This window comes from Papaver somniferum, chromosome 9 (genome assembly GCF_003573695.1).
Source record: "Papaver somniferum cultivar HN1 chromosome 9, ASM357369v1, whole genome shotgun sequence".
Taxonomy (NCBI): Eukaryota; Viridiplantae; Streptophyta; class Magnoliopsida; order Ranunculales; family Papaveraceae; genus Papaver; species Papaver somniferum.
The window spans coordinates 147,676,502-147,820,680 of NC_039366.1; the positions used below are offsets into that span (position 1 = coordinate 147,676,502).

The 144,179-nt window shown below is 36.8% G+C and overlaps 1 protein-coding gene across 1 annotated transcript; it reads right to left on the bottom strand.

Moving 5' to 3' along the window:
* Positions 1-60,396: 60,396 nt before the first annotated feature.
* Positions 60,397-61,547, bottom strand: LOC113312692. Its single transcript, XM_026561430.1, has 2 exons — positions 61,397-61,547; positions 60,397-60,752 (listed from the first exon to the last, which is right to left on the bottom strand). Exons 1-2 carry the CDS (start codon positions 61,545-61,547, stop codon positions 60,397-60,399), a joined length of 507 nt encoding a protein of 168 aa, XP_026417215.1.
* Positions 61,548-144,179: the final 82,632 nt, after the last annotated feature.

Sequence of the window (144,179 nt, forward strand, 5' to 3'; positions counted from 1 at the left end):
ACAGTAAAAATGTAAAAACACTTAATACCAAAAACAAGCACAACAATGCATCATTACATACTCATAAACATATGTTATAAAGGATACATATTATTCATACGCTTTGTTCTTATATGTAGTTGTACTACATACCTTCTACATTTGCTTTCCCCCCTTTTGCTTTTGGTGAAGGAGTAGCAGCTCTCAAGGCAAGTGCTTTCTTCCCCTTCTCTTCCCCTACGCCATATCAAATATGTATTTAATGTATCTACCATGAACATGAAACAACTACATATCAAATACCACAACATACTAGTAATTTTATAACTACATACTGATAACTACATATGAACCACAATTTACGGAGGTGTCGTTATTAAGAATTATCTTCACTTTTAACATTACAAACCTTGTTTCAGGAGCGCTTTTGCTTTCCCCCTTTTTGCTTTTCCCTTTCCTTTTGGAGAAGGAGTAGCAGCTCTCAGGACAAGTGCTTTGTTCACCTTTGCTGGTGGTGAAGGAGTAGCAGCCTTTGTCGTTGTTTTTCCTTTTACTTTAGTAGTTGCCGCTGCTGTTTTTCTTTTGTTTTTTGCTTCAGGAGCAGCATCTGATTTCTTTCCTTTGGTTTTTGCTGTTTTTGTAAACCAAAAGTTTTGTACACATTACATATTACAGGCAGATAATAACGTGTAACACACATATCAATTTGAGATGCTATCATTAAACAGCACAAATTAGGCTTTGGAAATATGTTGTCTCGAATTACATATACAACATATGAAAACATGTATACCAGACACTACATACAAATATGTAGTGATTCCATTGAGCATAGAAATCAAAAAGAAAAACGACAACAACTTACCTATTTTCTGATCGATATGTTTCTTCCTCTTTGTTGGTGAAGGAGTAACAACTTCACTCCTACTTCTTGTTATTGGTGAAGGAGTAACAACTTTACTTCTTGTTACTCCTACATCAGGGGGGGTTTCTTCGGGGTTTGTTGTTGGTGAATCATCATCGTTTTTTCCTTCTTCTTTTTGCTGGATAAGGGTTTTCTTCTGTAATTTCTTCTGTAATTGTCCTCTTAATTTTTCTATTCAATGCCATTTTCTCTCTTCAATTGAATGAAATGAAAATTAGGTCTGAAAATTAGGTTTTCTGTAACTGTTGTTGATAGATTTTCGATTTCAAATTTCGGTAATTGTTGTTGATGACCTTTATCGATTTCTTTCAATCTTTTTTAACTATTAACTTCGAGAATTTCAGATCAAAATACTTCGAGAATTTCAGTAGGAAATCAGTTTAGTTTTGATTTCTTTTGTGATACGGTGCTTGTAGATCAAACAATTTCGATCTGTTTGGTGGATTTTGTTTTCTCCGAAGAAGATTGAAAAACTAAAAAAGAAGAGAAGATTGAAAAAGTGCAGGAGCAGCAAAATGAAAACTGAAAATAGTTAGGGTTCTTGTTTGTCGATGAAAACAAGAAGAAAACTGAACTGGCGCGTGGTTTCTTTTCTGCGTTTTTCTGCCTGTGACTCTAACACGCGTGTTGTTAAGGTTAGCTTAGTAATTTTAGATTTTTCAAATATTTTTTGGACCAGCTATTAAATGTATTCTCCCGCTGGACTACAGATTAACCCGGGTCGGGTTTTTTGGACTAAACAAGAAATTTCTCTTTAGGAATTCTAAATGTAGAATTCAACTAACGGGTTCTGTTAAACCCGAGAAAAAAAACAACAGAGTGTGACAAAACTGGTAGTTCCTCCGGCGGCCATACGATTATGTCTTCAGCGAAGATATTATTCTGCTTCAGTTATTGAATTTAAGCTTTCTCGACGACCTTTAGAAAAAAAATTATGGATGGGCAAGGCATATGCTGGGCTTTCCTCATGTTTGATCCATGCTGGGTGCACAGGTAACAAGGGATATTCAAGTATTTGGAGACTTATTTATCTTTCACGATGTGCGAGGTATAATAGCTCTGGTTGCTCGCTGGTGCATTCCAATCCATACATTCATATGAAGTTGGGGACAGTTTACCATCACTTTAAAGGATGTAGTTGCTTTATTACATCTTCTAATCACGAGCAATCTTCCTGAGAGTCTTTCGGCATAAGAGAGGGCGATCTCTAACATCTTGACAGCTGAGATGGAGGAAATTAATAAAGTATCCATCAAATGTTGTTATGCTCATTGGTTAACGCACTGGTGGCCGAGAGATGATGCTCCTGACAGGCCTGTCGACGGTACGTTATCTATTGCTGCTTTCTTGTGTTTATGGATGTCCAGAGATGTTTTTGAAGATAGTAGAAATTTGTTGAAGCCGTTCGTGATTCCCTTTTCCATTAAGATATCCAAAGGTGAGAAACTTCCGATAGGTAGCCTATTCTTGGGTTCTTTGTATTCTAACTTAGACTCCTTGATTATAGACTCCAGTGTCTCAGACAGCTTTATGAAGATTGAATGCTATGCCAATACAATGTTTCTCCAAGCTTTGATGTGGGAACACTTTAAGAATTATGCGCCCATTCCTCGTACTATCTTACAAGGACCGAATGGTGACGCTCGTCATGTTTTCTCTGAGAAGGATAATGCCAGGATTATGCGCTGGTCCACAAAACAACCTCGAGTTAAGGCACATCTCGTCGATGTATTAGACAATGAGTCTGAGTTTAATTTTCGCCCATGGGTGTCAATTCCTTCTTATATTTCTCAATTAAGAATTTTCAATGCTAGAGAAAGTATTATTTTAAAACCTGGTGCAGATCTGAGTGATGGCGAAAGACCTTTATGTTGAGTTGCACTCCTGGTCACTTAGTATCAGCGATATATGGAAACCTTTCAGTGGAAGAATACAACATTGACAGAGCAGCTCGACAAATGGGTATGGATCAGTGCGTTCCAACTCTTCGAAGGAGAACACCATCGGTTAAACAACTCAAGACCCGTTTAGACCGTACACATGTGGAAATAAGTGATTACTGGTTCCCTTGTTATGAACGAATTACGTATGTAACTCCAGGTTACATAGACTTTTGGAATCAACAATTTGATCGCTTATATGACTTCGCGACGCCTGTTCAGACTTTGGTGAAACATCCTCCTTCTGCTGAGATGATTTCTACTCGACCAAGATTGAAGTATCTCTCCGGCGATAAGCGAAAGACATCTCCAGGGTGTTCACAAGTATGTATCCTTCTTATAATCTTCATAAGGACATGGTAATTGTATCTTGATCATTTCATCAATTTTTTCACAGGACACTCGTATCGTGAGACCTTGAATCGGTGTAGACTTCTCGGAAACGGAAGCAATTATTCACAGCGGAGAAGGCAGGAGCAAAAATTATAAGATGTTGCCTAACACCATAAAGTCCCCAGTGGTTTCTTTGGTGAGTTGTCAACATTTCTTTCACCGTGACTTCTTCTTATCCGTGTAATTAGGATCAAAAAACCAATGTTTATTACTCCGTTGCAGAACTTTACCCCGTCAAGTATCGATGGCCTTCAATTATCTGATGGGCAAATAGTTTCTGAATCAAGTGTTGAAGAAGAAGTTGATGTAAGTATCTTTTCGCACATTTAGTCACAACGTTTGTGAATAAAATTCTAATTATTATGAATACATCCAGGAGGATGTTTCCATGGAGGTGGAGAGTACTGGTGATGCTCGTTCATCTTCGGAGGATTGTGATGAAGAAAATTCCCAAAACTCAAGACCGAATGAAAGCAATGACGCCCCTGATGCTGATACGGGCAATTCTGGTTCTTTGAACGCTTCACAGACCACCCAAGTAAGTATTTATCTTGTATTTGATTCATAGAAGCATAAACTTGTTGATTTGTGAATGAATGAGAATCCATGTAAATATACGAAAAGTTTTGCGGAAATACGTCACCAGAAAATCCAGAATTCATCCCTTTAGTAAAAATGTTGTAGAATCTTCGTCCGATGTCGGATTTTTACGGTCTACCCCAGTTTTCTTATGCCCAGGAAATTTCCAAGCTTTTTGAAATAAGTTTTTTAAGTTTTGAGCATGTTTAGAGGTCGAAATCAATGAAACAGTAAACTTCCAGGAGACTTCCAGAAATTTTCAGCTGTCATGTAGTCCAATGTTTTGACCACTTCCCTTTGCTCGCTTATCCAATTATCATGAAAGTTTGATATGTTGTATAGGACATACATACGAATAGAATGGTACATAACTCAACCTTAGATTCCTCACCAATTGCTCCTAGTTCTTCATCTTATACAGGGCATCGTAAAATCTCTTCAGACGAGCTTGTTGTAAAACGTGTTTTTATGACTTTCACGCTATTTGCTCATGTTGTGAATGCATAATGATAAACTTTGATGATGTTATACCACTTACATATTGAATTTATGATTGTCGTTATTTTTCATGCTTGGAGTGCTCTAATCTCATGTATTCATCATATTAGGTGCCAAATGCTGAAGTTGAGAATAACCGAGTTGTTGACGACGGTGCGGGCAGCCTTATGAATCAAAGTGACAACATAACCATTCATGTACCTCAATATCGTGAAGAGGTTGTTGATGAAGCTATTAAGGAAATCAAGGCTCAGATCGTCATTACTCCAAGGATAGAAGAAACCGCACCTCGTGTGGAAGAAACTGTGATAAACTAAACTGATCTCGCTCCGTCGATGGTAGTAGAAAAAGCTTCTCCAATGGTAGAAGAAAACGCCCCAGAGATGGAGGAGACTTCTCTTGAGATAAACGAGACTGTTCCAATGGTGGAGACTCGCATAGTGGTGCATGAATACCCGAGTGTAGGAGTTGCTTTTGAACCTCCATTTGGAAAATCACTCCCATACCACGAACTAGTTGGTGGATTCAGATTTTCTACTGGATATGCAGGCTTGTACGAGAAGATATGGAAGAAGTTTGGTCACATCATCATTACCAGAGACCCTAAACGTGCTTATTCTTTAACAATGCAAGTAAGTGTTATCTTGCGTGTTATAAATGATATATGCACTAGGGCTAGGAATACTGTTACTCTAGATGTACTCTTTGATTGGGAGTTCAACTTGGAGAATTCCGAGACACTCGGCTTCAACGTGAAGTGGCTTGGTAAGAAGATAAATGCTATCAAGGGCTCATGCGAGAATAATATCCCTTTCCCAGTGATGCTGTGATGGATAAGGAAGATAAGATTGCTAGATTGACTGAAGTGCTGGAGATGGAAAAGGCGGCTTTACAAGTCTTGAAAGATGCAGAGAAGCAAAAATCTTATTTTGCTGATTTTCTTTGATTTCCTTTCCATGATCTCTTGAACTTCCGAACTTCTGAGAGATGTGAGGTCTTATTTTTTGTTTTGATTTTTGATTGGTTTTGGATAAGTAGATGATTGGGGATTTTCTTTTGGATTTGATAGAGATTTTCTTTAAGTAAACTGAACTTTGATAAATTGATGAATTCAAATTACTGAATGCATGTACTGCAAACATTTGGGAGGAAATTGAAATACAGTGAAAGAAAATCCTAAATGCCAAATTCAGATATTTTGTTTCATGCCTTGAACCCCAATACCTCAAGTATCCAATATCTTAGGAGTCAAATGCCTTAAGCCATGTTTTATGTATTACTGCCACATTCGCCTTGCCATCCATGTTGATTAATCTGTAGTATCCACCAGCAACAGACTTAGAGATCATGAAAGGTCCTTCCCAGTTGGAGTTCCTTGTAGAATGAAAGTTACGCTTAGTTGCTTTGAGAACTAGATCTCCTTCCTGGAACTTGTTAGACTTGATTGTCCGTGCCCTGAATATCTTCTGTTGGTTCGGAATTCCTTGTGCAGTGGGATTCCATGTTTTCGAAGCCTTCCAATCTTGCGGTACATATGGACATTCGCGGAGGGTTGAGTATCTAGGATACTGCTTGTCGTGTTCAGCCATTATTTCAGCAATGACTGTATTAGTGAGGTGCTCGACTCGGAGAGGTTCCGCGTCTAACCACTTGGTAAAATATTGCTGAGCTGGGGTTATCCATTTATAGCATTTTACAATAGCTAAGTTGTTGGTGGAGTGAAGCCCTCGGACCCAAGCAACATATTTGAAAGTTGATAAAATGGATGCATGAGGAGGAATAAGACTTGCCTGAGTGCGGAACCTTTTGATGAAAGCATGCGCATTTTCTTCAGGTCTTTGTGTCAGTTCCATCAAGGTTTTGACTTCCTTTAGATGCTCAAGCGATGAAGTATTCTCTATTTATTCTGAATCAGAGCTTTCCTCAACAGAGAAATGTGCAGTTGAATGTGTTGGAGTTACCTTTCCAGCATGAATCCACGTACGTCCAAGGATCATATCATATCCTGGATCTTCTCGTATTATGTAGAACTTGGTATCTGTCCAGGTCGAGTTTACCTTCATCTTGAAGGTAATGTAGCCATAAGCATCTCTGGGCGTCCCTTCATGATCCATGATTTAAATTGGAGCATGAATAGCTTATTGTCGAGTGATACCAGCAGTTCCGAGAGTTTTCATAGGGATAACATTGACAACAGTGCCAACATCAATCAACGCTCGTTTGAACTCGTTTCCTTTGAGATGGACTGTGGTGAGAAGTTCCCAGTCATACATTTGCTTATCTGTTACTGAAGGATCAGGGAGTGTCTCCGAATCGATAAACGCTTCCCTGACACGATGTGATTCAATGCAGCAAACATGTATTTCCTTTGAGCCTTTGATAAGTACATCAATTCACAGACATGCTCAATTAAGGATTGAACTGCTTCCTTGACAGGTGGTTCAGAGAGAGTGAAAGTTATGACTAGGAGAGGATCTCCGTGTACTCCTTCAGTCCCCAAGTTAAGCTCTCCTGATTCGACTTTCACTTTGAATATGCGCTTCAAAATTCTACAGTCACTTGTGGGTGATTGACGAATCTGTGAAAGCGACAGTAACGAGGATTTTCCATGTCCTCTTCAGTTGGTTCTTTCTTGATATATGGCAACTTGATTGCACCTTCTTGGACCCAGACATCTAGTAGTTCGATCACCTCTTCAATGGAAAAATGGAAATCAGGTGCTTCTTGATCAGTTCCCGTGCATTTGGTAGAAGCTTGTGCATCTCGGGTTTGATTATCCTTCCTTTGTTTTTTTGAAGGAGCTGAGGGAGTATGCTTGCGCTGTGGCTCGGCTTTTCGTTTGCTCCCTTCTGCAACAACGTTTTTGGAAGGTTGGAGGATGTACTGTTTGTTGATTAAACGTCAGCTACCTTGAGTTTCTCGTGGTTCTTCAGCTTTTGTAGCTTTAGCTCTCTCCAGTAAAGCAGGTGCGGTAGTTGTTGGTCTCTTAGCCGCTTCATGAAGTTCTGAAAAGGTCTGGAACCGGATATTTTCCAGTAAAGCTCTGTAAACCGGGATCATTCCATTGATGCACAAGTCCACGAGTTATTGTTCTGTGACATTTGGGTCATGACAGTCCAGGGATTGAACTCTGAACCTTTTCACATAATCATTAGGATGTTCATTGCTCCTTTGAAACATCCTTCCAAGATCAGAGAGGGTGATTTACTCTGAAACGAAGAAATATTTTCTGTAGAAAACATTAATCATTTCTCCCCAACTTGTGATACTTCCTGGTAGGATGTTGTTGTACCAAGTATATGATATGCCTTTCAGCGACTTTGAAAATTCCTTCAGACGAACGACATGGTTGTGCTCATGTTCACCCAATGCCTCCAGGAACCGAGACACATGTTCTCGAGCATTGCCTGTTTCATCATAAAGGGTGAATGTTGGAGAGGTATAACCTTTTGGAAGAGGAATCCTTTGTGTGGCAGTAGGGTATGGAGGTCGGTGATGGTGGATAGAGGATGTCTTATCTTTTCCACGATCCTCCAAGAGGCGCTCCAGGTCTTCACGAGCGATGAAACCGAACGGTTCTTTCGCTGGTGGGTTTTCTGCAGCCTTATGAACTTCTTCATCATCTACTACATGGATTGGAGTGACTTCAGGATCAGCGTCTAAAGGTGTTTCCTTAGCTTTTCCTTTCTCCTAAGTTTTCTCTGACATCTTGTCTGTAAGAGTCTTGAGTTAATTGCATAACTCCTTCTGAGAGGCAACCATGTCAATCTGATTCTTGGCAAGAGTCTCTTGCACCTTCATGATATCACCTATGGTAGGCGGATTTTCTCTGATTTCTTCAGGAGACTGGCCGAAGAGAGGATTATATCCGATGTTGGTTTGAAGAGGATTTGTATTTCCAGTGCCATTGTTCCAGTGCCATTGTTGGAAACGGGAGTAGTTTCTGGAGTACCACCATCGTTGCTAGTGTTAGCGTCATTTGCATTGGCATTTATAACTAACCCGGACCTAAGACCAGCCATATTGTGAAAGTTGAGATTGCAACCGAGAGAATGATCTCCCACTGTGGTCGCTAATCTGTAGATGGGGCAAAACGATTTGCTGGTTTTTAAGGAATTGAGGATACGACCGTACGGAGGAGACTCCTTGAACCGAGCAAACTGCTCAACCTCACACAAATGCACTGCAAAAATGAAGTGCTTGAATTCGAGAGATTAATCTGTAGGACTCCGTCCTAAACTAAGACAATGGTCGTTCCAGAGTCAATTCGGTCACAAGAGAGGATGGGTCGATCTGTAGGAGCGAAGCCGAGAAATGTGTGAGATCAAAGGTGATCAAGAATTGTAGGTGTGTTGTGTATTATGCGTGAATAAATAAGATAAGTTCTGATCAATTAAATTTTGCTCTGTTGAGAGTAATTGCTCAGACGTTGAGTTCTTATTCTCCTGTTGTCTGACGAAAGATTGTCTGTTGTTTCAATCATGATTTAGAGATTTATTTATATTGCAAGAATTGTAGACACCTTGATCCCATGAAGTGTGACAGTTGTTGGAGTCAAAGAGTGGGGAAGTGGAAATCGTACTAAAACCAGTTGCTCATCGTGCAGAGACTTGGTTGATTTTCTACCCACTACTTTGCTAATTCCTCTAACTGCTTGCACGACTTGCTCACATTCTTATCGTGTGGATGACCACTCGTGTCGTAGACCGCCAGACCAAAACCCTAGTTGATATCCCCCATGTGACACGATTGATGTCTCGTGATTGTGGAGTCTGCAAGGCAAACATGTATTTAGTTAGTCAGTTGTTGACTTTATGAGACAATGAGCCTTTGTATTGCTGAGTCGAACGTGATTTGAAAATGTTCTAGGACTCATGAATTGAATATGTCTGTTGAGACATAGGTATAATTATCGAATAGATGATGATAGTTAAGGTGAGAAAATGTTGCTCATTTGATGAACTGTTGAATATTGATAGTTGAACCAATATTCCTTGGTTTGAGCAAATATTTCTCATCTGAGCAAATATTGCTCATTTGATGAATTATTGGTAGCGGGACCAAATGAAATATTAATTTAAAATACTGGCAACTGGACCGAGTATGATTAATCAAAATGTTGATCATGGGATCAACATAAAACTATTAGTGTTTGAATATGCTCGGAATCATGAGCTTTGGATTCGAAACCCTAATTTCGATCATTTGCCGATCAATTGATGATTTATTGAAAATCAACCACAGAATGAAGGAGGGACCGGCTACATGGGATGATGGGTCGACCATGTAGCGCCCAGATGCTCGAGTGAGCCAACATCAAAGTCTCTTGAATACCAGTTGGTGAAAGGATGATTAAATACGGGTTTAATCATTTATTAAAATAATGCTCGTCTGAGCCTTAGGTGATAGAACCTAATTATGACGGAATGAGGGACCGACCAAGGGATCATGGAACCGGCCCTGGTTGGTCATGGGACCGACTGATGATCGTTTGATGAAATTCCAAGTTGTTTGGAAGAATTTGAACCTAATATGAATAAATTAGGTCAAATTATGAAAATATGTGGGACCAGCTGTTAGAGCATTGCTCGGTCGAACTCGCATGCGTTGCTATCTCAAGCATGTTGGTCAATGTTAGTGATCAAAACTATAAGTCTTGATTTCTAGCCTACATAGCTAAAGGTCTCGGACTAGGATAGAAAGTGTAGTTGAGCTCAAGACTCCATGGAAATCATCATACAAAACGAAGGACTACTCAAGGAACTGGTGGATCTTCATCGACTAAAAGGTATGTGGAGACTTGAACTTATCTGTCACTCAAAAGTCTATCTATTCTATCTCCTACTCTTGAGACAAAAGTCATGCTGATGTATAGACTTTCATTACACACATTTGCTGTTTCGAGCCGAGTTTAACTCGCCTATCTATTTCTCGAAATATTTGTTGGTAAGCTTTCGCTTTAGCCAAATTCATCTTTACCTAGTGATGAATGTCATGTTATGTTTCAATCACTTTGGAAATTGCTCTGACGAAAAATGGTCTGTGAATAACGGCTATATAACGTCCTCTGAGAATGTTTCAATGATTGAAATGAGAGTTTAGATTATATAACCATTGATAGGATATAAGCATTGTTGTGGAACCACATATATGTATAAGTCCTTATTCCTTGAACCAAAGTTTGCGAACTTTGTTGATCAAGAGAAACGGAATGTGGCGTGAGCCAAGTCCGCGAACTCAGTACGCGAACTGGCGGAAGTTCTCAACCCGAGAATTTCTGCTGGAGTTTGTGAACTCCTTCCGTGAGCTTAAGTCCGCGAACCCAGTACGCGAACTTGAGCAGGTTATATCTAAAATCGGTTGTTCTTGAACTCATGTTTATTTAAACTAAGGAATACTTTTGCAAACCGTGGCTATAAAGTTCATGAACCGATTCGAGTGAATCAAACCGTTTTTTTTTGCTGCGATTCTGTCTTGTGTAGTTACATAATATCTAAGCAATTGAACAACTCTCTAACTAGTTCATTTGAGTCATTAGTTATGGTGAAGAAGAATATGGTTGATATGAAGGTGATCATATGGCTAACCATTTGGTTAACTATTGTTGAACCAACAAATGTTAATGTTTGGGAACGGTTCGTAAACCCAAAATTGGACATTTCATTTATGTGTAACAAGCTAAGTTTTCGATCCAACGGTTGAGAAATATTAGCTTGAATCTAATCAGGTTTTCATCTAACAGTGAATATTGAATGCTTTGTTACCAAGCTAACATTGATTGCAAACCCTGATTTGAAAGACTATATAAAGGAGAACTCTAGCAACTGGGAAACCTAATCCCCACACTTTACGTGTGATACTAGTTGCATAGCTAGAGTCGATTCTCCTTTAACCTTTGGTTTCTTCTTCTAAAACCAGGTTAACGACTTATAGACTTCATTGGGATTGTGAAGCCAGACCGATACTACTTTTCTTGTAGTTGTGTGATCTGATCTTGCATCTTCTATGGTTACGAGTGCGATTGTAATAATTGGCTCGAGATTTATATCTCCGATAGGCAAGATAGAAAAGCAATCACAAACACTTCGTCTCATCGTTTATGATTCCACAATATCTTTTTTCGCTGCGTCGATTAGGATTATTGTGAGGTGATTGATAATACTAGGCTGTTCTTCGGGAATATAAGTCCGGTTTATCAATTGGTTCCTGTTCACCTTGATTTATCAAAAGACAAAACAAAACTCATAGGTATATTCGTGGGAGACGGATTTATCTATTACCGTAGACTTTTCTGTGTGATACAGATTTGTTTATTAAAGTCTTCGAATTTGGGTCGTAGCAACTCTTAGTTGTGGGTGAGATCAGCTAAGGGAATCAAGTACGTAGCATCCTGCTGGGATCAGAGGCGTAGGAGCATAACTGTACCTTGGATCAGTGTGAGATTGATTGGGGTTCAACTACAGTCCAGACCGTAGTTAGTTTGAAGTAGGCTAGTGTCTGTAGTGGCTTAATACAGTGTATGTTCAATCTGGACTAGGTCCCGTGGTTTTTCTGCATTTGCGGTTTCCTCGTTAACAAAATTCTGGTATTTGTGTTATTTCTTTTCCGCATTATATTTTGTTATATAATTGAAATATCACAGGTTGTGCATTGTTCAATCAATTAGAATATCCGACCTTTTGGTTGTTGATTTAAATTGATTGACACTTGGATATTGGTCTTTGGTACCATCTAAGTTATCTCTCTAGTATTTGATAAAGACTCGCAGATTTCTATTTGCTTGAGTATATATCAAATCGAGAGATTGAGATATAAACTCTTTGATATACTTTTTATCTAGATTGAGTATGACTGTCTAGTTGATTCTCTAGAAAGTATATTGGAGTTTGTCCATACAGATTGCTAAGAGAAATATCGGGTGTGGTTGTTGTACCCCCACTTTCTCAATTGGTATCAGAGCAGGAAAATACGTTTAAGACCTTACAAGTCTGTGTTTGTAGCGATCTGACTCTATGGATAGAGGTGTTATCTCTATTAACGTACCACCAGTCTTCGATGGCTCTAATTACTTATGGTGGAAAATTGCTATGCGAGCTTTTCTTCAAGCGCGTGATTTTCAATCATGAGTATATGTTGTTAATGGCTATGATCCTCCCGTTGTGGCAGTTGGAGATGTAAACGTTCCCAAACCTATTGGTGAATAAAACCCTGCTGAGATACTTGCTGCAAAGCAAAAATCCGACGGTTTAAATGCGATCATACATGCCATTACCCCAAATCTTCAGCACCATGTGACTAATTGCACTAAGTCGCAAGAAATTTGGGATATCTTGGAAACCGTATTCGAAGGTAACTCCAGTGAAAATGAAGCTAGGCTTCCAACCCTTAATTCCAGTTTAGAAAACCTTCGTATGGCAGATGAAGAAACATTTGATGAGTTTAATCACAAAGTGTCTGAAATTTTCAATGCATCTTTTGCATTGGGTAAGACTATTCCTGAAAAGGACATTGTGATGAGAATTCTCAAACCGCTGCCATCCAGATACGATTCTAAGAAGCATGCCATCGTTGAGGGAAATAACCTTGATACACTATCCAGAAATACTCTAGATGGAAAGTTGAAGATTTTCGATCTTGAACTGGAACAAAGAGAGAAACGTCATCTGTTCAGCAATCATGTTGCTGCTTATGACGATAAGTCTCGACGTCCTAAATTGACTGATAAAAGGGATGAGAATTGCTTTAACACGACTCTGGCACTGTTTATTCAATAGCTTTAGAAATCTCTTAGACAGAGAAAAAGAAAGTCTCAAAAGAAAGCTCAGTCAATCAATAAAAAGGTTGAGAAAAACTATGTTAACAACTCCAGTTTTAAGTGTTATCAAAGTGTTCACTGTACTTCTAAATATCCTGATACGGAGACAAGTGAGATAATTAAAGCATGGATGGCTACTCTTGACTATTGTCCGGAGGATGATGTCTATGATGGTTCTCTTAATCTCTTTGTTGATAATCACGTCTGTCCTCCTAACAGTCCTGATTATTCCATGATAAACAATCTTACTTCCTCAGAAATTCATCTTGAAAAGGAAGCATTAATCAAAGGATTGAAAATCTGGAATATGAACTGTCTAAGTTAAAATTGGAGTTGATCAATCATGATTCTTACAAAACATATCGAACCTCTTCGACTATGAATTGTCGGCAAACTCCTCCTGCTTCTATATCATCCTTAAGTCACCTTGACAACAAGAATCATATAGAAAATCACGAGCATTTATCTATTCTTGGGATTTCCTCACATGCTTGACAGGATCATTTTAAAACCTGTGGAACTTTGAAACAAGAAAAGCTCTTCTCTGTCAAACGCTGGTTGCAGAAGAAGAAAAGGGAATCTCATACAAAATCTTCATTCTTTGTAAAAGAGATTTCCAATAGAATGCATAGTTTACAAAAACCAACAATCAAGGTATTCAAGTCTGTGCTAAAAGAAAGAAAGAATGATGAATATAACTCTTCTTTCTTAAAAGCAAAACAGAAACAAGGAATATCACATACTTCTTTCCCTCAAAAGAATCTAACCAATTCTGCAGTGGATTGGAACAACTACAGTTTGTAATACTGTATTAATGATTTTTTTTTATCCCTATTAGACAAAAATCATATTCTTCAAGAGGGTAGTGATGAAAGTTTTCTGTTATTTCACCTAGATTTTCTTTTTGTTCAAACTTTTTTGGTTAAGGACTTTTTCTGAGGATTTTTTAGGGTTTTGGTCAAAGGTCATTTTGGATATTTATATCCTATCCTCAATTGCTTTAAAATGAAGTCCTTCTACTTAGCATAAACATTTCTTCTATCTTCTCTATCATGCCTTCTTCTAGTCTTTCTAGTAAAGAAAGTGATGTGTGGACAGTTCTCCTTCCTTCTAAAAAGATTCGTTTTGATTCTTCTGATAATATGATGAGCCCTGATATTCACGGTTCCTCTCTGGAAGGGAACATCTTTGTTTCTCAGTTTGATAAGCTCTCCTTAACCATGAATCTCGTCTTGGAACAAGTTTGTGCCCTAAAAAGTGAACTTGAAGCTTCTTCCAAGAAACTCAAAGAAAAGATGGATCATCTAGAATCAAGGATTGATTTAATTGAAGATGAGCTTGATGAATACAGAGAGTATGAGAAGAGTATTGAAAGTAAGTGAAATGATTTATAGGAGTGTTTGCCTAGTAAATCTTTTATTTTATTATTTTGTTTAGAAGAATAACTAGAGTTTAGAATAGCCATTATTGTGATTACACATAGCTATGCCTAACGTTTTCATCTTCATGTTCTTAGATTTATTAGTTTAAATTCTAAATTTGTTTGGAAAATGATTTTTGCAGTATTAATCTTTATGATTTTATATATTACAATAGTGTTACGGGATGTGTCTGTTTACGTCCGTGAACTTGACCGTCCCATATCTTGTCAAAAGTAAAGTCTTTCATATGTCGATATTCATATGTTGATAAAAGAATGAATGGACTTTTGACAAATACAAAAGTTAAGCCTATATTGTCAGTTATTGATAGAAGATAGGTTAAAATCTTTTGTTTTCAAGGATTATGTCTATGGAATGTCATTATGCGAATAGTGATGGAAAACAGAATGAATCCTTGTGTATTCCACAATAATTGATCTTTCCTGATCCATATTTTGTGTATTAATGCGAGGCTCCGTAAAGTGTCTTATGTTGAGCGTTGAACGACCAAGTTGATTGTTTTCATGATTAGCTATGTTGGTGTTCCGTAAGGTACTTTATGTCGAGCATATTCAACTAAATTAATCATCTTGTTTGGTTATTTAGTTGTTGCTCCGTAAGTTTTCTTATGTCGAGCATGGCCAATTAAATTGATTACTTTTGTGATTAGTTTGATTGTGTATTTCGATTAGATTAATTATCGGTTCTCTTGTGATTAATCTAATTGTATATCTTGAGTCTCCATAAGTTCACTTATGTTGAGCATTTGTCGATTAAATTAATCATGGGTTCTCTTGTGGTTAGTTTAATTGAATATTTTGGATTAAAATACATACTTGTATGTGATTTGTTATGTCCAAAGAAATCCTTCTTTTCTTTAGAAATTAAGGTTGTTCTTGTTGTTCTTTCGGGAATGACATTTTATGGGGGAGAATTCTTTTGAACTTGTGCTTAATTGCCAAATCTTTGTGGGGAGTGCGGTTGTGGAATATTTTAGGGGTTATCTTGTATATTTACAAACTCCTTGATGAATGCATTTAGCTTCGACTTTATGATTGCATCTAAATTAGATGATATACTTTTGCTTTCTTTTGGTCAAGAAATGTCTCCTTCGGAAATTTCATTAGGATCTCGTTCTTGGACCTTTGCCAATTTTATTGACAAAAAGGGGGAGAATTAATATGTAGTTTACACTACAAATACATATGGTTTTCAGATCATTATGTAAGGGGGAGTGGTTTCCATGTGAGATGGAGTATTGACTAAGGGGGAGTGATACATATCACCATAGTATTGTTGTTGAAGTTGTGATACAATTGGACTTTGACAATGTGTAATGATACTATGACATTGTATAACAATGATTGAGAACTACTGTTTTCTTGTTGTTATACCTACGGATTTTCAACAACGATGATGCTAAACTTACAACCTTTGGGATCATTGGAGTACTTGGAAGTGACGAAGCTTTCGAGTAATGTCGAAGATTAGGCATGTGGAATAGGAGATACAAAAGTTAATTTATTTATTTTTTGTATTCCATATGTATTAATAGTTTTGTCACTAAAATTGACAAAGGGGGAGATTGTTAGAGCATTGCTCGGTCGAACTCGCATGCGTTGTTATCTCAAGCATGTTTGTCAATGTTAGTGATCAAAACTATAAGTCTTGATTTCTAGCCTACATAGCTAAAGGTCTCGGACTAGGATAAAAAGTGTAGTTGAGCTCAAGACTCCATGGCAATCATCATACAAGACAGAGGACTACTCAAGGAACTGGTGGATCTTCATCGACTAAAAGGTATGTGGAGACTTGAACTTATCTGTCACTCAAAAGTATATCTATTCTATCTCCTACTCTTGAGACAAAAGTCGTGCTGATGTATAGACTTTCATTATACACATTTGCTATTTCGAGCCGAGTTTAACTCGCCTATCTATTTCTCGAAATATGTGTTGGTAAGCTTTTGCTTTAGCCAAATTCATCTTTACCTAGTGACGAATGTTATGTTATGTTTCAATCACTTTGGAAATTTCTCTGACGAAAAATGGTCTGTGAATAACGGTTATATAACGTCCTCTGAGAATGTTTCAATGATTGAAATGAGAGTTTAGATTATATAACCATTGGTAGGATATAAGCATTGTTGTAGAATCACATATATGTATAAGTCCTTATTCCTTGAACCAAAGTTTGCAAACTTTGTTGATCAAGAGAAATGGAATGTGGCGTGAGCCAAGTTCGCGAACTGGCGGAAGTTTTCGGCCCGAGAATTTTTGCTAGAGTTTGTGAACTCCTTCCATGAGCTTAAGTCCGCGAACCCAATCTGCGAACTTGAGCATGTTATATCTAATATCGGTTGTTCTTGAACTCATGTTTATTTAAACTAAGGAATGCTTTTGCAAACTGTGGCTATAAAGTTCATGAACCGATTCGAGTGAATCAAACCGTTTTTGCTTCGATTGTGTCTTGTGTAGTTATATAAGATCTAAGAAATTGAACAACTCTCTAACTAGTTCATTTGAGTCATTTGAAATAGTTATGGTGAAGAAGAATATGGTTGATATGAAAGTGATCATATGGCTAACCATTTGGTTAACTATTGTTGAACCAACAAATGTTAATGTTTGGGAACGGTTAGTAAACCTAAAATTGGACATTTCATTTGTGTGTAACAAGCTAAGTTTTCGATCCAACGGTTGAGAAATATTAGCTTGAATTTAATCAGATTTTCATTTAACGGTGAATATTGAATACTTTGTTACCAAGCTAACATTGATTGCAAACCCTGATTTGAAAGACTATATAAAGGAGAACTCTAGCAACTGGGAAACCTAATCCCCACACCTTACATATGATACTAGTTGCATAGCTAGAGTCGATTCTCCTTTAACCTTTGGTTTCTTCTTCTAAAACCAGGTTAACAACTTATAGACTTCACTGGGATTGTGAAGCCAGACCGATACTACTTTTCTTGTAGTTGTGTGATCTGATCTTGCATCTTCTATCGTTACGAGTACGATTGTAATAATTGGCTCGAGATTTATATCTCCGATAGGCAAGATAGAAAAGTAATCACAAACACTTCGTCTCATCGTTTGTGATTCTACAATATCTTTTTTCGCTGCATCGATTAGGATTATGGTGAGGTGATTGATAATACTAGGCTGTTCTTCGGGAATATAAGTCCGGTTTATCATTTGGTTCATGTTCACCTTGATTTATCAAAAGACGGAACAAAACTCATAGGTATATTCGTGGGAGACGGATTTATCTATTACCGTAGACTTTTCAGTGTGATACAGATTTGTATATTAAAGTCTTCGACTTTGGGTCGTAGAAACTCTTAGTTGTGGGTGAGATCAGCTAAGGGAATCAAGTAAGTAGCATCCTGTTGGGATCAGAGGCGTAGGAGCATAATTGTACCTTGGATCAGTGTGAGATTTATTGGGGTTCAACTACAGTCCAGACCGAAGTTAGTTTGGAGTAGGCTAGTGTCTGTAGCGGCTTAATACAGTGTATGTTCAATCTGGACTAAGTCCCGGGGTTTTTCTGCATTTGCGGTTTCCTCGTTAACAAAATTCTGGTATCTGTGTTATTTCTTTTCTACATTATATTTTGTTATATAATTGAAATATCACAGGTTGTGCGTTATTCAATCAATTAGAATATCCGACCTTTTCGTTGTTGATTTAAATTGATTGACACTTGGATATTAGTCTTTGGTACCATCCAAGTTATCTCTCTAGTATTTGATAAAGACTCGCAGATTTCTATTTGCTTGAGTATATATCAAATCGAGAGATTGAGATATAAACTCTTTGATATACTTTTTATCTAGATTAAATCTGACTGTCTAGTTGATTCTCTAGAAGTATATTGGAGTTTGTCCATACAGATTGCTAAGCAAAATATTGGGTGTGGTTGTTGTACCCCCACTTTTTCACCGGCCTCTTGCAATCCAAAGAGGCAACCTTGGTTGGTCAAGGTAATATGCCTATGTCACCAGAGTGTCCGTGTCTCAGTCCTGAGAATTTTGATATTTTCTGATGTGCATTTGAGCAACATTTGGGAAAATATGAAGAAATCAGGGTTTTGCTGAAACTGAAGAACTTCATGAGATGAAGGAAATAATTAATAATAAAATAAAAAATTACAAGGTGTGGTAGGGCATGGTCGTCCGGCAAATGAACCCGGTCCCATGACACCTTCCCTAATTTTATATTATTTTCATGATGTGAAGGAAATATCATGAAATTAAGGAGTTTCGTTGAAACAAAGGAGTTTCCTTAAAATGGAGTTTCCATGAGATGAAGGAAACGATAATAATAATAATATAAAATAAGGGGCGTGTGGGACCGGCCATAGCTAGGGCATGGTCGGCCGGCTAGTGGCCTGGTCCCCTAAACCTTTCCTAATTTTAGGAAATATCAAGAAACTGAGGATTTCATGAGATGAAGGAAATGATAATAATAAAATAATAAGAAATCATAAGGTGTGGGACCGGGCACAACTAGGGCATATCCGGCCGGCTAGTAAACCCGGTCCCATGACACCTTTCCTAATTTTATATTATTTTCTTGGTGTGAAGGAAACACCATGAAAATGAGGAGTTTCCTCAAACGAAGGAGTTTTGTTCAAATGAAGGAGTTTTTCATGAGATCAAGCAAAAATAATAAAGTATGATAAAATAAAGAAAGAGGCGTGGGACCGGCCACGGCGGCATGACCGGCCGGCCAGTGGGCCCGGTCCCCCAACGCCTTAACTAATTTTTTTTATTATTTTTCTTCCTATTTTGCATAGGTTCATCGTTCCTTTGTATTTTTGAATGCTCGTTCGTGCATTCAGGTGCTCGTTAGTGCATTATTGCTGAGTACACTTGCACCATTTTGGTCGGGGCTTACTCGATAGTGGCTCAGACGCCCGTACGTTGAATATTTATTACTAACACATGGAATTATACTGGGAGGAACCATGAATTGAAGTAATGAAATATTATGAAGAACGTAGAATATTTTCTAGGATTCAGCTGATGAATTTAATACTAGAAATAATTAATTGATGGCTCTATACTAGCAGGCAAGCTGTATATGAGCATTAATTATTCAAGAATTGAGCGGTATGAGCTATTTGAAGCGTCATATTTATTTTATATAGTAAGGGAAAACATTGTTACATCCTGAAGACGTTATCGCTCTATACTAGCAGGCAAGCTGTCTAGGAGCCGTCCAATCGTTCGATTATATATAGAAGTGATTATTGCTCAGTATTCGTGAAATGTGTCTTTGCCTCAGTTGAGAGACTGCATATTCATGTATGCTCTGAGAGACAGTATACTCAGTCATAGGTTCTCGTGGCATGAGTTTTCATGCTTCAATGAGAGACATGAGCCTCAATACTCATCTGATTGTTGGATCAGGAATATGTAGGATTATGGTTTTACGATTTTAGACTTTTCTAAAAATCCACCATCAACAATTTTATATAAGTACACTAAATTTCTCAATATATATGTAAGCAAAGAGGCATAGGAACTCATCACCTTTAAATGACTCAATTTCTTTGCAGAACAAATGCTCATAAATATAAGGTTTTACGGTTTTAACCCTGAACTAAAAACCACCATTAACACTCGTAGAAATAACTTTATTGAATTTGAAAATAATCGATATGATTAGTAGATGTAAGAAGTATAAATACCATAGTCGTTCGTGAGTCAGGTCAGTCACAGTACGTGTACCGATTTGTATATTATATTAGGCAAAACCAAGTTCCGGAGTTCACAGAACTATTTAGGTATGCGTACCAGTATGTGTACCTTAAGACTATAACCGGTTCCGGAGTCCACAAAACTATTTTGGTAAGTGTACCGGTATAGATACACAAACCAAGTTCTTAGAACACAAAAATTTTCTGGTACGTGTACCGTTATGGATACCAAACCGGTTCCGTGACCATAGTTCCTTTTCGGTTTGCATACGGGTATGTGTACTGATCCGGTTCACAAGTTAACAGATTTATACAGGATGTGCATAAAAATATGCGTACCAAAAATCTACTTGTCGACATATAGATACTCCGCTACGTGTACGAGTAAATGTAATACGACTTCAGACTTATAACAGTTTTCCCGGTGTGTAAGATTGATAACACTCTCTTATATCTGAATCTACAGTAGTTCTATATTTATCTCTAAATCAATTTGAAACATTCTCGAATAACATCAATGATACACATCACTGTTCTGGGCTATTTTCGAATGATAAAACTTGAATCATGATTTTGATTACGAACAATAAGTTTTCCTTAACCGAAATTCATCAAGTACGAACAAACATTCATTAAGCTTAGTCATTATATTTCGAGAACTAATTACCAAGGTAAAGTTGACTCGAAATTCTTGTATATGCCTGATAGTCTAATTAGTTATGCGACATCGTCTCATAGATAGAAATATGAATATAACTTGAGAAATAGTTAGTTTAGTCTTCACTTACCGAAGTTCTCCAAAAGCTTCGGTTGATCTTCGCCTTCAAACGACAGAACGCAATGATGACTGCTGCGATGTTCGTTTCTCAACTACACTTCTATCATAATCCAAGACTTAATAAATTGTAGCCTAGAAATCAAGATATAGTTTTGAAAAATAAATTTGACAACAATCCTGAGATAGCAACACTTGTGAGTTCGACCGAGCAATGCTTTAACACAAGCTATTCAGTTACAGTCGCGCTCCTTACATCTCTTGAACCTCGCAAGGCTCGACACAATTAATTCCCTTAGCTGGCGTCCTTTACAGCCTAAGAGTTGCTTCAACCTCAGTGAACACTTTTGATACCAATCTTCCTCTAACAGATCAGTCTATTTGATGGTGTTTTAGATTAAGTCTTGGAAATCTGTTTGCAATATATAAAGCTAGCAAACCTCACAAATCAGGAACACTTATACTCACTTAGATGAGAAGCCTAGATTCTTTACCACCTCTCAAGAACTATCTTCAACTTATCAATTAAGAATAATTTTTATACATCTATCTTGAGGAATCAGAAAGTCTGAGACGAAAATAACTTTATGATTACTATCTATCTTGCCTGAAAGAGATTACGAGAATCTCGATATCGGAAAAGAAAGATTAGGATATACGGACTATCAAGGTAAGATATAGTCGGACCTGGCTTCAGGAATCCCCAAAGCGAAGTCTTTACTCGAAAACCTAATAAGGTTTCACAGGGGAAACTTAGATCTATAGAGGACGACCTCGACTATCAACTAGGACATAAAGTGTCGTGGATTTAATTTCCTAGTTGAAAGAGCATCTCTATTTATAATTTTTCAAGACTAAGTGTTTCTAAGAATTCAAGCTAAGATAACTTGAGAATCAAGCAAACACTTTCTCTGTTTAGATGAAACTTTAAATTAGGGTTTCAAGTAAGCATGTGATTGTCTTGAAAACAACATAGAAGAATATACACATTGGTCCGGTTACGGAATCGTGTATATATAATCACCGTTCTTTCTGGAAAATGTGCCTTATGAACAATACGCAATTCGATGTTCATTCAAATACTTAAGAGTTTAATCACGATGCACATACACAAATGTTAGTGATCAATGATGTCTTAGAGAGTCATAGCAATGATGGAGTTCACGAGTCAGGATGCTACGGTTCGTGAAATGGGTTCTCTAACCTTACTCGACTCGAGAACTTAGATGGACTCGGTTCGTGAACCGGGTTTGCCAATTTTTAGCCTTTTATACCAACATGAAAAATTCAGATCACCACGGTTCGCGAACTGTCCCCAACTGAACTTTCGGTTGGCTAACTGGTTCGCCAACCTTCCTTGTATTTATGAAACTCATATATCTATGGTTTGTGAAGTGGTTCGCCAACCTACCCTGAGCCGAAATATCAGAAGTTCTGAATTTCTCTCTTTTGATATTTGAAACATTCCCAAATGATAAAATCATTGCATGAGAAATTTTCAGTTCATCCACGAATTAATTCTTGAACAACAAATTATTTTGAAATAATATTTTCATGGACCTTCGAACATATATGCTTGAATCATATTTTGAGATTTTTAACAAGACAAGCTTGACTCAAAATTTCTTCTTTGTAAATCTACTGGAAGTCATACGACATAATCTCATAAGATATAATGGTTCAGTTTTCACATACATGATTAATGAAGTTCTTCAAAGGTCTTCATCGATCTTCAGTCTTCGAGGGTGATGTATGATACCCAACTACCAAATTCTAACCTAGTCCGAGACTTGACTTAGTAGACTAAAAAATCAAGATATAGTTTTGATCAACTAACATTGGCAACAAGCTTGAGATAACAAAACTTATGGGTTAAACCGAGCATTGGTCTAACAATACCTCCCCCTAAATAAACCCTAAACTTAAAAATATAAATAAAAAAACTTATTTACCAAGGTATCTACTACTTTTAGGCAACTTTCCTAACTTATTAAAACCCTTATAATAAACTTCTAGATCCTTCTAAAATTACCCTAAATAATAAATTTGAAAATTAATTATTTTTTAACATAAATATCATCAAATATCGTCTTGGAATACCGCTCTTTATCGAAGGTAGTCAATGTTCAAGCTGTAATAGGCAAATGGACATATTTGGTGACCATGCACTACATTGTGCCAGTGATGTCGACCTTAAATTTAGGCATGATCTTGTATGGGATGTATTCACAGATATATGTGTTAGATCAATGCTCCGTCGAACTCGCAAGCGTTGCTATCTCAAGCTTGTTTGTCAAGTTTAGTTGCCAAAACTATAAGTCTTGATTTCTTGTCTACTTATAGCTAAGTCTCGAATTAGGATAGTAAGTGTAGTTGAGCTTTAGACTTCATGGCATTCATCGAATGAAGACGAAGAACTACTCAAGGGAACTTGTGGAACTTCATCAACAAAAGGTATGTGGAGACTTGAACTCATCTATCACTCAAAATTCTATCTACTCTATCTCCTATTTGAGACAAAAAGTCGTATTGCTATATAGACTTCAATTATACACATTTGGTATTTCGAGCCGAGTTTATCTCGCTTATTTATTTCTCGAAATATGTGTTGGTAAGCTTTCGCTTTAACCAAGTTCATCTTTTATTCTTGACGGAAGTCAAAAGATGATTATGTGAAAAATCGCCCTGTAACATCTTACATGATTTGTGCGAGACAGTTATTTGATGTAGACTCGGAATGTTTCGTATTGATCATTCGATCACTTGAAAATTTCTTTGAAGCTAATAGTTTGTGTGAGACATCTATTGTCGTCTTCCAAGATTGTTTCAATGGTTAAAATGAGGGTTTAGAACATGTAACCATGATTGGATATAAACATAGTGTGTATTCACATGGTATGCATACTCGTACGCATATTGGTTGGTTGTTGGAAGTCCGGGAACTAAGTATGCGTACCCGTATGCGTACTGGCGGAAGTCCAAGTTCCGTGAATTTCTGCTGGAGTTTGGAAGTGTAAAATGGTATGCGTACCCGTACGCATACCGGCGTAACCAAACTCAGTCCGGCTACTTAGGTACGCGTACCCGTTTGCATACTTAAGTAGGTTATGTTGTAAAATCGGTTTGTTCATGAACTAATACATTTATATAATAAGGAATGCAATCTTTTGCAAACCGTGGCTATAATGTTCATGAAATGATTCGAGTGAATCAAAATCGATTTTGCTTCAATTGTGTCTTGTATACTTCTATGAGAATATAAACAATTGAAAAACTCTCTAACTAGTTTCATTTGAGTCATTTGAACTAGTTATGATAAATATGAATAAGGTTGATATGAAAGTGCTCATATGGATAACCATTGGTTAACTATTGTTGAACCAACTAAGTGTACACGTTTAGGTACGGCTACCTTTATCTAAATGATGGTACATTTATTTGTGTATAACAAGCTAAGTTTGACCTAACGGTTGAAAAATATTAGCTTGAATCAAATCAGGTTTTCATCTGACAGTGAATATTTAATGCTTTGTTAACAAGGTAACATCGATTGCAAACCCTGAATTGAAGACTATATAAAGGAGAACTCTAGCAACTGGGAAACCTAATCCCCACACCTCCTGTGTGATACTAGTTGCGACTAGAGTTGATTCTCCTTTAACCATAGGTTTTTCACAAAACCTTGTAGGTTAACGACTTGAAGACTTCATTGGGATTGTGAAGCCAGACCCAACTATTTTCTCTGCAGTTGCATGTTCTGATCTTGCTGTTTTTTATCGTGATTGAGTACTATCTTCTTTAAAATTTGCTCGAGATTTATTCTCCGATAGGCAAGATTGAAAAGTAGTCACAAACATCTTCGTCTCATCGTTTGTGATTCCACAATATCTTGTTTCGTTAATCGATTAATATTATTGTGAGGTGATTGATAATACTAGGTTGTTCTTCGGAAATATAAGTTTGGTTTATCAATTGGTTCCTGTTCACCTTGATTTATCAAAAGACGGAACAAAACTCGTAGGTTTATCTGTGGGAGTCAGATTTATCTATACAATAGACTTTTCTGTGTGATACATATTTGTTTATCAAGTCTTCGACTTTGGGTCATAGCAACTCTTAGTTGTGGGTGAGATCAGCTAAGGGAATCAAGTGAGCAGAATCCGGCATTGTTCAAGAGGCGTAAGGAACGTAGTTGTACCTTGATCAGTGTGAGATTGTTTAGGGATCAACTACATTCCATTCTGAAATTAACTTGGAGTAGGCTAGTGTCTGTAGCGGCTTAATACAGTGTGGTGTTCAAATATGGACTAGGTCCCGGAGTTTTTCTGCATTTACGGTCTTCTCGTTAACAAAATTTCTGGTGTATGTGTTATTTCTTTTCCGCATTATATTTTGTTATATGATAGAAATATCACAGGTTGTGTGTAGTTCAATCAATTAGAGAATCCAACATTTGGTTGTTGATTATATTGATTGACACTTGAACATTGGTCTTTGGTACCGTTTAAGTTGTTTCACATAATAATCAGGCGCACGGATTTCTATATGTTTGATTTGTTGATTACATTGTGAAACAGAGATACAACTCTTGGATATAGTTTTCTTGAGATTGAGTCTGACTATCTACTTGATTCTCTCGAAAGTATATTGGAGTTTGTCCATACAGATTTCTAAGCGAAATATTGGGTGCGTTTGTTAGACCCCCGCTTTTTCAATATGTTTCAAGGCTGGTGTTGTTTTGCGAAAATAAGCAGTTATGGGCTTTCTTTCGGATAGTAATAGTGCATTGTGGCATGCTGATCAATTGGTTTAAAATTGGGAAAATGGAAAAGATACTTGTTTCGATGTCACGGGTGTTTTGCCTTTCAAAAGTGAGATTAGATCCTTCACCTGGGGTTGAGCTATTTCTAAAGCTGTTACTCGTAAACGTATCAAGTATTTCGACCAATGTGAATCTCACGGTTATGGTTTTGGTATTTTGGCATTCACTATTTTTGAAGAATTAGGTGAAAACATAGTGTCTTTCTTGAAGAGTTTGAAGAATTTTCTCGCCATCAATGGTGTGAATGTTTGTGCTAGCAGTTTTCTTTTTCATAGAATAAGAGTGGTTATTCAAAAATGTGTTAGTTCCCAACTTGTTGCGTGGCTACCAACTAACTCATTGTAAAAACTTCTTTACTTGTTTTCAAAACAAAGGCCTTATGAGGTGGTTTCAATAATAATGATACAACAATGTATTTATTTTCTATAAATATCCCTCCATCATTTTACCGGTATCGGAGAAGATTCGTCCTCGAATCTTGTCGGTACCATATTCTGCACGTGTAACTCGTAGATGACAATCCTCATACACATGAATTGATGCCGCAAAAAATAATTTATACCTCGTATAAAAGCATGAGGTATGATGGAAACCCAAAACAAATCTTCATAAGTTGATCCAACAAATTCTCCCTTGTTAGGGTAAATATGGAAAACCATTTTTGTATCATAATTATCAACAACTAGCTTACTCTCAACCATAGGAAAAGAAAATATGTCATTTTCATGAATTACCAAATCATTAAGTTTATTAAGATTCGATGACTCAACATAAAAATCTTGTGTCAACTGTTGTTTTTTGTCAGTGTAAGGATGTGTTCATCTTTTTGAGAAGTAGATTTCATATTGTAGATGGTGGATTTTCGACAAAGGGTAGAATTGTAAAACTATACTCCAGATTCGGCAACCGGATGAGTATTGAGGCTCATGTCTCTCATCAAAGCATGAAAGTTCATGCCATAAAATCTCTGACTTAGAAGGATGTCTCTCAGAGTACATGTAGATGTGTAATCTCTCAACTGAGGCCACGGCACATCTCATCAATACTGAGAAATTTCAGTAATTACTCCGGATCCGACAATCGGATGAGTATCGAGACTCATGTCTCTATACATGAAATCTCATACCACCTCTGATGGAGAAAGTCTCTCAGAGAAGATGTAGATGTGTAGTCTCTCAGCTGAGGCCACGACACATCTCATACTGTATAGAATTGAAATATTGGGCGGCTCCTAGACAACATGTCTGCTAGTATAGAGCGACAACGTCTTCGGAATGTAACCAAGTTTTACCCAACTATGCAAGAGGAATATGACACTCCAGCAAGTTCATATTTCTCAACCCTCAAATAATTAATGCTCCTAGACAGAAAGCCCTTCTAGTATAGAGCCAGCAATTAATTATCTTAAATCGTCTGAATAACCAGCAATATTCTACGAGCCATCGCCTGAATATCCAGCAATATTCTACGAGTCGTCAATTAATCGCCTGAATATCCAGCAATATTCTACGATTCCTCGTTGTATTTCGTTACTTCAATCTGTGGTTCTTCCCAGCAGAATTCCACAGTTTAGTAATAAATACTCAACGAAACATACATCTGCGCATCGAATAAGCCCTGACAAAAATGGTGCAAGTGTAATTAGCAGATAATGCACAGACCAGCATTTTGAATGCACGAACGAGCATTTCAAAAATACGAACGAACGAGGAACCTATGCAAAATAGGAAGGGAAAATAATAATGATAAAATATCAAGCAAAAGCGTCAGGGGACTAGGCTCACCAGACGGCCAGTCATGCCGTGACTAGTCCCGCGCCCAATTTTATATTTTATCATATTTTTACTATCTTCACGATCTCATGAAAATCCTCTTGTTCGAGCAAATTTCCTTTATTTCAAAGAAATTATCTAAATCACATGATTTTATCAAAAATAATAAATTTAGGGAAAGGTGTCGCGAGACCAAGCACCAGTCGGCCATGTCTTGCCCGTGGCCGGTCCCACACCTCATGTCCCATTATTTTATTATTCCTTCTCAAATTATGAAAATTCCTTGATTTTATGAATTTTCCCGAAAATCATGAAAATTACCTAATTTCATGTATTTTTATCTAAATCACATGATTTTATCAAAAATAATAAAATTAGGGAAAGGTGTCGCGGGACCGAGCACCAACCGGCCATGTCTTGGCCGTGGCCGGTCCCACACCTCAATCCCATTATTTTATTATTCCTTCTCAAATTATGAAAATTCCTTGATTTTATGAATTTTCCCTAAAATTACCTAATTTCACGTATTTTCTCTAAAATCATGGAAAATATTAAAAAATTAGGAAAACTTGTGGGACCGGGCTCTAGCCGGCCGGCCATGCCCTAACCGGTCCCACACGCCCATTATTTTGTTATTATTTGGTGTTTTGTTTCCTGATTTCATGTAAACTCTCTGATTTCAACAAAATATCTTGGTTTTCAACAAATCCCTTTGATTTTACGAAAATTATCTAAAATCATCAAAATTACATAAAATTGGGAAGAGTGCCTTGGGACCCGCGCCCATTGGCTGGCCGGCTATTGCCGATCCCACACTCTCATTCCCTATTTTATATTTTAATTTATGTCTCTCATCTCATGGAAGTTCCCTAATTTCGCCAAACTCTCCAGTTTCATGGAATTTCCCTTATATCAGAGAAAAATACATAAAATCACATAAAACTGGGAAAAGCATGTGGGACCGCGTGTCAGCCGGCTGGCCATGCCCTAGACGTGGCCGGTCCCACACCTTGTAATTCCTTGTTTTATTTATTATTTTCATCATCTCATGTATTTTTGCCCGTTTCAGCAAAACCATGGATTTTGCATATTTTCTCCAATTGTTGCTCAAACGTGCACCAGAAAATATCAAAATTCTCAGGACTGAAGCACAGACATCATGGTGACACGGGCACATCCCCTTGACCGACCAAGGGTGACCCTGAGGCTTGCAAACAGCTGGTCCCGCGTGCTTTAATGATTTTAACCTAATTTGCTCAGCTGCTCATATTAGGTTCAAACTCTTTCCAAACAATTAGAAGTTTGCTCAAATGACCATCTACTGGTCCCAAGGCCATCAAGAGCCGGTCCCATGAACTCTTGGTCGGTCCCTCATATTTTCCATAAAACCAGGTTTTATGATTTGTCGCTTACACGAGCATTATTTCAGTAAATGATTAAACCAACATTTAATCATTCTTTCACCATCTGGTCCTCAAGAGACTTTGGTATTTTTGCTCATTCGAGCATCTGGGCGTTATATGGTGAACCCGTCATCCCATGTAGCCGGTCTTATCTGATTTGCAATAAATCATTATCTCGGTAAAATTAGGGTTTTGAATCCAGAGCTCTGCAGAAACGTAATTCTGAGCAGATTCGAACACTCTGATAATTTTATGTTGATTCCATGATTAACATTCGTATTTATTTTGCTCGACCCAGCAGTCAGTAACTTAAATTAATATTTTACTTGGTCCAGCTACCAATTATTCATTAAAAGAACGATATTTGTTCAAACTAGCAATATTTGCTCGAAGTAGCAATATTCGCTCGAACCGACAATATTTACTCAATTAGCAATATTCGCTCGGACTAGCAATATTTGCTTAAACCAGAGAATGTTGGTTCAACTATCAATATTCAACAATTTAGCAACACAGTTTTGCTCGTCTTATGTTATGATGATACCTCGTCTTAGCAGACACGTTAAATTCATGAGTTTCGAAACATTTACTCACACATGTTCAACTCAGAGCTACATGGACTCATCGTCCCATAAAGTCAGCAATTGACTTCAAAATCACGAGATTTCGATTGTGTCATATTGGGGGATATTAAGTAGGGTTTTGGTCTGGAGGTCTGCGGCACGTGTGTTCACCCACGATGAGAATGTGAGCAAGTCGTGCAATCAGTTGGAAGAGTCAGCAAAGTAGTGGGTGGAAAGTTAACCAAGTCTCCGCACGATGAGTAATTGGTTTTAACATGATTTCCCTATTTCCCATTCTCTGATTCCAGCAACTGTCACACTTCATGGGATCATGGTGTTTTCAACTACGACATTATAAAATGTCTCTGAATCCTGATTGAAAAGACAGAAGTTTTCGAACACTCGAACAACATTCGCCAAGACGAGCAATTTCTCATCAAAGTTCATACAGACAATCTTTCGTCCACACGAACTCACAGAAATTACTCTCAATTGAGCAAAATTCAATCATTCAGAGCATTTTCACGCTGAATTCACAACACACCTACAATCTCAGATCACCATTGATCTCACATATTTCTCAACTTCCCTCCTACAGATCAACCCATCCTCTCTTGTGACCGAATTGACTCTGGAACGACCATTGTTCTTGGTTTAGGCCGGGGTCTTACAGATTGATCTCTCGAACTTAAAGCACTCCCTTCTTGCAGTGCGTCTGTGTAAGGTTCAAAATTTCTCTCGGTTCAAGGAGTCTCCACACGATCGACTCTTCAATTCCGTAAAAGCCAGCAAATCGTTTTTCCCCACTCATATATTGGCGACCACAGTGGGAGATTAATCTCTCAGTTGCATTCTCAAACTTTCACAAGATGGTTGATCATAGGTCACGTACGATCGCAGATTCTAATACAAACGACGCTAGCACTAGCAACAACAATGACAATCATAATATCCCGGAAACGATTCCGGCCTCCAACACTTACGGTGATGACATTACTCCTCCTCACGCTGAAGGTCATCCCCTGTTCAGTCGACACCCTGAAGAAGTCAGAGGAAATCCACCACCTACCCTTGCTGATCTTATCAAAGCGCAGGAGACTCTTCAAAGAATCAGACTGACATGGCTGCTACACAGAAGGAGCTGTGTAATTATCTCAAAACTCTTACTGATAAGATGTCAGAGAAGACTCAAGAAAAGGTAAAAGAGAAAGAGAAATCCTCAGATGTTGATCCTGAGGTGATTCCAATTCACACAGTGAATGATGACGAAGTCGGCAAAGCTGCAGGCGATTCATCAGCGAAAGAGCCGTCAAATTTCATTACTCGAGAAGACTTGGAGCGTCTTCTGGAGAACCGTGGAAAATACAAGACATCACATGTCCATCGTCACCAACCTCCTTATCCTACCGCTACGCAGAGGATTCCCCTTCCAAAAGGTTACATTTCTCCAACTTTCACTCTGTATGACGAAACTGGCAATGCTCGAGAACATGTCTCTTGTTTTCTCGAAGCCTTGGGAGAGCATGAACATAACCATGTTGTTCATCTCAAAGAGTTTTCAAATTCCTTGAAAGGCAGAGCATACACCTGGTACAACAACATCGCAGAAGATATTCTATAATAAAATTTCAAAGTAAAATTTTGGATCTATTAGTTCACTAATAGAAGCAAGTCTCCCTTCAGTGCCTAGTGATACAAGAATGCAGTTGCCCTGTCTAGGTTCGCGACGACTGACAATGCCTTCCTACTAACAAGTATCACCCGAACACATCAGAATTACCAACCTCACTATTCAGCACCGGGGATTAACTAAGTATTAATTTATTAAGATTAATTAGTCTTTAACTTCTATCTTAACTGCTGTAACCTAAAATTTTACTTCATAAATTATATACATATTTCACAGCATTTTAAGCAATTTAGTTATCTGAATTAATTATTTAATAATTAATTTTCTTTACCAATATAAGTGATCCCAATTCGATTTTACGTCAATTTATAATATTTGATAATTTTAACTTTACTGTAATACCATATGTAATTTTTCCAAATATTATTTTCTATAGATTTTCTACTAGTCTAGTTACTTGAATGATATTATCAACTATATTATTATTCTCATTATTCTTAAGTTGCTAGTCCAGTTGGTACACTAAGCCTTAATCTTCTAAATATAATTCTACATTCTTGTAAAGATTGATATAACCAATTTTTATTTATTCACCTCGAATCTGTATACTATATCTTGTTAGAGATCGGCGTTGGTAATTTAATATGGTTTCTATTGTTTTGATGTCTTTCGGCATATTTCTTCGCCATTTGGGGCGATTTTTCTTCGTCATTTTGGACGATTGTCTCTTCGCTTTGCGGGTGATTTTTTCAAATATTCATGGCTGGATTGTGGCTTGCTATTATGGGAAAAGTACTCCTTTCTTTCAGGAGCATTTCTTATCAAAGAAGAATAAAATCAGATTAAATGGTCGGGATTGATTCCGGATAATACCATCATTTTTCCCTACTACATAAACAAAAATTGGGTATCTTTACGGTTTATCGCTCTTTCTCTTCACGATATACTTGTAATTGGTATCTTTAATTGTATTAGGGGTTTAATCATCTTGTATTTTGATGTTTTTGTTATAATTTGTAAGCGATCATGTAATCAGTATTTTGATTCGAATGAATTGAAATATGTTGATTGACCCAAAAAAAAAAGTTTGAGTCTCCATAAAATTATAATATATCTTAATAGTCTTTAGATTTTACTATTAATGTAAAGTATCCTATTAATATACAAATTTGATTTCTTTTAATTCTAATATTACATTAAGCATCAGAATTTTATTATTACTACTTCATGTATATTTGTTTCATTTTAAAGATTCACCGAGTCATTTGTTAAATTAAAGATAATTTCGGTACAAGGTTACTAACAAGTTGAGTCTTTTTATTTTATACATTTTATTCTCACCCATTTACGTCTAACGTCTAATAAGTATTATATTAACCGTCTAGTTTATATGCAAAACATGTATCTCTAATTTGTAATTAGTTTAATTTACAAAATTTAACCGTGGTTAAGTGTTACTAATTTTCCATAGCTATTTAATCATAATTATTATTTGTATCGTTATCTATCTTTAATTAGATTTTAGTTAAGTTAAGTTCAATATGATACTAATTGATAAATACTAACACTACTTTATTAAAATTATTATTACTATTATTGTCATTTATAAATACTATTATAATTTTTATTATTAACATTGATGGTCGAACTATTATTCTAACTACTCTTACAAATATTATTAACATTTATATGATTATAAATTGTTGATTCTATGTATAAGTCAATGCATTCACTAAGTTTCTATGTGACTTTCAAGATTTATCAATAATACTAATCTCACTATTTTTAGTATTGAATTGTCTACGTTGTCACACTTTTTAGACTATATATTCTCTAATCTTTATTAGCTAAAGTTATTGGTGTAGCCTACAATTTTTACTTAATTACACATACAAACAACCAAACAACCAAATCAATCAATCAAATAAGTCTTTTAATTATTGATAGCTTTTAGTGATTAAGATTTATCTCACAAACCCACCCTAGTTCTAAACTAATCTAGTTCACTAACTGACACTGGCTATTTCTATTGTTTCCCATATAAGATCTAATGGTGAACTCTGATACCAACACTGTAGCGCCCCGAAGCTAGCAGCTGACTAATCCAAGAGATTAACGAAATAAAGAGGCACTAAGGATCTAATTCATTTACTTAAACATTCAATTAAGAAAACTGCTACAAAAGTCAAACCAAAAACTAGCCCCGCTCTGAAATATATATATATATATATATATACAAAAACTCCTCTCAAGTGATACATATATAATAGTCATTAGGTTTACAAATAGAATATACAACATAATAAACATGGCATAAGTTAACCAACTAACGAACTCAACCCTTGAAGCTTTCGCTGCGCAACTCTGATCTGTCTCTGAAACTGAAAGTGGGAATGGGTGAGCACATCATCCCTAAAAGGGGTGCCCGATAGGAATAACATTTAACTTTCAAGTAATCAATGGAATGATCTATAAAACAATACTTGTTTTTCCAAAACATTAAAAGGCAACCAATTCACATAAACAAAAAATCATGTATATGGAACTAACTCCTTCGTCAAACAATGTATAATATTCAATGCCAAATTTCAGCACCTAGATAGTAATATTGTGGTGTATCTCCCTAGCCATTGCATAAAAGCTCGAAAGTAAGTAGGTATAAAAGAAGGAGCAGTATCCTATATATCACAGATGGAAATTCTTATTTCCAAACATTCAAATGGAAATTCTCATTTCCCAAACAATTCATAAAGACAAACAAAGCATTATTATTTCTTTCCAAACCATGGAAAGATTAAAAGAGATAACAGAACTTTCGGAATTTAAAACTAAACAACGCAAGGAATACACAATAAGACAATGCATGATCCTGCTAAACATAAACTTTGGTAAAAGAAAACAACAATAGTCACAAAAGAGTTAAATATAAATTCCCATCTCTTTTGATGACAAGTCACACCTACCTCGAGATCCACGATCCACTGGTTCATCCTTTGAATCGATCGTTGTTAATAAAGACTAAATGTTAATCACACAAGAACTCTAAGAATCTAGCCAAAATGGCTCACACAAGAAACAAACAGTTATATTTAATGGTTCTAGGCCCATTTATGGTTCCAAACCGTTTCATTCTCTATCTTTAATATGTCTAAGGTTTACTAATTCAATTAGATTGTTTTTATAGTTCATTATCTAAGTCTTATGATTATCTACAACTTTGTAGAAGAAGTCCAAGGCTAATTCAGACCATAAAAGGTCAAAATCATCTAATTAATTAAACTAGTCCAAAGCCCAGGTCCTCTACTCTGGCCCATTAATTTTATGCCTGGTCCATCTGGGTCAACTGACGGTCTCTAACGGTCAGAGAGTTCAACTAACAGTCAACGTCTAAGTCCATGTCAAGGTACGATCAAGTCAACGGTCAACATAACAAGGTCAGGTCAATGAGACAAACTAGAATCGGTCAACAGTATAACTCAGGTCAAGTAGTTAACTCAGTGAGTCAACACGATTCAACTCAGACAGATGGTCTGATTCAGGTAAGTCAGCTACACTGACTGAGATGACTAACATGCACACCTATTACAGACAAACTTCAACTCTAATTCTATATAAATTCATTTAACATCTTAACCTCAATTCACTCAATCTTAAACAACTTCAAATTTCAGTTACAATTCAAAATCTGCTTACCTGCAATTAAGCAGTTCCAAGCTTTCACAACAACTACTATTTACAACTCTGTAATCACCATTCTTCATGAACATAGATTTTAAAATCATACCACTAGAAACATCTTACTCCATTACTTCAATCACCATTTCTTAAGTCTTATAATTCAGTAACTACAACCACACTCCATCTGCAAGTCTGCAACAATTGAATTTACACTTCAGACATCACTGCCACACTCTTTTTCTGCACATACAATTCCCAGTAGATACAACCAATCCATCTTCTCAAACTCATCAGAGATACCACCAACTATACCCAAAACAGCTCCATGTAACATCATTCCTAATAGCACAACCTCAACTGCAATCATCACCCATGTAAATTCAACCTCCATCTCCACCAGTACATAACTCCTCCCCTGTAACATCAACATCATCACCACCACAACTAAACTCATCTCAACAATTTCATTCACAATATTATATCTCCACCTGCAAATTCAATTACACGGACAACACCACTAATAACCCATCTCCAGTTCTGTTTCCATTCCACCTTCACAAATAACTCCACCACCACCTACAATACTCACAACACCTGCAAGGATACATATACAGACATCCACCATACACAACATCACCGACAACTTGCATTAATTACCACCAACAAAACAACACCATATCCACTCAAACAACATCTTCTTTACAACTACACACCTCCATCTCAAACTAATCCAACCACAACAATTCAAATTCAAATTCCAAAACCACAACCCCAGCCCTTTACTAACCGAATCAAACCCTAATTCTTTTCAAATCCAAACTCTCAAACCCTTAATTGTAACTTTAGAAGTAATTCATCCCCCTTATCGGATTCATATCATCAAATACTTCAGTTAAAACAAGAACCTTAATTCCCAAATCAAATTCCCCCAGAAATTGGTATTAAACCCAATACAACCAACTATTCTTCGTTTAAGAACAAACCCATAACAAATCACTCAGTTAATTAACCAAATTCACAAAGTTTAAACTTCAGTATAAAAGGACCCTAATTTACCTTTTCTTTTTGATTCTTCACCAAAACAACCTCACTTCATAGATTTAACAACAACCCCTCTGTTCTCCATTCACCACCAACACAATTCACTTCTCAAATTCATACTAAATCCTAATTTCCATTTTGAGGAGGAGTAGAAACCCCAATCTTCTCAAATCTTCACTAAAGTTCCTAAAACCACCACTCTTTCTTCTTTATCGACTTAACAACAAAAAACCCATACTTTATTGTTCGGAACCTCCATCAATTTCTCTTTCTAAAACTTCTTAGGACATTCATCCTTGAAACCCAAATTCATTGATTACTCAAATCAACTTCAGGAATCAATACCTTCTTTCTCGATCCATAAGGTTATCAACATATTCACGAATCACTCACAAAAATAAAACTAAAACTCTGAAATTGAAATCGACAGAGAAACAGAGAGGAGAAGAGAAAAACGGAGAAGAAGAAGGAAGAGAAAATAAAGAAAAAGAAGAAAAAGAGAAAGATGAAGAGAAAATGAGACTCTCTTTAGCATTTGGTCCGATAAGACCAAAGAAGATTAATGAGACACCCACTCAGCTGGATAAGGGCAGCCCAGGTCGGCTAATTGTCAAAAGACTATTTTTCCCTTCATGCAAATCTGAAGATATCCGCTTCGGCCGAAATCCAAATGACACGTTCAAGTATCCCATCTCGCATAACGTTTCGAGGCTTATACAATGGTACTAGTTTCGTATATATATCTTTGTTAGATTAATTCCTATTAATTAATATTCATGTGAAACTAATCGAGTCAATATCATCTTAATACGTCGCTTGACCGGTCTAATAGCATTGACGAGCTTGCAGGTCTTTACATTCTCTGCACCTTGTAACATTTTCGTCCTCGAAAATCGCATTGTCTTTCTGGTCTTCAAAAACTCCCCACCTTATAGAATAATCTTATCTCCTATCTAAGCGCAAACAATATAAAACAAAGCACAAACCTATATGGATTTCTACAACTAAAATTTGTAGTTCTAGGTTCAACTATGCTGATTTTAAGTTCTATCAAATAGGGAAGTCTAAGTTTCTTACATGAATCTCTATAACTGAAACTATGAATTTTAGATTGAAAATTCTCTACACTAATTTATATTTCAATAACTTACTGGTTCTAAGTACTTTAGAAGATATTCTATAATAAAATTTCTAAGTAAAATTTTGGATCTGTTAGTTCACTAATAGAAGCAAGTCTCCCTTCAGTGCCTAGTGATACAAGAATGCAGTTGCACTGTCTAGGTTCGCATTGACTGACAATGCCTTCCTACTAACAAGTATCACCCGAACACATCAGAATTACCAACCTCACTATTCAACACCAGGTATTAACTAAGTGTTAATTTATTAAGATTAATTAGTCTTTAGCTTCTATCTTAACTGATGTAACCTAAAATTTTACTTCATAAATTGTATACATATTTTTACAGCATTTTAAGCAATTTAGTTATCTGAATTAATTATTTAATAATTTATTTCCTTACCGATATAAGTGATCCCAATTCGATTTTACGTCAATTTATAATATTTGATAATTTTAACTTTACTGTAATACCATATATAATTTTTTCAAATATTCTTTTCTATAGATTTTCTACTAGTCTGGTTACTTGAATGATATTATCAACTATATTATTATTCTCATTATTCTTAAGTTGCTAGTCTAGTTGGTACACTAAGCCTTAATCTTCTAAATATAATTCTACATTCTTGTAAAGATTGATATAACAAATTTTTATTTATTCATCTCGAATCCGTATACTATATCTTGTTAGAGATTGGCGTTGGTAATTTAATATGGTTTCTATTGTTTTGATGTCTTTCGGCATATTTCTTCGCCATTTGGGGCGATTTTTCTTCATCATTTTGGACGATTGTCTCTTCGCTTTGCGGGTGATTTTTTCAAATCTTTATGTCTGGATCGTGTCTTGCTATTTTCGGTTCAAAAACATCAATCATTCAACACGGTATCGTTTTGAATCTATTTTCAACATAAGAGATTTAGGGCATCCAGGTTCGTTTGGGTATACAAGGTTATGGGCAAAGTACTCCTCTCTTTCAGGAGCATCTCTTATCAAAGAAGAAGAAAATCAGATTAAATGGTCGGGATTGATTCCGGATAATACCATTATTTTTCCCTACTACATAAACAAAAATTGAGTATCTTTACAGTTTATCGCTCTTTATCTTCGCGATATACTTGTAATTGGTATTTTTAATTGTATTAGGGGTTTAATCATCTTGTATTTTGATGTATTTTTTATTCTTGTAAGCGATCATATAATCCGTATTTTGATTCGAATGAATTGAAATATGTTGATTGACCAAAAAAAAAAAGTTTGAGCCTCCATAAAATTATAATATATCTTAATAGTCTTTAGATTTTACTATTAATGTAAAGTATCCTATTAATATACAAATTTATTTTCTTTTAATTCTAATATTACACTAAGCATCAGAATTATATTATTACTACTTCATGTATACTTGTTTCATTTTAGAGATTCACCGAGTCATTTGTTAAATTAAAGATAATTTCGGTACAAGGTTACTAACAAGTTGAGTCTTCTTATTTTATACATTTTATTCTCACCCATTTACGTCTAACGCCTAATAAGTATTATATTAACCGTCTAGTTTACACGCAAAACATATATCTCTAATTTTTAATTACTTTAATTTATAAAATTTAACCGTGGATAAGTGTTAATAATTTTCCATAGCTATTTAGTCATAATTATTATTTTTATCGTTATCTATCTTTAATTAGATTTTAGTTAAGTTAAGTTCAATATGATACTAATTGATAAATGCTAACACTACTTTATTAAAATTATTATTACTATTATTGTCATTTATAAATACTATTATAATTTTTATTATTAACATTGATGGTCGAACTATTATTCTAACTACTCTTACAAATATTATTAACATTTATATGATTATAAATTGTTGATTCTACGTATAAGTCAATGCATTCACTATTTTTCTGTTCGACTTTCAAGATTTATCAATAATACTAATCTCACTATTTTTAGTATTGAATTATCTACGTGTTCACACTTTTTAGACTATATATTCTTTAATCTTTATTAGCTAAAGTTATTGGTGTACCCTACAATTTTTACTTAATTACACATACAAACAATGAAACAACCAAATCAATCAATCAAATAAGTCTTTTAATTATTGATAGCTTTTAGTGATTAAGATTTATCTCACAAACCCACCCCAGTGGCTATTTCTATTGTTTCCCATATAAGATCTAATGGTGAACTCTGATACCAACACTATAGCGCCCCCGAAGCTAGCAGCTGACTAATCTAAGAGATTAACGAAATAAAGAGGCACTAAGGATCTAATTCATTTACTTAAACATTCAATTAAGAAAAATACTACAAAAGTCAACTTAAAAACTAGCCCCGCTCTGAAATATATATATACAAAAACTCCTCTCAAGTGATGCATATACAATAGTCAATAGGTTTGAAAATGTGGGGGTCTAACAACCTCACCCAATATTTCGATTAACAATCTATATGGACTAACTCCAATATACTTTCTAGAGAATCAACTAGACAGTCAGACTCAATCTAGAGAAAAATATATCGAGGAGTTAATATCTCTCTCAGTTGATTTGATCTTTACTCAAGCAAATAGGAATTTGCGAGTCTTTATCAAATACAAGGATGATAAACTTGGACGGTACCAAAGACCAATATCCAAGGATCAATCAATTTCCAATCGACAATCAAAGGTTGAATTTCACTATTGATCGATACAACGCACAACCTGTGATATTTCAATTATATAACAAAATATAATGCGTAATAGAAATAACACAGACACCAGAAGTTTTGTTAACGAGGAAACCGCAAATGCAGAAAAACCTCGGGACCTAGTCCAGATTGAACACCACATTGTATTAAGCCGCTACAAATACTAGCCTACTACAAACTAACTTCGGTCTGGACTGTAGTTGAACCCTAATCAATCTCACACTTCAAGGTACAGTCGCGCTCTTTAAGTCTCTGATCCCAGCAGGATACTACGCACTTGATTCCCTTAACTGATCTCACCCACAGCTAAGAGTTGCTACGACCCAAAGTCGAAGACTTTAATAAACAAATCTGTATCACACAGAAAAGTCTACAAAGATAGATAAATTTGTCTCCCACAGATAAACCTAAAAGTTTTATTCTTCCTTTTGATAAAAATCAAGGTGAACAAGAACCAATTGATAAACCAGACTTATATTCCCGACGAACAACCTAGTATTATCAATCACCTCACAATAATCCAAATTGTATGGTTGTGAAACTAGATATTGCGGAATCACAAACGATGAGACGAAGATGTTTATGATTTCTTTTTATCTTGCCCTATCGGAGAAATATAATCTCAAGTCAATTATTCCAATTGAACTCGTACGATAGAAAATGGAAAGATCAGATCGCTCAACTACAAAAGAAGTAGTTTCGTCTGGCTTCACAATCCCAATGAAGTCTTTCGGTCGTTAATTGACAGGGTCTCGAGAAGAAACCTACGATTAAAGGAGAATCGACTCTAGCAAACCAACTAGTATCACACAGGAGGTGTGGGGATTAGTTTTGCACAGTTGCTATACATCTCCTTATATAGTTTTCAAATCAGGGTTTGCAATCCAAGTTACCTTGGTAACAAAGCATTTAATATTCACCGTTAGATGAAAAACCTGATTTATCCAAGCTAATATCTTTCAACCGTTAGATCGAAACTTAGCTTGTCACACACAAATGAAATGTATTCATTTAAGTTTGAGTAATTGTACCTAAACGTGTATATTGGTTGGTTCGCAAATGGTTATCCATATGAGTGCTTTCGTATCAACCGTATTTATCTTTCTCATAACTAGTTCAAATGACTCATAAGAACTAGTTCAAGAGTTGTTCAATTGCTTAGGTCTTTATACATAGACACAGTTGAAACAAAATCGGTTTGAGCCATTTAAATTAATTCATGAACAATATACCCACGGTTTGCAAAGATTGCATTCCTTATAATTTATTGTTTTAAGTCCATGAACTACCGATTTGAGAAATAACCAGCTTGGGTACGCGTACGGGTATGCATACCTTAGCTACCGGATTTTGAGTTGGATTTAGTTTCCAAACTCATCAGACTTTTTCGGTTGAAAATTTTCCGCCAGTACGCTTACGGGTACACGTACCTAAGGTGACTGGTTTTTGAGTTCGTAAACTTCAAACCCAGCAGAATTTCATGGACGTGAACTTCCGCCAGTATGCGTACGGGTACGAATACCCAACCTGTCTCCTTAACCAATACCGCATGCACACATATGCACGCACTTGGTTTCCGGCACATGGATTTATACACAAATGTGCGAACACACTAAATGCTTACATCCGTAGGTGGTTACATATTCTCAACTCTACATTTCAATCATTGAAACATTCTTCTATAATGTTATAACAGTCATTAGACATAAAGAATCGACTATCGTCATCAAAGCTATTTTCAAGATTGAAACGTCATCATGACTTTCGTCACGGGTAAAGATGAAGATGGTTAAAGCAAAAGCTAACCAACACGTATTTCGAGAAAAAGATAGTCGAGTAAACTCGGCTCGAAATAGCAAGTGTGTATGTATGAAAACTATCATACGACTGTTGTCTCAAGAGTAGGAGATAGCGTAGATAGACTTTTGAGTGACAAGATGAGTTCAAGTCTCCACATACCTTTTAGTCGGATGAAGTTCCACCGGTTCCTTGAGTATTTCTTTGTCTTTGCAAGATAATCGCCATGGATTCTGGAGATCAACTATTCCTAACTATCCTAGACCGATACTTAGTCATAAGTATACTAGAAATCAAGACATATAGTTTTGATCACTAATATTGGCAAACATGCTTGATATAACAATGCATGCCAGTTCGACCGAGCAATGCTATAACAATCTCCCGCTTTGTCAATTTTAGTGACAAAACTATCAATACATATGGATTACAAAATAAATAAAACTTTGTAGCTTCTCGTCCACATGCTTGATCTCCTTGGCGCTTTAACGTTACTCGAAAACTTCGTCTTTTCCAAGTACTCCCATGATTCCAAAGGTTGTAAGTTCAGCATCATAGTTGTTGAAGTTCCGTAGCCATAAAAATGAGAAAACAAAGGCTCTTGATCATTGTTATACAGTGTCATAGTATTATTACACAACATCAAAGTTCTCATATCACAACTTCGACAATAATACTATGGTGATATGTATCACTCCCCCTTAGTCAATACTTTGTCTCAACATGAAAACCACTCCCCCTTACATAATGACCCGTAAAGCACGTAAATCATATGTATTTGTAGTGTGAACTACACATTAACTCTCCCACTTTTTGTCAATAAAATTGGCAAAGGTACGGAAACGGGATCCTAAAGAAAATTTTCATGGAGACACTTCAAGACCAAAGAAAAGTACATACCAACTTTGTTTAGATGCAATCATAAAGCCGAAGCTAAATGCATTCATCACGGAGTTTATAAAGATACAAGATAACTCCTCAAATATTCCACAGCTTCACTCCCCACAAAGATATGGAAATAAGCGCAAGTTCAAAAGAACTCTACCCCATTTGATGTCATTCCCAAGAGAACAACAAGAGCGACCTTACTTTTACAAGAAAAGAAAGATTTTATTGGACACCAAAAACCATAAAGAAATAATTTTCTATATCCAAAAAACTCAATTAAACTAATCACAAGAGAACCCATGATTAATTTAATCGGAATACACAACCAAAATAACCACAAATGAATCTATGATTAATCTAGTTAGAAATGCTCGACATAAGAGAACTTACGGAGCTACGAATAAGTTCACCATAAAAGAGTGATTAACTCAATCGTCTTATGCTCAACACAAGAAAAGTTTATGGAGCATTGCAGTATACATATAAAATATGGATCAGGGAATGATCAATACTGCGGCATATACAAGGATTCATTCTATTTTCCATCCTATTTGCACAATGACATACAATAGACATAATCCTTGCGAACAAAAGATTTTAACCTATCTTCCATCAATAATTGACATAATAGGCTTAACTTTTGTTTGTCAAAAGTTCATTCCTTCTTTTATCAACACATGCATATCGACATATAAAGGAGATAACTTTCGACATCATATGGGACAATAATAGTTCACGGACGTAAACACACATATCCCATAACATATTGCAATGTATAAAACTATAAAGATTAATACTGTAAAAATCATCTTCCAAACCAATTTTTAAAATTTAAACAAATAAACCTGAAAAAATAAAGATGAAAAACAATGAACATAGCTATGTGTACTCACAATAATGGTTATTCCAAACTCTAGTTATTCTTCTAAACAAAATAAGAAAATAGAAGATTTACTAGGAATTGATAAAGTAAAACGTCTACTTTAAAACCGATCACAAGCTAAATCAAAGTTCGCGTTCGGAAGCTTCGCAAGTTTCGAGGCTTTTGAGCTTGTGATTCATATTATCAACTGCGTCTTCAGAGAAGATATCTTTGTTGAGAAGTTCTTTAGCCTGTGACTTTATGAGACCAAGGTCAGTAGTAACTTTTATCACCTCAGTTCTGATCACATCGAGATCACTCATTGTATCAGCAAGTTGCAGTTTTGCTTTCTCAAAATACTTAAGAAAGTCATGAACCACTTCAGCCGAAACCATATCCACATTCTCAACATCTTGGTGTGCGTAAGTATAGTAGCACGAAGCATTAGGTGCACCTTCTTCTATAAGAGTCATTTTCTTCCTCCCTTTCGATTCAACACCAAAACCTTTTTCAAGAAATCCCTTTGCAAAATCACCATAGCTAGATGAAGAAGAAGACATTCTTGAAAACCCAGACAATAACCTAGAGTATGCGTACGTGATGCGTAACTCAATAGGTCGGGCATTTAAAGGGTTTTTAGGGAAGGGATTTTTAGGGTTTCCTTAATTGACTCGTGCCAGTTACATGGGAACTTGTACGAGAACAATCTCAACCCAAGACAAGAAGTCGTGCGTACACAACCTTGTTGAAGGCTCTTGCATCAAAAAGACTCATAGAGAAGGAACCTTTTAGAGTACAAGAGTAGCACCTTGTTTAACCAATCAAACAAATAGAAATTTTGATCATAACAAACAAATACTTGTGCAAGCATTTTTGCAGGATACACATGCTAAAGTCGATAAGAAGTCAACTTGGGAATCCGAAAAACACCTTAACAACAAGTATACCTGAATATATCTCTCAACCAGGATTTTTGTGTGAGAGATTTCAACCTTGTGATTAATTGGCACAAGTATGAGCTTTCAGCTCATCAAATGTAAATTGTTTGTGGTTAAACCCCTTTCTTCTGTACTTTGGAAGAAGACTGTTATGATGTGAAAAATTATCATAGAACTTACTATCATCATAATATGACACATAGTGAGGATTTTTACTTGAAGAGTGTTGCCTCGATGGAGAACACAATTTGTTGATGATATCCTTATATCCCTCAATAATCAATCTTAGGTTGTCATCCATCTTCTCATATCTGCCTTCTTTACTCGATAAATGATTCACATTATGATTAATATTATCTCCATTTCTGATAGGATAGAGAACATGAATTCTTCTTGTACGATAAACGTTAACAGGTCTATTATGCTTTTGTGCATTTGAGGAACTCATCGAACTGACTTTCCTGGTAGGGATCACAGGGTGTTTACTAAAACCAACTGGTTTAGTCATACGAATGTCAGTTACACCTTCAAGAATTAAATCTAAGGTGTGTTGAAGTTGAACCAACGATTTGTTTTTAAACTTCGATTTCCCTTTTTGCACAATATGCCCTTTTGAATTACAAAAAAGACACACTTTCTGATCACGTGAGTGATTATAGACTTCAGACCTAACATTATCGTTCGGAGAATTTTTTCTTCCAACTGATGTGTGAATCCCCTGCACATTAGTTTGAGTGGGAAGAGAATCTGAAGTTACTTCTGAAACTTGAGATATTTCAGTTTGGATAGAAGTAGATGACATAGCAGACTTTTCTGAACATCCTTGAATGGAGATTTTATTCAGAAGATGTTCAATATCCAAAGCATCCTTTTTAAGTTTTGCCTCAAGTAAGATACGAGTTGATCGCACTTCAGGATTTTCCTTAGATTAAGCCTTTTCACTGGAGCCACAGTCTTTTACTACACCAAGAAGAACATTGACATGTTTTCTTAAATGTTTGAATCTATTAGCTTGAATTCTAACAAGGTTTAGAATTATTTTACTCTCTCTAGTTGTTTCCTCTTGAACAGAGTCAGATTCATTAAAGAAACACATGTCAGTGTTAGTCTGTTTCGTTTGAACACTGGGTTCGTCTATAAGAGAGATTGAGGGATCCTTCTCTTTGATAGATTTATTAGAAACATAACTTTTATTTATGGTGATGCGTTCATCAGAGATAGTACTCTTCTCCAAAGAGTCAGATCTCTACAAACACAGACTTTTGAGGTCTTGAACATGTTTGCCAGCTCTGATACCAATTGAAAATGCGGGGGTCTAACAACCTCACCCAATATTTCGATTAACAATCTGTATGGACTAAATCCAATATACTTTCTAGAGAATCAACTAGACAGTCAGACTCAATCTAGAGAAAAATATATCGAGGAGTTAATATCTCTCTCACTTGATTTGATCTTTACTCAAGCAAATAGGAATTTGCGAGTCTTTATCAAATACAAGGATGATAAACTTGGACGGTACCAAAGACCAATGTCCAAGGATCAATCAATTTCCAATCGACAACCAAAGGTTGGATTTCACTATTGATCGATACAACGCACAACCTGTAATATTTCAATATATAACAAAATATAATGCGGAATAGAAATAACACAGACACCATCAATTTTGTAAAAAGGAAACCATAAATGCAGAAAAACCCCGGGACCTAGTCCAGATTGAACACCACACTGTATTAAGCCGCTACAGACACTAGCCTACTACAAACTAACTTCGGTCTGGACTGTAGTTGAACCCTAATAAATCTCATACTGATTCAAGGTACAGTTGTGCTCCTTACGTCTCTGATCCCAGCAGGATACTACGCACTTGATTCCCTTAGCTGATCTCACCCACAACTAAGAGTTGCTACGACTCAAAGTCGAAGACTTTGATAAACAAATCTATATCACACAAAAAAGTCTACAAAGATAGATAAATTTGTCTCTCACAGATAAACCTAAAAGTTTTGTTCTGTCTTTTGATAAAAATCAAGGTGAACAAGAACCAATTCATAAACCGGACTTATATTCCCGAAGAACAACCTAGTATTATCAATCACCTCACAATAATCTAAATCGTATGATAACGAAACTAGATATTGCAGAATCACAAACGATGAGACGAAGATGTTTGTGATTTCTTTTTATCTTGCCCTATCGGAGATATAATCTCAAGTCAATTATTCCAATTGAACTCGTACGATAGAAAATGGCAAGATCAGATCGCTTAACTACAAGAGAAGTAGTTTCGTCTGGCTTCACAATCCCAATAAAGTCTTTCAGTCGTTAATCGACAGGGTCTCGAGAAGAAACCTACGATTAAAGGAGAATCGACTCTAGCAAACCAACTAGTATTACACAGGAGGTGTGGGGATTAGTTATGCACAGTTGCTAGACGTATCCTTATATAGTTTTCAAATCAGGGTTTGCAATCTAAGTTACCTTGGTAACAAAGCATTCAATATTCACCGTTAGATGAAAAACCTGATTTATGCAAGCTAATATCTTTCAACCGTTAGATCGAAACTTAGCTTGTCACACACAAATGAAATGCATTCATTTAGGTTTGAGTAACCGTACCTAAACGTGTACATTGGTTGGTTCACAAATGGTTGACCAATGGTTAGCCATATGAGTGCTTTCATACCAACCGTATTCATCTTTCTCATAACTAGTTCAAATGACTCATAAGAACTAGTTCAAGACTTGTTCAATTGCTTAGGTCTTTATACATAGACACAATTGAAACAAAATCGGTTTGATTCATTTGAATCAATTCATGAACAATATACCCACGGTTTTCTAGATTACATTCCTTATAATTTATTGTTTTAAGTCCATGAACTGCCGATTTGAGAAATAACCATCTTGGGTACGCGTACGGGTATGCGTACCTTTGCTACAGGATTTTGAGTTGGTTTTAGTTTCCAAACTCAGTTTTCGGGTGAAAAAGTTCCGCCAGTACGCGTATGGGTACACGTACCTAAGGTGACTGGTTTTTGAGTTCGTAAACTTCAAACCCAGCAGAATTTTAAGGACGTGAACTTCCGCCAGTATGCGTACGGGTACGCATACCCAACCTGTCTCCTTAACCAATACCGCATGCACACATATGCACACACTTGGTTTCCGGCACATGGATTTTATACACAAATGTGTGAACACACTAAATGCTTACATCCATAGGTGGTTACATATTCTCAACTCTACATTTCAATCTTTGAAACATTCTTCTATAATGTTATAACAGTCGTTAGACATAAAGAATCGACTATCGTCATCAAAGCTATTTTCAAGATTGAAACGTCATCATGACTTTCGTCACGGGTAAAGATGAAGATGGTTAAAGCAAAAGCTTACCAACACGTATTTTGAGAAAAAGATAGGCGAGTAAACTGGGCTCGAAATAACAAGTGTGTATGTATGAAAACTATCATACTTATACGACTGTTGTCTCAAGAGTATGAGATAGAGTAGATAGACTTTTGAGTGACAAGATGAGTTCAAGTCTCCACATACCTTTTAGTCGGATGAAGTTCCACCGGTTCCTTGAGTAGTTCTTCGTCTTTGCAAGATAATCGTCATGGAGTCTGGAGCTCAACTATTCCTAACTATCCTAGACCGAGACTTAGTCATAAGTATACTAGAAATCAAGACATATAGTTTTGATCACTAATATTAACAAACATGCTTGATATAGCAACGCATGCGAGTTCGACCGAGCAATGCTCTAACAATGTTTACAAATAGAATATACAACATAATAAACATGGCAGAAGTTAACCAACTAACGAACTCAACCCTTGAAGCTTTCGCTGCGCGATTCTGAAAGTGGGAATGGGTGAGCACATCATCTCTAAAAGGGGTGCCCAGTAGGAATAACATTTAACTTTCAAGTAATCACTGGAATGATCTATAAAACAGTACATGTTTTTCCTAAACATTAAAAGGCAACCAATTCACAGAAATAAACAATCATGTATACGGAACTAACTCCTTAGTCAAACAATGTATAATATTCAATGCCAAATTTCAGCACCTAGATAGTAATATTGTGGTGTATCTCCCTAGCCATTGCATAAAAGCTCGAAAGTAAGTAGGTATAAAAGAAGGAGCAGTATCAAATATATCACAGATGAAAATTCTTATTTCCAAGCATTCAAATGGAAATTCTCATTTCCCAAACAATTCAGAAAGACAAACACAACATTACTATTCCTTTCCAAACCATGGAAAGATTAAAAGAGATAACAGAACTTTCAGAATTTAAAACTAAACGATGCAAGGAATACACAATCAGACAAAGCATGATCTTGCTAAACATAAACTTTGGTAAAAGAAAACAACAATAATCACAAAAGAGTCAAATATAAATTCCCACCTCTTTTGATGACAAGTCACGCCTACCTCGATATCCACGATCCACTGGTTCATCCTTTGAATCGATCGTTGTTAATAAAGACTAATTGTTAATCACACAAGAACTCTAAGAATCTAGACAAAATGGCTCACACAAGAAACAAACAGTTCTATCTAATGGTTCTAGGCCCATTTATGGTTCCACTCCGTTTCATTCTCTATCTTTAGTATGTTTAAGGTTTACTAATTCAATTAGATTGTTTTTATAGTTCATTATCTAAGTCTTATGAATATCTACAACTTTGTAGAAGAAGTCAAAGGCTAATTCAGACCATAAATGGTCCAAAACATCTAATTAATTAAAGCAGTCCAAAGCCCAAGTCCTCTACCCTGGCCCATTAATTTTAGGCCTGGTCCATATGGGGTGAACTGACGGTCTCTAACGGTCAGAGAGTTCAACTAACAGTCAACGTATAAGTCCAGGTCAAGGTACAGTCAAGTCAACGGTCAACATAACAAGGTCAGGTCAACGAATCAAACTAGAATCGGTCAACAGTCTAACTCAGGTCAAGTAGTTAAATCAGTGAGTCAACACGATTTAACTCAGACAGATGGTCGGATTCAGGTAAGTCAGCTACACTGACTGGGATGACTAACATGCACATTTATTACAGACAAAGTTCAACTCTGATTCTATATCAATTCATTTAACATCTTAACCTCAATTCATTCAATCTTAAACAACTTCAAATTAAATAACTTCAAATTTCAGTTACAATTCAAAATCTGCTTACCTGCAATTAAGCAGTTCCAAGCTTTCACAGCAACTACTATTTACAATTCTATAATCACCATTCTTCATGAACTGAGATTTCAAAATCATACCACTAGAAACATCTTACTCCATTACTTCAATCACCACTTCCTAAGTCTTATAATTCAGTAACTACAACCACACTCCATCTGCAACAGTTCCATTCACACTTCAGACATCACTGCCACACTCTTCATCTGCACATACAATTCCCAGTAGATACAACCAATCCATCTTCTCAAACTCATCAGAGATACCACCAACTATACCCAAAACAGCTCCCTGTAACATCATTCCTAATATTACAACCTCAACTGCAATCATCACCCATGTAAATTCAACCTCCATCTCCACCAGTACATAACTACTCCCCTGCAACGTCAACATCATCACCACCACAACTAAACTCATCTCAGCAATTTCATTCACAATATTATATCTCCACCTGCAAATTCAATTACACAGACAACACCACTAATAACCCATCTCCAGTTCTGTTTCAATTCCACCTTCACAAATAACTCCAGCTCCACCTACAATACTCACAACACCTGCAAGGATACATATACAGACATCCACCATACTCAACATTACCGACAACTTGCATTAATTACCACCAACAAAACAACACCATATCCATTCAAACAACATCTTCTTTACAACTACACACCTTTATCTCAAACTAATCCAACCACAACAATTCAAATTCAAATTCAAATTCCAAAACCATAACCATAACCCCAGTCCTGTACTAACCGAATCAAACCCTCATTCATTTCACATCCAAACTCTCAAACCCTTAACTGCAACTTTAGTAGTAATTCATCCCCCTTATAGGATTCAAATCATAAAATACTTCAATTAAAACGAGAACCCTAATTCCCAAATCAAATTCCTGCAGAAACTGGGATTAAACCCAATACAACCAACTATTCTTCGTTTAAGAACAAACCCATAACAAATCACTCAGTTAATTAACCATATTCACAAAGTTTAAACTTCAGTATAAAAAGACTCTAATTTACCTTTTCTTTTTGATTCTTCACCAGAACAGCCTCACTTCATAGATTTAACAACAACCCCTCTGTTTTCCATTCACCACCAACACAATTCATTTCTCAAACTCATACTAAACCCTAATTTTCATTTTGAGGAGGAATAGAAACCCAAATCTTCTCAAATCTTCATTAAAGTTCCTAAATCCACAACTCTTTCTTCTTTATCGACTTAACAACAGAAAACCCATACTTTATTGTTCGGAACCTCCATCAATTTCTCTTTCTAAAACTTCTCAGGACATTCATCCTTGAAACCCTAATTAATTGATTACTCAAATCAACTTCAGGAATCAATACCTTCTTTCTCCATCCATAAGGTTATCAAGATATTCACGAATCACTCACAAAAATAAAACTAAAACTCTGAAATTGAAATCGACAGAGAAACAGAGAGGATAAGAGAAAAACGGAGAAGAAGAAGGAAGAGAAAATAAAGAAGAAGAAAGAGAAAGATGAAGAGAAAATGAGATTCTCTTATAGCCTGTTTGGATAGAGAAGTAGAAGCAAGAAGTGCTTCTGGACTTCTCAGAAGCTAAAAAGTGGATAAGTTAGTTTGGCAACTGCTTAGCTTATAAGTTGAAAAGTTAACAAGTAAGTTTGGCAGCACAAAAGGTAGAAGTCAAAATATATTTGGTATTAAGAAAACATAACATCATATACTATTGTTGTTTGTTGTAAAACAAATTTATGCAGTGAAACAAACAGAATTTTCTTATCGACATCATATTTTTCTTATCTACATATATAAGTTTAGAAAATGAGGGAACCATAGCTTTGTAATTGTTTCATCTTAGGTGCATTTAACCTATTCGCAGTCATGTCTCATAAGATACGTTCTTGTCACTGAGTTGATGTCTTCGAAGTTGAGGAAGCTGCAACACTTGGTTAGTAAGTTGTAGTTACTGAAGTTGAAGAAGCTACGGTACTTGGTTAGGAAGTTGTAGTACTTGCTTCGGATACGGGGGTCGATGGGTTGGTGTTGCATTTTCGGGTCCATGCAAGCACAAAATAATATGAATTTAACATTTGACGTATAATTAATCAAGTAAACATAACATCAACTATTTTCAGGTCTCTACATCTACCAATAGAGTATAGACAACTCCCCCTCACCAAACAGACTGACATTGCTATATCTTATAAATAATTCAAAGGAAATGGATACCACTTGCTAGTCGTAGTAAAGAATCCTTGTGCAATATGAACAAACTAAAAAAAATTGTGCAAGGAAATGGATAGCAAACAGACTGACACTGTTATATCTATATACTCTGTATATTGTTTTCTTCCTTCACCATAAGCAATCAAGGATGCTTAGTTTTCCATTCTTTCATCAATTCCCTACGGAAAGTGCTATTTGACATCTAAACTTTCCCGGTCATTGATATTTATACTACTCGGAAACGCAGGGATGTTACCAATTAATGTCCATGTATGTACATTTTGACGGTGTTCGAAGCAAATGATCTACTCAGTTTACAATTTCTTATCTCTCTCTACCCTATGATCCTTAAGAAACCGACTTAATTAGCAAAAATTCATCTCAAACTCATTATAATAAATTAAACCTTAAAAACACTAAATACACAATTGAAGCTAACAGAACAGAATTAAAGTTGGAAGAAACAATTTATCAAACAGTTAATCTACCATAAAATACCAATACCAATACCAATCCAGATGAATTAAAGCAACAATAACAATAAAAGATGTAAACCATCATATCTAATCAATCAATTATGGATCTAATCAATCAATTATGGTAAAATTTTATAAGATTATAAGAGATTAATTACAGAGCAATGCAAAAGAGTTCTGTTAAGAACAACAAAATCCAAGAACAAAAAATTCACTAATTCAGCATCTAATAATGAATGGGGTTTCATAATAATGATGAGAAAAGGAAAATTAGATTACCCTTGTTTTTCTTTCACGATCTCTTGTTCTTTTCGACTGCTTCTGTGAATATTTTTCTTGTGAAAAGTTATGGCAAGGAGAGAAATAAAAATGAAAAGAAAAAAACACTACTAATAAGGAGAAGTTCGAGAAGCAACTTCCAGAAGTCGAGATTTTTTGATCCAAAAAAAAGCTACTTTTCTACTTATAAAAGTTGTTTGAAAATGTGTCATCCAACCAGACTTCTTGCTTATTAACTTAAATAAGTCAAGAAGTAGCTTCTCAATGTGTTGCCAAACGAGCTATTAGCATTTGGTCCGATAAGACCAAAGAAGATTAATGAGACACCCACTCAGCTGGATAAGGGCAGCCCAGGTCGGCTAATTATCAAAAGACTATTTTGCCCTTCATACAAATCTGAAGATATATCCACTTCGTCCGATATCCGAATGACACGTTCAAGTAGCCCATCTCGCATAACGTTTCAAGATCTGTATAGTGGTACTAGTTTCGTATATATATTAGATTAATTCCTATTAATTAAGATTCGTGTTAAATTAATCGAGTCAATATCAGCTCAATACGTCGTTTGACCGGTTTAATAGCGTTGACGAGCTTGCGGGTCTTTACATTGTTGCTACAGTTGTGTGGCAAAAGTTTCATTTAGCTTTTAGCTGCACCTGAAAAGTACTGTGACTAGAAATTTGCTTTTGCAACACCTATATTGAAGGGATATCAATATATGGTGTAGCAATAGCTAGATTTTCTTGTAGTATCATTTTGCTCCCACTACGGACTCAACAAACATGAAAAATGGATGTACAAACCAACAAATTTGTTGGTTTGTTGAGTGAGGTGGATGATATAGCGCGCGCTTGATGGAAGGTCGGGCGGCCTTGGCAACAACGTTGGCGGTTTAGCCAACAACGCTGGCGCTTGTCTTTCTAGCGCGCGTTAGTATTTCACACGCCAGCGTCTTTACTGAAAGCGTTGCGTTTTTCATAGAAGCGCCAACGGCTCCTTCAATCCAACAGTTGTTACTCCTTTTTGTTTCCCTATAAATTCAGTTCATCTCCATGCTTCAAACTCACACCTTCTTCATCACTACCTCAAAATTACACAATTTCATACCATCTTTATTTTTTTTTTTGCAAACAAAACTATTCATATAAACTCAGTCTACCAGAAAAAATTTCATCGCTATAAATTTCATTTCTAACAAATATGCCATCCTCACAACAATGATCACAACAACGATCACACCAACAAACACCACAACAAACACCACAACAAACACAACAACAATCACAACAAGAAACACCGTGAAACACAAGAATTTGTGGTGTCAAGTATACGATGGATGAAGACGAGGCACTTTGCAGAAGTTATGTATTATATACATTAGATGGCATCAATGGTATTAGTCAAGAGAAAAAAACTTCTTATGGTAAGGTTTTACAAAAAATTTGTGAAGAAACAGGTAACCCCAATAGACACGATGACGATGGGTTATCTCATCGTTTTCACACAATTTCAACAGCCGTTAGTGAACTTGTAGCTTTGATCACTCAAATGTGACACAACAGAAAAAATGGTGAAGGCGAACTGGATGTGGAACGAAGATGTCGGGAAGAGTGGCAAAGATCCCACAACAGGGCTTCCAACATGAAACTTGTTTCACCATTTTGAGGGTGCTTAACAAGTTTAATCCATACTTGCTGGAAGGTAATCAAGTGCCTGCAAGATCATCACATGGTCCAATCTCGCAGGATTTTCAGAATGGAGGGCATGCTTCCTCACCTAATGGAACTCCAAGTAGTAAGGAACAACACAACACTAATCTAGACGTTAACACCAACGTCAAGAGAAGAAGAGGAGGTGGTTCGAAAGCTGCAAAAGCAGCGAGAGACGTAGTCCAACGAGCATTAGAAGGAGGTTCAAGCGAGTACAACTATGATGATCACAAGGAATTCGAGATACAGATAGAAGCAGATAGATCCAGGGACAGTGGCATTGCTATAAATAATCAACAAAAAAGTCTTCTTTCTCAAGAACAATACTACAGGGATTGTAAGTTAAACATGTTACTCTCCTTGAACACTTCAACAATGAATGAACAACAACTTGTTGCATGGACTAAGGGAAAGGATGTGGCCGAAGCTCAACAAGCCGCCGCCGAAGCTCAACAAGCCGCCATCGAACAACAACAAGTCCCCCCTCAACAAACTGGCCAGTTTGTGAATGTGAAAGAAGACGGAGATGATGCCTCGGAAGAAAACGAAGATGCATACAGTCTTGCTAACTGATTTTAATTCATGTTTAGTTAATTTTAATTTAATATTCTTGTTTATTTAAGTTTAATTTAATTGTACTTGTTTATTTAAAATTAATTTTAATATAATTGCCTCAATTTTAATTTTAAACAACTTTAAAATAAAAAACATATTAATTAAAATAAACAACACTAAATTGAAAATAGTTGTTCAAACAAACAACTTTAAAATAAAAAACATATTAATTAAAATAAACAACAATAAATTGAAAATAACTGTTTAAACAAACAACTTTAAAATAAAAAACATATTAATTAAAATCGGGGAATCTATCTGCCTCTCCCTCTGCCTCTGCCTCGCCTCGTCCCGCGCATCGTCTCTTGCTCCTTTTAAATCCCAAATGTGCTTAGTTTGATCTTGTCTTAGTTGTCCATAGATTTCCCGGTTTTGGAGTCTGTCAGTGGCAAGTCTATATTCTCTTGTTGGACGCCCATGCTCCACCACAAAATCGGGCACCAAGTCTTCATCTGGAAAACTAGTCCAGGTTGGGTCACGTCTGGTTTCTTCAATGACCATGTTATGTCAAATGATACAAGTCAGCATAATTTTGTTCATTTCTTGAAGATCAAAAAAGCGTATCAGCCCAGCTATGATGGTAAACTTCCTTTTCAATATGTCAAAAGCGCGTTCAACATCCTTTCTGCATTTCATTTGTTGGGTGTTAAAGTACTTCATATCCTTCGAAGTCGTCGATCCAAAACCTATTTGTTTATAAGCTTGAGCCATAGTTGACCATTCCGGATAAATTCCATCTGCTAGATAATAACCCTGAGTGTAGTGATGACCGTTGATGGTGAAATTACAGTGTTGCGCGATCGCATTCTTAAGATCTTCAAACAATGGTGACTTATACAAAACGTTGAGATCGTTAGATGAAGCTTCCAAAATTACAGTTGGTTTTGGATAATGACCCTTATATCGGCCTGCCCATTCAATCGGAAATACATGCCACGTCCAGTGCATGCAGTCTAAACTACCTAGTATTCCTGGAAAACCCCTCGCGGTGTTTTCTTCAGTTATTCTTTGAACATCTTCCTGAGTAGGCTTTCTTAAGATGGTTGGACCAAAATGCTCGACTATTGTTTCATAAAACAATTTGAGATACCTAAAGGCGGTTGTTTTCCCAATACAGATGTAATCATACGTGGAATCCTCTGGTACCCCGTAACATAGTATACGGAGGGCCGCAGTGACCTTTTGTTCGGGACTAAAGCCTCGTACATGTCGTGCATCATACTGATAATTAAATAAAGGTTGTACCTGACAAAGCTCGGCAATAATCCTTTGTGTCAAGTTGCGGCCCATGCGAAATCGTCGCTGAAAATCCTCATTGGAATAGACACAATCATGATTAAAATAATCATGCATCATCTTTTCATGGTAAAAATGTCGATCTCGCCACGTCCATCTTCTAGTCACAACTTCATATGGCTCTAAAGGATTTGGTATGATCCCGGATTATAATTGCAACATAAAATTTTGCCTTTTTCTATCTTGATTTGCATCTTCATCCATTTGATGCAAAAACTCCATACACATTTCTTCCTCTTCTTCGTACAACATTTCATCCATCTTCATATCTTCCTCAGAAGAATCAAAATCAGAATTCATGGTTGAAAGTTGAAAGAAATTGAAATTAAGAAAAGATTGATTGTATGAAAGATTGTTGTGAATTTGTGAGATCAAACTCGATATGTATTTATGGAGGTAGAAGCTAGCCGTTCCGGTGACCGTTTAAAAGTAGTCGTTGGAGGCCTTGGTTCTAACACCGGCGTGTCTCTTAGAAACGCCACCGTTTGTACTATAAGTGCAGCGGTTGTGGAACAAGTACCAGCGTCTGCACTTCCTTCCCGCGCTTGACGGTCAACCGCCGAATGCTTTACCATAGTGGAAAACCCAGTTTGGCCATCCACCTGGGTCAACAAAAAAATAGATTTGAACATTGTCATAGGAATTGCCCTTAGAAACCAATCTGTACAAGCAGGTGAATCTCATTTCCCCCGTCAGTTCACAACGGATTCTCTCTCTCCCTGCGACAAACTCTCAGTAATGTCTTCCGTCGACCAAGCAGTGGCGTTATGGCAATTCACCATGGATTAAGTCCTCTATTTGAAGCGGAGAAGAAGAAGGAAGATGAAGTGAGTTTGCTGGTGTTTTAGGGAGGAAATTGAGTTGTTGAATCGATGAGGGTAGATGGTTGGAGTTTTCAGGGGGTTTAGGTACACATTTATGGTGGTATTGAACAAATTTGAGATGCCGCAAAAGAGGAAGAAAACCAAATGTTTATATCCTGATTTGATGAACGATTGTGTGGATTTTAGAGAGCATATCGACAGCAACAAGAACAAGGAGAAGTGGTTGTAATATGGTGGTTTCGATCCCGAGTTTGGGGCTGAATTGGGTTCAATTTGGAGCTGATTTTTCTTGGAAGATTTGGGTATGAGCTGAATTCGTTAATGGAGGCGAAGTGGTTAGAGTTTTGGTGGAGTTTTGAGCTTTGTTTTGCTGCCAGAAAATTAGTGAATGGGACTGATTTCTGTTGCTTTTGTTTCCGTGGCTGACGGACTGTTTTAAAGGGTTTCTGGTGGGATGATTTTTGCAGACTGAACTGGTTTGGTTTGGAGGAGATATTGCAAGTTATTGAGCTGAATTTCAGCTGTAAAACATGTGTTGTTATGGGTCTATGGGGTTGAAGATTTCAAGCAGAAAAAGGAAGGAGCGATGGCTTGAACTGGTGCTGGAAATACTGGGGTCTGGGATTTAAATTGATGCGGTTCGAGTTCGTGAGGCTTTGGTCAAGCTCTTATCAGGCGAGGTGCTGGTGTTATTGCCATGACCGGTGGGTCTAATATCAGTCAGGGGTGCAGAGCAGTTCAGGAAAGCAAGTAATGGGAGATTGGAATGTTATGAAGTTCAGTTCGTCTGGTGTAGATAGACAATACAGGGGATCTGTTGCCGTTGCTTCCATGGTTCATTGGTGGCTTGGACCTGTTTGTGTATGTCGTGAATGGTTGGGTCTGTTGAGTTCACGAAATTACAGGTGCAGAGATGTATATATAAGGAGGTCAAGAACACAACTGAAAACCTACCTTTTGATCACGAGAGAAGAAGCTCTCACTTGTTCTACACAACAACAATTTGTTTGTTGTTTTGGTTTAATCTCGACTTTTTTTTTCCTTTTAGACAATTTTAAGCCGTATATTTTATTGTGAAGAACTTATGACTATGAGTAGCTGAGTTATCCTTTGATCAGGGACGATTTCAAAGCCCGAAATATGAGTCTACAATTGATATGATATAACTTGTTCTCTCGCAATTATTTCCGTTATTGTTTGATTTTTACCATGCTAATAATGCTTCTGAGTTGTGTTAATTGTATAATTTCGAAATTGAATGACTGATTCATATTTCTATTGCTAGTTTATATTTTCTTTGACCTGTAATTGTCTATAGAAGATAAACACAAGTAGCAATATATGGGTACTGATGATGAGACTTTGTTAAGTACCCATATATAAAAGTTGACACTATTAGGTGATTCAAGCTTTTGAATTCATCACTAGGAGCAACCTTATCTCATAAAACTTAAAACACTTGTTTAAATCATACCTAGTAAGCGTATCTCTAGGCAACTTGAATAAGTAGAATTTGGTAGTCGAGCGCTTCCTTATCCGGTGAGCTTAGGAGATAATAACGGGATAATTGCGCGTACTAATTATCCTAGGTTGTTAGTAACGAGATAATGCGAAGAACGTGGTTATATATCAATTAGGTTTATATTCCGAGGTCGAGAATGAATCATTAATCAATTTCATCTCATATTTGAATATAATCTTATAATTTTCAGAATTTTACATCACAATCAACCATGCTAAGAGTATTTGCATAACAACTGTTGCTCAAATACCTCCCTTGGGACGAATCTGCTTATCATTATATTACTTGCTAGTGTAAAGAGAAATAGAAATATTATTTGCGAGTTGACACCTCATCAAATCACAATTTTTGCTATACCAAACCGTAGTTATCCTTCTCAAAATAAGAATAAATTCTCACAAGAAGTTTCCTAGACATAAAAAATAAAAATAAAACGAAAGCATATGTAGTGTGCGACTTGCGTTATGAGAGAGACGAGCTCATCGGAGGCTTTTCCCAATTCCGAATTGAGAAGTTTGAGATCCCTTTTGGCAGCCGACAATTGTTCGAACGCAACTTTGATGTCACTCATAATGTTTCCAACCAAAACTCGGGATATTTGAACCGGTCTTGACCTTGTATGTTCGAGAGCAAAGTAACATGATATGGAGACAATATTATCGTAGAACTAAACAATTCATGTGAAACCATCATCCTCCGTCTTCTTGTTATCTTCCTTTATGATGTTTGAAAACTTAGAAGCATCCATGGTTCGTGAATGTTCGTGAGTTATTCTAGCATTTTTGTATATAATACAAGGTGACCGAACCTTATATATATATCACAGTTTCTAGGTTAAGAAACCTGAGGGAAGAGAGATTATTTCTAGAATCTTCTTGAGGAGGCTTTGACTTAAGGTTCGGGCCAGTTTCAGAACTTAACACACATGGATCCGCAAGCACAAGAGTTGTGTCCGGACTCATTCAAACAGACAATTATAATCAACTTTGTTCTTAGCTCAACAGATAAAAATCTAGAGCACAAGAGATAGTTGAGATGACAAAAACAAAGATGAAAAACTACTAGTGAAATTCAAAACAGAATATATTGTACATATTACCAAACCATCGTGTATCAAGAAGAATATCATTGTTGAACATATTGTGCTTCCTCCTTTCCATGATCCAGGAAGATGAACGATTTACCATAATCAAATTATGTTATGGTAGGCATTCGTCAAATTCCTATCATGAACAACACAGTTCTTTGGTAAACTTCCATGATTTGTACTTGTTTTAGTAAATAAACAGTTTCATCTTTAAGGGAAGAGGATGTAGAATATTACCTGTATTCGGTCTTCTCCTAGCCTTCCTGAAGTTCTTGAATTTGCTAATCTGTTTTCTGAGCTCAAAAATTGTATGTTCAACTTTAGTGCGAAGGTTTAAAACAATATTATTATGAGTTTCTGAGACAGATTCCTTCAGTATCATTTTCTTCTCGTTAATTTTTTCAATAATTCTCGGAAAAGTATTTGGATGACAATTCACATTAGACTTTATCCAACTGGGAACATCGGATCTTGTCTTTGTCTCTACAAGGTTAACCTTTTGAAAATCATTACAATTGTGAAAAGCATTTGTAGAACATTTACAGGCAAAACTCGGTTTATTACAACACTGATTCCTTTGCCTAAAGGTTGAATATTGACAACCCGAGTGTCAATAGTATTAGTCTTAACATATAGCACATTAACTAATAATCCTTTTCTAGAGGATATGCTTTAATTGCTGGTAATTAAAACTTTTTTTTGCTTGATAGTAAAACTTTGATTAATCCAAAAAAAGTTACAAGAAAACAACACAAGCCAAGTTATAAATCTAGGCTAAAAAAACAAAAACATGCCTTTTTATTTAGGCATACACTTGCAAAGAATTAGTAAAATCTAAAATAAGGAAAAAAAGGAATTCCAGTTTTAGAAGGAATGAAGGCTTTTCATTATAAACAATGTATTATCCTTTATTCATACTTGCGCCTCTCCTTGCCAATGAGTCTGCAGAGAAGTTGACTTCTCTGAAACTATGAGTAAATGACCACTGTAACTTGGTGCATATGTTCTTCCATCTAGTTATAGCCAACCAAGGAAGTTTACCTGTTTTGAAGTCTGTTATAGCTGCACTTAAATCAGTCTTAAAACAGACATTGAAAATCTTTTTTGATATAGCCCACTCTCCTGCAGATAAGACTGCCATCACCTCAGCCAAAAAATTTGTTGCAATTCCCAAACGACCTGTAGCAGCCCCAATAACTTCTCCCTCCATGTCTCTACCAATAAAACCAAAACCAGCAGGACCAGGGTTCCCCCTTGCTGCACCATCACATCATAATAAAATTTGATTGAATTGGGGGAGATAGAAGTAACATTCCTTCACTTGTGTGATTCTTACTTTTCTGCACTTCATATTAAAAGCTTTTATAATTTACAGGGCATAAGAAGTATTCCACATACAACATTTCATTCTAATATCACTATCATAGGTGAACTTCAGTATTATTTTTTTAATTTTCTCTGCAGTGAAATCTCGCTCTTCATAGACTACTCTGTTTCTTAAAGCCCGTATTTCTTTCATTGTGATTAATAAAGCATTCATCCAAGTTTCTTTTATGGCAGGGCTTTTGGACTTTGCAAAGCAGATGATATCTTCTAGTCAAGTAGGATTCAAGAAATGAAAGCTACCACCTAACCATTTCCATATTAACTAACTGAAGTTACAGTACCATAGTATGTGTTCGAAAGTTTCCTCACTTTGTTTACAGAATGGGCACCTTGAAGCCATTTGGAAATTCCTTTTTTTTTCATAATATCATCAGATGGTACTACTCTTCTAATAATTTTCCAAACATTACTAGAAATATTGGGATGTATATTGGGGTGCGAAATCTTCCTTGTCCACTGTAATTTTGGGTATTTTGTCCTAATTGTTTCACAAGCAGTAGCAATTGAGAATTTACATGTAGCAGAGTCCGTACATATTATCCTATATCCATGATTTTCCACCACTAGAAGTTCATTAGAACCAAAGAAATTTGAGAAAGCTGGTGGTATTACCCATTCACCATTTTTTAAGAATTCTGCAACTTTGATGTTTGGGTTGTTCCTCATAAATTCATAATATGGATATATTTCATTCAGGGGTCTTTCCTTTATCCAAGTGTCATACCAAACTGATATGTTGTGACCATTTCCAACCAGCCATCTTGAGTTATTATTGACTTCAGGTAAGACCAATTTAATACCAGGCCATATAGAGGATTTTTTATAATATGTTATCCACTCTCCATTATCATCTTGAAACTTTGATATGAAGTATTTAGCTCATTCCTCTTCACCATTTTGTATTTTCCAGCATAATTTCATAGGAGAGCTTTATTAATAACTTCTAGCCTCTTGATACCTAATCCACCTTCAGATAGAGGAGCGCATACTTTGTCCCACTTCAAAGTTATAGTTTTCCTTGCATTAGGATCTCCAGACCATAAGAAATTTCTTATTATATTATCACACTCCTTCAAGATACTAGCTGGCCATTTATACACTGACATACTATAGATGGGAATGTTACATAGAACAAATTTCACCAAGATCAACCTCTCCTGAAAGGATAATAACTTTCCCTTCCATCCTGTCAGCTTGTCTTGAAGATATTCCACAAACCCCCAAACCTGAGAAGCCTTGACCATCCCAGGTCTTAATATGATCCCCAAATATTTGTCAGGAAAAGTATAAATAACCATATTGCATTCCTCAGCCAACTGAGTCTTTTTAGCATCACTGGTTCCACCAATAAAACAATTTCTTTTAGCTAAACTAACAGTTTGCCCTGAGGATTTTTGATAGTCTTCAAGAATCTTCATAAGTCTTCTTACATTCATCCTATCTCCTTACAAAATAAGAATATGTCATCATCAAAGAATATGTGTGTTGGATGAATCCCCTTTCTGTTAACCATTGTAATAAGATTCTTCTCCTCCACCATTACACTTAACACCCTGCTAAGAACATCTCCTGCAATGACAAATAGTAAAGGAGAGAGGGGATCTCCTTTTCTGAGACCTCTCCCTACTTCAAAATAACCTGCTGGTCCCCCATTAATTAGTACTGATATTTTTACAAATTTGAGTAAAATATGAATCCAGTTGATAAATTTTTCAGAGAAACCAAAATATCTCATAGCCTGGAAAAGAAACTCCCAACTAAGGGAATCATATGCCTGAGTAATGTCCAGTTTAAGCCCACATTTCCCCCTCTTCTTTTTATATCTAGTTCATTAATCAATTTAGATGCTAGTACAATCTGATATTGAATATTCCTTCCTTTTATCAATGCTCCCTGTTGAGCTGAAACAATCTTGTTTATCATCTGGATCAATCTAGAAGTAATAATCTTGGTGATGACTTTGAAACTGAAGTTCATCAGACCAATTGGTCTGAACTGATTGGCCCTCTTAGCATTTTTGACTTTAGGGAGTAACATCAAGAAGTTAGCATTCATCGCCCCCGGTACAAATTCTTTTATCCAGCAATATTGAATAGCATTGATAAAATCATCTCCAATTATATCCCATGCTCATCTATAAAACCAACCACTAAAACCATCAGGACCAGGTGCACTGTCAAGTTCCATAGAGAACACCACTTGTTTTATTTCCTCAGAAGATGGAGTAGCCTCTAGTAAGTGATTATTTTCAGCTTACACCAGTTTAGGAATTGCCTGAAAGATACTCCCAACAATCTGGGTCTCTTGAAATTTAAATTTTTCCTCAAAGTGTTTTACCATTATGTCAGACATGCCCTGTTGATTAGTAACTATGGTTCCATAATTATTCTCAAGCTCTACTATAGCATTATGTTTGTGTTATCTTCATGTTTACATGTAAGAATCTTGAGTTGGATGCACCTTCTTTTATCCACTTCACTCTTGATTTCTGTCTGATTATTCCATTATTTTGTTGGACCAAAATTTCTTGAATGCCTCTTGCTACCACCAGATTATCCATCAACTTAATATCAACAGGATTTTTATCAGATACCAATGCTGCTTTCATAACATTTTCCTCTGCTCTCTGAAGCTTCTTTTAACATCACCAAAATTATTCCAGTTCCATTCCTTGATAATACTTTTCAGATTTTTTAGTTTACATAAGAAAATGAACCCAGGATTGCCAAATACTTGATTATTCCAGTGTTCCTTAATTAACATGTAGAACCCCTCATGTTCCATCCGAACTTTAAGTGCTCTGAAAGGGACATTAATTGGTTTGGGAATTGCAGCATCACCAAAAAGAACTCCGTGATCTGACACACCCCTTACTCCAACTTTATAACCCCAACTAGGGAATTGCTCCAACCACTGAATATTGTAAAAATATCTATCAAGGTTGCACACAATTCTTTTAGCTCCAACTCTATTGTTACACCAAGAGTATTCTAATCCAGTTTTTGGAGCTTGAATGAGCCTACAGCTTTGAACACAATTATTAAAGTCCAACATGGATATTTTTAAAGGACTTCTACCTCCTTGTTTTTCTTCAATACTTAACATAGCATTAAAATCCCCAATAACCAACCATGGTTATTAAGAACATAAATTTCCTTCAAGTTGTCCCACAAAGGTCTTCTATCAACTGTTAAACATGCTGCATGGACACCAGTAATTAAAGAACCACCCACTTTCACAGTTAAGGATTGTTTAGTATTTGATATTACTACTGGATCAGATATAGAACCACTCCATAAAATCCAGATATTACCTTTACAACTTGTAGTTGAGTTGTGTATTAACATGCTCTTCATCCATGAAAGTCTCAACTTCTTAATAGTATCAGATCTCACACATATCTTAGGTTATGCTAGACAAATTAAAGATGGACAAAAATTATAAACTAAACTTCTTACTTTGTCAATGGATTTTGATCTTCTTAAGCCCCTGACATTCCAGAAGAGAATCCTCATTGAGGTGATGAATGATGAGAAGCTTTGGGGCTTCCCTTACCTTTCTTACTAACATCTAGAACTGAAATATCTTTAGTTTTAGAAACATTACCAATGAGGGCATCTTGTTTTCTTGTTGTAACATTTCTGATAACCTTAACATTTTTATCTTTCATTTGAGTTGGAACTTTGGAGATAGCTACTTCATCCAAATTGGTAGAACTAGTTCCAACAGTAACTGCTTCAATGGGTGGTTATAAACTCATAAAATTGATAGTTGATGGAGCATTGGCGCATATATTAAGGAGCTTATCCACAAGAAGAGTAGGAAAGTCTTAATTATAATTCAATTCACCCCTGAACTCATCATTCTTGTCTTGTAGAACATGAAATCTCCCAGAAGAATTTTCACCTTGATGTAAGATGGGTGGTATTATATCATCTATTATTTCATTATCACTGAGGAAACCTTCATCAATATTATTTGGTACTTTTTCAGGAAAACAAATATCAAAACCTTGAGTCTCTTGAAACTTAGGAATCTTAGCTCTCAATTGCTTCTTTGGTTTTTCAACAAAATTCTCATGAATTGTATCCTTTTGACTCTTTTCCCCTCGTATTGTTTTGCATTCAGCCACAAAATGTCCCTCCACTTTACAATGATTACAGAATTTAGGTAATTTAGGAATTTGAATAGCTTATTCCTATTTTCCATACTTTGTTTCAATCCATATCTTACTTGGAATGGATTTAGCTAGATCAATTTCTACTAGAACACTTGCATAATAGCCAATTTCCTTCTTCAATGTGGTTTCATCTACTTTTATTGGTCTTCCTACAACTCCACCCATTTGCAGAATGATATTTTCCTTCCAATATTCGATACTCAAGCCAGGAAAATTTACCCAGACAAAAGCTGAAGATGATTTTTGAGCATCTGGGTTAAAATTGGTTTCTCATGCTCTAAGCTTTAAATTATGTGACTCAACAATCCATAAACCTTTCCATATGTAGAGTTTATCATCCTCATTGTCAAGTTTTATAACAAAGAATCCTTTAACTAAAGGGATAAGTTGAAGATTACCTTTAAGTGACCATTGTTTTCTCAAAGAAGCCTCTGCAACCTTCATCTTCAATTTAACAAAATCCAATCTACCAATCAAACTGAACTACCATTCATCTAAACTTTCTTCAATAACATCATCTAGGATAAACAGTGAAGGAATATCACCATTCTTCCTGCATTCAAAACTGTTTGAACACTCACTAGCAGGGACTCTAAAATTTACTCCAAATTTTCCGACAGTGGATCGAGATTCAGATCAAAGTCCTGATGATTATTATTAGATTCCGACATGGTTTCTAACATTTATTGAACAAAATCAGAATATATTGTACCTCAAATCATCAGATTTGTCGAAAATTCACCTGAATTGAGAAGAGATTAACACATAAATCAAAGAAAGAAATTTTTTTAATACTGAGTCAGCACCGGTTCAGTCGCCGAGTTGCAGAGCACTGGTTTGGTGGTAATTGAAACATATATAATCTAAATCATAACTAAATGCTTTTTAATATTTCGGTTTGGGATCACCTTGAGCATCAAGGAATATCTTTGAATAATTAATGATAAGAGTTATACACATATTCAAATAATGTCGACATCTAGAAGTTTCCTATCTTAGCAAACCCTAATTCCGAATTCACACACAACATAAAGAAATATGTGAATATTGTAAACTCGGTTTTGCTCTTGGGACCAGTTATACCCATAACTCCCAAACTAAGTTAGGATCGGTTATACCATGACTCCCAATATAGGTTATGACCGGTTATACCTTGCATTCAAATACTAGTTAGGATCGGTTATACCATGTAACTAGATATAGGTTATGACCGGTTATACCATGCTTCCCAAAACTAGTTAGGATCGGTTATACCTTGTCACACAATATAGGCTATGACCGGTTATACCTTGATTCTCAACATAAGTTAAGATCGGTTCTACCTTGTCATCTTATATTGGTCATCCAGATATTATCTAATGAAAAAATCGGACCAACACACTTATGATTCCCTTCCGATTATGAAACAAGTTCATAAATCTACTTCCTTAAACCAATGTAATAATACATAGTTTTCTAAGATGAAATCACACCTATATCCCACACATAATCAAATAACTATATACATAGATTATGTTGATGTCGTATTTACGAAGTTCAAAAGATAAGTGTTATACTTTGTAATTTAATATTATTCCTTGATACTTTGATCATAATGTTATGACCAAGTCTAATCACTAGAGTGTCATAAATATAGCTTCACATATTACGTTTTCAATGTTAAGCGACTTGAAAGATACATTAGGAATGGAAACAAGTCAAGTCAGTATTACTAACCTCAAGTGGAAGGATGATGTCTTCGTTGTAGTCGTTATTGTTAGAGCACTGCTCGGTCGAACTCGCAAGCGTTGCTATCTCAAGCTTGTTTGTCAAGTTTAGTTTCTAAAATTGCAAGTCTTGATTTCTAGTCTACTAAGGCCTATTCCTACGGGTATGGAAAAAAAATGTTGTTTGGCATACCAGGTGGCATGGCAGACGAGTTGCCACTATGGGAAAACTACTGAGCGACAGAGATTCTAGCGGTCGATATTATGAATAACGTCAGCGATAAATAACTCTAGCGCCAACATCTAGTTCTTTCGCTATAAAAATAGGTAATTTTCAAACTCAGGAGTTTACCCCAAAAAATTTTACAATTTTTTTTTTCTAATTTTTTTTTTCTTAATCTAAATTTCTCTATTTCTCTCTTTCTTAATTAAAAATGTCGAAACAATTTTTAAATTGGAAGTCTTTTTCGTAGATGCGACGATATTCCGCACGACACCTACATCGAAATTCCATCATAGATGCACCATACGCACGGCACCTTTGTTGAAATTCCATCATGGATTATCATTCCTCAAATTTGGACTTTCTTGATGAAGTAAATTAACAAATCTACTAACTTCCTTATTGATTGTACTGAAGCGTTGATTCAACTCTGAAACATCATGATTGTTGAGATTCATTGTTTGTTCTTGAAATTTCACAAAAATAATTTGCCATAATGTTTCGTGATGTAATGCATTTCCTAATACAGTATCCTCAATAGAAGAAATATAATTCCCGCAAATACCTTCATCTTCCACAACAGTGAATTTTGGTTTCCGCCTTATTTGACTTCTCCTATTTTGATTTTTAAATCTAATTTGACTTCTCCTAATTTCATTATCCACATTGGCACGATCAACAACTCTTCGATTTGCGTCAGCACGTTGGTTTGCTACGAACTTAGCAATGCTCATATTATCATCCGTACTCTCTGAGGAATTGGAAGAGTGATAAAAAGAATTGGAGATTGAGAAATTCTAGATAGGTTTAGAAATTCTGGTGTGAGTTGAAATGATATTCAATTAGGTATTTATAGAGGGGGAAAATAGTAGCCATTGGATGAAGATCTAATAAGCGATGATCAGAGATGCGAGCGCTAGCTTGACTAGCGCTGGCGACTTAAAGACCAGCGATCGCTAGCTTGACCATCGAGCGATGTACACTCTATCGCTCCCTGAAAACTCTGTCGTGTATGCCTATATGTTATTCCTGGCATATAGGCATATGAGTTTGGAAGTTTGGCATACCCATAGTGGGTTCATATATGCCAAAAATCAGTGTTTGGCATATGCATAGGAATATGCCTAATAGCTAAGTCTCAGACGAGGATAGAAAGTGTAGTTGAGCTCTAGACTCCACGGTGCTCATCATGCAAAGACGAAGAACTACTCAAGGAACTGGTGGAACTTCATCGACAAAAAGGAATGTGGAGACTTGAACTTATCTATCACTCAAAAGTCTACTTTATCTCCTATCTTGAGACAAAAGTCGTATTGCTATATAGACTATGATTATACACATTTACTATTTCGAACTGAGTTTATCTCGTTTATCTATTTCTCTAAATATGTGTTGGTAAGATTTTGATTTGTCCAAGTTTATATTTACTAGTGGCGAAAGTCATATTTGTTTCAATCACTTGAAAATCGCTTTGACGAAAAATAGTTTGTGAACAACAACTATATAACGTTCTCTAAGAATGTTTCAATGATTGAAATGAGAGTTTATAATACATAACCATGGTTGGATATAAACATTGTGAGACAACTCATATGTGTGTAAGTCCAATATCCTTGAATCAAAGTATGCGTACTTTGCTGTTCAGGATAACCAGAGCTAAAGTCCGCGTACTGTCGGAAGTTCACATCCCGTGAATTTCTGCTGGAGTTTGTGAACTGAAAACAACTTATTCCGGGTACTTAAGTCTGCGTAACAGTATGCGTACTTAAGTAGGTTATTTTCTAAAAACAGTTTAATTCGTGAACTAAGACATTTATATTTTAAGAATACAATCTTTGCAAACCGTGGCTATAATGTTCATGAATCGATTCGAGTGAATCAAAACTGTTTTTGTTTCGATTGCGTCTATGAGATCTAAGCAATTGAAAAACTCTATAACTAGTTCATTTGAGTCATTTGAACTAGTTATGGTAAAGAAGAATAAGGTTGATATGAAAGTGCTCATATGGCTAACCTATGGTTAACTATCGTTGAACCAACGACTTGTACACGTTTAGGTACGGTTACTCAAACCTAAATGAAGTTACATTTCATGTGTGTATAACAAGCTAAGATTCGATCTAACGGTTGAAAGATATTAGCTTGAATCTAATCAGGTTTTCATCTAACAGTGAATATTGAATGCTTTTTTACTAAGGTAGCATTGATTGCAAACCCTGATTTGAAGACTATATAAAGGAGAACTCTAGCAACTGGGAAAACTAATCCCCGCACCTCTTGTGTGATACTAGTTGTATAAGCTAGAGTCGATTCTCCTTTAACCTTAGGTTTCTATCGAGACCCTATAGGTTAACGACTTGATGAATTCATTGGGATTGTGAAGCCAGACCCAACTATTTTCTCTGTATTTGCGTGATCTGATCTTGTTGTTTCTATCGTATTTTAGTACAATCGAAAGATTGGCTTGATATTAATTTCTCCGATAGGAAAGATATAAAAGTAGTCATAAACATCTTCGTCTCATCATTTGTGATTCCACGATATCTAGTTTCGCCATCATACGATTTAGATTATTGTGAGGTGATTGATAATTCCAGGATGTTCTTCAGGAATATAAGTCCGCCTTATCAATTGGTTCCTGTTCACCTTGATTTATCAAAAGACGGAATAAAACTCATAGGTATTTCTGTGGGAGACATATTTATCTATTTCTGTTGAATTTTCTGTGTGATACAGATTTGTTTATTAAAGTCTTCGACTTTGGGTCGTAGCAACTCTTAGTTGTGGGTGAGATCAGCTAAGGGAATCAAGTGTGTAGTATCCTGCTGGGAGTAGAGACGTAAGGAGCGCAACTGTACCTTGGATCATTGTGAATTTGATTGGGATTCAACTACAGTCCAGACTGAAGTTAGTTTGTAGTAGGCTAGTGTCTGTAGCGGCTTAATACAGTGTGTGTTCAATCTGGACTGGGCGCCGGGGTTTTTCTGCATTTGCGATTTTCTCGTTAACAAAACTTCTGGTGTCTGTGTTATTTCTTTTCCGCATTATATTTTTTTATATAACTGAAATATCATAGGTTGTGCGTTGAATCGATCAATTGGTAAATCCAACCTTTGGTTGTTGATTAAAATTGGTTGATACTTGAACATTGGTCTTTGGTACTGTTCAAGTGATTTCTCTTGTATTCAATTAGACTCGCATATTTCTATTTGCTTGAGTAAGTATTGAATCGAGAAATTGAGATATAACACCTTGATATACTTTTTATTAAGATTGAGTCTGACTATATAGTTGATTCTCTTAAAATTATATTGGAGTTAGTCTATACAGATTGCTAAGCGAAATATTGGGTGTGATTGTTAGACCCCCCGCTTTTTCAATTGGTATCAGAGCACGCAAACACGTTTAAAGACCTCATAATTCTGTGTTTGTAGCGATATGACTCTATGGACGGCAGTAATCTCTCTGATAACGCAACACCTGATCAGAGTTCCTATGAGATGTTTCAAAATCCTGCGACATCTAAGAAACCTTATGTACCTGCCTCTGTGTCTGAATCTGCATTCAACTGGGAAAAATTTCTTGATGACCAGTTGGATGATCTTTCAGCTGAGAGTGATTCAGAAGAAGGACAAACTATTGATGAGGAAGTCTCTCAATATATCAAGCTCTTTGACCATGCCTTGAAAGAAAAGAAGTCAACAGACTGCTTGAGAAAATATTTGGGACCTATCTGTCAAGAAAACAGAAAGATGAGAAAACTCTTTAAAGGTTATGATTGTGGATATAAACTTTTACAATCTACCGTTAAAGATCGAGAAGAAAACTTACTCAGAAAAAGGTCAGAATGTGATAATCTCCTTCGAAATCTCTTTGTGTTGAAAGAAAGACTTGCGGAATCTGAAGCAAGATGTGACTCTCAACAAAAATGTTCTAATGACAGAGAACTCAGTCTCCTCGCCATAGAAAAATCTTTGGAGACCGATCTCGCTGCTGCCCTTAATAAGGTAAAATCACTGGAGCAGAATCTGAAAAGATTCAATTCTAGCTCTACAAAATTATCTTCTATGCTTGGAGCATGTAAAGAACATCTTTGAAAAAGCGGGGGTATAACAACCACACCCAATATTTCGATTAGCAATCTGTATAGACTAACTCCAATATACTTTCTAGAGAATCAATTAGACAGTCAGACTCAATCTAGGGAAAAGTATATTTAGGAGTTAATATCTCTCTCACTTGATTTGATCTTTCCTCAAGCAAATATAAATCTGCGAGTCTTTATCAAATACAAGGATAATAACTTGGATGGTACCAAAGACCAATATCCAAGTGTCAATCAATTTAAATCAACAATCAAAGGTTGGATATTCTAATTGATTGATCTTAACGCACAACCTGTGATATTTCAATTATATAACGAAATATAATGCGGAATAGAAATAACACAGACACCAGAATTTTTGTTAACGAGGAAACCGAAAATGCAGAAAACCCCCGGTCCCTAGTCCAGATTGAAAACCACACTGTATTAAGCCGCTATAGACACTATCCTACTACAAACTAACTTCGGTATGGACTGTAGTTGAACCCTAGTCAATCTCACACTGATTCAAGGTACAGTTGCGCTCCTTACGTCTCCGATCCCAGCAGGATACTACGCACTTGATTCCCTTAGCTGATCTCACCCACAACCAAGAGTTGCTACGACCCAAAGCCAAAGACTTTAATAAACAAATCTGTATCACACCGAAAAGTCTATGATAGGTAAATATGTCTCCCACAGATAGACCTAAGAGTTTTTGTTCCGTATTTTGGTAAATCAAGGTGAACATGAACTAATTGATAATCCGGACTTATATTCCCGAAGAACAACCTATTATTATCAATCACCTCACAACAATCTTAATCGTATGGTATCAAAACAAGATGTTGCGGAATCACAAACGATGAGACGAAAATGTTTGTGATTTCTTTTTATCTTTCCCTATCGGAGATATAATCTCAAGTCAATTATTCAACTGAACTCGTACGATAGAAAATGGCAAGATCAGATCGCTCAACTACAAGAGAAGTAGTTTCGTCTGGCTTCACAATCCCAATGAAGTCTTTCAGTTGTTAACCTACAGGGTCTCGGGAAGAAACCTAAGGTTAAAGGAGAATCGACTCTAGCAAACTAACTAGTATCACACAGGAGGTGTGGGGATTAGTTTTTCCAGTTGCTAGATGTGTCCTTTATATAGTTTTCAAATCAGGGTTTGCAATCCAAGTTACCGTGGTAACAAAGCATTCAATATTCAACGTTAGATGAAAAACCTTATTCAACCAAGCTAATATCTTTCAACCGTTAGATCGAAAATTAGCTTGTCATACACAAATGAAAAGTGTTTCATTTAGGTTTGAGTAACCGTACCTAAACGTGTACACTTGGTTGGTTCACAAATAGTTAACCGAGGTTAGCCATATGAGTACTTTCATATCAACCATATTCATCCTTCTCATAACTAGTTCAAATGACTCATAAGAACTAGTTGATAGAGTTGTTCAATTGCTTAGGTCTTTATTCATAGACACAATTGAAACAAAATCGGTTTGATTCACTTGAATCAATTCATGAACAACATAGCCATGGTTTGAAAAGATTGCATTCCTTATTGATTTATTATTTTAAGTTCATGAACTTCCGATTTTAGAAATAACCAGCTTGGGTACGCGTATGGGTACGTGCACCTTAGCTACCGGATTTGAGTTTGGAAACTCGAAAGAAACTTTCGGTTCGAAAACTTCCATGAGTACGCGTACGGGTACGCATACCTAAGGTGACTGGTCTTCCAGTTTGTAAACTATAAACTCCAGCAGAAGTTTTCGGTCAGAAAACTTCCGTCAGTATGCGTACGGGTACGCGTACCCAACCTGTCTCCTTTAACGACGTTGCATGCACAAGGGCACACAATTGGTTTCCGCCACATGGATTTATACACTAATGTTCAAACACACTATATATGCTTATATCCATAGTTGGTTACATAATCTCAACTCTACATTTCAATCATTGAAACATTCTTTTATAATGTTATAACAATCGTTATTCATGATTGTCGTCATCAAAGCTATTTTCAAGATTGAAAAGTCATCATGACTTTCGTCACGGATAAAGATGAAAAGTGGTTAAAGCGAAAGCTTACCAACACGTATTTCGAGAAAAAGATAGGTGAGTAAACTCAGCACGAAATAGCAAATATGTATGTATGAAAACTATCATACTTATACGACTTTGTCTCAAGAGTAGGAGATAGAGAGATAGACTTTTGAGTGATAGATAAGTTCAAGTCTCCACATACCTTTTAGTCGGATGAAGTTCCACTAGTTCCTCGAGTAGTTCTTCGTCTTCGTAAGATAATCGCCATGGAGTCTGGAGCTCAACTACACTAATCTGTCCTAAACCGAGACTTAGCTATAAGTAGTCTAGAAATCAAGACATATAGTTTTGACACCTACAAACATGCTTGAGATAGCAACATGCGAGTTCGACCGAGCAGTGCTCTAACAATCATGATACACTTGGTCTGGGCTATAGGGGAATAGACGCTCCAAGTATTGATAAGATCATTTTTTTTCAAGCTAATGCCAACTCTTCATGTGAAAAAATCTTACCAGCAGCTAACGGTTTTGGAAACAAGGATTGTACTCCATCAGATTTATCTCTCATGAGAAAAGTCAAAAACAAATCCTTTAACTGCCATTATTGCGGAAATAAAGGGCATCTTTAACGAAGATGTCGTTTTCGATTGAGGAATGAGAAACTTCACAACATTCTTGTATGGATGTCTAAAGAAGTAATTAAACTTGTATCTCATATTGTTGGAGTTAAAGGCAGTGTCTGCAATCAAGAGAAATGTTGTGATAAATCATTTCTGGATTATGATTTTGAGACAAAAATGCCTACAATTGTAGAAGGAAGAATGTCAAGTGGACAACTGACTCTTTAGATTACTCTAAAAAGATAAAAAGGCAGAGGAGAAAGAAAGAAAAGTTAATTTCCTTATCTCCTTCTAAAGAAGACAGTGAACCCGAGGTATCTGCTCCAAGTTTCATTCATATCAATAATCGAGTCTCGGAGCTCAAGATCAACATAAACAGACTCAAACGGAGTATCAAAAAGGCAAGGAAATCGGCAGGTCCAAGTATTTCTTGGTCCCCTTTGGCTAAATCTCTTTTAACTAAACCTAGTGATTCTTCTTAAAATCTTCAAGAAGGAAAGACAGAAGAAGTCAATATTCTTGATGAGCAAAAAGCTCATCAAAATAAAACATGACTGCTCAATGTAGCATCCTTCTTGTAATATGGAAGGATGCTCATAATTCTCAAGAAGCCTTTGTGTCTTGAGAAAGTAGTTGTTGTTATATTTTATATCTTTTGTCCTTTACGAAACAATGATCATAAAACTGTTGAGCCTTGCTCCAGTAGTTTACTTGATGTAATGTTTTTTTTTTGATCGTTCACTTTTGAGAATAATTTCTTGTTGATTGCATTGTTTTTCAACAATATCTTATGTTCCCTTGAACTAAGAATGTCATCCTTTGTTTAGAATGATTCTTGAATTTTTCAAGACTTCTCCTAAATTTAGCTCCATTATTCTTTTGGTCTCGTACCAAGGTTATAACCATAAGTGCACGAACATCTGATCCACACGAACGTATACGTGTATCCCTAGCGTTTCCTGAGAAACACTCATATATATATCATACTCCGTTTTGGTACATACACATTCCGTAAAGTCAAAAGGTTCACCCTATTTTTGTGTGCACAATGGATGGATGCATCAAGGAAGACAATGTTGAGAAGGGCAAGACTATCGAGTTTCACGAGAACCCTGTTTTCATAACCTGCTATCATGCTATTGATCATGAAAACAAGCTACCATTTCAGATGTCATCACAACTGGTAGGAAATCTACTTTGACATTTTGAGGTCGTACTTGAACAACTTGGAATTGTAACAAGGAATCTTTATTTTCTGAAAAACGAACTGAAGAAAGCAAATGACGAGCCCGTTCATGTTCAATCTCTGGTTGCTGGATATGTTTAATGTTTTTCAAAATCATGATTCTCTAAGAGTTGATTTTATTTTGTCTAGCAAATCTTATTATGAGAATTTTATTCTTGTGTTTTAGGAAGAATAACTAGAGTTTGGAATAGCCATTATTGTGATTACACATAGCTATGTCCAACGTTTTTCATCTTCAATGTTTTTAGACTTATTTTTTAAAATTCTAAAGTTTGTTTGGAAGATGATTTTTGCAGTATTAATCTTTATGGTTTTATATATTGCAATTTTTTATGGGATATGTGTGTTTGCATCTGTGAACTATGATTGTCCCATACGTGGTCAAAAGTTAAGTCCTTCATATGTCGATATGCAAGTATTGATAAAAGATTGAATGAACTTTTGAATTACAAAAGTTAAAGCATTTATGTCATTATTTAATAGAAGAAAGGATAAAACTTTTGTTTACAAGGATTATGTCTATTGTATGTCATTGTGCAAACAATGATGGAAAATAGAATGAATCCTTGTCTATTCCACAATATTGATCTTCCCGGATCCATATTTCTTATGTATGTACTGTGCGGCTCCGTAAATTTTCTTATGTTGAGAATTTCCGATTAAATTAATCATGGGTTCTCTTGTGGTTAATTTAATTGAGTATTTTGGATACAAATTCATATTTTTATGTGATTTGTGTTGTCTAAAGAAATCCTTCTTTTCTTGTGAAAGTAAGGTCGCTCTTGTTGTTCTTTCGGGAATGACATTTTATGGGGGAGAGTTCTTAATTGAACTTGTGCGTAATTGCCAAATCTTTGTGGGGAGTGCGGATGTGGAATATTACAGGAGTTATCTTGTATCTTTGTAAACTCCTTGATGAATGGATTTAGCTTCGGCTATATGATTGCATTTAAAAAGTTGATATGTACTTTCTTTTTGTCATGAAGTGTCTCTATGGAAATTTCATTAGGATCCCACTAGGTTTCGTACCTTGGCCAATTTTATTGACAAAAAGGGGGAGAATTAATGTGTAGTTCACACTAAAAATACATATGGTTTTCGGATCATTATGTAAGGGGGAGTGGTTTCCATGTGAGATGGAGTATTGACTAAGGGGAAGTGATACATATCACCATAGTATTGTTGTCGAAGTTTTGATACAATTGAACTTTGATGTTGTGTAATAATACTATGACACTGTATAACAATGATTGAGAGCTTTTGTTTTCTCATTGTTATGGCTACCGATTTTCAACACGCTGAACTTACAACCTTTGGAATCATTGGAGTACTTGGAAGTGACGAAGATTTTGAGTAATGTTGAAGAACCAAGGAGATCATGCATGTGGAAGAGAAGTTGCAAAGTTTATTTATTTTTGTATTCCATATGTATTGATAGTTTTGTCACTAAAATTGACAAAGGGGGAGATTGTTAGAGCACTGCTCGGTCAAACTCGCAAGCGTTGCTATCTCAAGCTTGTTTGTAAAGTTTAGTTGCCAAAACTATAAATCTTTATTTCTAGTCTACTAATAGCTAAGTCTCGGACTAGGATAGAAAGTTTATTTGAGCTCTAGACTCCACGGTGTTCATAATGCAAAGACGAAGAACTACTCAAGGAACTGGCGGAACTTCATCGACAAAAAGTTATGCGGAGACTTGAACTTATCTATCACTCAAAAGTCTACTTTATCTCCTATCTTGAGACAAAAGTCGTATTGATATATAGACTATGATTATACATATGTACTATTTCGAACTGAGTTTATCTCGCTTATCTATTTCTCGAAATATGTGTTGGTAAGCTTTCGCTTTGGCCAAGTTCATCTTTACTAGTGAAGAAAGTCATATTAGTTTCAATCACTTGAAAATCTCTTTGACGAAAAATAGTTTGTGAACAACAACTATATAACGTTCTCTAGGAATGTTTCAATTATTGAAATGAGAGTTTAGAATACATAACCATGGTTGGATATAAACATTGTGAGACAACTCATATGTGTGTAAGTCCCATATCGTTGAACCAAAGTATGCGTACTTTGCTGCTCAGGATAACCAGAACTAAAGTCCGCGCACCAGTACGCATACTTTCGAAAGTTCACATCCCGTGAATTTATGCTGGAGTTTGTGAACTAAAAAAAAACTTATTCCGGGTACTTAAGTCCGCGTACCAGTATGCGTACTTAAGTAGGTTATTTTCTAAAAACAGTTTAGTTCGTGAACTAAGACATTTATATTTTAGGGAATGCAATCTTCGCAAACCGTGGATATAATGTTCATGAATTGATTCGAGTGAATCAAAATTATTTTTGTTTCGATTGTGTCAAGTATACTTCTATGAGATTTAAGCAATTGAACAACTCTCTAACTAGTTCATTTGAGTCATTTGAACTAGTTGTGGTAAATAAGAATAAAGTTGATATGAAAGTGCTCATATGGCTAACGTATGGTTAACTACCGTTGAACCAACGACTTGTACACGTTTAAGTACGGTTACTCAAACCTAAATGAAGTTACATTTCTTGTGTGTATAACAAGCTAAGATTCGATCTAACGGTTGAAAGATATTCGCTTGAATCTAATCAGGTTTTCATCTAACGGTGAATACTGAATGCTTTGTTACCAAGGTAACATTGATTGCAAACCCTGATTTGAAGACTATACAAAGGAGAACTCTAGCAATTGGGAAACCTAATCCCCACACCTCTTGTGTGATACTAGTTGTATAAGCTAGAGTCGTTCTCCTTTAACCTTAGGTTTCTATCGAGACCCTGTAGGTTAACGACTTGAAGACTTCATTGGGATTGTGAAGCCAGACCCAACTATTTTCTCTATAGTTGCGTAATCTGATCTTGTTGTTTCTATCGTATTTGAGTACAATCGAAATATTGGCTTGAAATTAATTTCTCCGATAGGCAAGATATAAAAGTAGTCACAAACATCTTCGTCTCATCGTTAGTGATTCCACAATATCTAGTTTCGCCATCATACGATTGAGATTATTGTGAGGTGATTTATAATTCTAGACTGTTCTTCGGGAATGTAAGTCTGGGTTATCAATTGGTTCTTGTTCACCTTGATTTATCAAAAGACGGAACAAAACTCGCAGGTATTTCTACGGGAGACATATTTATCTATTCCTGTAGACTTTTCTGTGTGATACAAATTTGTTTATTAAAGTCTTCGACTTTGAGTCGTAGCAACTTTTAGTTATGGGTGATATCAACTAAGGGAATCAAGTGCCTAGTATCCTGCTGGGATAAGAGATGTAAGGAGCACAATTGTACCTTAGATCAGTGTGAGATTGATTGGGGTTCAACTACAGTCCAGACCGAAGTTAGTTTGTAGTAGGCTAGTGTCTGTAGCGGCTTAATACAGTGTGTGTTCAATCTCGACTAGGTCCCAGGGTTTTTCTGCATTTGTGGTTTCCTCGTTAACAAAACTTCCGGTATCTGTGTTATTTCTTTTCCGCATTATATTTAGTTATATAATTGAAATATCAGAGGTTGTGCGTTGAATCGATCAATTGGTAAATCCAACCTTTGGTTGTTGATTGAAATTGACTGATACTTGAACATTGGTCTTTGGTACCGTTCAAGTGATTTCTCTTGTATTCAATTAGATTCGCAGATTTCTATTTGCTTGAGTAAGTATTGAATCGAGAAATTGAGACATAACTCCTTGATATACTTTTTATTAAGATTGAGTCTGACTGTCTAGTTGATTCTCTTAAAAGTATATTAGAGTTAGTCCATACAGATTGCTAAGTGAAATATTGGGTGTGGTTGTTAGACTCCCGCTTTTTCAGTTACTTCTTCACATTCTTCAGGACTTCAGAGTAATACTTGTAAGTCTCAACATTCCTAAACTTTCTAGTCTAACCTAAACGAAGTTGACTCTACTAATTGATCAAGCGACTCTAGATAAGTTTTGATACTAAAATATTACAACCAAACTTGACATACCAACGCTTGGTGGGTTCAACCGAGCCATGCTCTAACTGTAATAACCCGTCCCTCCACCGATAATGTCCCCACTTGGCCACTGCGATTATCCGACAGTGTGAGATTTTCAACGGGCATCGCTGCGGTAATCCGGCAGCAACTTCCCGGGAGGTCACCCATCCATGGATTTCTCCCGCCCGGGCACGCTTAACTGCAGAGTTTTCCTCTTCTCAAAAATCTTTCCACTTTTCATTCTTTATATCAATCAAAAATCTTATTACGATTGCTTCTCTCTCCAAAATCTTTCCATCTAGTAAAATTGTTTCCCGGTTTTTTTCTCCATTGTTAGATTTTTTCCATTTTATTATTGAGAAGAAAAGATATCAAAGTCTTGAATGGTTTAGCAATGGCTTAAGGTTTGTTTCATACTCGTCGTGGAAGTAAGTATGTTGTTGTTATTTCTAGAGAAATCATGAATGGCTATCGAATCTCTCGACTCCCAGGTTCTTTCTCCGTATTTTGGTAATTATGTGTTTAGTCGCCCCAAAAGCCATTTTGATATAAGTGTTGTTATTATCAGCCATACTTCTACCGTGGTTTAAAGAAGTGAAAACTTCTACGACAACTAACAAGAATTTTCTGTTTTGGATCCATTGATTGGATCTAGAATCAAAACATTCATCATCCAGAAAATGTCGTTGTTGCTCAAGTATTTTGAGCCAGCATGCAGATTAGCTCCTTTTGCTACAATTCTATTCTTAAATTCTGACGTTCTTTGTTTGGACATGCTATGCAAGAATCCCATGTCAACGAGTGGTTGAAAGATGGGTTAACTAGATCTCGTAGAGGGTGCGTGCAATTTTTTCTAGTACAAAAGTTATGTTAAATTGTAATATAGAACCATATTGGAGAAATTAAAAACAAGATGATTCGTCGTGGTGCAAGACTCAAGAATTTTGATAGATTTGCTTGAGAATTAATATGATCTTAAAATTTAATTGGTATTGCACAAATGTGGAAAATGCAAGTATTTTGTAAACTTCGCTTGTTTAGTGTAAATTATCAATAATTAATGTGATTTTTTGTTGTTTAACTTCATGGATTCTATTGTTTCAAGTGAATTTTTTTTTATCACTAGTATCAGTGATAATTGCGATTTTTATGTTATATATGTGTCTTCGATCCCATAAGCAATCCTTGTATGCATAAAATAGACATGTTTTTTTATGAAAATTTATTTTTTCAACTGATTTTGAGTGAAAAATTATTTTATCACTCATGTTCAAGTGAACAAAATACAATTACTACTAATTTACGTATTCAACGACCTGATGATAATTACAATTCTCACTAAATATATTCCGATATGTGAAAATTTGCAATTATCACTACATTGTGAAAAGTTGCAATTATCACTATCTTGTGAAAAGTAAAATTTTCATATCTGAAAAATTGCAATTATCATTATATTCTGAAAATTAGAATTTTCATATTATTATATGTAAAAAAATACAATTATCACTATATTATGAAAACTAAAAATTTCACATCTGGCCTTTAATTATGTGAAAAAAATACAATTATCACTACATCATGAAAACTAGAATTTTCACATTGAACTGGGTGTGGTAATTAAACAAAAGAAGTAAAAAGGAATAATTCAGTGGATGTTACAGGGCCTACGTCCCATGGATGTGCGGTCCAACTATATTCCAAGGGTTATATATAAAGGAAACTATATAATGCTTATACCCTAATCTCCTGATAAGATTATTCTTCTCCTTCCTCTTATCTTTCCTTCTTATTTCTATAATTCTCCTTAAACAAGTTATCTTGCACGAAGTTATACCGCAGAGCTAGATTGGATCAATTGATTTTATTTTTTTCGCTGGAATCAAATCAGTTAAGTTGGATCTACTTTCTCTTATACATTTTGTTTCTTGAAAAAGTGGGGGTCTAACAACCTCACCCAATAGTTCGCTTAGCAATCTGTACGGACTAACTCCAATATACTTTCAAGAGAATCAACTACACATTCAGACTCAATCTTAAAAAAAAACTATATCAAGGAGTTATATCTCAGTTTCCTTTATATATAACCCTTGGAATATAGTTGGACCGCACATCCATGGGACGTAGGCCCTGTAACATCCACTGAATTATTCCTTTTTACTTCTTTTGTTTAATTACCACACCCAGTTCAATGTGAAAATTCTAGTTTTCATGATGTAGTGATAATTGTATTTTTTTCACATAATTAAAGGCCAGATGTGAAATTTTTAGTTTTCATAATATAGTGATAATTGTATTTTTTTACATATAATAATATGAAAATTCTAATTTTCAGAATATAATGATAATTGCAATTTTTCAGATATGAAAATTTTACTTTTCACAAGATAGTGATAATTGCAACTTTTCACAATGTAGTGATAATTGCAAATTTTCACATATCGGAATATATTTAGTGAGAATTGTAATTATCATCAGGTCATTGAATACGTAAATTAGTAGTATTTGTATTTTGTTCACTTGAACATGAGTGATTAAATAATTTTTCACTCAAAATCAGTTGAAAAAATAAATTTTCATAAAAAAACATGTCTATTTTATGCATACAAGGATTGCTTATGGGATCGAAGACACATATATAAAATAAAAATCGCAATTATCACTGATACTAGTGATAAAAAAAAATTCACTTGAAACAATAGAATCCATGAAGTTAAACAACAAAAAATCACATTAATTATTGATAATTTACACTAAACAAGCGAAGTTTACAAAATACTTGCATTTTCCACATTTGTGCAATACCAATTAAATTTTAAGATCATATTAATTCTCAAGCAACTCTATCAAAATTCTTGAGTCTTGCACCACGACGAATCATCTTGTTTTTAATTTCTCCAATATGGTTCTATATTACAATTTAACATAACTTTTGTACTAGAAAAAATTGCACGCACCCTCTACGAGATCTAGTTAACCCATCTTTCAACCACTCGTTGACATGGGATTCTTGCATAGCATGTCCAAACAAAGAACGTCAGAATTTAAGAACAGAATTGTAGCAAAAAGAGCTAATCTGCATGCTGGCTCAAAATACTTGAGCAACAACGACATTTTCTGGATGATGAATGTTTTGATTCTAGATCCAATCAATGGATCCAAAACAGAAAATACTTGTTAGTTGTTGTAGAAGTTTTCACTTCTTTAAACCACGGTAGAAGTATGGCTGATAATAACAACACTTATATCAAAATGGCTTTTGGGGCGACTAAACACATAATTACCAAAATACGGAGAAAGAACCTGGGAGTCGAGAGATTCGATAGCCATTCATGATTTCTCTAGAAATAACAACAACATACTTACTTCCGCGACGAGTATGAAACAAACCTTAAGCCATTGCTAAACCATTCAAGACTTTGATATCTTTTCTTCTCAATAATCAAATGGAAAAAATCTAACAATGGAGAAAAAAACCGGGAAACAATTTTACTAGATGGAAAGATTTTGGAGAGAGAAGCAATCGTAATAAGATTTTTGATTGATATAAAGAATGAAAAGTGGAAAGATTTTTGAGAAGAGGAAAACTCTGCAGTTAAGCGTGCCCGGGCGGGAGAAATCCATGGATGGGTGACCTCCCGGGAAGTTGCTGCCGGATTACCGCAGCGATGCCCATTGAAAATCTCACACTGTCGGATAATCGCAGTGGCCAAGTGGGGACATTATCGGTGGAGGGACGGGTTATTACAGTTAGAGCATGGCTCGGTTGAACCCGCCAAGCGTTGGTATGTCAAGTTTGGTTGTAATATTTTAGTATCAAAACTTATCTAGAGTCGCTTGATCAATTAGTAGAGTCAACTTCGTTTAGGTTAGACTAGAAAGTTTAGGAATGTTGAGACTTACAAGTATTACTCTGAAGTCCCGAAGAATGTGAAGAAGTAACTGAAAAAGCGGGAGTCTAACAACCACACCCAATATTTCGCTTAGCAATCTGTATGGACTAACTCTAATATACTTTTAAGAGAATCAACTAGACAGTCAGACTCAATCTTAATAAAAAGTATATCAAGGAGTTATGTCTCAATTTCTCGATTCAATACTTACTCAAGCAAATAGAAATCTGCGAATCTAATTGAATACAAGAGAAATCACTTGAACGGTACCAAAGACCAATGTTCAAGTATCAGTCAATTTCAATCAACAACCAAAGGTTGGATTTACCAATTGATCGATTCAACGCACAACCTCTGATATTTCAATTATATAACTAAATATAATGCGGAAAAGAAATAACACAGACACCGGAAGTTTTGTTAACGAGGAAACCACAAATGCAGAAAAACCCTGGGACCTAGTCGAGATTGAACACACACTGTATTAAGCCGCTACAGACACTAGCCTACTACAAACTAACTTCGGTCTGGACTGTAGTTGAACCCCAATCAATCTCACACTGATCTAAGGTACAATTGCGCTCCTTACATCTCTTATCCCAGCAGGATACTAGGCACTTGATTCCCTTAGTTGATATCACCCATAACTAAAAGTTGCTACGACTCAAAGTCGAAGACTTTAATAAACAAATTTGTATCACACAGAAAAGTCTACAGGAATAGATAAATCTGTCTCCCGTAGAAATACCTGCGAGTTTTGTTCCTCTTTTGATAAATCAAGGTGAACAAGAACCAATTGATAACCCAGACTTACATTCCCGAAGAACAGTCTAGAATTATCAATCACCTCACAATAATCTCAATCGTATGATGGCGAAACTAGATATTGTGGAATCACTAACGATGAGACGAAGATGTTTGTGACTACTTTTATATCTTGCCTATCGGAGAAATTAATTTCAAGCCAATATTTCGATTGTACTCAAATACGATAGAAACAACAAGATCAGATTACGCAACTATAGAGAAAATAGTTGGGTCTGGCTTCACAATCCCAATGAAGTCTTCAAGTCGTTAACCTACAGGGTCTCGATAGAAACCTAAGGTTAAAGGAGAATCGACTCTAGCTTATACAACTAGTATCACACAAGAGGTGTGGGGATTAGGTTTCCCAATTGCTAGAGTTATCCTTTGTATAGTCTTCAAATCAGGGTTTGCAATCAATGTTACCTTGGTAACAAAGCATTCAGTATTCACCATTAGATGAAAACCTGATTAGATTCAAGCGAATATCTTTCAACCATTAGATCGAATCTTAGCTTGTTATACACACAAAAAATGTAACTTCATTTAGGTTTGAGTAACCGTACTTAAACGTGTACAAGTCGTTGGTTCAACGGTAGTTAACCATACGTTAGCCATATGAGCACTTTCATATCAACTTTATTCTTATTTACCACAACTAGTTCAAATGACTCAAATGAACTAGTTAGAGAGTTGTTCAATTGCTTAGATCTCATAGAAGTATACATGACACAATCGAAACAAAAATAATTTTGATTCACTCGAATCAATTCATGAACATTATAGCCAAGGTTTGCAAAGATTGCATTCCCTAAATTATAAATGTCTTAGTTCACGAACTAAACTGTTTTTAGAAAATAACCTACTTAAGTACGCATACTGGTACGCGGACTTAAGTACCCGGAATAAGTTTTTTTTTAGTTCACAAACTCCAGCATAAATTCACGGGATGTGAACTTTCGAAAGTACGCGTACTGGTGCGCGGACTTTAGTTCTGGTTATCCTGAGCAGCAAAGTACGCATACTTTGGTTCAAGGATATGGGACTTACACACATATGAGTTGTCTCACAATGTTTATATCCAACCATGGTTATGTATTCTAAACTCTCATTTCAAATTGAAACATTCCTAGAGAACATTATATAGTTGTTGTTCACAAACTATTTTTCGTCAAAGAGATTTTCAAGTGATTACAACTAATATGACTTTCTTCACTAGTAAAGATGAACTTGGCCAAAGCGAAAGCTTACCAACACATATTTTGAGAAATAGATAAGCGAGATAAACTCAGTTCGAAATAGTACATATGTATAATCATAGTCTATATATCAATACGACTTTTGTCTCAAGATAGGAGATAAAGTAGACTTTTGAGTGATAGATAAGTTCAAGTCTCCGCATAACTTTTTGTCGATGAAGTTCCGCCAGTTCCTTGAGTAGTTCTTCGTCTTTGCATGATGAACACCGTGGAGTCTAGAGCTCAAATAAACTTTCTATCCTAGTCCGAGACTTAGCTATTAGTAGACTAGAAATAAAGATTTATAGTTTTGGAAACTAAACTTTACAAACAAGCTTGAGATAGCAACGCTTGCGAGTTTGACCGAGCAGTGCTCTAACAATCTCCCCCTTTGTCAATTTTAGTGACAAAACTATCAATACATATGGAATACAAAATAAATAAACTTTTCAACTTCTCTTACACATGCATGATCTCCTTGGTTCTTCAACATTACTCAAAATCTTCGTCACTTCCAAGTACTCCAATGATTCCAAAGGTTGTAAGTTCAGCGTCATCGTTGTTGAAAATCGGTAGCCATAACAATGAGAAAACAAAAGCTCTCAATCATTGTTATACAGTGTCATAGTATTATTACACAACATCAAAGTTCAATTGTATCACAACTTCGACAACAATACTATGGTGATATGTATCACTTCCCCTTAGTCAATACTCCATCTCACATGGAAACCACTCCCCCTTACATAATGATCCGAAAACCATATGTATTTTTAGTGTGAACTACACATTAATTCTCCCCCTTTTTGTCAATAAAATTGGCCAAGGTACGAAACCTAGTGGGATCCTAATGAAATTTCCATAGAGACACTTCATGACAAAAAGAAAGTACATATCAACTTTTTAAATGCAATCATATAGACGAAGCTAAATCCATTCATCAAGGATTTTACAAAGATACAAGATAACTCCTATAATATTCCACATCCGCACTCCCCACAAAGATTTGGCAATTACGCACAAGTTCAATTAAGAACTCTCCCCCATAAAATGTCATTCCCGAAAGAACAACAAGAGCGACCTTACTTTCACAAGAAAAGAAGGATTTCTTTGGACAACAATAAATTACATAAGAATATGAATACGTATCCAAACAAAAAACTCAATTAAATTAACCACAAGAGAACCCATGATTAATTCAATCGGAAATTCTCAACATAAGAAAACTTACGGAGCCACACAATATATACATAAGAATATGGATCAACATAAGAAAACTTACGGAGCCACACAGTATATACATAAGAATATGGATCAGGGAAGATCAATACTGCATAATAGACAAAGATTCATTCTATCTTTCATCATTATTTGCACAATGACATACAATAGACTTAATATTTGTAAACAAAAGTTCATCCTTTCTTCCATCAGTATTTGCATAATGACATAAAAGGCTTAACTTTTGTAAGTCAAAAGTTCATTCTATATTTTATCAATACTTTCATACCGACATAATAGAGATAACTTTTGACGATGTATGGGACAATCATAGTTCACGGACGCAAACACACATATCCCATAAAAATTTGCAATATATAAAACCATAAATGTTAATACTACAGAAATCATCTTCCAAACAAACTTTAGAATTTAAACAAGTAAATCTAAAAACATTGAAGATGAAAATCGTTGGACATGGCTATGTATAATCACAATAATGGCTATTCCAAACTCCAGTTATTCTTCTTAAAAATACGAGAATAAAATTCTCATAAGAAGATTTCTTAGACTTAATAATAAAAAAAAGAATCTAAAGCCCAAATAAAAATGATAACACATGAAAAACTACACATCATCTTCATCATCAGAGACCATAAGAGTAGCTTGAATCTTATCCATGTCATCCTTGATTTCAGATAACTTAGTAGCAATCACAAGTAATTGTTCTTGGACACACGTTACCTTGGAACTAATCTTATCAACACCTTTAAGAATTTGATGAAGAAGATTCATTGGGGAAGTGTCGCACGAGCCATCAAGGTTGTCACATCTTTGTCTCTTGCAAGCATTCTCCTTCATACGTTTCAAGGTACATGGACGAACTAGCTTGGGAGTTCCAATGGAGTTTCCGATCTGAGCAATGGAGAAGGTGAGACAAATTTTCTCAATCAAGCATGGATAGCCTAACTTCTTGTTGGGGGATGTCATTGACAACATTTGATAAATGATAAACCCACAAATATCGAGACTTGGAGTTCCCAACTCAAGGAAATAGACCAACTCCGCAAACTCATGGCTCCAACGAGAATTTTCAATCGTGGAGGGACAAAGGTTAGATATACCAAGTTTTCCAAAGGACATCAAGGGAAGACTAAGACTATTGGTAGGAAAATTTTCCCAAATTCCAATCAACGCTCTTGCCACAAATACCATGTGAGATGGTTTCATATGATGGTCTTTCATCACTTGGTCTAGGGAAGCGAAAATTACCCAAAGGAATTTTGGTAATCCTTGAGATTAACTCTCTATTAACAAGAATCCTTTTTCTATTTATCATGGTTTTGAATTCCATGTCATCAAGATTAACATCATGGATGTTAGCATAGAATATTCTTGTGAGAGTATCAAAACCTTCACCATGACCATTAAAGATGTTTCCAAGATTGAATTTTTCAAAACAAATCAAATCCTCTTTATGCCCACTAGTAAAATCCAATTTCTTTTCCAGACTAAACCCATTAGAAGAAATTATTTCAAAACCTTCCCACAAGAATCATTGACAAATCTAATTCTAATGGAATTTTGATCTATTGGTAAGTTCATGCTAGAAGAAGATGAAAAACCCAAGTTTTTTGAACCCTCTTTTGAAGCCTTGAAATTCTTCATGAGATCTAAAAAGAAAACAAGAGATTAGTGGAAGAGATGACTTACTTGATATGTTTCTTGAAAAAACTTTTACACCTTTTGACCTCCAAGGATGATAATGGAAAAACCACAAAAACCCTAAAAGCGTTCACAAACGAGGACAAGGTGGGAGGAAGAAGAAGGTACGCGTACCGCTCCTTTTAAATAACCAAGAATGGGCTTGGACCCGCTCATGAACCGCGACCCACAAAAGGAAAGTAGGATTTCTTATCCCGTTCACCGTCCAAGGTTTGCACACTGAAGAGATCAGTACAATGCAGTAAAAGAACAGAGGAGAGACTCCATTACTTTTAGATAACCTTTGGAGAAAACAAAAATTAATCCAGACAAAAAGTCAACCATCACTTGCCCCACATCAAGTTATACAAATGGGGTAAAGCCAGTCGTGTTACCGAGAGACTAAATGTGCAGAGAAATTCTCATGCAACTTTTCAGGTTGAGATGTATTAGTATAATCATAGTAATGATTATATTCTGGATTAATAGAATTTTTTTAATCCCCTTTTTTATACCCAAGAAAAGACTTTTTCTGAAGGTTATAACCTACGCCGAACTCATAGGAATTCTTTTTATCGATTTCACATGAGTTGGAGGTAGGTCTAGTTCGTACATCATGAATACATGATTTGACAGGAACAAAACTTTCTCATAACAATTCTTATTCTCAAAGGAATTAAGCTTTACTAAGAATTTAAAAACGCTTTCAAAAGATCTAAATAGATCTTTGTCAATTGATCCATTACGATAGTATTCCTCATAAAGATTAAGAGTTAATCTAGTGAGATTCCATATCTTTGAGCGTCGACTGCGTTTTTTTCAGCAGACTCTTCTTAGAAGAATTTTTAAATTTTCCTTTAAATTCTTCCTGATCATCTAAGCTTTCCAATGACTTAGATGAAGCAGGATTATCACAAGAGACCAGAGGTCTAATCAATAATCTTTGAGCAATCTTTATGGAATTCTGGCGTGTATTACAGATGCCAAGAGCAAGCTTCCTAAAGCAATTTCCCATAGGGACAGACTTTAGGAAACAATCAGACACAAACTTATTAGGTTTATAGTGTTTGCCTGCTCTAATACCAATTGAAAAGGCGGGGGTCTAACAACCTCACCCAATAATTCGCTTAGCAATCTTTATGGACTAACTCCAATATACCTTCAAGAGAATCAACTAGACAGTCAGACTCAATCTTAAGAAAAGTATATCAAGGAGTTATATCTCACTTTATCAATTCAATTCTTACTCAAGCAAATAGCAATCTGCGAGTCTAATTAAATACAAGAGAAAAACCTCGGGACCTAGTCCAGATTGAACACACACTGTATTAAGCCGCTACAGACACTAGCCTACTACAAACTAACTTCGTTCAGGACTGTAGTTGAACCCCAATCAATCTCACACTGATCCCAGGTACAGTTATGCTCCTTACGTCTCTGATCCCAGCAGGATACTACGCACTTGATTCCCTTAGATGATCTCACCCAAAACTAAGAGTTGCTACGACCTAAAGTCGAAGACTTTAATAAACAAATCTGTATCACACAGAAAAGTCTACAGAAATAGATAAATCTGTCTCCCACAAAAATACCTACAAGTTTTGTTCCGTCTTTTGATAAATCAAGGTGAACATGGACCAATCGATAACCCAGACTTATATTCCCGAAGAACAGCCTAGAATTATCAATCACCTCACAATAATCTTAATCGACTAGCGAAACAAGATATTTCGGAATCACAAACGATGAGACGAAGATGTTTGTGACTTATTTTCTATCTTTCCTATCGAATAAATTAATCTCGAGCCAATTTTACAATTGTACTTAATACGATAGAAACAACAAGACCAGATTACGCAACTACAGAGAAAATAGTAGGGGATGGCTTCACAATCCCAATGAAGTCTTCAAGTCGTTAACCTATAGGGTCTCGATAGAAACCTAAGGTTAAAGGAGAAACGACTCTAGCTTATACAACTAGTATCACACAAGAGGTGTGGGGATTAGGTTTCCCAGTTGCTAGAGTTCTCCTTTATATAGTCTTCAAATCAAGGTTTGCAATCAGTGCTACCTTGGTAACAAAGCATTCAATATTCACCGTTAGATGAAAACCTGATTAGATTCAAGGTAATATCATTTAACCGTTAGATTGAATCTTAGCTTGTTATACACAAATGAAATGCACGTTCATTTAGGTTTGTGTAACCGTACCTAAACGTGTATACTTAGTTGGTTCAACGGTAGTTAACCAAATGGTTAGCCACATTAACACTTTCATATCAACCATATTCATCTTCACTATAACTAGTTCAAATGACTCAAAATAACTAGTTAGAGAGTTGTTCAATTGCTTAGATCTTATAGAAGTATACTAGACATAATCGAAGAAAAATCGGTTTTGATTCACTCGAATCGATTCATGAACATTATAGTCACGATTTGCAAATTGCGTTCCTTATTATATAAATGTTTTAGTTCATGAACAAACCAATTTTAGAAAGTAACACACTTAAGTATGCGTACGCATATGTCATGTCCCTAGTGTTAGGATAAGGGGTAGTCGTCGTTATTCCTTATAGTGGTAAATTTGATTGTATATTTCCGATTAGATTAATTATGGGTTCTCTTGTGATTAATCTAATTGAGTGTTTTCGATTCAAATTCATATTCGTATGTGATTTTTTATGTCCAAAGAAATCTTTCTTTTCTTTTGAAATTAAGGTCGCTCTTGTTGTTCTTTCGGGAATGACATATTATGGGGGAGAGTTCTTAATTGAACTTGTGCATAATTGCCAAATCTTTGTGGGGAGTGCGGATGTGGAATATTATAGGGGTTATCTTGTATATTTATAAACTCCTTTATGAAAGTATTTAGATTCGGCTATATGATTGCATCTAAATAAGTTGATATGTGCTTTCTTTTGGTCATGAAATGTCTCTTTTGAAAATTTCATTAGGATCCCGTTTTCGTGCCTTTGCCAATTTTATTGACAAAAAGGGGGAGAATTAATATGTAGTTCACAATACAAATACATATGGTTTTCAGATCATTATGTAAGGGGGAGTGGTTTCCATGTGAGATGGAGTATTGACTAAAGGGGAGTGTTACATATCACCATAGTATTGTTGTCGAAGTTGTGATACAATTGAACTTTGATGTTGTATAATGATACTATGACACTGTATAACAATGATTGAGAATACTTGTTTTCTCATTGTTATAGCTACGGATTTTCAACAACGATGATGCTGAACTTACAACCTTTGGGATCATTGGAGTACTTAGAAGTGACGAAGATTTCGAGTAATTTTGAAAATTAGGCATGTGGAATAGGAGCTACAAAAGTTAATTCATTTATTTTTGTATTCCATATGTATTGATAGTTTTGTCACTAAAATTGACAAAGGGGGAGATTCTTAGAGCACTGCTCGGTCGAACTCGCATGCGTTGCTATCTCAAGCATGTTTGTCAATGTTAGTGATCAAAACTATAAGTCTTGATTTCTAGTCTACTATATCTAAGTCTCGGACTAGGATAGTAAGTGTAGTTGAGCTCAAGAACTCCATGGCAATCATCATACAAGACGAAGAACTACTCAAGGAACTGGTGGAACTTCATCGACTAAAAGGTATGTGGAGACTTGAACTTATGTATCACTCAAAAGTCTATCTACTCTATCTCCTATCATGAGACAAAATTCGTTTTGCTATATAGACTTTGATTATACACATTTGCTATTTCGAGCCGAGTTTATCTCGCTTATCTATTTCTCGAAATACGTGTTGGTAAGCTTTCGCTTTGGCCAAGTTCATCTTTACCTAGTGACGAAAGTCATATTATGTTTCAATGACTTTGAAAATTTCTTTGACGAAAAATGGTTTGTGAATAACAACTATATAACGTCCTCTAAGAATGTTTCAATGATTGAAATGAGAGTTTAGATTATATAAACATTGTTGGATATAAGCATTGTGTGGCAACATATATATGTATAAGTCCTTATTCCTTGAACCAAAGTATGCGTACTTTGTTGATCAGGAAAACCGGAACAAGAGCTGTGAACTCAGTCCGTGAACTGGCGGAGGTTCTCATCCCGAGAAAATCTGCTGGAGTTTGTGAACTCCTTCCGGGAACTTAAGTCCGCGAACTAAGTCCGCGTACTTGAGTTGGTTATATCTAAAGACGATTATTTGTGAACTTATATTTTTATTAACTAAGGAATGCATTTTGCAAACCGTGGCTATAAAGTTCATGAATCGATTCGAGTGAATCAAATCGTTTTTGCTTCCATTGTGTCTTGTATACTTCTATAAGATTTATACAATTGAACAACTCTCTAACTAGTTCATTTGAGTCATTTGAACTAGTTATGGTGAAGAAGAATATGGTTGATATGAAAGTGCTCATATGGCTAACCATTTGGTTAACTATTGTTGAACCAACAAATGTACATGTTTGGGTACGGTTACACAAACCTAAAATCGTGCATTTCATTTTTGTGTAACAAGCTAAATTTTCGATCCAACGGTTGAAATATATTAGCTTGAATCTAACCAGGTTTTCATCTAATGGTGAATATTGAATGCTTTGTTACTAAGCTAAAATTGATTGCAAACCCTGATTTGGAAGACTATATAAGGGAGAACTCTAGCAACTGGGAAACCTAATCCCTACACCTCCTGTGTGATACTAGTTGTATAAGCTAGAGTCGATTCCCCTTTAACCTTAAGTTTCTTATCAAGACCCTGTAGGTTAACGACTTGAAGACTTCATTGGGATTGTGAAGCCATACCGATACTACTTTCTTGTAGTTGTGTGATCTGATCTTGTTGATTCTATCGTGTTGAGTACAATCGTAACGATTGTCTTGAGATTAATATCTATGATAGGCAAGATATAAAAGTAGTCGCAAACATCTTCGTCTCATTGTTTGTGATTCCACAATATCTTCTTTCGCCGCGTCGATTAAGATTATTGTGAGGTGATTGATAATACTAGGATGTTCTTCGGGAATATAAGTCCGAGTTATCAATTGGTTTTTGTTCACCTTGATTTATCAAAATACGGAACAAAACTCAAGGTATTTATGTGGGAGACAGATTTATCCATTATCGTAGACATTTCTGTGTGATACAGATTTGTTTATTAAAGTCTTCGACTTTGGGTCATAGCAACTCTTAGTTGTGGGTGAGATCATCTAAGGGAATCAAGTGCGTAGTATCCTGATGGGATCAGAGACGTAAGGAGCGCAACTGTACCTTGGATCAGTGTGAGATTGATTGGGGTTCAACTACAGTCCAGACCGAAGTTAGTTTGTAGTAGGCTAGTGTCTGTAGCGGCTTAATATAATATGTGTTCAATTTGGACTAGGTCCCGGGGTTTTTCTGCATTTGCGTTTTCCTCGTTAACAAAATTCTGGTGTCTGTGTTATTTCTTTTCCGCATTATATTTTGTTATATAATTGAAATATCACAGGTTATGCGTTAAGATCAATCAATTAGAATATCCAACCTTTGGTTGTTGATTTACATTGATTGACACTTGAACATTGGTCTTTGGTACCGTTCAAGTTATTTCACATACTAATCAGGCTCACGGATTTCTATCTGTTCAATTTGCTGATTACATTGTGAAATAGAGATATTAGAAATTTTTGATATACTTTATTAAGATTGAGTCTAGTTGATTCTCTTGAAAGTATATTGGAGTTTGTCCATACAGATTGCTAATCGAAATATTGGGTGAGGTTGTTGTACCCCCGCTTTTCACTGCCCACAAAAAAATACAATTACTACTAAAAACTTAAATTGTTATAAACTAAAAAGAGACACAAAAAATAAAGATAAAGAAGATGAAGAATTCTTATTATATGTAACATTACGAGTAAATTCTCTCTGTTTATAGGGAAAAATTAAGAGCATTTACAATGAAGTTAAGGGATGTGCATCCATCAATACTAGTGGGAGTGGTTTCAAAGTAGTGGATGAAGTGAAAAGGAATGAAAGGATGACGGGGAACATGATTTTAAATATAGTGTACTATATATTTAATTCATAATACTCCCCCTTGGATGACATCGTACTACCTAACATGGCCTCATTAAAACTTTGCTAAGAAAATCCAAAGGGAAAAACCTAGAAGAAGGAAAAAGAGTAGTGATGGACGTACATATGCACTTCCTCATTAAAATCTTGACAAGGAAAACCCAGTGGGTCAAAACCTTGATGAATAAAAGAATACAACGTGATATTCTAGTAAAATGTTATTTAATGTGATGCTCCCTGATAAGCACTTCACTTATATATTGGCTTGCACATCTTTGAGTCGAGACTTTACAATTTCGATGAACGGATTTTTGAATTCATTAGATTGTTTACTCTTTCATGAAGAAAATTGTTAGTTAATGATTTCCTCTTTTGTGTTATTTTTCTTACAGTAGTGTTTCGAGTATTGATGCTTCAAATATGGAGGACTTGTGTCTTGGGTTACTAGCTTCTCAAATATGATTTGCATAAGTAGTTGATTTAGTTTATTCAACAAAGTGCGGAGATATGAATACATTACCATGTGTGGAAAAATCTTGTATTTGTGATTAAACTTTATGTGGTTCATAAGGACATCCAAATTTTTAGGGGATGATTATGTTGATTTGGTCTAATAAAATGAGAAAATCCACAAAATAACCAAAATTATACAACTCTCCCTTAGATGACCATCATGTTGAATAAAACTGTCTCGTTAAAACCTTGACAGTAAAACTCAATGGGACAAAATCTGGACGAAGGGGAAAAAACGCAATATTAACATTTTGAATTTAAATGTTAGTTAGTTGTTGCCTCATTAAAACCTTATAAGGAAACCACATGGGACAAAACCTGAAACGGAGGAAAAATAGTACAACTTTTGATTGTCTTCTTTACCTTTCTGCAATCTAAATCCTGACATCAAACCTAACCTCGTGAAGATCCCAACAAATACATCTTCACCAGCATTTGCATAAATCAATGCCAAATGGAATGAGGGAACCAAGCATGTCACAATCTCAAGTATTCAACCACCAAGATATAATCCTTAGTTCACTTATATCAGTTGTTGCAGTCAGGAATCTTTTGTTTTAGAAAATTGTAAACTCTGTTTTTGAGTTTTTTTTTAAGTCGGCGTTCTTTTTATTTCAATACTAGCTTTGAATACATTTTGGATTACAATTGACTAATGAATATAATTTGTTTAAATGATTTTTTTTAACCTGTCACAAATTTTTGCAAATACAGTTTCATTAACTTTTGAATCAATGATCATTTTTATTGGAGTTGTTTATTCATTAGAATATCTCTCCTTGAGAAAACACCCATCAATATTCTTGCTTTTTTCTCTTGGATGCAGGCGAAGACTCTGGGAAACTTGAAACCTAATGTGAATCACTTTGAAACAACCATCTGTTGAGTGTTGTTTATGTGTTATTGGTGATTCTAGATCTTCGTCTAACCATTCAAACTCATTTCATTTTGTTTTAATTTAGACACTCCAATAATTATTTAGCGTCAGTTTTTCCTTCCCAGATCCTATGTGTTCCTTTATACTTTCTAGACTTTAAATGCAAGTGAAAATACGGGGGTACCAAAATACACCACCAAATTTTTCTTAGGCGACCTGTATGGACTAAACTCAAATACAATTCTGAGGGTTACAACTTAATCATTTTCAATCAGGAGAGCTTATATCTCTTTCTCTCACAATCAAAATGTAAACAAAGACAAATCTGTGAACCTGATTATTCCGTGAGAGTACTTGAACGATTTCAAAGATCAATATCTAAGATCAATCAAGTCGTGTCCAACAATTGCGATGGACTTATCTACTTTAATTGATTCACGTACAACCTGTAATATTTTAATTATAAAGATAAACAATATAATGCGGAAAAGTAAATAACACATACACCAGAAATTTTGTTAACGAGGAAACCGCAAATACATAAAAACCCCGGGACCTAGTCCAGATTCGAACATCAAACTGTATTAAGACGCTACAGACACTATTCTACTATCAATACTTCGGACTAGAATATAGTTGAGACCGAATCTACTGTCACAGTGATTCAGTTACAGTCACGCTCCTCACGGCTCTTTAATCCCGCAAGACTCCACGTAATTGATTCCCTTACATTCTAAGAGTTGCTTCAACTTAGTTGAAGACTTTAAACCAATCTGCCTCCTATAGATAATCCTATATGTAACTTCTGTTCTGACTAAAGGTCCAGGTGAGGTAGGAAATCGATTGCAATAGACAAAGTCTAGCAAACCTCAAAATTTGGTCTTATGACTCCCGAAGAGCAGCCTAGATTGTTATTCACCTTACAAGTTAATACTTTTGAATCACAAAGTCTTAGACAAAGAAACTTTGTGATTTCTATCTATCTTGTTTGTTGACCAGGATACACGAACTATCAAGATAAAGATAGTTGAACCTGGCTTCACGAATCCTAGGTGAAGTCTTTTTAGTCGCTAAACCTAAAAAGGTTTAAAGGAGAGGACGACTCTAATTTACAACTAGGACACACAAGAATAGTGTCAGGGATTCAAAGATCCCAGTTGTTTGAGGTTCTCCTTATATAGACTTTTAAAATCAAGGTTATTTTAGATTTAAGCTAAGGCAGCTTTGGAATCAAGCAATCAATATTCACTTGTTAGTACCTGAAAATTACTTCCAGGTAAAACAAATGCACCGCTGTGGAACTTTCTGTTTAGGTTCGAAAATCAAAATCGAACAGGACAAATCCTAAACCACGATAACAGTCGTTCTGTCCTGCTTTGGTCACGATGGAGAGGAAGATGGGTTGATCTTAGGGGATGAAAGCAGAAATTTTTAGAAATTGGCAATGGTATTGAATTGTGTGTGATGGGTATAAGTGGAAACTGAACTATTGTCCTTCCTTTTGATGGGCCTTCACAAATATCCCTAACAAACTTTACAAATGTCCCTAGTGGCATAATTGAAAATTTTCATTAAAAACATAATTTTAATGATTCCGTATTTATCATCCTTAGTGTCCCTCTTCTTCATTACTTCTTACGACAGAAAAAGAATAAAATCAATGAAATCGCTCCCACCATCATCTACGTCGCTTCCACCACCACCAAAATCAGTACCACCAAAATCTATACCACCACTTCGTCACTTTCTGTGTTTGATTTTGTGTTATATCATGTTTTGCTTGCCCTTATTCTTCAACCAGATTCATCGACGACATCAGTTCATCAAAAAAATTTTAATCAATGGAGAAAAGTCGATGAAAACCATCAACAACAACTGAAAAACGAAGATAAATCAACGAAAAATGAATCGAAAGATAAGTAGGATATCTCCTTTAATAGATGGAGATCTGATTTTAAGTTGCAATTATAGATCGAGATCTGGTTTAGGTTACGATTTATGGTGGTGGTGTAGCAGCGACGGTGGATGAGGTATGTATTTGAATCTAGGTTTCTTTCGGTACTGGTGGTATTGTAAGTGATTGTGACGTAGATGAGAATAGTTTAGAACTAAGAAATTGATAATGTATATGGAGGTGGTTTTGGTTGGAATGATGAAATTGGTGTTAGATTTAGTTCTGGTTGTTTTTGTTGGCGGTGGTGGAAGCGATGACGGTGGTGTTTATGAAGCTACATGTAATAATCATTTGTTATTGTTTATATGTTTTTATGGGATCAATTGTTGTTGTTGATCCATTTTATGGGATCAACTCCTGTTGTTGATCCAATTTTTTATTGGATCAACTATGGTTGTTGATCCATCTATGGGATCAACTCCTGTTGTTGACCTAATTTTTTATGGGATCAACTACTGTTGTTGATCCTTTGAACTCCTATTGTTGACAATATTTCCTTGGATAAGTATAATCATGCTTAGAGTTTAAATCATGCTTTGTAGTTTAAATCATGTAAATTTCTTCCAATGTTGAACTTGTGGTGCAATGGTAGCATGACTGACTCCATGTCAAATGATGCGTGTTCGACTCACACCAAGTTCACTCCATTTACATGGATCACCTTTCATTGTTGATCCAATTTTAATGGATCAACAATGGAAGTTGATCCACTAAATTTGATCAACTTCTACTGTTGATCCTTTGTTTTTTGGATCAAGTATTGTTGTTGATCCCCTAAACTGGATCAACTTCTACTGTTGGTTATATTTTTATTTGGATCAAATACTGTTGTTGATACAAAAATATCTGAACCAATGGTGGCGTTGGCGGTGGCGGCGGACTAGTGGTGATGACGGCGACGGACTAGCGGTGGTGGAGGACTGGTGGTGGTGTAATGGTGGTGGTGAAGGAGTGGTGATGGAATATTAGTAGTGGTGGCGGTTGGTAGGTGGTGGTCGTTGAACGGTGGTGGTGTAATGGTAGTTGAATGTTGGTGGTGGTGGTGCTAGTGGTGGTGGTGAAGTGGTAGTGGAATAAATTTGTTCCATTTTGAAATAAAGAAAAATATTATATGGGTGAGGGTATTAAGGCAATCTAATTTTAAATAGATAAGGTTATTAAAAAGTAGGGACATATTTATTGTTGTATAAGTATATATTTATTGGGTATCAAAAGTAGGGACATATAAATAATGTACCCTATTGAAAACTATAAAGAATACAAAGCTTTTAGGTATGAAAACTTGTTTTGTCTTCTGAATAGGTTAAGCCACATATTTATAGTAGTTTAAGATACACAATGCCAATCTCGTAAGTAGTGGAAGTCATGAGTTATGGAGAGATGGAGATGATGGGTTAGTGTGAGATAATTTAGGGAAGTTTCTCGAAACCCTTTGTGTTACACACACTAGCTCTCCAATTGTTGTAACTGCCACACTACTTGAACTTTCCACATGGGGTGTTGCCACACCACACGTTGTCGTAGACCACAAGACCAATACCCATGAAGAATCCCCCATGTGATGTATTTTGATACTTCTCAGGTGTTTTTGATGAATCATAGATCTCATCTTGATTAGGCTAAATCGCAGCCATTGATATGCCATATGTTTAGGGCGCAATCGTGCCTTGTTGTGGCAGAAATTGTTATGGACGAAAATAGTGCACAGAGTCTTGCCATGGCTTTGGCCTCAGCTATGATGGCCGAGAATGGCACGAGGCATAGTGCCATAGTCTTGGCCTAAACTGTGATGACCAAAAATGGCGTATGACATGATGCCATGGCCTTGGCCTCGGTAAGGACGCACGACTGCGTGCTTTGGCCTTGGCCTAAGCTGCCAAGGTCGTAAACGTCGCACGGCTATGTGCTATGGCCTTGGCGTAAGCTGCCAAGGCCGTGAACGTCGCACGGCTACGTGTTATGGCCTTGGCCTAGGATGCCAAGGAAGTGATTATCGCACGACTACGTGCTATAACCTTGGTCTAGGCTGCCAAGGCCGTGAATGTCGCACGTCTATGTGCTATGGCCTTGGTCTAAGATTCCAAGGTTGTGAACGTCACACGGCTACGTGTTATGCCCTTGGCCTAGGCTGTGATTGTCGCACAACTACGTGATATGGCCTTGGCTTAGGCTGCCATGGCCGTGATTGTCGCACGACTACGTGCTATGGACTTGGCCTACGCTGCCAAGTCCGTGATTGTGGCACATCTACGTGTTATGGCCTTGGCCTATGCTGCCAAGGCTGCGTGTGGCATGGTGCCACAACTTTTGATGTAGCGCTATGGCGGATACACATGCCAGTTTTGCCAAATTGTTTTATGGACCTAGTCAGCTGTTTTGAGATGATTTCCTTCGAGCTATTATGATATTTTCTTGGAAAAAGCGCTGTAAGCCACAATGGCTATTTCATGTCCTTAACCGTGTTTGGTGTGATGCTAAAACAATGGCTATTTCATGGCCTTAAGCCGTGTTTGGCTGTAACCATTTATAATCTCACGGTTACTTGGCAACGGTCGGTCCTGCAGATCCACCTTTCCCGGGAAGAAAACTTCACGTATTAGGGTTTTCACCTCCCTTTACTTCCTTAAATAGATAAGCTGCACCCGTATCTATTTGAAAAACCGGGGGTCTAACAACCACACCCAATATTTCGTTTAGGAAATCTTTATGGACTAACTACAATATATTTCCAAGAGAATCAACTAGACAGTCAGACTCAATCAAGAAAAATACATCCAAGAGTTATATCTCAATTTCTCAAATCAATCTGCAATCGAACAGATAGAAATCTATGAGCCAGATTAATATGATAAATAACTTGGATGGTACCAAAGACCAATATCCAAGTGTCAATCAATTTATATCAATAACCAAAGGTTGGATTATCTAATTAATTGAACTATGCACAACCTGTGATATTTCAATTATATAAAAATATAATGCGGAAAAGAAATAACACAAAAACCAGAAATTTTGTTAACGAGGAAACCGCAAATACAGAAAAACTCCGGGACCTAGTCCAGATTTGAACACCACACTGTATTAAGCCGCTACAAACTCTAGCCTACTAAAAATTAACTTCGGTCTGGAATGTAGTTGAGCCTTAACCAATCTGACACTGATTAAGGTACAGTCGCGTTCCTTACGTCTCTTGAACCACGACAGATTATGCACACTTGATTCCCTTAGGTGATCCCACCCACAACTAAGAGTTGCTACGACCCAAAGTCGAAGACTTGATAAACAAATATGTCTCACACAGAAAAGTCTACTGAATAGATAAATCTTTCTCCCACAGAAATGCCTACGATTTTTTGTTCCGTTTTTTGATAAATCAAGGTGAACAGGAATCAATTGATACACCGGTCTTATATTCCCGAAGAACAGCCTAGTAATATCAATCACCTCACAATAATCTTAATCGTATGGAAGCGAAACAAGATATTATGGAATCACAAACGATGAGACGAAGATGTTTGTGACTACTTTTTATCTTACCTATCCGATATTAAATCTCGAGCAAATCTTAGAGAAGATAATACTCAACACGATGGAACAAAGTAAGATCAGAACACGTAACTACAGAGAAAATAGTTGGGTCTGGCTTCAGAATCCCAATGAAGTCTTTAAGTCATTCACCTATAATGGTTTTAGGAAAAACCTAGGTCAAAGGAGAATCGACTCTAGTCGCAACTAGTATCACACAGGAGGTGTGGGGATTAGGTTTCCCAATTGCTAGAGTTCTCCTTTATATAGTTTTCAAATCAGGGTTCGGAATCAATGCTACCTTGGTAAAAAAGTATTCAATATTCACCGTTAGATGAAAACCTGATTAGAGTCAAGCTAATATCTTTCAACCGTTGGATTGAACTTAGCTTGTTATACACAGATGAATGTGACTTCATTTAGGTATAAGTAAGCGTACCCAAACGTCTGCACATAGTTGGCTCAACAATAGTTAACCGAAGTTAGCTATATTAACACTTTCATGTCAATCTTGTTCATCTTAATCACAACTAGTTCAAATGACTCAAATGAAATTAGTTATGGAGTTGTTCAATTGTTTATATTCTCATAGAAGTATACAAGACACAATTGAAGCAAAATCGATTTTGATTCACTTAAATCAATTCATGAACATTATAACCACAGTTTGCAAAAGATTGCATTCCTTAATATATAAATGTATTAGTTCATGAAAAAACCGATTTTAGAACTTAACCCACTCAAGTATGCAAACGGGTACGCATACTTAGAGTTCCGTACTTGGTCTGGGTTCGCCAGTATGCGAATGGGTATGCATAATATCGTACGTGACCAAACTCAATTGAATTCCCAGACTTGAACTTCTCAGCCGGTACGCATACGGGTATGCATACTAAGTTCCCGGACTTCAACTTCCAAACCTGTACGCACACGGGTATGCATACTATGTTTCCCGGACTTTGAATAACTTGCAAAAGTTAGCATACAAGTACGGATATTGTGCTATATTCAATCAATGGTTAATTTTTCTAAACTCCATCTTAATCATTGAAACATTCTTGAAAGGCGGGAATAGTTGTGTCACATAAACTATTAGCTTCAAAGCAATTTTCAAGTGATCAATATATCAATATGAAATATTCCGAGTCTACATCAAATGACTGTCTCACACAAATCATGTAAGATGTTACCAGGCGATTTTCACATGATCATCTTTTGGCTTTCATCAAGAATAAAGATGAACTTGGTTAAAGCGAAATCTTACCAACATATATTTCGAGAAATATGTAAGCGAGTTAAACTCAGCTCGAAATATCAAATGTGTATAAATTAAAGTTTATATAGCTATACGACTTTTGTCTCAATAGGAGGTAGAATAAAAATAGACTTCTGAGTGATAGATGAGTTCAAGTCTCCACATACCTTTTGTTGATGAAGTTCCACAAGCTCCCCTTAGTAGTTCGTCGTCTTCAATCGATGAACGTCGTGAAGTCTAATGCTCAACTACACATTCTATCCTAATCCGAGACATAGCTATAAGTAGACTAGAAATCAATACTGAAAAGACGAGGGTACCCAAATACACCACAATCTATAAAGTATCCACCTATAAGTCCTCTTACCGAAAGTGATTGTCTATGGACTAAGTCAAGACAATACGACAAATCAATATTCACACTTTATGTGATCGTCTATGGATACGAGATCGAGACAGTACAACAATCAAATTGTGATTACTTGATAATAGGTTCAGACTTAACCAAACTCTATAGGATCACTATCAAGTAATACATAGTTAACGTTTACGTATTTCACTTTCAATTATAATAAACAATTATAATTGCGGAAATAGAAAAGTAAAAGACACAACAAGATTTTGTTAACGAGGAAACCGCAAATGTAGTAAAACCCCGGTACCAAGTCCAGAATTGAATACTCTCAGAATTAAGCCGTTATACAAAATCTAAACCAACTTCGCATAGTTGAGACCAAGCAAATAAATCTAGTTCACTTAGTTTCTTCAGTATCCTTGCGCTTCCGACATTCAATAAGTGCACGCACTGGAACCATTCCTTTGGATCGCATTCCAAACAGTAAAGGAACAAAAAATCTGTTTGGTAACAACTCTATTTATTCTTTAAGATAAATATATCTCAAGTCATATGCAAAGGCTCTTCCGTTTAAACTAATAAACTCCTTTGCTTGGTTAGATCAATCTATCCAACAACTACCAAAGTAGCAGAGTTTATATTTGCAATCAATTAATATAGAACCCAACAAGGAACTATAAAGCGATGCCGATCTCACGCAACTAATCAATCGAATACATCTGATTCTAGTTGGATCCCAGCCGATCAAGGTTTGTGCTACACAAAGATATGAGAAACCAATAAGAAATCTTCTTCGTCTTCAAATCTTCTTTAATCTTCAATTAAACTTACACAACACCACTTGAATCTCTTGTAATCAATCACACACAGAATGGAGTCTGTTAACAATGGATTATTACAAGATGTATCTACAAACAGTTCTAAATATCTCGTCGACACTTCGATCTAGTTTGAGTGAATCTTATATCAGAAGAGAAGATTCTCAAGAATAAACAAACTAGGTGCAACAAATTTCAACAACCGTTAGTCAATCAAATCAATCGAAAACTAATAAACTGCAATTATCTAGTTTCCCACCAACGGTACTCGTAGAGCTTCTTGATCCCACAGAAGTCTTTAAACGAGCGGTCGTAAGAGATTTTGCTTAATTAGGGTACTTTCCTCTCCGAATAGACGGCTCCACAAGAAACAACAAAAAGATGAAGTTTGTATGGCTCTTAGGACAGGTTGCAAGAGATACGAACTTAGGTATTTATAGACCAAGGATGTTTGGACACCAAGGAATTTCCAAAACCGAATATTCTCAAGATATGCAATAATTGCCCAAATCGGTTTTCATAATTCCTGGAAATGCTTTGTCCAATATTTTCCGAAATCTCTCAATGGAAAATCTCCAATTAGTAAATGCACATTACTAATTTTTATTCTCTAGAGATATGCATTTAATTGCTGGTACTTAAAGCATATAAAACTAACAACCTTAATTAAAAGATTCTTAATTTATTTCGGACCATGATCTCCTTGAGTAATTAAGGAATATCTTTGAACAATAAAAGATAAGGGTTATTGTTCGTGTTCAAAGTATGTTGAAATCTTTTCTTTGTAAATCCTCTTTCATATTTACAATCTTGGAATCGATTATGCCACACTTCCAAACAAGTTTAGAATTGGTTCATCTGTATTCCAAGACAACTATGTGATTGATCAAATATCAAATCACAATCATGGGTTCACGGTTCTACCAATCACAAAGATCGGTTCTACCTTAATATGGATTATTTATGATCGAAAAAATAAGTTACAAGACCGGTTACGTCAGTTACCAGGATCGGTTACGTCAATTACCAGGACCGGTTAACATATACTCATGGTATTGTGATCGGTGACACCAGTCACTAGGATCGGTTACACCAATTACTAGGACCGGTTATACCAATTATAAGGATCGATTATACAATTCTTTTGTGATCGGTCACACCAATTACTAGGATCAGTCACACCAATTACAAATATCGATCAAACCATCTCAGGTGATTACTTAGGATCGGTTATACTAATTAATAAAAACTAGTCATACCAAATCATAAGTCATGCACTGTGATTAGTTATACCAAGATACATAATAAATTATGATCGGTTCTACTAATTCACACATATTGGTAATCCAAAGATATGCAATGAATAACAATACCACATATTGGTAATCCAAATATATGCAATGAATAACAATACCAATAATCCTGGCGATTTCCCTTTCGATTCATAAAAAAATTTCATGAATGTACTTCCTTTAAACAAATGTAAACACTGTTTCCTAGGATGAAATCTTCACCTTTACCCATACACAAAATCACAACAGCATTCATACAATTATGTCGATGTCATATATACGAAGTTCAAAAGATAAGCGTTATACTTCGTGTTAGAGCATAGCTCGGTTAACCTCGCATGCGTTTCTATCTCAAGCATGTTTGTCAATGTTAGTGATCAAAACTATAAGTCTTGATTTCTAGCCTACATAGCTAAGTCTCGGACTAGGATAGAAAAGTGTAGTTTGGCTCAAGGACTTCATGGCGATTCATCATACAACGACGAAGATCTATACAAGGAACCGTGGAACTTCATCAACAAAAAGGTATGTGGAGACTTGAACTTATCTATCACTCAAAAGTCTATCTCTTCTATCTCTTAATTCTTATGAAACAAAAGTCGTATGCTATATAGAATAGATCATACACATTTGACATTTCGAGCTGAGCATTCATTGCTTATCTTTTATCTCGAAATCGTGTGTTGGTAAAGCGTTTCGCTTTGATCAAGTTTATCTTCACCTAGTGACGAAAGTCATGAAAAGTTTCAATCACTTTGAGAATTGCTCTGATGTGAATCGGTCTGTGAATAACGGCTACATAACGTCCTCTGAGAATGTTTTAATGATTGAAATGAGAGTTTAGATTACATAACCATGTATTCCTTGAACCGAAATTTTCGAACTTTGTTGATCAATAGAAATCTGGAGGATTGTGGAATTGGATTTCCAAGTCCGCGAACCCAGTCCGCAGACTCAGTCCGCGAACAGTCAGAAGTTCTCGACCGAGAATTTTTGCTGGATTTTCCAAAACTCGTTTGTGTGCTAAGTCCGCGAACTCAGTCTGCGAACCCAGTCCGTGAGCGGGCGGAAGTTCTCTTTCCGAGAATTTCTGCTGAGTTTGGAAAACTCAACCGATTAACTTATGTACGCGAACTTGTTTGTGAACTTAAGATGTTATGATTTAAAGATGTGCTCTGAACATGAAACATTAAATTACTAAGAAATGCTTTATGAAAACCGTGTCTATAATGTTCATGAGCCGATTCAATCGAATCAAATCATCTTTGTTTCAATTGTGTCTTGTGTAGTTACATAAGATCTCATAGCAATTGAACAACTCTTTAACTAGTTCATTTGAGTCAGTTGAACTTGTTATGGGGAAGAAGAACAAGGTTAATATGAAATGCTCATATGGTTAAACTTTTGGGTTACTATGTTGAACCAACATACACGTACACGTTTGGGCATGGTTTTCACGAACCCAGTAAACGTTTACCTAAGTGTGTGTGACAAGCTAAGTTTTCGATCGAACGGTTGAGAAATATTAGCTTGAATCTAAATCAGGTTTTCATCTAACGGTGAATAAGGATTGCTTTGTAACTAAGGAAAAACCCTGATTTGAAGGCTATATAAAGGAGACATCTAACATTGTGCAAAACTAATCCCCACACGCCTGTGTGCTACTAGTGCGCCCGTTAGGGTGGATCTCCATTAACCTTTGATTTTTTTCTCTAAAATCAGGTTAACGACTTTGTAGTTGCAGGAAATCCTACACTACACCCCTCATATGATTTCATTGATGATCAACTCATTTTTAGATTTACACTCTTAATTTTATTGATTAATTTTTGAATGTTCTTACAAGAAAGATAAAGAAATCAAGAATGAACTTTTCTCTGAACTTTCTCTCTCCTATTTACTTGTTTCTTACTCAAAAAAGATCTCTCTCTCCTTTGCAATTCGAATGACTATTTATTAGGAAATACATAGTGGATGACAGATAATCTGTCCTTTATTTTCGGATATGGTTTGCGACATTCTCGCAACCTTACAAATGTTCACTTCGCAAGCTCTCTAATTTTCGCAAGACTATCATATCTTTCTCATGATCCTTGCTGACGTCGTTTCTGAAATTGTTCTGCGACGCTATTGTGCAATAACATTGATAATTTCGCTGAGACATAGTTGTTGCGAGATTCTGATCCTACATCTTGCCTCTTCTCATATCTTCTCTGCAAAGTAGAGAATGATGTGAGAAATACCGCAACTGCTTATCTTTTCATATTCCACATTTATCACACGTATTCTTTCTTCCATTTATTTCTCGACACGTCTTTTGTAACCGTTACTTTTTAACCGCTTAAATCTTTCCGTATTAACCGAGGAAAAATTTCCTCTATATATATTTCTTTTCTTTCTCTTCTTCTTTCCTTTTATTCTCTCTGCAACTTCATCGTTCTTCTGCAAATCCCATTATTACAATTTTTCTTCTTTCATCTTCAATCTTTTTAAGTTCTTCTTCATCTTCAAACTAGATCTTCATAGTTCGTGACCTTCTTCGAGACAATCTCCCTACTATCATTTTTCATGGATTCATCAAGGTTAGTCTTCTCTTTTCTTCCTTATAAGTTTTGCTGAAATTGATATATTTGAAATTAATATTGTTTATCGCCTTATGTTATTTATGTGATTCCCATTCTCTTGTTATTTCAGAAAAAGCGGCTCCAACACTAAATTTAGAGTTTAGAACCCTAACAACCCCAAATCATAGCATAAAGTTGTCGCACACAAAAGAAAGTCTGCGAATGAGAAGGTAGTAAGAAACACTATCTTTTTCTAATAACAATATTGTTTCCTATGTTTCTTATCTAGATTGTTATTCGCAGGGTGATAAAGATCTTCATAAACCTCACAAGAAATCTCGCCACCTCAAGACTGTTCCAAATTCTGTTCCCTTCCACCTACTCATTTCTTCCAAATCTCCTGCGACATCTTCGCAAGATAAACCTTTATCTCCAGTTCGGGAAGATGCTGCTTCTGATTTCATTTCTTCCAAATCTCCTGCGACCTCTTCGCAAGATAAACCTTTATCTCCAACTCGCGAAAATGTTGCCTCTGATTTCATTTCTCCAGTTGATCTTTCTATGATTGAAATTCCCCTTATGGGTCCTTCTGCGAATGAAACCTCTTCTCTTCCCATTGAGAATGTTTCTCAACCTTCTATCTCTACTAGTTCTTAATCCAAGTCTCTTCCTCTGTCGAAAGAAACCGTGGAAGGGATAAATATGGCTTTCAAGGTTTTATCTGAGATTCTGGACGATGGAAAGAAGTCTTCTACTGATCCCATCAAGTCTAATGTTTGCAAAATTTTGAGCAAGCATTTGGGTTCTGACAGAGCTGCTTCGCAGACAGCTTTAGAAAAAGAATGTAATGCTCTTCGTCTTGAAAATCAGAAACTTCAAAATGTTTTGCTGGATCGTGACAATCTTCGCAAGAAGAATGATGAATTAAGAGGTATGATTTCCTCATCTATGTCTCTAATTTTCCCTTTTGATGGTTTTATCCTTCCCATGTTTAATTATCCTTTAAATCCCTCTTTCGCATGTTAAGCATTAAATCAGAAACGAGTAATGGAGAGATATCAATTTGAATCTGCTGTTGAAGAAGCCCGTGTTGATAAAGAAGTTTTAATGGATCAATATAACCAATTAGATAACCTCTATTCATATTCCCTTGATCAAATAAATAATCTTACCAATGAAAATACCCAATTAGTTCAAAGACAAGATCTATTAAGTAATGAAGTATCTCGTCTTTCTTATTCTTTAACCAAAGCTAATTTAGGGATGGAAACTTTATCAGATGAGAATAAAACCTTATCTCAAGAGAAGCGAGTTTATTTAAACAAGATGGCGATATCTTCGCAACAACTTAATATTCTCCAAAAAGTATGTGCTGACCAAGAGAAATCTCTTCGCTCTTTAAGAAATGAACTTAAAGAAGTAACAGAATCATCTATCGCTGAAAGAGATACACTCATTCAAGGTAGAATAGCTTTAAGTGTGAAGGCAAATCAGCTTAAAGAACAATATTCCAAATTAGAAGAATCTTATTCTTCTCTTGCGAAGAAAAATGCCTTCCTTGTTTCTAAAGAGAAAAATCTTCAGTCTCGACTTAAAGGTTTAGTTGGAGATAAATTTGATGACGCATGGACCATTGGGAGAATAGTTGTCTATCCTTGATTCAACACCTTATTTCGCAAAAGGAAGGTAGTCATAATAGTTTGACTGCCTTAATTATCTTTTCTTTGTCATATCTCTCTGAATTCCTTATTTTAACAAAATTTTGTATTCTATTTTTCGCAGAGTCTGAGAAGAATCTTCATTCCTCTATTTCTGACTTGGAGGCTAAATATGCAAAATTCGCAAAGAGAATGCCTTGCTCGTCTCTACCCTTACTGGTTCTCGCGATCGAGCAGAAAGAAGACTTGATTATCTTGCTTATTTTAAAGATATTCAAGATAGGAATCATCAAAGAGCACTTCTTCGCCAAGTTCATCTCCGGGCTGAAGTCCTTGTAAATGACATCTTACTGTCCAACTCTCTTCCTCCTACATCAATTGATCCTCTAGAAGTAGATGATGATGAAGTTCCTCGTCCTGCTGATAGTGATTATGATTACGAAAGCGGTGCAGAGGATAATTTCCTGAAGATGAAGAAGAGGTTCCTTCTAAAGAAGTATCTGGTGTTAATCAGAATGAGAAAGAAATTTCTCCTGAAGAAGTAATTGCTGGCGATAATCAAAATGCTAGTCATGGCGAAGATCAAAGCCGAAATGAAGGAGAAGCTTGCGAGAATGTTGGCGAAGAATTTCTGTCATCTCCTGCTACTGATATTAATATTGAAGCTTGAGCTTCTTTTCTAGCTTTGTTTTCTTGAGCTGTCTTATTTTTATCACTTTTGAGAGCTACATTTTTCAATAACTTTGAAGTCAACTTTTCCTTTTAATATTTTGTTGATAAGAAAGATAATGCTTCTTGTATCGATTCCCATACTTGCCTCTCATTATCTTTCTTGCACAAAATAATCTGTTGTGAATGCTTATCATCAATTTGTTTTATCATATGGTCTTATTTTGCCTTCCTAATTAAAGGTCTTATTATGCCATCTCTTGTCATTGCGACAAAATCGCAGGACGTCCTTGCATTTTCATACAAAAACCCATTGATCTTGTCTTAACCTTTTCTTTGTATTATGGCCTCTTCAGGAATGTTGCGACAATATGACAGGCCTAAATATTCTTGCGAAAATAAAACCCATGACATTGCCGTCTTGCGACGAAATCGCAGGACGTCTTCGCACTTTCATGCGAAAACCCATTGATCTCGTCTTATCTTTTTCTTTTGTATTATTGCCTCTTCAGGATTGTTGCACAAATATGACAAGCCTTAATATCCTTGCGAATAAAAAGCCTCATGACATTTGCGTCTTAAGACACTTATCAGCTCCCTAATGGAGGGTGCCGCCCTTATCTCCCCCTGGTTGCCCCTTCAAGGAGGCGTACTTCTACCATACAAGGTTAGCTCCTCCCATCCAGTCTTAACAACAACCAGTTTTTTCGCAGCCTCTTATCCCTTTTTCCTATAGGGCTTATGGTTACGAGACTGCACCCTAAGTGGGGTTTTCTTCAGGCCGAGTGCAGTATAAGCCAAGACTTGTCAAGAATGGCAAGGACGCTTCAAACGCCCCGGCACCCTTGACTCAACCGTGTACCTCGGCGCCTTGATCAGATTCTGCACTCCTTGGAGAGTCCTTATTACCTTAGTCGCCCAACCTAAGTCATATGCTTAAGTTGAGAATCCAAGGTGCCTCTCCCGGATGGGCTTTATTGACCCCAAATCTCCATGACTCAGGTTCCGGTGGCGGTGTAGCCTTTCCCTGAGCCATGTAACAGGTACCCCCTAATATGACGTACTTTAGGTCTTACATTTGCCTCTTGCGAAATTTTATTCGCGAACTAGGGTGTACGCCATAAAGGTTCGCCCCTTTCTTTTATGTCATTGTTCTGTGGTTATCTCTGCGACAATTTCGCACATCATGATCTTCTTTTGATATGAGTAATTCTGCAATTATTTTTTCAGAATTCATAACTTCTCAAAGCTTCTTACTGATAATATCTTTTCAAATACAACCTGTTCCATGGTCTGTCTAATCTATGACCAACATCTCCCTTCTGGATCCATTAATCTATAAGCTCTGTTCCAACTATCTCCTTAATGATGTAAGGTCCATCCCATTTTTTCGCTAATTTTCCACCATTTTCTCGCTGATATATGGTGTTTCTCGCAGAACTAAATCTCCTGGTTGAAATTCACGTATTTTGACACGTTTATTATATTCTCGAGCTAATCTTCGCTGATAATTCTCCATATGTTGTAAAGTTTTTCTCTTTTTCTTCTAATTCATCAAGTTTGTTTAAAATTAAACCCGCACTAAGATTTTTCTCCCAAGCTTCTCTTTTTGTTGTGGAATAACAACTTCTGTTGGTAACACCGCTTCAACTCCGTATGTTAAACAAAAAGGTGACATTCCAGTAGCTTCTCTTCTAGTTGTATTATAAGCCCATACTGCATTATGTACTTGTTCGCACCATGATCTGTGATGTCCTTCCAATTTCTTCTTTAATATATCTGCAATTGTTTTATTTGTTGCTTCTACTTGCCCATTAGCTTGTGGATAAAGGAGTGGACTTTCCACATTTTATCTTGAATGCATTAAGTAACATTTCTATATTCTGCCCCTCAAACTGTTTCCCATTATCAGATACCAACTGTGCAGGAATTCCAAATCTGCAAATGATATTTTCGAATATGAATGTAAAGATATCTTTGTCGCGAATATGTTGTACTGCCTTCACTTCTGTCCATTTTGTGAAATAATCTGTTGCGACTATTAAGTATCTTCTTTGTCCAGTTCCTGGTAAAAATGGCCCCACAATGTCTAAGCCCCATTTTCCAAAGGGCCATACACTGGTTGAAGATGACAATGGTGCTCCTGGTGCATGTATTTTCTTTCCATGTCGCTGACAATCTTCGCAGCGTCTTGATATTTGTTTTGCATCTTCATGCATGTATGGCCAATAATAACCTTGCATTTTTGCTCTATGTGCCAAAGATCTTCCTCCACTATGATTGCCAGCATCTCCACTATGTAACATTTTCAGCACCTTTTCTCCTTCCTCTCGTGTCAAACATCTGAGTGATGGTCCACTAAAGGATTTTCGGTATAGCAACCCATCTCTTAATTCATAATTCGTTGCTCGGCTTTTTAACTTGTGTGTTTCCAATCTATTTCTTGGTGTTTCTCCTTTCGCCAAATATGCGTGAAGTTCCATTCTCCAGTCTGCGACATTGTTCATTTGTTCTTCTTTTTCATTATCTATCACCATCACATCCATATCTTCTTCTTTATTTATTGATGGTGACAGAAGTGTTTGTATTTTTATGCATCTCGCAGTTGGATCTGTCATCATGCTTGAGATGAAAGCAAAAGCGTCTGCGAGTCTATTATCCTTTCTTGAAATGTGCCTCCATTTTATCTTTGGGATTTTCGCTGATAATTCTTCAACCAGCTTCTTGTATTTCTTCAAGGATGGTTCATTTGTAGTATACTCTCCTTTTATTTGGCGAATAACTAGCTGCGAATCACTAGTGATCCTGGCATTTTCTAGTTTCATTTCTATTGCGAATTTTAAAGCATGTATCACAGCTTCATATTCTGTTTCATTATTAGTGGATGCAAATTCCAATCTGAATGAAAAAGCCATCTTTATTCCTTCTGGCGAAATTAAAACAATTCCAACTCCATTTCCTTCTCCATTTGATGATCCATCTACCAATATTTCCCATCTATTTGGTTCTGTTAATAAATCTTTTGGATCTCCATGTTCTTCTACATCCATCATCTTCATCATTTCTTCTAAAGGAAATTCTGCCAAGAAATCCGCAACAACTTGTGATTTTGGTGAAGAAAAATTTCATATTTAATATCAAAGTGGCCTACTTGTGCATTCCATCTCTCTACCCTTCCTGATCTTTTAGAATTCTTCATCACTGATTCAATTGGTACTTTTGTTAATACCTTTATCTTGTGTGCTTGAAAGTATATGCGGAGCTTAAATGATGCATAGACCAATGCTAAGATTAACTTTTCAATCTTTGAGTAATTCTTCTCAGCAGTATTAAAAGTTTTGCTAATGTAATAAATGGGTTTCTCACTCCTGCGTCTACTCGCAATAACACAACACTTAATGCATGCGACGTTGTCGCAAGGTAAATCAATAATTCTTCTCCTGGTCTGCCTTTTGAAAATAGTTGTATTCATAAGATGTTCTTTGATTCCTTGAAAAGCCTTTTCACATTCATCACTCCATTTAAATTTTGCACCCTTCTTGAGTATATCGAAAAAATATTTGCATTTGTCTGATGATCGCGAAATGAATCTCCCCAGCGAAGCTAGAAGCCCATTCAACTTCTGTACATCTTTTATTGTTGCTGGTGTTGTCATGTCACGAACTGCTTGCACTTTTTCTGGATCAACCTGTATTCCTTCCTTTGATACAATGTAGCCTAAATTTTTTCCCGATGACACTCCAATAGTACACTTTTCAGGATTCAATTTAATGTTATACTGCCGCATTTGTTCAAAAATCTCCCTCAAGTCTTGTACATGGTATTTAGCTTCTTTACTCTTTACTAACATGTCGTCCACGTATACTTCTAATGTTTTATGTATCCATTTTGCGAACACCTTCTCTACCATTCTTTGATATGTCGCTCCCGCATTTCGCAAACCAAATGGCATTTTCGTGTAACAATATAAACCTCTAGGGGTAAAGAAAGCAGTATGTTCTTGATCTTCTTCAGCGAGAGGAATTTGGTTATACCCTTTGTACCCATCTAAAGATGATACCATATCATTTCCCGCTGCAGATTCCACCATTTGAGGAATATCGGGTAACGGAAAACTATCTTTGGGGCAAGCTTTGTTCAAATCAGTGAAATCTATGCAAATCCTGATTCCCTTGTTTTTCTTTGGAACAATGACCATATTCGCTATCCATTATGGGTACTTAGCTTCTCTTATAATTCCCGCCTCAAGCATTTTCTGTAATTCTTCTTCTATTTGGGAATGGTAAGTTGTTGCAATTTTTCTTATTCTCTGTTTAAATGGTCTCACATTTTTGTTAATCTCCAATTTGTGGCAAGCAATTGAGGGATCTATTCCTGGTATCTCATCCATGTTTCCTTATATTCTCGCAACAAGTTGAAAATTCTTTCTTCTTCTTCTACATCCATTTTGGTTCCAATTCTCAACATTAGAGGCTCCTCTACAGTCCCAACATTTATTTCTTTTGTTGGTTCTGCGACAGTGTAACTGGATTTAGGTTCTCCCATTGGTGTTGGTTCTTTTATTGCTTTTATGGGTTCTTCCCCTTCTTCCGAAATTTCGTTGGGTATTCCTTTTCCTTCTTTTGCCCTTATCACATAAACTCTAAATTCTTCTTCCTTCTTTGCTTCCTTTGCCAATTTTCTGCGAAATTGTTTCCTTTTTGCTTGTTCTTCATAATGCTTTACTTCAATTTGATGGAATAATTTCGCATTGTCAACATCTCCTCTAATTTCACCTATTCCATTTGGAGTGGGGAATTTAATACATTGATGCAACGATGATACCACAGCTTTTATCGCATGTATCCATGATCTTCCTAATAACATATTATATGGCGATTCCATGTCCACCACACACAATGTTACATATGTTTCGATTTCTCCAAGTGGAATTCGCACCACTATTTCTCCTTTAGGTTTTGTTGTGGATTTTCCAAAGCCGTGAACAAAATATGTTGAATTGGACATTTCTTCATCTTTAAATCCCATTCCCCGGAATGCATGATAAAATATTATGTCAACTGAACTTCCTGTATCGATTAAAGTGTTGTTCAACATCCATTCTCCTGCGGATTTTATTGCTGTATCCTTCTCTTTTCGTGTAACAGGCACTGTGATAACCAACGGAGATGTATGATTTAAATTTTCTTTTGGTATTTCTTCCGCCATGAATGCAATTTTTTGCTTTTCCCACTCTTTCAAGGGTGATATTTTTTCTACCGCTATAATTTTCTTCCCTTCAACATTTTGTTTATGTATTCTTCCTTTGACGTTTTCATGAAATTCATTGATCAAGCTTTTTATTATCATATTACACTCAAATCTTTTGCCATTTTCATTAATTCTGCTCATCTTTCTTTTAAATGATTCACTGATTTATTTAATCACTTTCTTGATTTGAATATTCTGTACCAAAAATCTTCAACTTTCCATCTTCAATTATCAACCATTTTCATTAATTCCCTATTTCTAGCGCCATTATGTAGTTGCAGGAAATCCTACACTACACCCCTCATATGATTTCATTGATGATCAACTCATTTTTAGATTTACACTCTTAATTCTATTGATTAATTTTTGAATGTTCTTACAAGAAAGATAAAGAAATCAAGAATGAACTTTGCTCTGAACTTTCTCTCTCCTATTTACTTGTTTCTTACTCAAAAAAGATCTCTCTCTCCTTTGCAATTCGAATGACTATTTATAAGGAAATACATGACAGCTAATCTGTCCTTTATTTTCGGATATGGTTTGCGACATTCTCGCAACCTTACAAATGTTCACTTCGCAAGCTCTCTAATTTTCGCAAGACTATCATATCTTTCTCATGATCCTTGCAGACGTTGTTTCTGAAATTGTTCTGCGATGCTATTGTGCAATACCATTGATAATTTCGCTGAGACATAGTTGTTGCGAGATTCTGATCTTACAGACTTAAATACTTCATTGGGAGTGTGAAGCCAGACCGATACTACTTTATCGTAGTTGTGTGATCTGATCTTGCATCTTTTATCGTACGAGTACAATCGATTGATTGGCTTGAAATCGTGAGAGTTATCCTATAGGAAAGATAAAGAAGTCACAAACATCTTCGTCTCACTGTTTGTGATTCCTCGACAATCCGCTCGTGTAGTCAGGAAGGATTGTAGAGAGGTGATTGATTAATCTAGGATGTTCTTCGGGAATATAAGATTGGATTATCAATTGGTTCCTGTTCACCTTGATTTTATATCAAAAGACGGAACAAAACCTAGGGTTTATCTGTGGGAGACAGATTTATCCTTTGATAGACTTTTCTGTGTGAGAAAGATCTGTTTATTATCAAGTCTTTGATTTTGGGTTGCAGCAACTCTTGGTTGTGGGTGAGATTAGCTAAGGGAATCAAGTGCGCAGTATCCTGATGGGATCAGAGGCGTAGGAGTACAACTGTACCTTGGATCGGTGGGAGACTGACTGGGGTTCAACTATAGTCCAGTCCGAAGTTAGCTTGGAGTAGGCTAGTGTCTGTAGCGGCTTAATATAGTGTGTATTCAATCTGGACTAGGTCCCGGGGTTTTTCTGCATTTGCGGTTTCCTGTTAACAAAATTTCTGGTGTCTGTGTTATTTCATTTTCCGCATTATATTGTTTATCTTTATAATTGAAATAATACAGGTTGTGCATTAAAGTTTAATCGATTAGAGATCCGACCTTGTGGTTGTTGATTTCATTGATTAACACTTGGACATTGGTCTTTGGTACTGTCCAAGTTATTCCTTGTATTTGATAAAGACTCGCTATTGTTTTTAGCTTGAGTAAAAAATCAAATCAAGAGAGAGATATTAACTCCTTGAGATACTTTTATCTAGATTGAGTCTGACTGTCTAGTTGATTCTCTAGCAAAGTATTTAGGAGTTAGTCCATATAGATTGCTAAGCGAAATATTGGGTGGTGTTGTTAGACCCCCGCTTTTTCAATTGGTATCAGAGCAGGCAAACACGTTAAAGACCTTATAAGTCTGTGTTTGTAGCGATCTGATTATGGACGAGTCTATCTCTAATAACATACCAGTTCAGAAATTACCAGATGATTCTAAAAGCTTGGATTCACCTGAGAGAACTGTCACATCTAAGTCAATATCTAAACATTCTCTTGATGTAAAAACTGTTGATTGGGAAACTCTCCCAGAAGAACAGTTGGATGAACTTTCTGATGAAGGTGATTCAGATATTGATAGAGATGTTGATGAGGATGTCTCAGAGTATGTTAAGTTTTTGGATTCGTGGAATATGAATAAGATTACAACTTCTCATGTCACACCTCTTCTGACTCCTCTCTGTCGAGAAAACAAGAAATTGAGAAGATGTTACGCAGGTGTTTATTTTTTGAATCGTTCTACCGAATCGATCCTCAAGGATTCTGAGGAAAACCTACGTATGAAGTCACTTGAATGTGATAATCTTTATCAAAAGTACTTTTTGTTGGAAGAGAAACTTGCAGAATCTGAAGCAAGGTTTAACTTCCAGCAAACAAGTTTTGACGACAGAGAAAGCGCTTATCTCACTCGAGAAAAACGCCTTGAGGATGATTTAGCTGCTGCTCTTGATAAAATCAAGATGTTGGAAGATGACTTGAAAAAGTTCAATACTAGTTCAAGCAAATTAACCACTATGCTAGGAGCAAGTAAACATCATCGTGATACACGAGGATTGGGATATAAGGGAATAGATGCTCCACGTACTAGCAAAGAGGTAAAATTTGTCAAGGATAGTGATTCTTATCAATAAAAGGTTTCCACTGATGGCAAAAGTGAAATACCTTCTCCGGCAGTTAAGTTTCAAAACAGCAAGGTATATCAACCTCCAAAACTAGCACACATGAATCCGGGTAAGAACGTTCCTTATATTTGTCATTATTGTGGAAACAAAGGTCACCTGGAAAGGAGATGTCGTTTTCGTATAAGGAATGAAAAACTTCATGATATTCTTGTTTGGGTGTCAAAAGAAGTGATTAAACCGGAATCATATGTTAAGGCTAACACTCTTGACATTACGGGTTGTAAAGGTCCAACCTTTAGGCAAAGGAATCAGTGTTGTGATAATCCTAGATTTGCTTATAAACGTCATACGAAGTATTTTCACAATTATAATGATTACCAAAATAATAACTTTGTAAAGACGAAGACAAGATCCGATGCTCTCAATTGGAGAAAGACTAACTTGCAAAAGAATAGTCAATCCAATTCTCTTCCAAGAATTCTAGAAGAGAGTGATGGGAAGAAGGTTCTGATTGTTCCTAAACGCACTCAGAAATGGATACCCAAGAAAGACAATGATGTTTTGAGTGTGAAAAGGAATGATCTTCCAGAAAACTCCATGACTATGGAAAAGGCAGTATCCATGATGTTGGAACTTAACAAGTTTTTTGGAAAAATGGAATTGGATGTGAAAGGTTCTAAAAGTGATCTCTTTCATGATAATCCAAAGGTCACTTGTGGTGATCAAGACTTTGTTCACCCCAACACAACTTGATTGTGTTGGAAGTGCATCCTCACCAAGGAATGCCCTGCTTTGTATATGGTGAGGGAAGCACAAGAATTGGGGAACACATATTATGTTATGTAAGGCGTAAGAATTCGATTGGATTCATCTAAAAAAGTATGTCTATAAACTTGAGCAAGATTTGCACTTTTATTTGCTTAGAATACTTATAATAATCTTGCTTATCGTTCATTTATACCTAACTTGATCTGTGTTTAAGGTTCTTAAATGTTTAGGTTTGAAAATAATAGTTCGGGAAGTTTGGACTACATGGTACACATACCAAGTATTGCATAACAACATTCAAAATCAAAATCCAGGGGTTTAAGTTCGCAAACCCGTATGCATATTTGACGTCGATATTCGGTAAACTTTTTTTGGCCGTAACTTCTCGTCCGAACTCGGATTTACCTCATTCTTTCTGCATTCTCTTCCTTATTGAATTCCCTTCAAAATGGAGATGAGAATTTTTGAATTTGGATGAGTTAATATTTGTCTTTGTCATGTCTGTTGTTTTTAGTGTTTGCTCTGTTTCGTTGCACTTGTTCTATTCTCTTGGACTTGGGCACTGGGATTCTTGGAGAAATCCTATTCTAAGCTATTTTGTGGCTGTTACAAGAGTGATGTTGGTGAATCACAAAGAAGGAAGTTCGAGAATGGGTAGTAGTTCATATTTCTATATATTCTTGAGTGTTCACAATCATCTCACGTGAACTATGGTGCATAGTCGTCAATGACTTTGTATGTTCTTCTTTGATTAAGAAAATCTTTTTATACGCTTTTGGTAACCACTCTTGGTATAAATCCGTGCGAAAAAGATTGATTCTACCTTCTAAGGGCAAAGATTGTTATTGCAGTATTAATCTGTATTGAAGTATTGCAATATCTTTATGGGATATGTATTGTTTGCGTCCGTGAACTTGAAGGTCCCATATTGTGTCAAAAGTAAAGTCGTTCATAAATTGATATTCGTATTGGTGAAAGGACGAATGGACTTTTGACAATTACAAAATTTATGCCTATGCAGTCATTTATTTGATGGAAAATAGGATGAAATCTTTTGTTTGACAAGGATAAAGTCTATTATGTCGTTATGATGGAAAATAGAATAGATCCTTGTATGTTATCCGCGGTATTGATCTTCATTGATCCATTTTATTATGTTTTACTGTGAAGGCTCCATTGTGTGTCTTATGTTGAGCACCTTACAACTAAGTCGATTAACCTTGGCTTTGTTGGTTGTTCCATGAGATGCTATATGTCGAGCATTAGGAACTAAATTAATCAACTAGTTTGGTTATTTAGTTAGTACTCCATAAGTTTTCTTTCTTATGTTGAGTACATGTACGGTTAAGGTTGTCATATTCTATGATGAACTTAGTCGGGGTTCCATAAGTTCTTTTATGTTGAGCCCAAAATAATTAAACTGATTACTTCGGTGATTAGTTTGGTTATTTGTATTCCAATTAGATTAATTATACGTTCTCTTGTAATTAATCTAGTTGAGTTTTCATATATTCCACAAGTTCCTGTGTTGAGTATATGAAAGTCTACACTATCATATTCTTTGGTTAATGTAGTCATATATTCCATAAGGTTTTCCTTATGTTGAGTATTTGAACGGTTAAGTTAGTCATCTTCATATGATTGACTTAGTCGTAGCTCCGTGAGTTTACTTATGTTGAGCACCTTCAATTAAATTGACCACTTTCGTGGTTTGATTTAGTTGTGAATTCCAATTGAATTAAACATGGGTTTACTTGTGGTTAATTTGGTTGAGTTTTGGATATAGAAAATCATTCTCATGGTTTTTGGTGTCCAAATTAAAAAATCCTTCTTTTATTTCGAAATTAAGGTCGCTCTTGTTGTTCTCTCGGGAATGACATCTAATGGGGGAGAGTTCTTTTGAACTTGTGCTTAATAGTTATACCTTGCGGGGAGTGCGACTGTGGAATTTTATAGGGGTTATCTTGTATCTTAAAACTCCTTGATGAATGATGTTAGCTTCGGCTATTAGATTGCATCTAAATTAAGTTGGTATGTATTTTTGTTTTTGGTCATGAAATGTCTCTTGTGGAAATTTCATTATGATCCCATTCTTGTACCTTTCCCAATTTTATTGACAAAAAGGGGGAGAAATATTGTAGTTCACACTATAAATACATATGGTTTTCGGATCATTGTGTAAGGGGGAATGGTTTCCGTGATCGAGATGGAGTATTGACTAAGGGGGAGTGATAATATCACCCTAGTATTATTGTTAAAGTCGTGATACAATTGGACTTTGATGTTATATAATAATAATATGACACTGTATAATAATAATCGAGAATCTCGAATTCTCTCATTGTTATAGCTACGGATCTTCAACAACGATGGTGCTAAACTTACAACCTTTGGGATCATTTGAGTACTTGGAAGGACGAAGATTTCAAGGAACATTGAAGATTAGACTATGGAATATGAGCCACTAAAGTTTATCTTTTTTGTATTCCATATGTATTAATAGTTTTGTCACTAAAATTGACAAAGGGGGAGATTGTTAGAGCATAGCTCGGTTAACCTCGCATGCGTTGCTATCTCAAGCATGTTTGTCAATGTTAGTGATCAAAACTATAAGTCTTGATTTCTAGCCTACATAGCTAAGTCTCGGACTAGGATAGAAAAGTGTAGTTGAGCTCAAGGACTTCATGGCTATTCATCATACAACGACGAAGATCTATACAAGGAACCGTGGAACTTCATCAACAAAAAGGTATGTGGAGACTTGAACTTATCTATCACTCAAAAGTCTATCTCTTCTATCTCCTACTTCTTATGAGACAAAAGTCGTATGCTATATATACTAGATCATACACATTTGACATTTCAAGCTGAGCATTCATTGCTTATCTTTTATCTCGAAATCATGTGTTGGTAAAGCGTTTCGCTTTGATCAAGTTTATTTTCACCTAGTGACGAAAGTCATGAAAAGTTTCAATCACTTTGAGAATTGCTCTGACGTGAATCGGTCTGTGAATAACGTCTACATAGCGTCCTCTGAGAATGTCTCAATGATTGAAATGAGAGTTTAGATTACATAACCATGTATTCCTTGAACCGAAGTTTTCGAACTTTGTTGATCAAGAGAAATCGGGAGGATTGTGGAATTGGCTTGCCAAGTCCGCGAACCCAGTCCGCAGACTTAGTCCGCGAACTGTCGGAAGTTCTCGACCGAGAATTTCTGCTGGATTTTCCAAAACTCATTTGTGTGCTAAGTCCGCGAACTCAGTCCGTGAACTGGCGGAAGTTCTCTTTCCGAGAATTTCTGCTGAGTTTGGAAAACTCTACCGATTAACTTAAGTCCGAACTTGTTTGTGAACTTAAGAGGTTATGATCTAAAGATGTGCTCTGAACATGAAACATTAAATTACTAAGGAATGCTTTATGCAAACCGTGGCTATAATGTTCATGAGCCGATTCAATCGAATCGAATCATCTTTGTTTCAATTGTGTCTTGTGTAGTTACATAAGATCTCATAGCAATTGAACAACTCTTTAACTAGTTCATTTGAGTCAATTGAACTAGTTATGGTGAAGAAGAACAAGGTTAATATGAAATTCTCATATGGTTAACCTTTTGGGTTACTATGTTGAACCAACATACACATAAACGTTTGGGCATGGTTTTCACGAACCCAGTAAACGTTTACCCAAGTGTGTGTGACAATCTAAGTTTTCGATCTAACGGTTGAGAAATATTAGCTTGAATCTAAATCAGGTTTTCATCTAACGGTGAATAAGGATTGCTTTGTAACTAAGGTAAAACACTGATTTGAAGGCTATATAAAGGAGACATCTAGGCTGTTCTTCGGGAATATAAGACCGGATTATCAATTGGTTCCTGTTCACCTTGATTTTATATCAAAAGACGGAACAAAACCTAGGGTTTATCTGTGGGAGGCAGATTTATCCTTTGATAGACTTTTCTGTGTGAGACCGATCTGTTTATTATCAAGTCTGTGATTTTGGGTTGCAACAACTCTTGGTTGTGGGTGAGATCAGCTAAGGGAATCAAGTGCGCAGTATCCTGCTAGGATCAGAGGCGTAGGAGTACAACTGTACCTTGGATCGGTGGGAGACTGATTGGGGTTCAACTATAGTCCAGTCCGAAGTTAGCTTGGAGTAGGCTAGTGTCTGTAGCGGCTTAATATAGTGTGTCTTCAATCTGGACTAGGTCCCGGGGTTTTTCTGCATTTGCGGTTTCCTCGTTAACAAAATTTCTGGTGTCTGTGTTATTTCATTTTCCGCATTATATTGTTTATCTTTATAATTGAAATAATAAAGGTTGTGCATTAAAGTTTAATCGATTAGAGATCCGACCTTGTGGTTGTTGATTTCATTGATTAACACTTGGACATTGGTCTTTGGTACTGTCCAAGTTATTCCTTGTATTTGATAAAGACTCGCTATTGTTTTTAGCTTGAGTAAAAGTCAAATCAAGAGAGAGATATTAACTCCTTGAGATACTTTTATCTAGATTGAGTCTGACTGTCTAGTTGATTCTCTAGCAAAGTATTTTGGAGTTAGTCCATACAGATTTCTAAGGCGAAATATTGGGTGGTGTTGTTAGACCCCCGCTTTTTCACTTCGTATCATAATTCCTTAACACTATGTTCATGTGATCATGTCTCACTACTAGAGTATAATCATTCACATCTTCACAGTTATGTTTTCAATATATCACGACTTGAAAGATACGTTAGGAATGAAACAGTTCAAGTCAATATTACTAACCTTAAGAGGAAGGATGATGTCATCGTTGTAGATTGTTACTTCTTCACATTCTTCAGGTCTTCGAGTAATACTTGTATGTCTCATAATCCTAGACTTTTTAGTCTAACCTATACGAAGTTGTCTCTAGTACATAATCAAGCGACTCTTAGATGAGTTTTGATTCACTAAAAATATGACAACCAAACTTGACATACCAACGCTTGGTGGGTTCAACCGAGTTATGCTCTAACAATCTCCCCCTTTGTCAATTTTAGTGACGAAAATCTTAATACATATGGATAAACAAATTACAAGAATTCATTAAACATACACTTGATTCCAAGTTTCAACAACACAATAACGTGCATATATTCAATTAATAAATGCCGTTGTTGACATTTGAATAACAAAGCTAATACTCCCCCTAAAGGTAAGATAGGTATATTTTCAATCCCAACATCTTTGTTATTCCCCTTTTGTAGTCCAAATAACTACAACAACAATATGATATATTGCTCCCCCTTAATAAATACTTTACTCGTTCGTTAGATATAACGTTTAAGCACAATTATCCTTTCCTTAGTGATTACAAATCACTTGTTTACTCCATATATTTCTCCCCCTTTTGTCACAAAATGACAAAGGTTCGACCAATAAAGGTCAGACGAAACGATCTTACAAATCTAAAAGACTTGTATAACCTATTAGAGTTAAGCACGAAGGTTTCACATACCACTTTAGATAACCAATATCAAAACCGAAACTAAAAGTAATTTGGTTTTAATATGTTATCAAGGAAACAATTTCCCGAAGCAATTTTCCCTAATAGTTTAACAAATTTACTAAGAAACTTAGTTCCCTAGCTAAAGCGATTGTACACATACAATCGTTTATTTCGATAAGACCAAAATAAAGATCAGAATGAACTTTATTTTTCTCATCAGGTTCTAATTATTCAGACAATCACTTAGACCTTTCACTTTAGACAAGACAAGTACTAGGTTATAACTAGTATTTCTTGTCAAGGCATTCGATTAGACTTGAATAACCGAATCCTTCAATTTAATAAGTCTAACTAAGATCAGAATTAACTTAGTTTCTCTTATCCGGAATCGAATTGGACTAAACAAATGATCCTGTTGTTGATGGTGGTTTTTTAGTTCAGGGCTAAGTTTGTAAAACCTTGCATTTAATATGCCGTCACTCTGCAAAGAAACGAAGCCATGTAAAAGTGATGAGTGTTTAACCTCTCCACTGGCGCATTTATTGATCAATTCAATATATTCATATGAAATTTATCCAGAATGGTGCATGTAGCAACAATCCCAGATATTCTGTAAATTTCGGCACCCTGCCTATATTATCAAATTAATATAAGATCCTTTGAATGCTTTCTGTGCTATGTTCCCCGGCTGAACCCTTTAATACTGATATGACATGACAATTTGTGTTCACTCGCAGCGGAGTAGCATGAATTTCCCGAAGTATCAAGGTTAAGGTCTTTGCATAAAAGTACTCAATATGAAAGCATATTTCTCTCCGGCAATAAATTTAAAGAACTCTATCAGAGTTCAATCAATTTTGTTATAACTCAGGAAAATCAAATCTCAACCCCATTAATTTGCAAAATTAAGGTTTTGCGCCCCGCGCAGTACATCAGACCCCGCTGGTCGAAACTAAACCTAGGCAATCTAGGCAATTGATCCGACATGGATTAGTAGGTACAAAATCCTACCTAAAATCAGAAAACAAGGGATAAAAGAAGAGCCGCGGAAAATAGGAGCAGCAGATAAGGGAGGTGTGGCCGTGCCATAGGCCAGGTGGCGCCACTTGCAGATGGCCACACACCCATGCTGCTTTCCCGACCCTCCTCTTTCCCATCGACCAATCAGGTCGCTTTAAACCCGTCATACGCACACTAGAAGTGTGGCGACGCCCATGTTTGGCCGACCCTTTTTCTATTGACCAATCAGGTCACTCTAAACCTGCCACAATATTAAAAGAGGCAAATTGTGCCAGATGGTTATAATGCCAATTGGCTTTCCAAAAACGCGCCAACACGCTAATGGCATGCCGAACGTGCATGCCAAACATACCATTCCTCTCCAGCGTGCTAATGGCATGCCAAACGTTCCACTTTGCCGCAGCAGCATGTCGAGCATGCCAAACATGCCAAGCGTGCCACTTTGCCGAAGTAGCATGCCGAACGTGCCAACATGCCATAAATAGCGCGCCTACGTGCCAACCCACCTCCTGTTCGTGGCCAACGCCATAACGAATTCCAATTAGGGTATTCTAATAAGAAACACGACTTTGCTTTAGTGACATTAGTCGAAACCCTAATTTCCAATCGTGGCCCAAATTACGCCACTTTGGCCCCCACAACATGCCACGAGCCATGCGGGACCCAGGGAACCCTAAAAATGGCGCCATGCTATGGCCACTCATAGTCGCCCTTGCTCATGTGGCCATCCCCATGTTATGGCTCTGCCATAATTCCTTTGGCGTGGCCATGGCGTCGTTTGCACAAAAAACGTCACCGTGCCGCGGCCACATGCCACACGCGCAAATTAGGGTTTCGATATGCCAAAACCTAATTTAGTTAAGGTTTCCATGCCAATAAAAGCCAAGTAATGCTCCCTAGGGCATTAAGTTTGATATGGCAACTGGAGCCAATGTTGCCGAAGCCATATTTGGGTCTAACACCAATATCCCAAAATCCTAGCCTTGGACATGCTGCCAAGCCCTTAACTTTGGCCACGACGCCAAATCCTAGCTTTAGCCATGCCACAGGCGCGGCTATGCTACCATGCCACCGACATGTGCCAATGACTCCACTATGCTATTAAAAAATGCTGACGGAATGTGACCATAATCAATGGTCACCATCTCGCATGAATTACAATCTTAGCCGTCCAAATTCGCCACAGAATTGACAGGCCCATGGAAAGTTTTAGGCGGCCAGCAAGCCTGATAGCATCACACGTTATTCTCTTGCGGCAAGTCTCCCGAATTTGACTTACCACACATGGTTATCTGCTACTTAGTTGGCGTACAATTAATCAGAGAATCCAGGTCTTGTACACAAGACCCACTCAGCAATCTGCTGCACTTTTCCATACTCGAGACATCAAACATGTCACAAACTGGGGGATGCTCATCAGGATATTGGTCTGGCGGTTTACAGCGTGCGGCGTGCAACACACCCATCAAAAGAAAGTGTCAGGAAAACATGGCATTTAGTGGCGGCAAGAAGTAGTGGGTGTATACAAACCTGTTCCTTCATAGTGGAGGCGTGTTTTCTGGAAGTTACACATTACTCCACTTCTCCATCACTCAATCACTCTCACTTCTTACGAGATCAGGGTGTTTACAATTTTGACTTGTATAAATAGTTTTACCTATCTCGACCAAGCAACAAAGTTTTGGTTAACAACAACACAAGTATTCAGAAAAATACAAAAAGAACTGAATAGCTTACATTCCGCAAGCCAGTTCCATATTCTCATACAAGTCATAAAACAGCCACACCTTTAGAACCAACCATTCTGGTCTCAACACCTTCTTCGCGTCCCACCCTAGACCAACCCTTATCCTTCACTTTGTGACTGAAGTAAAACTGCAATGGCCATTTCTTGGTTTAGGCAAGGATTGTACAGATTGATCTCTCGAATCTAAAGTACTCCCGTGCAGTGCATTTGTTTAGGTCTAAACTCGTTTCCCAGCAACACACCCAAATTTACCAAAACCGGCAGAAACAGTTTTCACCCACTAATAATTGGCGACCACAGTGGGAGATTAAATCTCTCGGTTGCAAATTCAATTCTCAATTTCATTTCCATCCCAATTGGTTTGAGGCCTAATTCAATCATCAGCTAAAACTCATTTGAATCAAAGATTCCAACTTTCCAGATGTATCCTGGTCATTCGAACCTTTCAAAAAAAAATGAATAGCCGGAAGCCAACCACCATGGATGGAATGACGAAGATGCTAGAAGATATGGCCACAAATCAAGTTGATATTATCATGCGGAAAAATGAGATACTTCGCATCCTGAAGAGTATGATAAGCCGATTATGGAAAGAGTCAGCGAATACTTGTCCGAAGGATGCCGCCAATTTCAAGGAAAATGCGATGGATGCTAAATCTTTGGCTAAGGCCTGTGCCTCTACTAATGAAGATGCTGACGGAACACGTAGCCGTATCGTACAAGAGCAGAAGAAAAGCGACCAATCATATTCTTCCAACGACAGAGAGCCAAAGCAGTTTCACAAAGCCAAGGAAGGAGGCCTTCCAGGTGCGCCACAATATATGCAAGACAAAGGTAAAGAGCCGGCCTATGAAGCTTTGCTAGAAAACCTTTATCTCCAAACCCTCGCAGAAGTTCAAAGAGTTGTCCAATAGTCCGCAACCACGACTGCTTCGCTGAAGAGAGAAGCACCTGAAGAGGGGGAAATCTACCAAGACGCTTATGGAAACGAACACTGCACCAATGAACAATATCCGGCTCAGCCATCTCGTATCATCGTCACTGACGCAGACCCCTCAAGAGAAATTACCTTTCAGCAATATGGCAGAAGTAAACGGTCCGCTCATGAATCAATGATCGCTCAAACGTCAAATATGCCCTCAAAGAGAGCTTCATGCCAGAGCCTGCAGGAATTTCCGTCACGGCAGCCACAAATGTGAGAGAAGCCAGACTCAAAATATCTACTCTTCATGTTGCATATCAGAAGAGTTATAGAGCTATTGGACATTTGGGTACGAGAGGGAGTAGTCCAACTACCCCCGGTCTGACGTCCACCCACTGATCAGGAGATGCTGGATTCAAGATATTCCCACTATCACAGGTTTATTCATCATCCTACCAACGAATGCAACGCTCTGAAGCGTATTTTCCAAGAAGGGATTGATTCGGGGAAATTACGCCTGGGGACTGGAGGTTCTCCGCCTTTCCACGGATAGACATAGAGATGTTACAAAGACAATAAAGGATGACTGGGGACTTCTTGCGGCCATGATTGCGTCACACAACAAACTCGGATTTGCATCCGGAAAGTTCAATTTCGTTGGGAGACCCTTAAGCGAGTAAGTTTTTGTCGAACATGGTTTGAGCAACCCAGATTTTGAATATGTTGGAAATCTGACGCAGGCATCAGTTCCATATTGACAACAAAAGCCAATAACCCAATTGTTCTAAGATTTCATATCGCTCCCATATTTCCCATTTTTCATGCAATACTTATTATTTCCCCAAAATGGTTGCGCTACTTTCATTCAGAATTTGGATTCTAACATATTTGATCCAACTACCATTACTTTCAGAAAATTACTCACAAAACCATCCCAAAAAATAAACCAATTCAAAAAATCCTTATAAAGCAATCATCTATCAATCCAAAAAACCGGAAAAAATCAAACCATAAAATAGGGGTCTCTTGCCTTTCAAAACTAAAGAGAAGGAAGTTCAGGAAAATAAAAGCATTCAAGGGAAATCGTCCAACAACGACCCTTTCTTCTTGGAGAAAGCGTCCTTCATGTTTTGAAGAGAAGCCTACCTCAACTTCAGTTCTTGGGATAATTTCTCGATTTCTGCCTCCTGCTGGTTAATAAAATTCGCGGAAGGGACTCCATCCATTTCAGTTTGCAGCTTTTGGATTTTGGAAAAATCCTTCACAGAACCAGGAGGCGTTAAACTCGAAGTTCGCACACATGTACTGATGGAATTCCCAGCTTGAGACTACTTCTCTAGAGACGGTGTGGCCGGTTACGCTACACATATCATGAATTAAAGAGAGGGCTTCTTCCATGCGTCTAACCAAGGAGAAACGACTATCAATTTTCTTAGTAGTTGCGATGTGCCCATACTTTTCCCATATTTTGGTATATAGCTCCGCGTACTTAGCTGGCACACTGAGTCCTCCAATCAACACATGACCCTCAAAAGGATCCTCAAATGGAGGGTCGAAAACAGAACCTGCAGTTGGATGTGCAACTAACGAAGATCCTTTGGAAAAGATTGTGCCCGCGGCCACGGAAATGGTTTCCACTACTGGAGGCACAGCATCATCCTCACGATGATCAATCTCCATCTCAGGATTATCAATGGGCGCAATTCCCGTCGCAGCTACTGGTGGACCCGGGAAAGCGTATAAAATTGAAGCGAAATGAAACGGGCCTACAGTAATACCGCAAGTGCACGGTCGTCAGTTGTAGCTCGTGCAAGTACGGGTCGATCCACAGAGACTGGGGGTGTTTTGTAGTGTTTAGCTATTTTGGGTTCTAGTTGCTATTGTTGGGCTTTGGGTACCAATGGATTTTGGTAACCAATGGGTTGTGATTGTGCTTTGGGCCTTTGAGTTCTTTGGGAATGAACTGGGCTTTAGCTTTAGCCTATCAGTACACTAGGCTTTTGGAGAGAACTGTGGACTGGGCTTAACAGTTCACTTGTGAACTGGGCTTGGTAGTGAACTAGGCTTTGGTTTTGAATTTGGGCTTGGGTTCTTTTGATGTGTACTGGGCTTGGTAACAGTGAACTGGGCCTTAGGCCTTAGTGAACTGGGCTTCAGTTTGTACAAACAATGGACAGTGGGCTTAGAGAGTTTTTGGTCAAGAAGAAAAGAAGTGACCAGGAGAGACAGGTAACAGTGAGCAACAATGGCTCTAGGCCAAAACAGAAAAGATAGAGGAAGAAGGCAGTGAGGCAATAATACAAAGGCAGTTAGCCTAAGGCAAAGACAATGAAGAAAATTAAACAAGACAATGACTAAACATCAAAGAACTAAACAACAATGCACTAAACAAAGCAGTGACAAAAGATTGTGAAAGTGATGAAGATAGTAGTGAAATAATGAGGCAATGGATGATAAAACAATAAACACAAGGTAATAGTGAAGTAAATGTGACAGTACAATGAAACTACAAGCAGAGAACAATGGAAGTAAACCAAGGCCTAAACCAAGGGCAGGGGAGATGGTGAAGGTGAGCCTAGGCATACTACTAGAGTGGGAAGAGAACTAGTTTGCTCACAGTCACTAGTGAGCACTAGTTTCTCCCCACTGCTCAATCAATCCAATGATTCAAAGGCTTTAACCTAACATTCTCACAAAACAGTAAACATGAGTGATGAAAGAACACTAGGATGTTGAATCCACCATTAACCTAGGGGATATTCTACTCACAGCTAAAATAGTTACCAAAGTACTAATTGTCTGATTAAAGTACAACTAGTCTAAGGGCTTAACAACATTGGACAAGAGCTGCACATGATGAAGACTATCTTATTGATTCATGGTTTCATCTAGTCCTAGCATTTGAGGTTTAGAACATACATAACAAGAACATTAGAGAACAGGAAAACATAAATAATGAACAAAAGATGAACAATGAAGGAACAAATATCACAAACATCACATTAACATCAGCTTAACATGAACAACAAATTGAACAGAACACATACATGATTAAACAGGAACAGTGCATGAAACAGCACAAATTGAAGAGACTCAAAAAAAAAAAACATTAACAGAACATAACAGTTCTGGACACTGGCTATTCCAGCATAAGCCAATTTCACACCCAACACCTTCTATTTATACAAGAAAGCAAAAACCTAAAAATCCCCAAAATATCAGAGAATTAGGGTTTCACCAAAAAGTGAAATTGACTCACCTAACTTACTGATAACAGCCCTCATACGTTGACCCATGCCTCTTATTCTTCTCCTGATGCAACCCATGCCTTCAATTTGTACATGCAAGCTCAATCCCAAAAATCCCCAAATTAACAGTAAAATTAGGGTTTTGATTTTTTTACTCACCAACTGTGATAAGACGAGTCCGTCTTCAACCCATGCTTCTTCTCCCTTCTCTGCTCCTTCCCATGCCTTCAATTTCTCTTTCTAGCTCGACATATTTCACTAATCTCTCCTCTAGGGTTTCTGAAAAGGAAGAGAGAATGGTGAAATAGGTAGGTAGAAGGGTAGGATGATGATGGGTTTCGATTGGTGAGAGCCATGATGGCTTTTGGTGGTTGTGGCAGAGGTATGGTGGCGGAATGGGTGTTGCAGAGAGGAGGTGGAGAGAAAGAGAAGAAGAAGAAGGAAATGAAAGAGAAGTCGATAGATTTTAGGGTATAGGGTTAGGTTGCTAGTGTGTGAGGCGGGATATCAAAGTTCGATGTTGGCGAATATGAGTCACTGGATGCGAAGCTGGTAGGTGAATCAGATGGCTACCCCTGAAGAGGCTGGTAGCGACCGTCGGATGTCTTGATACAACGAAGTTAACGGCGAAGATCGAGGTTAGGTGTTGTAGTGTTAAGCGGAAGTATCGAGATTTGATGCGCAGGCAAAGAATCGACCGTTGGATCTAAATGTGATCTAATCTGAAGGCTTGGAATTTAGGTACTATGGTGTTTTGCAGGGACTTCAGATTTTGATGAACGATGACGAAGCGACCATTGGATGATGAGATGGATCCGATCTAACGGCTGAGAATGGAGGCGGGTATGGATATAGAAAATGGGTTTGGGTAAGGGTTTTGGGCCTTGGGTATGCCAAGCCCATATCTTCTTTAAGAACAATTCTTCCTTCTTGAGCCCATTCCTAGCTTTTTGGACGTGTGCTCCATTCTTTGCGGCTTCCTTGCGTAATTCTTCCCGGCTTTTCACTACTTTTCTGCTCTTTTCGCTCCGCGACTCATCCAGACTTTATTTATTACCTAAAAATGCAAAATTAAGTAAGAAAAATATTTATTCTTGAAAACAATGAAAATACAGAATATGGGATAAAATGTAGAATTAATGCACAAAAGATGAGTTAAATGCCAAGAAATATATAAATATGCACTTTTTAGCACTCATCAAATACCCCCAAACCTGAATTTTACTTGTCCTCAAGTAAAACAAAACTAAGGAAATCCTACCTATACCACTGTCGCTGGTCTCTCGAATGCATTTAGCGTATGCACTAAGCCTTTTAAACCACTAAGTGTCCCTAGTGGACGAGTTGAAGTCTCGTGAAGGTTTGCTTAGAACGTACCTACAAAGTTCTAGGTCAAAATATAAGCTCAGATTCCATCAAATGTGACATGTGCAAGTCAGTTTAAGCTCACAGCAAAATGGAGATGTCAATCTAGCTATCAAGGCACAATCCTAGCACTGATAACAAAAAAGACATGTGATAAGAGTGTAAAGTGTATCTACACATGTGTAAAGAAAGATCTGAAGTTATGACTACTAATCACCAAGAGATAGTTTCTCAGGCTAAGAACCAAGGTCGAAATCTAGCTAGCTGTCCGGACTTTACGAGAATTGTGAATGAGTTGGAGGTATTTCACAATTACTCGCGTTGTACATCAATGGCATACACCCTCCTTGCTTATTACAATGAAACAACAAAATGACTCTTTACATGACTCTTATTTACATTGACTACTCTCTTTTATTTTTGGAACAAGAGAGATGGAATTGATAAATACTTGATTTTTTTTTTTTTTTTTTGTTTTTTTTTTTTTTTTTTTTTTTTTGACAAGGAAACACTTTTGATACATAAGGAAAAAGAAACAAAAAAATTACATGACACTTTGCAAGAGGTAGCCCTTTTTGATGCACCCAGTTAAATTCGATGGTTGTCTTTCTTAATGTAACCTCCACCTTCTATCCCAACCAACCAAAGAACAAGCTAGTCAAGTTTCGTTCAGTATTCTAAAGTGATTGGCAATCGTGACTTCCTATCAAACACCTTGAAGATCGAGGCTATACATGTATTGGTAGATCGTGCGCGTGCAAATTTCTTATCACTATGTGAATTGTGCTAGAATCAGGGTGCCTAAATATCTAGACTAAGACTCCTAATAATTACATATTTGCACAAGAGTCAACATTTCAAGGTAAATGAGCTCCATTTTTTATGTTTTTTTAATTTTTTAATTTTTTTATTTTGATTTTTCAATTTTTTTGGAATTTTTTCAATTTTTTCAAAAAGATGGAGTTTTGTTTTCAATTATGGCATATTATCAAAGTATCTACTTTTCACCCCCAAACCTAAACTAAACATTGTCCTCAATGTTTCAAAATATGAACAAAATTATAATACAACATATGAAGAGGATCATGTTGCGTAGAGAAAAAGGAAAGAGAATACCCGATTTCGGCGAAAGTAATATTAGAACTCCGTTATTCAGGGCAAGAATCCAACATATGTCAGCCGAGATCATATTGGATTAGCAAAATATATACAAAAGGAACAAAAGGGTTTTTTAAAATTTTTATCTACTGGATTATATACAAAAATTCACCATACACTAACAATCTAAAGAGTTGAGGATCAACCCAAAAGACAAAGTGTAGATGTTTCAACAGCTTCACACAATAATAATATGATAGGCATGCAAGTGAAGCTGTGAAACAAAATGAGCTACCCCCAAACCTGGATTTTTCAATGGATAAAATTTTGGAAACAAAATCTCGCAGTTTTTGGGGTTCATCATGCACAAGGTCTAATTCGAAATGAACTTCGCTAGGGACGGGTACACATGCTAATTCCAACTGTGGTTCCTCAAAGATATTATACTTAGATGTAAAATAGTCCAAGAGGACTTGGGAAGCACACAGTTCCAAACCTAGATTAGGGACTCTCAGAAAAGTCGGTTTGACAATATGGGTACAAACCAAATCTAGGTTGGGTGGAAGGCCATCAGATTGTGACTTATGTAGGACGATAGGCACATCATTATTAATCACATCAACATCTCCTAAGTCTTCTACACGTGTCACAACATGCTCACAATCATCAAACAAATTGGCAAGATCACAATCAGAGTCATCAACATCATCAACAAATTTATTCTCATGCATCGGCAAATCAGGAGAAATATCACAATGTGACCTAGGTAGAGAATCAAACACATCAAATATATTTTCATGCATATTAGCATTAGTGTCTACAGAAGATTCAACTATTCCTATGTCATGCTCATCTTCACAGAATAATTGTACGAATCCCATGTCAATATCAAAATCATATGAATTACAATGAGTATTAGAAAAAACAACATGCATGAAGGTCGAGGGCGAGAAGCCATATGTTATTGAACCAACAGGTTCCATAATATTTTCATGTTCTTCTAACATATCATCATAATCATCATCATGGTAGCATGCATATTGGTCCTCATTAACAGTGGTGGTGTCATTAGTCGATTCATGTTCCTCTAAATTAGGTTCATATTCAACATCATTTACATGAATGGGACTAGACACTTCATTAGGGACAAAATACATTTCCTCATGAATTTCCTCCTTTTGTAGGTGAAGCAAAATCTGATCTATATATGCATGAATTCGTGATGTAGATCTATCATAGTCTTGCTTGCAGAGTCTTAAAGATTCTGTGGTGGAGTCTAAATTCATGGGAGTACCAAATTCTTCATGTTCAAATTGTGGTGAATGGTACATGTGTGCATGGTCATTAGGGTTTACAAAATATTGATCGCAACCCTCAAAGGATTGATTATGGTCCCAATGACTACCATTCTAACAATTTATGGGCATTTCATACCTTGGATTTTCTCTAGATTGCCTAAAATCATGCAAAATATGACAATTCTCAACAGGGTGGTCTAAACTACCACATGCGGGACATGCATAGATTTCAGGTTGCCTAAGAAAATTCGATGTGACAGATTCCTCATGTGATTGCATTTCTAAAGCTGTGATTCGAGCTTATTTGATCCATAAATGATGATTGTGTGAGTGAGGCTCTAGCAGAATGTTCATTTTCACGTTGTGATGAATGATGCATGTGTGAATAGTTATTAGGGCTCATGTATTGAGGCTCGGGACTTTGAAAATGTCCATTATAATTCCTATAACTATTGACATCATGGAATGGGGGAGGATCACAATGTGAATTTTGTCCATATGCAAGTTCTCTAAGGGATTTGTTGTACTCCCCAACTGTAGAAAAAGATCTATTCATGATTGGCTCAAAAGCTAAGTAAAGAATGTACAAAGCTCAGAATTTGGTTTTTAAAGGGTTTGGAATTTTGGGAAAAATTTGGTTTTGGTGGGAGACATTTTTTTGGTTTTTTTAAAATTTTGGTAGCAAGTTTGGTTTTAATGGGTTAAAGAAGAAAAAATTTGGTTGTTAAAATGGGAGCAAGTAAAATTTGGTTTTTGAATGGGAGAAAAGTTTTGGTTTTTTTGAATTAGGAGCAATTTTTTTTTTTTTTTTTTTTTTTTTTTTTAAAAGAAAATAAAATTTGGTTTTTGAATGGGAGCAAGCCCACTGTTGGTTTTTTGTTTGCTTTGGCTCAGCTGGTTTGAAAACGTTTGGTGAAACTGAGTCCAAAATCTCGGCCTAGAATTTGGGTACTCGGCCCACTAACGAGTTAACCTAGCGTGATCGGTTACAAGCTCAGCTGGGTTTAAAAACCCAGAATACAAAATACAAGTCCAAATTAAACAAGCTCACAAAAATTAAATACAAGCCCACAAATTAAACAAACAAGCCCACAAAAATTAATTACAAACCCAACAGAAAATAAAAAGCCCAAAAATTGGCTTTAATATTACAAGCCCACAATTAAAAATTGGAAGCCCACAATTCGGGTTCTCTTAAATGGGTTACCTTTTTAGCACAGCCCAGCTGCTCTGATATTGTTGCAAAAACCCAGTTGGGCTTTGGTTCTTTTCCTTGGTGGCGTCCCAGCAGAGGAAAAACAGGTTCAGAACAGCAGGTCCAACAGCAAATAAAGTGAAGCAGATGCAGATGCAAATGCTATGCAGTGAAATGCAAAAATAGCTAATAAAACTACAAGAAAAACACAGCACCAGTCCCCGGCAGCGGCGCCAAAAACTTGGTGGACCCGGGAAAGCGTATAAAATTGAAGCGAAATGAAACGGGCCTACAGTAATACCGCAAGTGCACGGTCGTCAGTTGTAGCTCGTGCAAGTACGGGTCGATCCACAGAGACTGGGGGTGTTTTGTAGTGTTTAGCTATTTTGGGTTCTAGTTGCTATTGTTGGGCTTTGGGTACCAATGGATTTTGGTAACCAATGGGTTATGATTGTGCTTTGGGCCTTTGAGTTCTTTGGGAATGAACTGGGCTTTAGATTTAGCCTATCAGTACACTAGGCTTTTGGAGAGAACTGTGGACTGGGCTTAACAGTTCACTTGTGAACTGGGCTTGGTAGTGAACTAGGCTTTGGTTTTGAATTTGGGCTTGGGTTCTTTTGATGTGTACTGGGCTTGGTAACAGTGAACTGGGCCTTAGGCCTTAGTGAACTGGGCTTCAGTTTGTACAAACAATGGACAGTGGGCTTAGAGAGTTTTTGGTCAAGAAGAAAAGAAGTGACCAGGAGAGACAGGTAACAGTGAGCAACAATGGCTCTAGGCCAAAACAGAAAAGATAGAGGAAGAAGGCAGTGAGGCAATAATACAAAGGCAGTTAGCCTAAGGCAAAGACAATGAAGAAAATTAAACAAGACAATGACTAAACAACAAAGAACTAAACAACAATGCACTAAACAAAGCAGTGACAAAAGATTGTGAAAGTGATGAAGATAGTAGTGAAATAATGAGGCAATGGATGATAAAACAATAAACACAAGGTAATAGTGAAGTAAATGTGACAGTACAATGAAACTACAAGCAGAGAACAATGGAAGTAAACCAAGGCCTAAACCAAGGGCAGGTGAGATGGTGAAGGTGAGATGGTGAAGGTGAGCCTAGGCATACTACTAGAGTGGGAAGAGAACTAGTTTGCTCACAGTCACTAGTGAGCACTAGTTTCTCCCCACTGCTCAATCAATCCAATGCTTCAAAGGCTTTAGCCTAACATTCTCACAAAACAGTAAACATGAGTGATGAAAGAACACTAGGATGTTGAATCCACCATTAACCTAGGGGATATTCTACTCACAGCTAAAATAGTTACCAAAGTACTAATTGTCTGATTAAAGTACAACTAGTCTAAGGGCTTAACAACATTGGACAAGAGCTGCACATGATGAAGACTATCTTATTGATTCATGGTTTCATCTAGTCCTAGCATTTGAGGTTTAGAACATACATAACAAGAACATTAGAGAACAGGAAAACATAAATAATGAACAAAAGATGAACAATGAAGGAACAAACATCACAAACATCACATTAACAGCAGCTTAACATGAACAACAAATTGAACAGAACACATACATGATTAAACAGGAACAGTGCATGAAACAGCACAAATTGAAGAGACTCAAAAAAAAAAACATTAACAGAACATAACAGTTCTGGACACTGGCTATTCCAGCATAAGCCAATTTCACACCCAACACCTTCTATTTATACAAGCAAGCAAAAACCTAAAAATCCCCAAAATATCAGAGAATTAGGGTTTCACCAAAAAGTGAAATTGACTCACCTAACTTACTGATAACAGCCCTCATACGTTGACCCATGCCTCTTATTCTTCTCCTGATGCAACCCATGCCTTCAATTTGTACATGCAAGCTCAATCCCAAAAATCCCCAAATTAACAGTAAAATTAGGGTTTTGATTTTTTTACTCACCAACTGTGATAAGACGAGTCCGTCTTCAACCCATGCTTCTTCTCCCTTCTCTGCTCCTTCCCATGCCTTCAATTTCTCTTTCTAGCTCGACATATTTCACTAATCTCTCCTCTAGGGTTTCTGAAAAGGAAGAGAGAATGGTGAAATAGGTAGGTAGAAGGGTAGGATGATGATGGGTTTCGATTGGTGAGAGCCATGATGGCTTTTGGTGGTTGTGGCAGAGGTATGGTGGCGGAATGGGTGTTGCAGAGAGGAGGTGGAGAGAAAGAGAAGAAGAAGAAGGAAATGAAAGAGAAGTCGATAGATTTTAGGGTATAGGGTTAGGTTGCTAGTGTGTGAGGCGGGATATCAAAGTTCGATGTTGGCGAATATGAGTCACTGGATGCGAAGCTGGTAGGTGAATCGGATGGATACCCCTGAAGAGGCTGGTAGCGACCGTCGGATGTCTTGATACAACGAAGTTAACGGCGAAGATCGAGGTTAGGTGTTGTAGTGTTAAGCGGAAGTATCGAGATTTGATGCGCAGGCAAAGAATCGACCGTTGGATCTAAATGTGATCTAATCTGAAGGCTTGGAATTTAGGTACTATGGTGTTTTGCAGGGACTTCAGATTTTGATGAACGATGACGAAGCGACCATTGGATGATGAGATGGATCCGATCTAACGGCTGAGAATGGAGGCGGGTATGATATAAAAAATGGGTTTGGGTAAGGGTTTTGGGCCTTGGGTATGCCAAGCCCATATCTTCTTTAAGAACAATTCTTCCTTCTTGAGCCCATTCCTAGATTTTTGGACGTGTGCTCCATTCTTTGCGGCTTCCTTGCGTAATTCTTCCCGGCTTTTCACTACTTTTCTGCTCTTTTCGCTCCGCGACTCATCCAGACTTTATTTATTACCTAAAAATGCAAAATTAAGTAAGAAAAATATTTATTCTTGAAAACAATGAAAATACAGAATATGGGATAAAATGTAGAATTAATGCACAAAAGATGAGTTAAATGCCAAGAAAAATATATAGAAATATGCACTTTTTAGCACTCATCAGCTACATCTTCATTGCCATGAATTTCCATCTCATAGTTATCTTCAGAAGCGGCTTCCTCCTGTAATATCACCAATTGAACATTTATTCCGTACAAATAATCCAAGAGGAAAACATGTGAAAACTCACCGAATCATCTGCGGGCCCACTGGGACTGGAAGAGGACTCGATGGTACGCTCCGAAGTGCTTTTCCCGGCACCGTCGGATCCTGAGCTTTCTTCTTCACTGTCAAAAGGCTCAGTATCGCCATATTTTTTTTTCCATAAGGTGTCATTTTATGACCACGTGCAAGTCTGGCGAAGGCGTTCATGTTATCCAAGACCCTGAGTAAAAGGGGAGAGGTTTTCAGTGGCGACAATTCAGAATATTTACACAATTCGGCCAAGTCAGGAAGAAGACCATAATACTTGCATGTTGGAGGAACTAAAGGTCACAAGGCCCGTCGAAGAGAAGCCGCATACGCGACTTTTCGACCTTCGGTACCTTTCCTGGGGACTTCTCCCGCTCGGGCTAGAAGATTTCTGCTTAATCGGAGGAGGCTCCCTCAGCAATGGGTGCTTTGCTAAAATCTTAGAGGAAGGCTTGCCGCGTGGATCTGTCATAACATCCTGCACGAATTGATGAATGGCGAGGAATTCCTCCTGCCAGAAGACATTATACTTGGAAGGCGTCACCGATTTTCGTTTTGAGAGCAGGAAGGGAAGGCTTTTATTTAGTGCAAAGACGCTGTTATCAAGAACAGCTGGCAACAATTCTTCTGGAGGCGTCAGCGGGCGGCGGAATGAGACTCCCTGATCAAAGCCCATATGTCGAGCAGCCCTGTCAATGTTATAAGGGACCACTTCACAAGATCCTCTGAAAAAAGATGGCACATATCCAGGTATGCAGCTTCGCAAGAACACAGTTTCTCCAATGCTCATATTATCTCCGGCAGAATGCAGTGTCATGTTCGAGGAGGAAGCAAAAGTGTCTGTTTGAACTATAGACGTGTGGGCCGGAGCCCAGGGACGGAAGTTAATTGCATGCGCGTTGTCAAGGAAATCCATGAGCTTTGAGCCAGGTTTTGGACGCTTCTTCAACCAACGAAGTATCCTAGAGGCGCCATATGAATCATGAAATGAAGTTATCAGATTAGGAACATAATTTTTGAAATGCTCCCACAACCATGCTTGGAGAAAGGCAACATGGACATACGAGTCTACCTTCATATACCCATCAGAAACATACATGTCCGCTGCTAAGTGATCCAGGTGGGTGTACAAGGATCCAAGGAACAAACTACCGATGGGAAGAGCAACACCTTTCACCAATTTGATAGAAAATTTGATGAGCTTATGTCTTATCTCCTTCTTGCCAGATCCATCATCAAAAATATCTCTGGATAACCACAGGGCTAAAAATGCAGCAACATGAAGCGTATTATCCAGCACCTGATTCGGCTACGGCTCATCGGGGAACCATTCAGACACCCACCAGTTATAGAAGCACTTTTCCTCATAATCCTTCCTAACATATCCTGTCGACTTCGTGACTAAAGTGGCGTGCATTTCTTCTTCTTCCTCGGACAAGATGACGTCAAGATTCCCTATTATAGGAAGATTCAACAGAACGGCTACACTTTCCAAAGTAATAGTCATTTCACCCCATCTACACATGGTCGTGTGAGTCTCCGGACACCATCTGGAGATAAAAGTAATCAAACCTGCGACGTCTTTCCTAATCTTAAGTGTTGCAGACGTGACCACATTCATGATTTGCGCCTCAATCAGATTGGCCCTTACATGTCCGCGGCTTATCATGAATTTCATCCATTTATCATAAGAGCGCAATGGACTATGGAAGATCTTGAATTCAATGGAAGAAGCTGAGTACTCTTTATTCTGAAGACAAAACCTTATTACACGCCCTGGATAGACTGATTGGACCTCTCCTTCATTCTCTGAACTAGTCAGAAGGCTTGCCACATGTTTGGGATGGGTCCTCATGACCGTATGAGACTTTGTGAAGAATTCATCGTCCATGTTTGGCTTATGCTTGGAGTTTCTAGCATTTCTCGACACAGCAGCAGAACCATTCCCAGGTGACATCTTAACAAGGATTCTTTATGCTACTTTTCACTTCTGGAGTAACTACAGTGGGGAAAAACAGGAGAAGAGTTACTACTTTGAATCATGCATAAGGATTTTTGTCAAACTTTTCGTGTACAACCACTAACGATCAAGAGTCGACAACGAAATTCTCCACGGAAATTTTTTTTGGCCGCATGCTATGGCACTTACGGCCAAAAGGAATGGGGACTGTTGATCGCTCAAACAAATACATGTGATGCCATGGGAAATATGCTCTTGACCAAAAATGCGTCTTGCCGCGGGAATTGTGCTCACGGCCAAAACCTAAGGCTAAGTTTTACGAAAGAGGGAGAAAACGGTGGCCATCCATTCATAAATTTCGATCGCCCTACTAGTAACACTAATGGTGCTGGATCGATACTACTACGATACTGCTAGCATATTGGGATAAGTTTGCAAGTTCAAGGGAACTACTGGCTAGGGTTTCATACCGACATGGAAGAACGAACAAATTCCAGGGGAAAAGGAGAGATGTTGAACTATATACCTGAGCTATACCCAAGCTTTTGTGCTGCTGCTGTTCCTCCTGATGGTCGGCCCTCGATCGATGCATTCTTGCTGCTAAAACGAGGACGTAGAAGTAAAGCCAACGAAAAACAAAAAAAAGGAGGAAAACAACCCCTTTTATATGCACGGCGCTTTGGGAATTTGGGGTAGGAAAAGGAATCCGCTTTGGACTCACGCCCAAATCAACGCCAACATGACGCAAATCCCCGTGGCCCAAGTTGGCACCAACGTTCCAGGAAGCAAAGCTCTATGGTCAAACCAACTCCAATGCTCCGTGACTCAAAGCTCCATGGATAAACCGACACAAACACTCCATAACACCAACTCCCTGTGGCCGAGCCAGAAGTACGCCAACACAAGGATCGTGGACCACTCATGCCTCTTGCCAAAGGTAAGTCGAATTTTTCCTGGCAATCTCCGCATGTTTTGCCCTTTTGATTTTATCCCTGTCTGTCACCATCTCATGCTTACCCCGCAACAATGCCACTGTTATGTGCTAAACATGGGACTTAATGTTGATAGTGGTTTTTTAGTTCAGGGCTAAATTTGTAAAACCTTGCATTTAATGTGTCATCATTCTGCAAAGAAACGAAGCCATGTAAAAGTGATGAGTGTTCAACCTCTCCACTGGCGCATTTATTGAGCAATTCAATATATTCACATGAAATTTATCCAGAATGGTGCATGTAGCAACAATCCCAGATATTCTGTAAATTTCGGCACCCTGCCTATATTATCCAATTAATATAAGCTCCTTTGAATGCTTTCTGTGCTATGTTCCCCAGCTGAACCCTTTAATATTTATATGACATGACAATTTGTGTTCACTCGCAGCGGAGTAGCATGGATTTCCCGAAGTATCAAGGTTAAGGTCTTTGCACAAAAGTACTCAATAGGAAAGCATATTGCTCTCCGACAATAAATTCAAAGAACTCTATGCAGAGTTCAATCATTCTTGTGATAACTCAGGAAAATCAAATCTCAACCCCATTAATTTGCAAAATTAGGGTTTTGTGCCCCGCGCAGTACATCAGACTCCGCTGGTCGAAACTAAACCTAGGCAAGCTAGGCAATTGATCCACCATGGATTAGTAGGTACAAAATCCTACCCAAAATCAGAAAACAAGGGATAAAAGAGGAGCCGCGGAAACTAGGAGCAACAACAAAGGGAGGCGTGGTCGTGCCATAGGCCAGCCGGGGCCACTTGCAGATGAACACACCCCCATGCTGCTTGACTGACCATCCTATTTCCCATCGACCAATCAGGTCACTTTAAACCCGCCACACGCACACTAGAAGTGTGGCCACGCCCATGTTTGGCCGGCCCCTTTTCTATTGACCAATCAGGTCGCTCTAAACCTGCCACAGTATTAAAAGAGCCAAATTGTGCCAGATGGTCACACTGCCAATTGGCTTTCCAAAACCGTGCCAACATGCTAATGGTATTCCAAACGTGCATGACAAACATACCATTCCGCTCCAGCGTGCTAATGGCATGCCAAACATTCCATGCCACGCCAATACGCTAATCGGCATGCCAAACATGCCAAACGTGCCACTTTGCCGCAGCAACATGCCGAGCATGCCAAACATGCCAAGCGTGCCACTTTGCCGAAGTAGCATGCCAGACGTGCCAACGTGCCATAAATAGCGCGCCTACGTGCCAAACCACCTCCTGTTCGTGGCCAACGCCATAACGAATTCCAATTAGGGTATTCTAATCAGAAACAAGACTTTGCTTTAGTGACATTAGTCGAAACCCTAATTTTCAATCGTGGCCCAAATTACGCCACTTTGGCCCCCACAACATGCTACGAGCCATGCGGGATCCAGGAAACCCTAAAAATGGCGCCATGATATGGCCACTCATAGCCGCCCTTGCTCTTGTGGCCATCCCCATGTTATGGCTCTGCCATAATTCCTTTGGCGTGGCCATGACGTCGTTTGCACAAAAACATCACCGTGCCGCGACCACATGCCATACACACAAATTAGGGTTACGATATTCCAGATCCTAATTTAGCTTAGGTTGCCACGCCAACCAAGCTAAGTAATGCTCCATAGGGCATTAAGTTTGATATGGAAACTAGATCCAATGTTGTCGAAGCCATATTTGGGTCTAAAACCAATATGCCAAAATCCTAGCCTTGGACATGTTGTCAAGCCTTTAACTTTGGCCACAACGCCAACTCCTAGATTTGGCCATGCCACAGGCGCGGCTATGCCACCATGCCACCAGCATGTGCCAATGGCTCCACTATGCTATTAAAAGATGCCAAAAGAATGTGGCCATAATCAATGGTCACCCTCTCGCATGAATTACAATCTCAACCGTCCAAATTCGCCACAAAATTGACAGGCCCATGGAAAGTTTTAGGCGACCAGCAAGCCTAATAGCATCACACGCTATTCTCTTGCGGTAAGTCTCCTGACTTTGACTTACCACACATGGTTATCTACTACTTAGTTGGCGTACAATTAATCAGAGAAGCCAGGTCTTGTACACAAGATCCACTCAGCAATGTGCTGCACTTTTCCATACTGGAGTCATCAAACATGTCACAAACTGGGGCATGCTCATCAGGGTATTGGTCTGGCGGTTTACAGCGTGTGGCGTGCAACACGCCCATCATAAGAAAGTGTCAGGAAAACAGGGCAGTTAGTGGTGGCAAGAAGTAGTGGGTGTAAACAAAACCGTTCCTTCATAGTGGAGGCGTGGTTTCTGGCAGTTACACATTACTCCACTTCTCCATAACTCAATCACTCCCACTTACTACGAGATCAGGGTGTGTATAATTATGACTTGTATAAATAGGTTTTACTTATCTCAACCAAGCAACCGAGTTTTGGTTAACAACAACACAAGTATTCAGAAAAACACAAAAGAACTGATAGCTTACATTCCGCAAGCCAGTTCCATATTCTGATACAAGTCATAAAACAACCACACCTTCAGAACCAACCATTTTGGTCTCAACACCTTCTTCGCTTCCCTCCCTAAGACCAACTCTTCTCCTTCAATTTGTGACCGAAGCAAGACTGCAACGGCCATTTCTTGGTTTAGGCCAAGATTGTATAGATTGATCTCTCGAATCTAAAGTACTTCCGTGCACTGCATTTGTTTAGGTCTAAACTCGTTTCTCAGCAACATACCCAAATTTACCAAAACCGGCAGAAACAGTTTTCACCCACAAACACCTGTATTTCGTTAAGCCATAAACAATACATACAAACCAAATAAATTGACTTCCA

Excerpts from the sequence above, each read along its gene's own strand:
- LOC113312692 (XM_026561430.1), bottom strand. The coding sequence starts at position 61,547 with ATGAGGAACAACCCAAACATCAAAGTTGCAGAATTCTTAAAAAATGGT. Across the intron at positions 60,753-61,396 it reads ATGTACGGACTCTGCTACAT|CAAGGGGGAACCCTGGTCCT; the intron begins GTAAATTCTCAA and ends GTGATGGTGCAG.